The sequence below is a fragment of the Rutidosis leptorrhynchoides genome, chromosome 10 (assembly GCF_046630445.1).
Source record: "Rutidosis leptorrhynchoides isolate AG116_Rl617_1_P2 chromosome 10, CSIRO_AGI_Rlap_v1, whole genome shotgun sequence".
Classification (NCBI taxonomy): Eukaryota; Viridiplantae; Streptophyta; class Magnoliopsida; order Asterales; family Asteraceae; genus Rutidosis; species Rutidosis leptorrhynchoides.
The window spans coordinates 319,655,681-319,799,859 of record NC_092342.1 but is presented as its reverse complement, the minus strand read 5'-3'; positions in this window follow the sequence as shown (position 1 = coordinate 319,799,859).

The following is a 144,179-nucleotide window of genomic DNA, read 5'->3' as shown; positions in this document are numbered from 1 at the left end:
GTCGACATGAATTTCTTCAAGAGGAATGGTGAGGTCTTCCTTTGCAAGACACTTCTTAAGGTTTGAGACGTGAAAGGTATTATGTACTCCGGCGAGTTGTTGCGGTAACTCGAGTCGATAAGCTACCGGTCCAATGCGTTCGATGATCTTGAACGGGCCTACGTACCTTGGGTTCAGTTTACCCCTTTTGCCGAAACGTATTACACCTTTCCAAGGTGACACCTTTAGCATAACCATGTCCCCAACCTGAAACTCTAATGGTTTCCTTCGAACATCGGCGTAGCTCTTTTGGCGACTACGGGATGTTTTCAATCTCTCCTTGATTTGTACTATCTTCTCGGTCGTTTCGTGTATGATCTCGGGACCAGTTAAATGTCGATCTCCTACTTCATTCCAACAGATAGGAGATCTACACTTCCTTCCGTACAATGCTTCGAATGGCGCAGCTCCAATGCTCGCATGATAACTATTATTATACGAGAATTCTGCTAACGGTAGGTATTTATCCCATCCGTTTCCAAAATCGATCACACATGCCCTGAGCATGTCTTCGAGAGTCTGAATCGTTCTTTCACTCTGTCCATCGGTTTGTGGATGATATGCGGTACTCATATCCAACCGAGTTCCTAGTGCCTCCTGTAGTGATTGCCAAAACTTTGAGGTAAATCTACTATCACGATCGGATATAATGGAAATAGGTATTCCATGCCTTGAAACAACTTCCTTTATATACAATCGTAATAGTTTCTCCATTCTATCTGTTTCCTTTATAGGCAAGAAATGTGCAGACTTGGTGAGACGATCAACAATCACCCAAATGGTGTCGTATCCCCAGGCAGTCTTTGGTAACTTCGTGATGAAATCCATGGTAATACCGTCCCATTTCCATTCTGGAATTTCTGGTTGTTGAAGTAACCCTGACGGCTTTTGATGTTCTGCTTTGACTTTGGAACAAGTTAAACATTCCCCAACATATGTTGCAACGTCTGTCTTCAAATTAGGCCACCAATAATGCGTCTTAAGATCTTGGTACATCTTTCCAACTCCAGGATGTATCGAATATCTTGTCTTATGTGCCTCGTTCAATATCAACTTCCTTAATCCACCCAACTTCGGTACCCAAATACGATTTGCAAAATATCGAATTCCATCTTCCCGCATAACGAGTTGCTTCTCATACTTCTTCATTATTTCATTTCCTATATTTTCTTTAGTAAGTGCTTCTCGTTGAACTTCTTTGATTTGTGAGTTGAGATTCATGCGAATTTTTATGTTCATCGCTCGTACTCGAATTGGTTCTCGTTCCTTTCTGCTTAGAGCGTCTGCCACCACGTTCGCTTTCCCGGGATGATAACGAATTTCACAATCATAGTCATTTATTAACTCAACCCACCTACGTTGCCTCATGTTCAGCTGTTTTTGATCGAAAATATGTTGAAGGCTTTTATGATCAGTAAACACAGTGAATTTAACCCCATACAAGTAATGTCTCCACATCTTCAATGCAAACACGACTGCTCCCAGTTCTAGATCATGCGTCGTATAATTCCGCTCGTGAATCTTCAATTGTCGGGATGCAAATGCAATTACTTTCTTTCGTTGCATAAGAACACAACCAAAACCTTGTCGCGAAGCGTCACAATATATTTCAAAATCATCGTTCCCTTCAGGTAACGATAAAATAGGCGCCGTAGTTAACTTCTTCTTCAATAATTGAAATGCGTTCTCCTGCTCCGAGGTCCATTCGTATTTCTTCCCTTTTTGCGTTAATGCTGTCAACGGCTTAGCTATTTGAGAAAAATCTTGAATAAACCTTCTATAATAACCGGCTAAACCCAAAAATTGGCGTATCTGCGTTGGTGTCTTAGGAGTCTCCCATTTTTCAATAGCTTCAATTTTTGCTGGATCAACCTGAATTCCTTTGCTACTAACAACGTGGCCAAGAAATTGTACTTCTTTCAACCAGAAAGCACACTTAGAAAATTTAGCATAAAGTTGTTCTTTTCTCAACAACTCCAGTATCAACCTTAAATGCTCTTCATGCTCTTGCTCACTCTTGGAATAGATAAGAATATCATCAATGAAAACGATAACAAACTTATCTAAATACGGACTACAAACTCGATTCATGAGGTCCATGAATACAGCTGGCGCATTCGTCAATCCAAACGGCATAACCAAAAATTCGTAATGACCATAACGTGTCCGAAAAGCAGTTTTCAGAATGTCCTCTTCTTTGACGCGTAGTTGATGATAGCCCGATCTTAAGTCGATTTTCGAATAAACACATGATCCTTGCAATTGATCAAATAAGTCATCAATTCTCGGTAGTGGATACCGATTCTTGATAGTTAACTTATTTAATTCACGATAATCTATACACATTCGGAAAGATCCGTCTTTCTTCTTGACGAATAAAATTGGAGCTCCCCACGGTGAAGTACTTGGTCGTATGAATCCACGATCCAGTAATTCTTTTAACTGACTCTGAAGTTCTTTTAACTCGGACGGTGCAAGTCTATATGGAGCACGAGCCACTGGTGCGGCTCCTGGTACTAAATCTATTTGAAATTCTACAGATCTAAATGGAGGTAATCCCGGCAATTCTTCCGGAAAAACTTCGGGAAAATCTCTTGCCACAGGCACGTCATTGATGCACTTCTCTTCCTTTTCGACTTTATTAACATGTGCTAAAATAGCGTAACATCCCTTTTCTAAACACTTTTTGGCTTTCAAACAGCTAATGAGTTTTAGCTTTGAATCACCCTTCTCTCCGTAAATCATCACCGGCATTTTATCCTTACCAGGAATACGAATTGCCTTCTTGGCACAAACAACTTCCGCTCCTACTTTGGACATCCAGTCCATGCCGACTATTACATCAAAACTTCCTAATTCTACGGGTATCAAATCAATCTTAAATGTTTCTCCGGCTAAATTTATCTTACAATCACGACAAATTTTATCGGCTTTAATTAGTTTACCATTAGCTAACTCAATCATGTACTTAGCATCTAGAGGTAATGATGAACAATTCAATTTAGTGTAAAAATTTATACACACGTAGCTTCTATCGGCGCCAGTATCAAATAAAATAGATGCTGATAAGTTATTAATGGTAAACGTACCCGTAACAAGCTCCGGGTCTTCTCGTGCCTCTCTAGCATTAATAACAAACGCTCTTCCACGTGCAGGTCCGCCATTCTGATTCGGGCACTGACTCTTATAGTGACCTTGTTTTCCACAACCAAAACAAGTAATGGTAGCCAAAGCAGTTCTATTTGCGTTGGTGGCAGGAGTCTTGTTGCCATTTGTAACGAGAGCCTTACAATCTTCCGCAAGATGACCTTGTCGATTACACTTGGTGCATAACACACTACAGTAACCAAAGTGATGTTTATGGCAACGGTTGCATAAAGGACTTTGTCCTTTATAACCAAAACCTGAACCACTACTCGCACCTTTTGTGGTTTCTTGTTTCTTATAAGGTTGTTGTTGGTTACCTCGATCATAACTTCCATTCCACTTTTTCTTGTTTCCCAATACCTTCACCTCAGTATTGAATGCTTTCTTGTCCAAAATGACCTGATCCATTAGCTCGTTCGCCATGGTTATAGCTTCATGAATTGTCTTAGGTTTCGATGCTGTAACATTTGCCTTGACCTTTTTGGGCAAACCAGCTTTGTACATTTCAATCTTCCGTTCTTCGGTTGGAACCAATTCAGGACATAGCAAAACTAATTCCATGAATCGCTGGTTGTAGTTGGTGATTTCAGTACCAACCACCTTCAAACTTCGTAACTCATCTTCTAACTTAATAACCTCATTCCTTGGACAATACTCGGTGATTATCATTGCTTTGAATTCTTCCCATGGAGTATCATAAGCTACATCTCCTCCTACCGCCTTCACATAATTCTTCCACCATGTGAGTGCACTATCTTGTAAAGTGCACGATGCAAACTTGGTCATGTCTTTTTCATCACAACCACTGATTTTGAACACCGTCTCCATCTTTTCTATCCATCGGGTTAAACCGATCGGTCCTTCCGTTCCACTGAATGATGAGGGCTTGCAAGCTTGGAACGTCTTGTAGGAGCATCCTACACGAGGATTTGGATTAACTGCAGCAGCTCTTGCAGCCTCAACCCATAACATTCTGTCGTTCACTCGCTGGTTGATGAGTTCCTCGAGTTCTTGTTCCGTCATTCGATTCAATCGCGCCATTTCCTAATGAAAGAAAATAATTATTCACATGGATTATTATAGATGTAGTGTGTATTTATAGTACATTATAGCTTATTAATAATATGAACTAGGTATTATTATAAAAGCCTTTTCTTCTTATTAGCGTTTTATAATTATATCTTGGGTAGTACCTACCCGTTAATGTTCATACTTAATAGCTTAGTACAGAATCAATTACTACAATCTAAATAATACTTAACCATGGAAAATTATTGCATTTCATACTTCAATATTTTACATATGCTGATCTTACATCGAACATTAAGCAAACCACACTATTAATATTATACAAAACATTATTCGGTTCCATGGTTTGACACAGCAGCGCATCGTTTGATCTATTTTCTAGGACGTTTAGACACAAAGATTTGCTTAACGCTTATCCTAACTGTCTGCCTATATTTTGGCTGTGGGACTGAAGAACTGGATGCCGGGACAGAACGAATAGGAATAGCGGGGATAGGGGTGGTAGTGTTGAGTGGAATTGGTGCCACATCATTCTCATTAAACTCGGGATTTGGATTTTCTAATTCATTAGCCTTTCGTTTCTTTCCTAGTTCGAACTCGTCTTTTGTAATTTCCTGTATTTCTTCCTCGGGTTCACTTTCTTCCTCGGGTTCACTTTCCTCCTCGGGTTCACTTTCCTCCTCGGGTTCACTTTCCGGGTTCTCTATAGTTGGTTCATCCGGAATTTGTGAGTCTTCCCCAAGGATATCATTTTCGTCATCGGACAGGTTAATGACTGGAACGCCATCTGAAGATTCTGATTCGGAGTCGTTGATTGTGATAACAATTTTTGAGCTCGACATCTATCACACAACAACTAACCCATTAGTACTTATATAATATTTACATATAAATTTTAACCAACAGTGATAAGCAATGGTTTTTTTTTTTTTTAAATCAGACCCGGTCAAAGTCCAGACTTACTAATGTATCCTAACGGCTTCTCGGTTAGACACACTAATGCAGACCTGGTTCGCTAAGACCAACGCTCTGATACCACATGTCATAACCCGTCCTTAACCATAAGAACGTGTTAGATAACGTATGATTTCATTGCGAGGTATTGACCTCTATATGCGACATTTTTAAAAAGGAAAACTGCATATATTATACATTACAAACCAAACCATTATTTTTGTTACAAGCTTTAGACAATAAAAAGATGATTATCGTTTAACGATAATCTTCGACTTACAAACTTTACAAATGATAATAACAACACGATTTCTAGCATATTTTACAACACACGTCCTCGGATATGCAGTTTTATTTTTGACACAAATATGAGTACGCATGATCCTGCTTAGATTCAACATAATGCAGCGGAAGCTTTAATTATCACCTGAGAATAAACATGTTTAAAAACGTCAACATAAAGTTGGTGAGATATAGGTTTAGTGCGCAGCAATATATATATATAGACCACAAGATTTCGTATATAAACATTTCAATAAAAATATTCTAAGTGGTTGAGCACTTGGTAACCATACTTAACATTTTCACGTCGCATATTCCCTTTAATATGAAATCTTACTACACCGTACCAAGTGTAGTTACAAAACGAAGTACTGTGCAACCGTTGAATACTGGTCGTCCAGTCCGATTGGGGTTGTCAGGCCCGATAGATCTATCAACAGGATTCGCGTTTACATTACCGCTGTAAATATTAGTTACCAAGCTACAGGGAAGTATGCCAGTGGTACAACTCAACGTAGAATATATTTTTCAGTTACTTGTGTCCATAGCGTAAAACATAAAATACATGTATTCTCATCCCGAAATATTTAGAGTTTAAAAGTGGGACTATATACTCACTCTTGTCTTGATGATATATATATTTTGACTCGGTCTTCCGGTTGATATCACGAACCTATCCATATATAATATATCAATATGTTTTCATTTTAAAACAAACGTTATATATATATATACTTGTTATACTTTTAATATTTTGAATATTTCCTTAGTCCGTAGTTAGCATTCCGATGTTAGTAATTCAATTTTTAATGGTTCATTTTTAGATGTTTAATATACCCGCAATAAACAAAACCCCCAACGAAATAAATAAAACCCCATCGTATATGTATTGGTCGAGATTAATCTTGACCCATGGTACCGGTGTTGTCAAATGACGTGTTGCGTACATAAAGTACCGGTGTTGTCAAATGACGTGTTGCGTACAATCATGGGATCTTATGATTAATCTTCTCGTGTTGTTTACGGGTGATCCTGAACCATATAAAATTGAATTATAAGTACATATATATAAAATATCATGTTATCTTAGAAATATGTGATTTATATCATTTTTTTCCAATTGATCCCGTAGTTGAAATGATCTAGGATAACCAATTTTGTTTCGGTCATAGTTTCTTCGTTACAAATCCGTTTTCGTTGATTCAAATTGCCATCTTCTTGGATCGAGTTCTTCTTTAAGACTATGAACTGTAAATACCTTGGTTTGTATTCAAAATCATACGGCATAAGTGAAACATTAGTGAAACATATGAAGTTAAACATTTTTGTTACAACAAAATCATTTAATGACCATTTTTCTAAAAATACTTATACTTTGAAAAACCAAGTTTTACCTTGTTAAATTAGTATATACATAAGTTATATTACAGGTCTTGAAGTATTTTAAAAGTTAAGTTAGAAGGATCTATTTAGTTTGCAAACAAGTTTGAAAACATTCAAACTATGTTCTTGTTGTTAAACTTTTGTACCACAAAATAAGATAGCTATATATATATGAATTGAATAAGGTTATGAACATAGATTCTACCTCAAGTTCCTTGGATAAGTTTGCTGTAAAAGAGGAGTAAGAAGCTAGAATCAAAAGGGTGATGGAAGTGGATGAAAGATTGGAAGTAAGTTGGTGTTCTCGGAAGGTTTTCTTGAGGTGTTTTTGTATGGTTTTCTTATGGTGTTTTAGTATGGTTTTTGAAGCTAGATCTTTATGGAACTTTGCTGGATTGTTATGAAGTTTAGAGAGTAAGAAAGAGTGTGTGTTTTTAGTTAAGAGATTGAAGTAAAAATGAATCAAAAATGATGATACATATATACTCCTAAAAATGTGATCTTTAAGGATAACATGACAAAATTCTAGTTTGTATTTTTGTAATTAGTCTTGCAATGATTCAAAAGTAATTACCTTATACATAATGCATGAATAAGGGCTGGTTAGGTGGTGATTTGATGTGTATTTACTATTAGTAAATACGTATAGAAGCTTGGTATGATACGAGTACAAATACTCTAGGTATACGTATGGAAATTTTGTGAAAAATGGAATGAGGATTCAAATATAGCTATCTTTTGTGAATACACTTATATGATTTTATGTATTTAAGTTCTTAAAAGTGATTAAATACATTACTTATACAATATATGTATAAACATTATAGTCTTAAGTATTTAAGTCAAATAACGTTACGTATTGTTATCATTTTGAAAACTTAAGTTAGTAGTTTCAAAATACACATATAACTTGTTGTTATTAATACAAAATGAGATATTAAAACATTCATTAATCATGTTAAATATGTATATATACATATATATACACAAACGTATAATTATCATATATTGTATAGTTCGTGATATCATCGGTCAAACTAGACGGTCAAACGTTGTGTAAAATTCTTTTCGGAAATATAAATCTCGACAATTTGGATTGCTTATCATGTTGGCAAGGTTTAATTTATGTAAATATTAATCTTATAAGTATAGTATGATCGAAAAAGTGCGGGTCGTTACAAAACGACTCAAAAAAAGTAAGATACCAATCGTTAAGGTTCGATGGAATGCTCGTAGAGGACCTGAATTTACTTGGGAATGAGAAGACCAAATGAAGCTGAAGTACCCGCATTTGTTTTCCGATATCGCACGTTAACTAGGTACTATTCTAAATTTCGGGACGAAATTTAATTTAACGGGTGTGTAATGTAACGACCCGGATTTTTCCGCTAATATATAGAAGATTAATATTTACATAATTAATGTTTCCAACATGTTAAGCAATCAAACTCCTTAAGACTTGGTTATTTGGAATGAATTTTATACAAACGTTTGGACACCTAGTCTGTCTGACGATTCACGAACGTCATATATCGTAATAATTAATTAAAGGAATATATATTTGGATATATATATATTTATGATTTGATTAAATGATATTTAAGTATCTCATTAAGTATAATAACAATGAGTTATATATATAAGATGATACTACTAACTTAAAGACTTCGAAACAATATACATATATGTAACGATTATCGTTGTAATAGTATTTCACACACACACACACACACACACACACACATATATATATATATATATATATATATATATATATATATATATATATATATATATATATATATATATATATATATATATATATATATATATATATATATATATATATATATGATATTAGATATGATAATACACCATGTTAACATGTAACATAACAATTTAACATCTCATTTAAGTGTAATAACAATGGGTCAATTATATTTAACAAGATCGTTAACTTAAAGGTCTCAAAACAACACTTACATGTAACTACTAACGATGACTTAACGACTCCGTTAAAATGTATATACATGTAGTGTTTTAAGATGTATTAGTACACTTTTGAAAGACTTCAAGACACATATCAAAGTACTTCTAGTTAACAAAAATGCTTACAAATACATTCTCATTCATTTTCATCAAAAATTCTACTCGTACATGTATGGTATTGTACTCGTATAATACGCAGCTTCTAGATGTATTTACTATTCATCTATACTAATAAAAATCTTCTCCTTAGCATCCTTAAATGATTAAAGATCATGTGGGAACCATCATTTGTCAACTTGCATGAATTATTTAGCAAGAAAACCAACTTAAGTATCTTTTTTTCTTTATAAAATGTAAAAAACGTATTCATGAATGCACACCATTTCTTCACTACATTTTCTCATACTTACACTCCAATTTCTCTCTCAAAATACTCCTAACATCATATTTGATCATCTCCAAGCATTTTCACCATCTTTTAGCTTCAATTACAAGCTTTAATCATCATAAAAACAACCATCTTTCAAGAACACTTCAAGAATCATATCTAGTCTTCATGACTACTTCCAAGCTTTCTAATCCATTCTAACTTATCATCTAAGATCAAGAAACCTTTGTTATTTATAGTAGGTTATCTTTCTTATTCAAGGTAATATTCATATTCAAACTTTGATTCAATTTCTATAACTATAACAATCTTATTTCAAGTGGAAATCTTACTTGAACTTGTTTTCGTGTCATGATTCTACTTCAAGAACTTTCAAGCCATCCAAGGATCCTTTGAAGCTAGATCTATTTTTCTCATTTCTAGTAGGTTTATCCAGAAAACTTGAGGTAGTAATGATGTTCATAACATCATTCGATTCATCCATATAAAACTATCTTATTCGAAGAGCTACAACTTGTAATCACTAGAACATAGTTTAGTTAATTCTAAACTTGTTCGCAAACAAAGTTAATCCTTCTAACTTAACTTTTAAAATCAATTAAACACATTTTCTATATCTATATGATATGCTAACTTAATGATTTAAAACCTGGAAACACGAAGAACACCGTAAAACCGGATATACGCCGTCGTAGTACAACCGGGGGCTGTTTTGGTTTGGATAATTAAAAACTATGAAAAACTTTGATTTAAAAGCTATACTTCTGGTAAAATGATTTTTCTTATGAATATGAAACTATATCCAAAAATCATGGTTAAAATCAAAGTGAAAGTATGTTTTTCAAAATAGTCATCAAGATGTCGTTCTTTCGACGGAAATGACTACCTCTTTCAAAAACGACTTGTAATTTATATTTCTGACTATAAAGCTATACTTTTTCTGTTTAGTTTAATAAATTTAAGTTCAATATGAAACCAGAGCCGCTTAAATCACTCAAAACGGATTTGAAACGAAGAAATGACGGGTAAAACAAAATTGGTAAAAACTACTCATTTTAGCTACGTGAAAATTTGTAAGAAATCTATTCCAACCATAACTTAATCAACTTATATTGTATATTATGTAAACTTGAGATACCATAGACATGTATACAATGTTTTGACCTATCATGTCGACCCATCTATATATATATATTGCTGAACAACCATAGACACTCTATATGCAAATGTTGGAGTTAGCTATACAGGGTTGAGGTTGATTCTAAAATATATATATAGTTTGAGTTGTGATCAATACTGAGATATGTATACACTGGGTTGTGGATTGATTCAAGATATATATTAAGTTATTCATGTACGACAAATTATGGACTACTAACATTGGACTGCTAACTGGACAACTAAAATCATCAACAAGTAATAAAGAAAATATTGTGAATATATTTCGATCATATTTTAATATATGTATATATTGTTATAGGTTCATAAATCAACCCGTGGCCAAGTTTAATTCTCGACGAATTAGTAATCTGTGAAAGTGAGTTATAGTCCCATTTTTACTATTTAAATTATTTTGGGATGAGAATACATGCAAAATTTATAAATGTTTTACAAAATAAGCACAAGTTCATGGAACTACATTCTACGATTGATTTGTTATACCGGATATATGTACTTATTATTATTATGCTTGGTAACCTAAGAGTTAGTGAAAAACACTAATTGACGCGAATCCTAAAGGTAGATCTACGGGCACCAACCACCCCCATTTTCGAATAGTGGAAATGCTTTAGTACTTCGAAGGGTTCTTGTCATACATTTGAATAGTGGAATGTATGATGCCAGATATCTTAAGCACTCTATGTTAAGGTCGATTACCAGGAGACTCATCATATGAATGATTTTTGCTGTTGTAATGATCCTGCGCATTTAATTAAATGAAATCTTGTGGCTTATTAAATGTTATGATTATTATGTAGAAATTAAACCTATGACTCACCAACATTTTTGTTGACATTTTAAGCATGTTTATTCTCAGGTGAATATTAAAAACGCTTCCGCTGTCGTATGCCAACCCGAGGTCAAGATTTAGAGTCGGCATAATTGTTTTATTGTTTAAACTTGCTTTCGGAGTATTTGTTGTAATATATTTGATCATATTATAATGGGTTGTGTAAAAACTTATTTATTTGAGGAGATTGTCTTTGATAGACAATCTAAATTATGTCATTAAGACCTTTATTCAATAATAAAGATTATGGTTGTTTTTTTTAAAAAACAAATGCAAGATTTGAAAAACGTCTCATATAGAGGTCAAAACCTAGCAAAGAAACCAATTAATATGAAACGTTTATAATTAATATGAACGGGGCATTTCACAGACCGAAAAATTATAGGGTGATCTTTACTATTTCTCCTACAAAGGATAGTAATTGCATCTGACACGTTGTGGACCATGATTATCTGCATGTCATTAGACATTGCCTTAACAGTTGCTTGTTCATCACTTTCCTTTACAACCAGACGGTAGTTTACCGAAAGGTAATATACGGAGCAAGTATACTGGATGTGTGCTTTCCTAATACAAGGTTAGCAAGTGGGTGACACAAAACCGCAAGTTTTGAACTAAAATTTTAAAATCTGAAACCCACAAAACCCACAAAACTCACAAAAACATTTTGCAAACACCGGTGAAGGGTTATTCCGGAAAACTTATCTAGGGTAAAAGCTAGAATGAATTTTCAAAAGATCAAAAGTTTTCATAAAGATCCAATTTTCTTAAAGGATCTAAATTTTCATAGTCATGTGGGACTGTAAACCACATTGTTACTATCATTGTTTATACCGCCGTATCAAAATCACTAATGTATAAAGTGTGAAGAATAAAGAAGTGATTTGTGTGATTTAATTTCAAGTTCTGTATTGCTTGAGGACAAGCAACGTTCAAGTGTGGGGATATTTGATAGTGCTCCAAATGAACATATATTTAGTCGCAATATCATCCCAATATGTAAAGCTTTTAGTTGCTATTATTCTATTTTTATGTAATATTCGTTTAAATAAATAAGTGCGAAGACAAAAGAAGAAAATGACGATTTGAAGACGCAAATGACCAAAAAGCTCAAATGTACAAGTTACAATCCAAGTGGTTCCATTTATTGATGAGAAACGTCTAAAATTTACAAGAGTACAAGCCACAAAATGCAAAGTACAAGATATTAAAGCATACGAAAAGATGTTCGAGAAACCAGAACCGAGACATAAACCGGGCGTAAATGTACGAGACAACGGAGCGAAAATTACAAGTCAACTATGCACAAGAATATAATATAATATATATATAATTAATATAAATTATATATTATATATATATATAATAATATGTCGACAAGCAAGAAAACAAAAAATATGTGAGCTGGATCTGACAGCCATGCGATCGCATGGGAAATAGGCATAAAACCCATGCGAGTGCATGAGCCCATGCGAGTGCATGAGATTTGCACTAAAACCCCATGCACTCGCATGGGCATCAGAATCAGGAATTATGCCTATAAATACCAGGCTTCTGTTCGACAAAAAAACATAATATATATCCATCTTTCTCTCCCTCAATGATATATATATATATATATATATATATATATATATATATATATATATATATATATATATATATATATATATATATATATATATATATAATATAGTTTCATTTTATATTATTTAGTTTGGGTATTGTAACGGCTATTTTACGGGTTTTAAAGTCGGAACTCTATCTCTGTAACACTACGCGATTAATAATCACTGTAAGCTAAATTCTCCCTTTTTAATTATGTATCGTACTTAAGTTATTATTATGCTTATTTGAGCCGAAGTAATCATGATGTTGGGATAAATATTACGATGGGGTTATTGGGCTTTGGACCATAATTGGGGTTTGGACAAAAGACCGACACTTGTGAAAATTGGACTATGGGCTATTAATTGGCTTTATATTTGATTAACTAAATGATATCTTGTTAATTTAAAATAGAGATTTATAATTTGACGTATCTATATATAACCACATATGCTTGACTGGGTACGGTGAGCGGGATATTTATAAATACTAATAATTATTCATTTGACCGGACACGAGGATGGATTAATAGTCAATAGACTCATTGAAACAGGGGTGGATTACATTCAAGGGAAATTGGTGTAATTGTTAATAAGTATTAAAACCTTGGGTTACACGCAGTCGATAACCTGGTGTAATCATTAACAATGTATTAAAACCTTATTACAGTTTATGTCCCCAATTAGTTGGAATATTTGACTTCGGGTATAAGGTTAATTTGGCGAAGACCCTCGCACTTTATAATTATGACCGATGGACTATTATGGACAAAACCAGATGGACTTATCAAATAATCCAGGACAAAGAACAATTAACCCAGGGTAATAAATTAAAATCAAAATGTCAAACATCATGAGTACGGAAGTTTAAATAAGCATAATATATTTTATTTCATATTTCCTTTTACTTTTATTTGTTGTTATTTTAATTATTGTTTTTTATTTTATCGTTAGTTAAATATCGTCATTTACTTTACGCTTCGCTTAAAATATAAAATCGACAAACCAGTCATTAAACGGTAAAACCTCCCTTTTCTAATAAAAATAATTGCAATATATTTATATTTATATTTTGTACAAATATAGTTATATAAAAATATAGTGTAAAATAAGCCGTCTCCCTGTGGAACGAACCGGACTTACTAAAACTATACTACTCTACGATTAGGTACACTGCCTATAGTGTTGTAGCAAGGTTTAGGTATATCCCATCTGTAAATAAATAAATTAAAACTTCTGTAATATTTCGTCATATATCGTAGTAAAATCTAATAGTATTTCGTACGCATCCGCTACCACATCATAAGTCAACGAACTTCGCGCTCGAGTAATCAATTAGGAGAATATGGTGCAAAATTTACCAGCTTCAGCAACATCACCGGCATCAACAGTACCTTCAGTAATAGCACTAGTACCATCAACAATCCATGCCTCAACATCTCATTCTGTACCTCGAGTATAATCATCATTCTATGTATCGTTCTATATCAATTATCTTCGTTCTTCATGGCGATTATGTAATCTCTAATGTTTTAGAGATTATGTCGTCTAATTCTAGCCGTAAATCAGATGAGTTAATATCATATTAACTCATTAAATCCATGATTACATATGAAGAAAATATATATGTATATATGTTTTCATAAAGATTATAATTAAAAATTCTTTTGTACAGACTGTTAATGGTGAAAATATTTTAGCGGGTAGGTAATACCCGAGGAACATTTAGATTTCACATTAATAATTTACACTGTACATTCTTCGAATCTGATTCAACAGTCATTTACTATCCTACTTATATCCACAGATATACGAATCCGTTCACCACAGAATAACCATTTTTTATTCAATTTCATATTTGGATTTTGACTTATCAGAATCCAACAAGTGGTATAATGAAGAAAATATTTGACAAAATAAAATTTGTTAGAAATAAACAAATTAACTATGAGAAATTTTGTTAAGAATCCACGCTAACAAAATCCTAGCTAACTATTCCTAGCTAACTGCCAATTCCGTATTACATTTATTTATCGCAATTTAATTATTGCAATTTAAATTATCGCAATTTTATTTATCGTCATTTAATTTCTGTTATTTATTTTACGCACTTTAAATATCGGGACATGTATACAAGGTTTTGACATATCATATCGACGCATCTATATATATTATTTGGAATAACCATAGACACTCTATATGCAGTAATGCTTGAGTTAGCTATACATGGTTGACGTTGATTCTACAATAATATATATACTTTGAGTTGTGATCGAGTCTGAGACATGTATACAATGGGTCACGACATGTATTTAATTAATTCGAATATTATATATTAAACTATATATGAATTATTGAACTGTTAACTGTGGACTATCAACTGTGGACTACCAATATTGGGCAATTAAAATGAATTAAAATAGTGATTATAACATATGAAACTAAACATCTCTTCAAGTTTGCCACTTGATTTTATCTTAAACCTCATTTGTATCTTGACGATTACAATCTACGTCCAAACCTTTCATGATTCTTGAAAACATCTCAATCGAGAGGATGAACCAAACGTACTTCATCTACGAAAGAAAAGGTTGATGCATATAGTTATGCACCTAAAAACACTCAGAACCTGAGTTAACGTTTAACACGTATCTGTGCTAGCTCCTTTGGCATTGTTATTACCAAAAATAACATTGCAATTCTTTTTCAATTTAGCCAATTTTGTCACAGCTCCAGCAAATCAACTTCGACTTTCAATCGGATTAGCCTTATTATAACCTTGATATATAAGTTTGCCTTTCATCATCGTTACCGGAGAACCGTTTATATCCCACCACATTAGCAGTAAACTTACCAACAACTTCATTGATCTTTGACTTTCTGAAGAATCATTACATTGTTCATTAAAACCCTATCATATACTCATCCGTACCTTTTAACGGGAATTGCCATACCAATTACTAAGAATTAGCAATCAGTATTTTGAAATCTCACAGCATGTCTACATCAACAGTTGTATGTATACATATAATATTTATCTCTTAGAATTATGATCTTCCATTCTGAAATTCTGAACAGCACTCTAGTCTACGAATCAGTTCTTGAATTTTGAGAAAGCTGATAAAGCAGCGAAAACTGTTGATACTTTAACAGTCAAAAGTATGATGATAAAGAATGGAGTGTTGGAAACGCTCAATTGAAAATTTAGTACCGAAAAGCGAATTATGCGAAACTATGAAGGAGACTCTGAACAAATCACAAGGACTAAACTTGTACATAAAGAATCCTGATGATTCTGTTTCTGATGAAATCTTTAGCGAATACCTTGCTCCCAACTCTACACTTTTACGGACAAATCTTCTTCATCATCCATCGATATTAGAAATTCTAAGATATCATCGTATCTTTCATTATAAATATCCTCGATATTTCTGAAGATATTTTCATAACTATTTCTAGCAGTAATCATTTATCTCTTCGCAATATCAGTGTTACATCAGAAAGAAAACTGTTTTAGTTTCTAAATTCTAAAATATTCGAAATTGAAATATGAATGTTTTTGAAGTAGTGTTGGGAACTGAAGCATGAGTTAGTATAATATAATGACATTTGATCAACGTGATTATATTAAAGTAAGTCATGCCGAGTTTCTAATGGGACATGACGATTCACAGACCATACCGTCATCATGTGCCATGTTACACGACTCTTGTATTCTATTTAATCTCTAAAAATATCAAGAAAATATTTTCTTGATGATTCGGTCTTTTCCAAGATATTCTGGTAATTTGACAAATCAAGATCGAGCCATTACGATTTCCTTCTTAGAACATTAACTATGTTCATTCCGAAATTCATATCTACGAATTCTGTAGCATTACATACAGTGCTTAATCACAAGAAGAGGAAACGAAAGAATGAAGCTCCGAAATAGAAATGGGAGTATAAATCATAGCAAATAGAAGGGAGCATTGACTGTGGATGACAATGATTATAGAAGATAGAAGCATGGACTTCGAAATATAAAAGAGGATAAAAAACCTAACAACAACCCATAAATTACAAACCGTATATATCGATGCATATAGCAATATAGAGACACGGGAGAACTAAAAACACTATAAAACCAAGAGTATAGTAGAAGTAAATAGATTCTTCCGGCGGCAGATGAAAAAGAAGAACGACGGATATGAAAGTGAGGAGTATATCGAGAATCAGCACTGGATGGAGCATATTGACGAATACTTTAAAGTATGTATTGAGGGAAAAAGAATATAAGGTGTGAGTTGTAAGGATACGGAGGGGGTTGATTTATAGTAAAATATCAGACAGAGTAATCGAGGCAGATCATCGTATTTAATTATAGAGATCTTAATTTTCCTTATTCGTCGAAGAATCAAATCTTAGATTTCGAAGATTTTCTTTAATTTCTTGATTTTCGAAAATCAACCGTGACTACATCACCGGTTAAGTCAAATCTGTATTTACTCATTTCACTCTTTGGTGATAGCTTCACTCATACGCTTCGAGTAATCGAATTATTTTATCCATATTATGCTATAGTAATAAAACTCTATTTATCAACTCATATGAGTCATGAAAACATACTTATTGTTGGCCATGACCACCTCACTCAAATTTCGGGATAAAATTTCTTTAACGGGTAGGTACTGTGACGACCCGGAAATTTCCGACCAAATTTAAACTTAATCTTTATGTGATTTCGACAAGATAAGCAAAGTCTGTAATACTGAGTTACAAAATTTTGAAACTGGTTATATGATTTCAGTTAACCTTTGACCATTCCCGACGATTCACGAACAATTATGTGTAAATAAATATGTAAATATATTTATATATAAATATATAATTAAAAATAAATATAAGTGTACAGATAATATATTAAATTAATAAAGTACGCTTAATCAATTGAAATTAAAAATGTAAAATAATAATTAGAATAATAAAGATACTATTACAATGAATATATAAATATATATATGATATTATATGAATCTATATAAAATTTTTAATAGTAATTATTATATGGTAACATTTATAAAATATATAAATATTCAATATTCAATAGATGTATTCGTATAATAAATGATATAATTAATAAATGTAATTACAAGTTTAAGTATAGTTGTTATATTATTATCATTAATACTAAAATCAGTATTATTAATATTATTATGTAATGCATAAATATGAAATTTGATACATTTGATTTGTTATATTGTTATTATTATTATTAACATTATTGTTATCGTTGTTAATATTACTATAACCGGTAGTAAAATTATAATTGTAGTTATTATGATTAATTTTAGTATTAATATTTGATAATATCAATATCATTATTATAAAGAATTATTATTATTATTATTATAAATAATTATCATTATTATTATAGTAATACAATTTATTATTTATATCATTAATAATATTATAATTTGTATATTCTTTTATTTTTATTATTATTATTATTATTATTATTATTATTATTATTATTATTATTATTATTATTTAGTATTATTAATAATAATATAATAATTATTAATAATATAATTATTAATTATTTATATTAATTATATAAATTATATAAACATGGAGATCGTACGATTTTGTTACACACCTCCATCAACCTGTGTAAATCTTTGTTTCTGTCCCTTAAAGTGATTACCAGGCGAGTTTAATTCAACACAAAAAACCAAATTCAGTTAGCTTTTGATATCTAAACTATTGCTTTTTTTATTAATTTTTTTATCTTTTCTGACTAATTCAACGTGATCAACTGCTATAAGCTCGATACATTCCAGTGTTAATGATACCAGTCGACCTCACCTTCTCAATTATCAATTACATCCCCATTTACAGTTGTAATTTATCGATTTTAAAAAAAAAATTGAAGAACTCAGTGCCTGTACCCTGTTCGTGCTTTAAATTTTGAAAAACCTTAATTCGAGTTTAATTTTAAAATCCATTAATACAGTGTAGTTAGAAAACTTCCATTTAATCTAACTGCAAAGGTTCAAGGTCCAATTTCATCTAACAAATCCAAATTTTCGAGTCAAAGTTTAGGATTTAAAAGTCAACTATTGTGTTCATCCAAATATTTGAAGCCATACTGATGTTTCTGGTTAAATTGCTAATTTGTAAAGTTTCTAATGACGATTTAAAACCTTTTTCATGAAGGGATCGAAGTCTAAAAACGTTTGGAAATTTGACTTTGATTTATGAGTTCATTTTTTTTCTTTTCTTTCGATAGCAGCAGTTTTAAATTGTTTCTCTTATGATTTAAAAATTTAATTGATCATCACTGGTTATTTATAAATCCCAAAACTATTAAAGAAAAATTGTTATTTCATGGTATGCTAATCTGGTCGATCTGAAATTGTTTTGAAGAACATGAATATGAACACAGAATATTACGGGTTATGTATTTTTGGGTTTGAGATTATATCAGAAAAACAAGCATTGGAAGATTGATTATGGGTGTTAGCGGGTATCCAGGAGGTCTTGGGTTCGATCCCTGCTTGGTGCATTTTTTTTTAACATGGGCTTCTAAGGTAGTTTTACATAATAAAAATCATTATTATTGTTATTATGATTATTATCATTATTATTATTGTTATTATTATAATTAGTATTATAATTATTAGTAGTATTATGTAACACATATTAATATTATTATGACTAAAGTAAGTAAATTATTCCTAATATTATTATTACTAATATTATTATTACAAAGTATTAACATTTAGTATTATTATTATTATTGTTATTATTAGTAATATAATTGTTATTATTATCATAATGATAATCATTATTCGTATTATTATTATAGGTATTATTAATATAAGTTATTATTGTTTTCATGAATATTCGTATAGTAACATTCTATAAGTATTAGTATTATCATTATGTATTATTATTATTATTATTACCATTATTATCAATCTTATGAAGATCATTATTATTATATTATTAAAAATTATTATCCTAACTATTATTAGTAATAAAATTGCCATAATTATTATTATTATAGTATTTTTATTATTAATGTTATCATTATAATCAGATACAATTTTTATTACTATTATTAATATTATTTTTACCAAATAAACATTATGTAAATAAAAAAACATTTATAAGTAAAAATACATATAAGTATGTATTAATGATATTAATGACTTTTACATAAATATACATATATAACAAGTTAATATCTATTTTATATATAATACCAATCAGATATATATATATATATATATATATATATATATATATATATATATATATATATATATATATATATATATATATATATATATATATATATATAAAAGATTGCTTATACAAAAAGATATATAATATGAAACTTAACTATATTAAAATTGTTATTTATTTAGATATATGAAATAACATATAATTTATTAATATAAAAGTTACATCATTAATAAAAATATATATAAATTTGTTCGATTACGATTATACATTTTAATATATATATACAAATGATATAGGTTCGTGAATCCAAGGCCAGCCTTGCATTGTTCAATGTCGTCATACGTATTTTTACTACAAAATACAGTATTGTGAGTTTCATTTGCTCCCTTTTTAAATGCTTTTGCAATATATATTTTTGGGACTGAGAATACATGCGCTGCTTTATAAATGTTTGACGAAATAGACACAAGTACTTAAAACTACATTCTATGGCTGGATTATTAAACCAAATATGCCCCTTTTTAGTCTGGTAATCTAAGAATTAGGGAACATACACCCTAATTGATGCGAATCCTAAAGATAGATCTATTGGGCCCAACAAGCCCCATCCAAAGTACCAGATGCTTTAGTGAAATGTCCCGATCTTATTGATTAAAAACGTTCCATATTAATTGATTTCGTTGCGAGGTTTTGACCTCTATATGAGACGTTTTTCAAAGACTGCATTCATTTTTAAAACAAACCATAACCTTTATTTCATAAATAAAGGTTTAAAAAGCTTTACGTAGATTATCAAATAATGATAATCTAAAATATCCTGTTTACACACGACCATTACATAATGGTTTACAATACAAATATTTTACATCAAAATCAGTTTCTTGAATGCAGTTTTTACACAATATCATACAAACATGGACTCCAAATCTTGTGCTTATTTTAGTATGCAACAGCGGAAGCTCTTAGTATTCACCTGAGAATAAACATGCTTTAAACGTCAACAAAAATGTTGGCGAGTTATAGGTTTAACCTATATATATCAAATCGTAACAATAGACCACAAGATTTCATATTTCAATACACATCCCATACATAGAGATAAAAATCATTCATATGCTGAACACCTGGTAACCTACATTAACAAGATGCATATATAAGAATATCCCCATCATTCCGGGACACCCTTCGGATATGATATAAATTTCGAAGTACTAAAGCATCCGGTACTTTGGATGGGGTTTGTTAGGCCCAATAGATCTATCTATAGGATTCACGTCAATTAGGGTGTCTGTTCCCTAATTCTTAGATTACCAGACTTAATAAAAAGGGGCATATTCAATTTCGATAATTCAACCATAGAATGTAGTTTCACGTACTTGTGTCTATTTTGTAAATCATTTATAAAACCTGCATGTATTCTCATCCCAAAAATATTAGATTTTAAAAGTGGGACTATAACTCATTTTCACAGATTTTTACTTCGTCGGGAAGTAAGATTTGGCCACTGGTTGATTCACGAACCTATAACAATATATACATATATATCAAATTATGATCAAAATATATTTACAACACTTTTAATACATTTTGATGTTTTAAGTTTATTAAGTCAGCTATCCTCGTTAGTAACCTACAACTAGTTGTCCACAGTTAGATGTACAGAAATAAATCGATATATATTATCTTGAATCAATCCACGACCCAGTGTATACATATCTCAGTATTGATCACAACTCAAACTATATATATTTTGGAATCAACCTCAACCCTGTATAGCTAACTCCAACATTCACATATAGAGTGTCTATGGTTGTTCCGAAATATATATAGATGTGTCGACATGATAGGTCGAAACATTGTATACGTTTCTATGGTATCTCAAGATTACATAATATACAATACAAGTTGATTAAGTTATGGTTGGAATAGATTTGTTATCAATTTTCACGTAGCTAAAATGAGAAAAATTATCCAATCTTGTTTTACCCATAACTTCTTCATTTTAAATCCGTTTTGAGTGAATCAAATTGCTATGGTTTCATATTGAACTCTATTTTATGAATCTAAACAGAAAAGTATAGGTTTATAGTCGGAAAAATAAGTTACAAGTCATTTTTGTAAAGGTAGTCATTTCAGTCGAAAGAACGACGTCTAGGTGACCATTTTAGAAAACATACTTCCACTTTGAGTTTAACCATAATTTTTGGATATAGTTTCATGTTCATAATAAAAATCATTTTACCAGAATAACAACTTTTAAATCAAAGTTTATCATAGTTTTTAATTAACTAACCCAAAACAGCCCGCGGTGTTACTACGACGGCGTAAATCCGATTTTACGGTGTTTTTCGTGTTTCCAGGTTTTAAATCATTAAGTTAGTATATCATATAGATATAGAACATGTGTTTAGTTGATTTTAAAAGTCAAGTTAGAAGGATTAACTTTTATTTGCGAACAAGTTTAGAATTAACTAAACTATGTTCTAGTGATTACAAGTTTAAACCTTCGAATAAGATAGCTTTATATGTATGAATCGAATGATGTTATGAACATAATTACTACCTCAAGTTCCTTGTATAAACCTACTGGAAATGAGAAAAATGGATCTAGCTTCAAAGGATCCTTGGATGGCTTGAAAGTTCTTGAAGCAGAATCATGACACGAAAACAGTTCAAGTTAGATTTTCACTCGAAATAAGATTGTTATAGTTATAGAAATTGAATTAAAGTTTGAATATGATTATTACCTTGTATTATAAAGATAACCTACTGTAAGTAACAAAGGTTTCTTGATCTTGGATGATTACTTGGAATGGATTTAGAAAACTTTGAAGTAAACTTGCAATCTTTGAAGTATTCTTGATTTTATGAAACTAGAACTTTTGGAATTTATGAAGAACACTTAGAACTTGAAGATAGAACTTGAGAGAGATCAATTAGATGAAGAAAATTGAAGAATGAAAGTGTTTGTAGGTGTTTTTGGTCGTTGGTGTATGGATTAGATATAAAGGATATGTAATTTTGTTTTCATGTAAATAAGTCATGAATGATTACTCATATTTTTGTAATTTTATGAGATATTTCATGCTAGTTGCCAAATGATGGTTCCCACATATGTTAGGTGACTCACATGGGCTGCTAAGAGCTGATCATTGGAGTGTATATACCAATAGTACATACATCTAAAAGCTGTGTGTTGTACGAGTACGAATACGGGTGCATACGAGTAGAATTGTTGATGAAACTGAACGAGGATGTAATTGTACGCATTTTTGTTAAGTAGAAGTATTTTGATAAGTGTCTTGAAGTCTTTCAAAAGTATATGAATACATATTAAAACACTACATGTATATACATTTTAACTGAGTCGTTAAGTCATCGTTAGTCGTTACATGTAAATGTTGTTTTGAAACCTTTAGGTTAACGATCTTGTTGAATGTTGTTAACCCATTGTTTATTATAACAAATGAGATGTTAAATTGTTATATTATCATGATATTATGATATATAATATATCTTAGTATGATATATATACAGTTAAATGTCGTTACAACGATAATCGTTACATATATGTCTCGTTTCGAAATTATTAAGTTAGTAGTCTTATTTTTACATATGTATTTCATTGTTAATACACTTAATAATATATTTACTTATCATTTAACATAATTAACCAAGTGTATCAATATCTTAATATGATTCATATGTACCTATTAAGACGTTGTTATAACGATAATCGTTATATATATCGTTTTCGAGTTTCTTAAATTAATAGTCTCATTTTTATGTATATAACTCATTGTTAAAATACCTAATGAGATACATACTTATAATAAAATCATGTTAACTATATATATAACCATATATATGTCATCGTATAGTTTTTACAAGTTTTAACGTTCGTGAATCACCGGTCAACTTGGGTGGTCAATTGTCTATATGAAACCTATTTCAATTAATCAAGTCTTAACAAGTTTGATTGCTTAAAATGTTGGAAACACTTAATCATGTAAATAACAATTTCATTTAATATATATATAAACATGGAAAAGTTCAGGTCACTACAGTACCTACCCGTTAAATAAATTTCGTCCCGAAATTTTAAGCAGTTGGAGGTGTTGACGTATCTTCTGGAAATAAATGCTGGTATTTCTTCTTCATCTGATCTTCACGCTCCCAGGTGAACTCGGGTCCTCTACGAGCATTCCATCGAACCTTAACAATCGGTATCTTGTTTTGTTTAAGCCTCTTAACCTCACGATCCATTATTTCGACGGGTTCTTCAATGAATTGAAGTTTTTCATTGATTTGGATTTCATCCAACGGAATAGTGAGATCTTATTTAGCAAAACATTTCTTCAAATTTGAGACATGGAAAGTGTTATGTACAGCCGCGAGTTGTTGAGGTAGCTCCAGTTGGTAAGCTACTGGTCCGACACGATCTATAATCTTGAATGGTTAAATGTACCTTGGATTTAGTTTCCCCCGTTTACCAAATCGAACAACGCCTTTCCAAGGTGAAACCTTAAGCATGACCATTTCTCCAATTTCAAACTTTATATCTTTTCTTTTACTATCCGCGTAGCTCTTTTGTCGACTCTGGGAGGTTTTCAATCTTTGTTGAATTTGGATGATTTTCTCGGTAGTTTCTTGTATTATCTCCGGACCCGTAATCTGTCTATCCCCCACTTCACTCCAACAAATTGGAGACCTGCACTTTCTACCATAAAGTGCTTCAAGCGGCGCTATCTCAATGCTTGAATGGTAGCTGTTGTTGTAGGAAAATTCTGCTAACGGTAGATGTCGATCCCAACTGTTTCCGAAATCAATAACACATGCTCTTAGCATGTCTTCAAGCGTTTGTATCGTCCTTTCACTCTGCCCATCAGTTTGTGGATGATAGGAAGTACTCATGTCTAGACGAGTTCCCAATGCTTGCTGTAATGTCTGCCAGAATCTTGAAATAAATCTACCATCCCTATCAGAGATAATAGAGATTGGTATTCCATGTCTGGAGACGACTTCCTTCAAATACAGTCTTGCTAACTTCTCCATCTTGTTATCTTCTCTTATTGGCAGGAAGTGTGCTGACTTGGTGAGACGATCAACTATTACCCAAATAGTATCATAACCACTTGCAGTCCTTGGCAATTTAGTAATGAAATCCATGGTAATGTTTTTCCATTTCCATTCCGGGATTTCAGGTTGTTGTAGTAGACCTGATGGTTTCTGATGTTCAGCTTTGACCTTAGAACACGTCAAACATTCTCCTACATATTTATTAATATCGGCTTTCATACCTGGCCACCAAAAATGTTTGTTAAGATCCTTGTACATCTTCCCCGTTCCAGGATGTATTGAGTATCTGGTTTTATGAGCTTCTCTAAGTACCATTTCTCTCATATCTCCAAATTTTGGTACCCAAATTCTTTCAGCCCTATACCGGGTTCCGTCTTCCCGAATATTAAGATGCTTCTCCGATCCTTTAGGTATTTCATCCTTTAAATTTCCCTCTTTTAAAACTCCTTGTTGCGCCTCCTTTATTTGAGTAGTAAGGTTAGTGTGAATCATTATATTCATAGATTTTACTCGAATGGGTTCTCTGTCCTTTCTGCTCAAGGCGTCGGCTACCACATTTGCCTTCCCTGGGTGGTAACGAATCTCAAAGTCGTAATCATTCAACAATTCAATCCACCTACGCTGCCTCATATTCAGTTGTTTCTGATTAAATATGTGTTGAAGACTTTTGTGGTCGGTATATATATTACTTTTGACCCCATATAAGTAGTTCCTCCAAGTCTTTAATGCAAAAACAACCGCGCCTAATTCCAAATCATGCGTCGTATAATTTTGCTCGTGAATCTTCAATTGTCTAGACGCATAAGCAATCACCTTCGTCCGTTGCATTAATACACAACCGAGACCTTGCTTTGATGCGTCACAATAAATCACAAAATCATCATTCCCTTCAGGCAATGACAATATAGGTGCCGTAGTTAGCTTTTTCTTCAACAATTGAAACGCCTTCTCTTGTTCATCCTTCCATTCAAATTTCTTCCCTTTATGCGTTAATGCAGTCAAGGGTTTTGCTATTCTGGAAAAGTCTTGGATGAACCTTCTGTAGTAACCAGCTAGTCCTAAAAACTGGCGTATGTGTTTCGGAGTTTTCGGGGTTTCCCACTTTTCAACGGTTTCAATCTTTGCTGGATCCACCTGAATACCTTCTTTGTTCACTATGTGACCGAGGAATTGAACTTCTTCCAACCAAAATGCACAATTTGAAAACTTAGCGTACAGTTTTTCTTTCCTCAACACTTCTAGCACTTTTCTCAAATGTTCTTCGTGCTCTTGATTATTCTTTGAGTAAATAAGTATGTCATCGATGAAAACAATGACAAACTTGTCAAGATATGGCCCGCACACTCGGTTCATAAGGTCCATGAACACAGCTGGTGTGTTAGTCAATCCAAACGGCATAACCATAAACTCGTAATGACCATAACGCATCCTAAAAGCAGTTTTTGGAATATCATCCTCCTTTACTCGCATTTGATGATATCCAGAACGTAAATCGATTTTTGAATAAACCGACGAGCCTTGTAGTTGATCAAATAAGTCGTCAATTCTCGGCAGTGGATAACGGTTTTTGATGGTAAGTTTGTTCAACTCTCTGTAGTCAATACACAACCTAAATGTACCATCCTTCTTCTTGACAAACAAAATAGGAGCTCCCCATGGTGATGTGCTTGGTCGAATGAAACCACGTTCTAATAGTTCTTGCAGTTGGCTTTGCAGTTCTTTCATCTCGCTAGGTGCGAGTCTATAAGGAGCACGAGCTATTGGTGCAGCTCCTGGTACAAGATCTATTTGAAATTCAACAGATCGATGTGGAGGTAGTCCCGGTAATTCTTTCGGAAATACATCGGGAAATTCTTTTACGACGGGAACATCATTGATGCTCTTTTCTTCAGTTTGTACTTTCTCGACCTGTGCTAGAACAGCATAGCAACCTTTTCTTATTAGTTTTTGTGCCTTCAAATTACTAATAAGATGTAGCTTCGTGTTGCCCTTTTCTCCGTACACCATTAAGGGTTTTCCTTTTTCTCGTATAATGCGAATGGCATTTTTGTAACAAACGATCTCTGCTTTCACTTCTTTCAACCAGTCCATACCGATTATCACATCAAAACTCCCTAACTCTACTGGTATCAAGTCAATCTTAAATGTTTCGCTAACCAGTTTAATTTTTCGATTCCGACATATATTATCTGCTAAAATTAATTTACCGTTTGCTAATTCAAGTAAAAATTTACTATCCAACGGCGTCAACGGACAACTTAATTTAGCACAAAAATCTCTACTCATATAGCTTCTATCCGCACCCGAATCAAATAAAACGTAAGCAGATTTATTGTCAATAAGAAACGTACCCGTAACAAGCTCTGGGTCTTCCTGTGCCTCTGCCGCATTAATATTGAAAATTCTTCCGCGGCCTTGTCCATTCGTGCTCTCCTGGTTCGGGCAATTTCTAATAATGTGGCCCGGTTTTCCACATTTATAACAAACTACATTGGCATAACTTGCTCCGACACTACTTGCTCTGCCATTACTCGTTCCGACACCATTTGTTCCTTTCGTTCTGTTAACCCCTGGTCCGTAGACCTCACACTTCACCGCGCTATGACCATTTCTTTTACACTTGTTGCAAAATTTGGTGCAGAACCCCGAGTGATACTTTTCACACCTTTGGCATAGCTGCTTCTGATTGTTGTTGTTGCGGTTGTTATTGTTGTTGGGATGATTGTTGTTGTTGTTGTTGTTGTTGTTGTTGTTGTTGTTGTTGTTGTTGTTGTTGTTGTTGTTGTTGTTGTTGTTGTTGTTGTTGTTGTTGTTGTTGTTGTTGTTGTTGTTGTTGTTGTTGTTGTTGTTGTTGTTGTTGTTGTTGTTGTTGTTGTTGTTGGGCCATTTGTTGTAGTTGCGATTGATGTTGCGATTGTTGGGATAATTGTTGCGATTATTATTGTAATTGCTGTTGTTGTTGTATTGGTGATTCTTATCACCGTTTTTCTCCCACTTTCTTTTGACTTGCTTCACATTGGCCTCTTCAGCCGTCTGTTCTTTAATTCTTTCCTCAATCTGGTTCACTAGTTTGTGAGCCATTCTACATGCCTGTTGTATGGAGGCGGGCTCGTGTGAACTTATATCTTCTTGGATTCTTTCCGGTAATCCTTTCACAAACGCGTCGATCTTCTCTTCCTCATCTTCGAACGCTCCCAGACACAATAGGCACAATTCTGTGAATCATCTTTCGTACGTGGTAATATCAAATCCTTGGGTTCGTAACCCTCTAAGTTCTGTCTTGAGCTTATTGACCTCAGTTCTGGGACGGTACTTCTCGTTCATCAAGTGCTTGAATGCTGACCACGGTAGTGCGTATGCATCATCTTGTCCCACTTGCTCTAGATAGGTATTCCACCATGTTAACGCAGAACCTGTGAAGGTATGCGTAGCGTACTTCACTTTGTCCTCTTCAGTACACTTAGTTATGGTAAATACCGATTCAACCTTCTTGGTCCACTGTTTCAATCCGATCGGTCCTTCGGTTCCATCAAATTCCAAAGGTTTGCAGGCAGTGAATTCTTTGTAGGTGCATCCTACACGATTTCCTGTACTGCTAGATCCAAGGTTATTGTTGGTATGTAGCGCAGCCCGTACTGCGGCTATGTTTGAAGCTAGAAAAGTACGGAATTCCTCTTCATTCATATTCACGGTGCCATTTCCTTCAAAATAGTCAAATAGAACAAGTTAATCATACAGAATATTAAGAGTAGTTAATAGTATTTCGTAGCATAATATGAACTCATTTATAAAAGCTTTTTCTTCATATTAGCATTTTATAAGTTTAAATTCGGGTAGTACCTACCCGTTAAGTTCATACTTAGTAGCTAATATACAATTCAACTACTACAATTCTATATGAAAAACTGATTATAATAATATTTCGCGTTCAAACTTTTATACAATATTTTACAAACTTACAATACCGCTTATTTTACATAAAGCATAAAATATAGCACACAATAACTTTGATACAAGATAGTTGTGAAGATAATTCTAGCTAGTACACAAGTCGTTCAGCAAAGGCAATAAAGACACGTAATTCATACGTCCAGAAACAAGTCATGCATTCTGGTTTTACTAGGACTACTTCCCATCCTTGGTCTTGTGGAACATAACCGTTATGGCTGTTGATAAGACAGCGTGTTGTAACGCCGTCAAAGGGACGAGGGTTACGTAATGACCAACAATCTCGTAATAACCTAAAAACCTCATTTCTTACCCCAATTACCGACTCCGTCACTTGTGGGAACGTTTTGTTTAATAGTTGTAGCCCGATGTTCTTTTTCTCACTTTGGTGAGAAGCGAACATTACTAACCCGTAAGCATAGCATGCTTCTTTATGTTGCATGTTAGCCGCTTTTTCTAAATCATGAAGTCCTATATTCGGATACATTGAGTCAAAATAATTTCTTAACCCGTTGCGTAAAATAGCATTTGGGTTCCCCGCAATATATGCGCAAAAGTAAACACATCGTAACTTATGGGTTTCCCAATGTGATATCCCCCATCTTTCAAACTAAAGTCTCTTATAAACCAAGACATTCTTGGAACGTTCTTCGAATGTCTTACAAACTGATTTCGCCGTAAATAGTTGTGTCGAAGAATTCTGACCGACTCTAGACAAGATTTCATCAATCATGTCTCCGGGTAGGTCTCTTAAAATATTGGGTTGTCTATCCATTTTGTGTTTTTATACTGTAAAATAGACAAGAGTTAGATTCATAAAAAAAATACTTATTAATACAAGCAATTTTTACATATATCATAAAGCATAAGCACACTATATTACATATATTACACCACACGAATAAAACTATCTTATTCCGACTCGCTCATTTCTTCTTCTTCAGTTTTGGTTCGTTTTGCCAAGTTTCTAGGGATATATGATGTTCCCCTAATACGAGCTATCGTTTTCCACAACGGTTTAGAAAAACCTGGTGGTTTAGAGGTTCCCGGGTCATTGTTACAACTTAAGGGCTTCGGGGGTTGACGATACATATAAAGTTCATCGGGGTTGGAATTAGATTTCTCTATTTTTATGCCCTTTCCCTTATTATTTTCTTTTGCCTTTTTAAATTCAGTTGGGGTAATTTCTATAACATCATCGGAATTCTCATCGGAATCCGATTCATCGGAGAATTGGTAATCCTCCCAATATTTTGCTTCCTTGGCGGAAACACCATTGACCATAATTAACCTTGGTCGGTTGGTTGAGGATTTTCTTTTACTTAACCGTTTTATTATTTCCCCCACCGGTTCTATTTCCTCCTCCGGTTCCTCCTCTTCCGGTTCTGATTCTTCTTCCGGTTCTGATTCTTCTTCCGGTTCCTCTTCGGGAACTTGTGAATCAGTCCAATATATATTCGACTCTTCGTTATTATTAGGTGAGTCAATGGGATTTGTGCTAGAGGTAGACATCTATCACACAATATCAAACATGTTAAGAGATTAATATATCACATAATATATACATGTTAATAATATATAGTTTCTAACAAAAATGTTAAGCAATCATTTTTAAAGAAAACACGGTCGAAGTCCAGACTCACTAATGCATCCTAACAAACTCGATAAGATACACTAATGCAAATTTTCTGGTTCTCTAAGACCAATGCTCGGATACCAACTGAAATGTCACGTTCTTATTGATTAAAAATGTTCCATATTAATTGATTTCGTTGCGAGGTTTTGACCTCTATATGAGACGTTTTTCAAAGACTGCATTCATTTTTAAAACAAACCATAACCTTTATTTCATAAATAAAGGTTTAAAAAGCTTTACGTAGATTATCAAATAATGATAATCTAAAATATCCTGTTTACACACGACCATTACATAATGGTTTACAATACAAATATTTTACATCGAAATCAGTTTCTTGAATGCAGTTTTTACACAATATCATACAAACATGGACTCCAAATCTTGTCCTTATTTTAGTATGCAACAGCGGAAGCTCTTAGTATTCACCTGAGAATAAACATGCTTTAAACGTCAACAAAAATGTTGGCGAGTTATAGGTTTAACCTATATATATCAAATCGTAACAATAGACCACAAGATTTCATATTTCAATACACATCCCATACATAGAGATAAAAATCATTCATATGCTGAACACCTGGTAACCGACATTAAAAAAATGCATATATAAGAATATCCCCATCATTCCGGGACACTCTTCGGATATGATATAAATTTCGAAGTACTAAAGCATCCGGTACTTTGGATGGGGTTTGTTAGGCCCAATAGATCTATCTTTAGGATTCACGTCAATTAGGGTGTCTGTTCCCTAATTCTTAGATTACCAGACTTAATAAAAAGGGGCATATTCGATTTTGATAATTCAACCATAGAATGTAGTTTCACGTACTTGTGTCTATTTTATAAATCATTTATAAAACCTGCATGTATTCTCATCCCAAAAATATTAGATTTTAAAAGTGGGACTATAACTCACTTTCACAGATTTTTACTTCGTCGAGAAGTAAGATTTGGCCACTGGTTGATTCACGAACCTATAACAATATATACATATATATCAAAGTATGTTCAAAATATATTTACAACACTTTTAATACATTTTGATGATTTAAGTTTATTAAGTCAGCTGTCCTCGTTAGTAACCTACAACTAGTTGTCAACAGTTAGATGTACAGAAATAAATCGATATATATTATCTTGAATCAATCCACGACCCAGTGTATACATATCTCATTATTGATCACAACTCAAACTATATATATTTTGGAATCAACCTCAACCCTGTATAGCTAACTCCAACATTCACATATAGAGTGTCTATGGTTGTTTCGAAATATATATAGATGTGTCAACATGATAGGTCGAAACATTGTATACGTGTCTATGGTATCTCAAGATTACATAATATACAATACAAGTTAATTAAGTTATAGTTGGAATAGATTTGTTACCAATTTTCACGTAGCTAAAATGAGAAAAATTATCCAATCTTGTTTTACCCATAACTTCTTCATTTTAAATCTGTTTTGAGTGAATCAAATTGCTATGGTTTCATATTGAACTATATTTTATGAATCTAAACAGAAAAAGTATAGGTTTATAGTCCGAAAAATAAGTTACAAGTCGTTTTTGTAAAGGTAGTCATTTCAGTTGAAAGAACGACGTCTAGGTGACCATTTTAGAAAACATACTTCCACTTTGAGTTTAACCATAATTTTTGGATATAGTTTCATGTTCATAATAAAAATCATTTTTCCAGAATAATAACTTTTAAATCAAAGTTTATCATAGTTTTTAATTAACTAACCCAAAACAGCCCGCGGTGTTACTACGACGGCGTAAATCCGATTTTACGGTGTTTTTCGTGTTTCCAGGTTTTAAATCATTAAGTTAGCATATCATATAGATATAGAACATGTGTTTAGTTGATTTTAAAAGTCAAGTTAGAAGGATTAACTTTTATTTGCGAACAAGTTTAGAATTAACTAAACTATGTTCTAGTGATTACAAGTTAAAACCTTCGAATAAGATAGCTTTATATGTATGAATCGAATGATGTTATGAATATCATTACTACCTCAAGTTCCTTGGATAAACCTACTGGAAATGAGAAAAATGGATCTAGCTTCAAAGGATCCTTGGATGGCTTGAAAGTTCTTGAAGCAGAATCATGACACGAAAACAGTTCAAGTAAGATTTTCACTCGAAATAAGATTGTTATAGTTATAGAAATTGAATTAAAGTTTGAATATGATTATTACCTTGTATTATAAAGATAACCTACTATAAGTAACAAAAGTTTCTGGATCTTGGATGATTACTTGGAATGGATTTAGAAAACTTGGAAGTAAACTTGCAATCTTGGAAGTATTCTTGATTTTATGAAACTAGAACTTTTGGAATTTATGAAGAACATTTAGAACTTGAAGATAGAACTTGAGAGAGATCAATTAGATGAAGAAAATTGAAGAATGAAAGTGTTTGTAGGTATTTTTGGTCGTTGGTGTATGGATTAGATATAAAGGATATGTAATTTTGTTTTCATGTAAATAAGTCATGAATGATTACTCATATTTTTGTAATTTTATGAGATATTTCATGCTAGTTGCCAAATTATGGTTCCCACATGTGTTAGGTGACTCACATGGGCTGCTAAGAGCTGATCATTGGAGTGTATATACCAATAGTACATACATCTAAAAGCTGTGTATTGTACGAGTACGAATACGGGTGCATACGAGTAGAATTGTTGATGAAACTGAACGAGGATGTAATTGTAAGCATTTTTGTTAAGTAGAAGTATTTTGATAAGTGTCTTGAAGTCTTTAAAAAGTATATGAATACATATTAAAACACTACATGTATATACATTTTAACTGAGTCGTTAAGTCATCGTTAGTCGTTACATGTAAATGTTGTTTTGAAACCTTTAGGTTAACGATCTTGTTGAATGTTGTTAACCCATTGTTTATTATAACAAATGAGATGTTAAATTGTTATATTATCATGATATTATGATATATAATATATCTTAGTATGATATATATACAGTTAAATGTCGTTACAACGATAATCGTTACATATATGTCTCGTTTCGAAATCATTAAGTTAGTAGTCTTATTTTTACATATGTATTTCATTGTTAATACACTTAATAATATATTTAATTATCATTTAACATAATTAACCAAGTGTATCAATATCTTAATATGATTAATATGTACCTAGTAAGACGTTGTTATAACGATAATCGTTATATATATCGTTTTCGAGTTTCTTAAATTAATAGTCTCATTTTTATGTATATAACTCATTGTTAAAATACCTAATGAGATACATAATTATAATAAAATCATGTTAACTATACATATAACCATATATATGTCATCGTATAGTTTTTACAAGTTTTAACGTTCGTGAATCACCGGTCAACTTGGGTGGTCAATTGTCTATATGAAACCTATTTCAATTAATCAAGTCTTAACAAGTTTGATTGCTTAACATGTTGGAAACACTTAATCATGTAAATAACAATTTCATTTAATATATATATAAACATGGAAAAGTTCGGGTCACTACATTTAGTACTTCGAATTTATCATGTCCGAAGGGAGTCCCGGAATGATAGGGGATATTCTATATGCATCTTGTTAAGGTCGGTTACCAGGTGTTCACCATATGAATGATTTTTATCTCTATGCAGTTTGCGAAAGGCCTGATATGAGATGTATATTTATGGAAAAATGAAAATCTTGTGGTCTATTAAAATGATGGAAATGAATATTTACGATAAACTAATGAACTCACCAACCTTTTGGTTGAAACTTTAAAGCATGTTTATTCTCAGGTAATAAAGAAATCTTTCGCTGTGCATTTGCTCATTTTAGAGATATTACTTGGAGTCATTCATGACATATTTCAAAAGACGTTGCATTTGAGTCGTTGAGTTCATCAAGATTATTATTAAGTCAATTATAGTTGGATATATTATGAAATGGTATGCATGCCGTCAACTGTCGATGAAATGAAAGTTTGTCTTTTAAAAACTAATGCAATGTTTGTAAAATGTATCATATAGAGGTCAAGTACCTCGCGATGTAACCAAATGTAATATATTCGTCCAACTCTCAGGACCCGTCCTAATCTATCTGGACGAATACATTATATTTGGTTACATCGTGAGGTACTTGACCTCTACATGATACATTTTACAAACATTGCATTTGTTTTTGAAAAGACAATCTTTGATTACATCGAAAGTTGAAGGCATGCATACCATTTCATAATATATCCAACTATAATTGACTTAATAATAATCTTAATGAACTCAACGACTCGAATGCAACGTCTTTTGAAATATGTCATGAATGACTCCAAGTAATAACTCTAATATGAGCAAATGCACAGCGGAAGATTTCTTTCATATCTGAGAATAAACATGCTTTCAAGTGTCAACCAAAAGGTTGGTGCGTTCATTAGTTTATCATAAACATTCATTTCCATCATTTTAATAGACCACAATATTTTCATTTTTCCATAAATATACATGTCATATCAGGCATTTCGCAAACTGTATAGAGATAAAAATCATTCATATGGTGAACACCTGGTAACCGACCTTAACAAGATGCATATAGAATATCCCTTATCATTCCGGGACTCCCTTGGGACATGATAAATTTGAAGTACTAAAGCATCCGGTACTTTGGATGGGGCTTGTTGGGCCCAATAGATCTATCTTTAGGATTCGCGTCAATTAGGGTGTCTGTTCCCTAATTCTTAGATTACCAGACTAAAAAGGGGCATATTTGGTTTAATAATCCAGCCATAGAATGTAGTTTTAAGTACTTGTGTCTATTTCGTCAAACATTTATAAAGCAGCGAATGTATTCTCAGTCTCAAAAATATATATTGCAAAAGCATTTAAAAAGGGAGCAAATGAAACTCACAATACTGTATTTTTTAGTAAAAATACATATGACGACATTGGACAATGCAGGGTTAGCCTTGGATTCACGAACCTATATCATTTGTATATATATATATTAAAACGTATAATCGTAATCGAACAAATTTATATATATTATTATTAATGATGTAAATTTTATATTAATAAATTATATGTTATTTCATATATCTAAATAAATAACAATTTTAATATAGTTAAGTTTCATATTATATATCTTTTTGTATAAGCAATCGTTTGTATATATATATATATATATATATATATATATATATATATATATATATATATATATATATATATATATATATCTGATTGGTATTATATATAAAATAGATATTAACTTGTTATATATGTATATTTATGTAAAAGTCATTAATATCATAAATACATACTTATATGTATTGTTACTTATAAATGTTTTTTTATTTACATAATGTTTTACGATTCTAAGGATATATACTCATCTGAATGTAAAATGATGTTTGAAGATTAAGTAGAATGTAAGAGTCGTGTAATATGGCACATGTTAACATTATAAGATATAATGTTTTACTTATAAGTATTGTTAAGTTTCATAATGTTTTGATACCAACTGAAATGTCCCGTTCATATTGATTATAAACGTTCCATATTAATTGATTTCGTTGCGAGGTTTTGACCGCTATATGAGACGTTTTTCAAAGGCTGCATTCGATTTTAAAACAAACCATAACTTTTTAAAATATTACGACGATTATCAAATAATGATAATCTAAAATATAGCGTTTTCACACGACCATTACATAATGGTTTACAATAATATTACACATCAATATATGCCTTCGAATGCAGTTTTTAAATAATATTATACAAGCATGGACTCCAAATCTTGTCCTTAATTTAGTATGCAACAGCGGAAGCTCTTAATAATCACCTGAGAATAAACATGCTTAAAATGTCAACAAAAAAATGTTGGTGAGTTATAGGTTTAACCTATATATTTATCAAATTGTAATAATAGATCACAAGATTTCATTTCTCATAAATACACATCTCGTATCGGGCATTTCGCAAACTGCATAGAGATAAAAATCATTCATATGGTGAACACCTGGTAACCGACCTTAACAAGATGCATATAGAATATCCCCTATCATTTCGGGACTCCCTTCAGACATGATAAATTCGAAGTACTAAAGCATCCGGTACTTTAGATGGGGCTTGTTGGGCCCAATAGATCTATCTTTAGGATTCGCATCAATTAGGGTGTCTGTTCCCTAATTCTTAGATTACCAGACTAAAAAGGGGCATATTCGGTTTAATAATTCAACCATAGAATGTAGTTTCACGTGCCTATTTTGTAAAACATTTATAAAACTGCATGTATTCTCATCCCAAAAATATTAGATTTAAAAAGTGGGACTATAACTCACTTTCACATATTTTTACTTCGTCGGGAAGTAAGACTTGGCCACTGGTCGATTCACGAACCTATAACAAATATGTACATATATATCAATTTATGATCGGAAAATATTCACAACATTTTTTATAACGTTTTTATGATTTAAGTTTGTTAAGTTAGCAGTCCTCATTAGTAACCTACAACTAGTTGTCCACAGTTAGATGTATAGAATTAAATCAATATATATATATATATATATATATATATATATATATATATATATATATATATATATATATATATATATATATATATATATATATCTTGAATTAATCCACGACCCAGTGTATACATGTCTCAGGCTAGATCACAACTCAAAGTATATATATTTTTGGAATCAACCTCAACCCTGTATAGCTAACTCAAACATTACTGCATATAGAGTGTCTATGGTTGTTCCAAATAATATACATAGATGGGTCGATATGATATGTCAAAACATTGTATACGTGTCTATGGTATCCCAAGATTACATAATATGTATAATACAATATAAATTAGTTAGGATATGTTTAGTCTAGATTTGTTACAAAATTATCGTAGCTAAAACTAGCAAGTTTATCCAATTTTGTTTTACCCGTCATTTCTTCGTTTCAAATCCATTTTGAGTGATTCAAGTTGCTATGGTTTCATAATGAACTGAAATTTATGAAACTAAACAGAAAAAGTATAAGTTTATAGTCGGAAATACAGGTTACAAGTCATTTTTAAAGAGGTAGTCATTTCTGTCGAAAAAACATCTTGATGATCATTTTGAAAAACATACTTCCACTTCGTGTTTAACCATGATTTTTGGATATAGTATCACGTGATATGTAATATCATTTTTCCAGAAAATAAACTTCCAATTCAAAGAATAAGATACTTTTTATTTTTTTAACCCAAAACAGCACCCGATTTCACTACGACGGCGTATGTCCGGTTTTACGGTGTTCTTTGTGTTTCCAGGTTTTAAATCATTAAGTTAGCATATCATATAGATATAGAACATGTTTTTAGTTGATTTTAAAATTCAAGTTGTAACGACCCGGAAATTTCCGACCAAATTTAAACCCTAATCTCTATATGTTTCCGACACGATAAGCAAAAATTTGTAATGTTGAGTCTAGAAAGTCAAAAATCTATATCTGGATAATCAGTTACCCCATGACCATGCCTGACGATTCACGAACATTTATGTGTATATACGACATATACTATTGATAACAATAACAAAGTATTAGATATGTAATATTTGGTTCCGATATAAGATTATTATATTTATCGGCGAGAGTAAAAGATCTTTACTAATAATTATTATATTGAAATATTTGTAAAATTCATAAATCGTTATAATATTATTATTGATAATATTATTTTAACTAACATTATTATTTGTACTATTAATAATAATAATACTCATATTATTAAAATCAGTATTTGATGGATAATATATATGAAGTTGATACATATAACTTGTGATAGTATCATTAGTACTAATATTATTATTATCATTATTAATATCATTACTATATTATTATGATAAAAAAAATTAATTAAAATTATGATTAAGATTATTATTATTATTTTTTTTTAAAATTACCTTATTATTAAAATTATTATTATTATCATAAATGTTATTAGAAAATAATACAATTTATTATTAATATTATTAATAATGTTATTATTATTATCATTTTTTTTATCATTAATATTATAATTAATGTAATTATTGTTATTATTATTTCTGTAATTACTATTATTTTTTTAATAATATTGTTACTATTAATAAATATCTTAAGTATTAATATTAATTAAAAAAATAAAAATTAATTAAAATATATACGAATCTGTTCTACTTACCTTTCAAAACTGTATATAATTTTTGTTATTGTCGGGAGTAGGTTATAGGTCTAATTCACTCACAATCAAAAACAGAGAATCGTTCGTCTTATATAATACCATCTCCTGATTTCGATTAAATAAAAGAAACATAGCTCAAAGAAAATAAAACCGCTGTTCTTCATTTTTTTTTTACCATGTTTCGATTTCAAACGAATTTTTAAAAAGTAAAAATGCAATTGTGTTAGGAATCCTTCCTTCAATCTTTCTGAAAAATCTCATCTTCCAACTCTTTATATCGATGACGAATTTCGCAGTCAAAGTTTTGAACATAAAAAGTCAAACGTTGTTCAAGGATTAAATGGAAGTTTTTGGTTCCTCTTCTGTTGAAATTAATCATTTAGATAGTTTCCATGAATCGTTTAACACATATTTCGTGTTGTAACATTAGTTCCAAAACGTCTTAAACTCGAAATCGAATTTTGTTTTTGTTCTTGGGTTGCGACAGCAGTAGCTGTAAAAATAAATAATTTTTTTTTTCGTTTACCTTTTAACACAACCACATGAATCTGGTTATTTATGATTGATTTAAAATATCGAAATTAATGTTGGGTCAAGTTAAACTATATTGGTCGGGCTAAATGTTTTTTTTTTCGATGGAGAAGATGAAGTCTATAAACAGAAAAGCAGATAGGGGATAAATATAACTGAGTCTTGGATTATAACAGAAAGACAGAAATGGTTTGAGGGTTCAAGGTGTTAGTGGGTATCCAGGGGGTCTTGGGTTCGAGTCCGGTCATGTGCAAATCTTTTTACAGCATCTTTTAAGGGGTATAAACTTTTATATTTCTATTTATCATGGTTGCTATTGATATGTTATTTTTATTATTAATAATTGTTATTAATACAAGTATTATTATTATTATTATTATTATTATTATTATTATTATTATTATTATTATTATTATTATTATTATTATTATTATTAAATATTAGGTATTATTATCAAAATCATTATTCTCATTACAATAATTACTAATTATTATTAAGACTATCATTTATATTAATGGAATTACTAATATTATTATCATTAATATTAATATTAGTACTATCATTACTATAACTACTTTTGCTAAAATTATATTAGAATTATTATAACTACTGTCATTAGAAGCAATATATATATATATATATATTCATCAATATATTTAATACATATAACCAAATAAATATTAATATCTTTAAGTATTTAAAATATATAGAATAAATATATGAGAACATAAAAATAACCTAATTAATAAAGTTATAATTATGTAACTTTAAATCAACTACAGTTGTGTGTATTAATAATTATCCAAATGATATAGGTTCGTGAATCCGAGGCCAACCTGATACGTGTTCAATGATGTTATATGTATTTTTACTACAAAATACATTAGGTGAGTATATAGTCCCTTTTAAATTCTAAATATTTTTGGGCTGAGAATACATGCGCTGTTTTTATAAATGAATTACCTTATGGACACAAGTGATCAAAATAAAACCTACGTTGAGTTGTACCATGGCATATTTCTTTATACTTGGTAGCTAATATTTACGTGAGGAGCGTAAACGCGAATCCTGTTGATAGATCTATCGGGCCTGACAACCCCAACCGGGCTGGACGACCAGTTTTAAACGGTTGCACAGTACTTCGTTTCGTTACTACACTTGGTACAGTGTAGGGTTTATTTAAGAATATGCTGCTGTGATTTAAATGTTAAGTATGGTTACCAAGTGCTCAACGACTTTTCCATACACGAGGAGTGTATTATGTATAAACATGAAATCTTGTGGTCCATTGTTATAACGCTGCTAGCATCAAACCTATATATCTCACCAACTTTATGTTGACATTTTAAAGCATGTTATTCTCAGGTACGAATAAAGTCTTCCGCTGTGCATTTGCTCGTGTTAAGAACATTACTTGGAGTCGATAATCGCAATGGAACCAGATGTTGTTGATTTCGTCCAGGGGGATAAGGACGGGTCATCACAGATGGTATCAGAGCGTTAGTCTTAGCAAACCAGGTCTCCCATTAGTGTGTCTAACTGGTAGTTGTTAGGATACATTAGTGAGTCTGGACTTCGACCGTGTTTACATGTCAAAAGTTTTGCTTATCATATCTAGTCGAAAACCATCTGCTTATCATCCTTAGGGAACTGCCTGCTTATCATTCTTAAGTCTAGACACGTCTTACTGCATTTAGTGCATCGATAGTGTATAGACAAAATTCATATCTTAGAGTATCTGCTATCGTAGAATTGCCTGACACATGCCGTAAATTGCTCCGTGGTCTACATAATCTTTAGTATTATATATATATTCTATGAAGTTAGAATATCATCCTCTATTCGAAAATTATTTCACATCAAAGATCTCCTCCATCCACTAAATTGCCTCTTGGCGATGAACCTAAAACACTTACCGGCGAACCTGTTCGAGAAACCATTTTCTCTTTTCTTTTCCGAGTATCTCGTCACAATTACATACTATCCCATATTTCGAATCTTACTCACCCGCTCGTTTCAATCGTCAACCATCCCGACATAATATAAGAAGTTAACAAACTACGTGCTCGAGTAATGGTTTTGGAGAATCTGGTGCGAAGGTTACCAACACCAGCGGCAGCACCGGCAGCATAACCAGTACCTCCAGTAACATCAACATCGCAATCTTCAGTACCAGCACCATCAACAGCATCACCATCATCAACGTCAATGGTATCCTTATCACCCTCAAACCACCACCACGTCGTAAATCTCAACGTCACAAATTACACCTCGAGTATAATCACCGTTCTACGTATCGCTCTATTCACTTTATTTTCGTTCTACATATCGTTCTACATCGATTATCTTCGATTTACGTACCATTCTACCTCACTACCTTTGTTCAATATGACGACTAAGTAATCTCTAATGCTTTAGAGATTATGTAATCTAGTATTAACAATAAATCTGATGAGTTTAATATCTTATTGACTCATTAAATCTATGATTACATCTGAAGAAAATATATATGCCAGTATATTTTCATAAAGATTGTAATTAAAAATTCCTTCGTACAAATTATTAATGATGAAAATATTTTAACGGGTGGGTAGTACTCGAGGAATATTTAGAATTCACATTAATAAGTTACACTGTACATTTTTCGAATCTGATTCAACGATCATTTACTATCCTACTTACAACTACCAATATACGTATCCGTTCACCACCAAATAACCATTTCTATTCACATTTCATATTTGGATTTTGACCTATCAGAATCCAACAAGTGGCATAACGAAGAAAACATTGGACAAAAATAAAAAGTGTTAGAAACAAACGAATTAATTAATTGAAATTGTGATAGGATTACACGCTAACTGTTCTGGCTAACTGTTCCCAGCTAACTGATTAACATTTAATTTATCGCAATTTACATTCTCGCAATTATAATTTCTGCACTATACATACCGTCGGGACACATGTACAACAATACGTCGGATTTATTCTGATTCAACACGTTGTATAATGGGTCATGATATATATATTTATTTATTTTACGCATTTTAAATAACGGGACACGTACACAAGGTTTCGACTTATCATATTGACCCATCTATATATATATTTCGGAACAACCATAGACACTCTATATGTGAAGGTGGGAGTTGGCTATACAGGGTCGGAGTTGATTCCAAAATATATATACTTTGAGTTGTGATCGACACCGAGATCGGTACACGGGTCACGATACGTATTAATTAATTATGTATATTAAATTATATATGAATATATTGAACTGTTGAACTATTGGACCATTGGACAATCGGACTATTAGACTGCTAACTTTGGACAAGTAAATGAATTAAAATATTGATTATAACATATGAAACTAAACAATTCTTCAAGTTTGCCACTTGATTTTATCCTAAACCTTATTTGTACCTCAACAATTACAATTCGCGATCAAATCTTTCATGATTCTTGAAAACACCTCGATCGAGAAGTTGAACCAGTCACACCTCGCCTATGGAAGAAAGATTCATGCATACAGTTATGCATCTGAAAAACTTTCGAAACTATATATAGTTAAAACCTATCCGCGTCGAATTCCTTATCATTCATTAGCAAAAACAACCATACGATTTCTTTTCAAGTAGCCAATTTTGTCACAGCTCCACTTTGACTTCTCAGCAAGAATACTCTCATTACAACCTCGATATATACACGTTGTTCTTCCGTCATCGTTACCAGAGAACCTTTTATATCCCACGACATCATCAGCAGATATACCAGCAGCTCATTATCTCTTCGGCAGAATCCGCAATTAGTATTTTGAAAATGTAGTAGCATTTCTTCAGTTATACCTATAACGTTTATCCCTAAGAAATTCATACTACGAATATGAAGTTTCTGAAAAACACCCTGAACTATGAAGTAGTTCTTAAAATATTGATGAAGCAGCAAAAACCGTAAACGACTTTAACAGTCAAAAGTTTAACGGTAAAGTACAGTATGTTGGTAAAGCTCAGAAAAAGAGAAGGTTGGGAACTGGAAAATGAATTGAGCAAAGTATGAAGGAGGCTGTGGACAAATCACAAAGAATAAGTTTGACTTCAAAGAATCTAAACGATTCAGTGCCTGCTGAACCCGTTAGAAAGAACTTTACTCCTTATTCTAAACCTTTCCAGATGATATTCTTCATCATCATCTTATCTTAGATATTATGAGATATCTTCATATCTTCCGTTATACATGTTCTTCAAATTTCTGGAGATATTTTCACAACTATTCTTATCTGAGATCATGTATCTCTCCGTGATATCTGCGTTACAACATAAAAGAAACTGTGTCAGTTTCTAAATTCGGAACCCTTCGAGTTTAAAATATGAATGCATTGAAGTAGTATTGGGAACTGATACATGAATTAGTATAATATAATGAAACTTGATCAACTTTATTATATTACAGTAAGTCATGTTAAGTTTCTAATGGAATGTGATGATTTACAGTACCATCATCATGTGCCATGTTACACGACTCTTACATTCTATCTAATCTCTAAACATATCAAGAAAATATTTCTTAATGATTCGGTCTTTTCCAGGATAATCTGGTAATTTGACAAATCAAAATCGTGTCATTAACATTTCTTTCTAAGAGCATTAGCTATGTTCATTCCAAATTTCATACCTACGAATTGCGGATCATTGCTCGCTTGACTCGAAGTCGAGAAGAGAAAACAAAAGCATGAAGCTCCGAAAAATAATGAAGAATATAAAACCCGATAATAACCCCAAAATTTCAAACCGTGTATATCGATACTGATAGCAATATAGAGACACGGGAGAACTAGAAACACTATAGATACAAAAGTATAGTAGAAGTAAATAAGATCCTCCGGTGGTAGATGAAAGAGAAGAATGACAGATGTAAAAATTAAGAGTATCTCAAAGATCAGAATGGGATGGAGCATATTGATAAATGTTTTAAAGAAGGTATTAAGAAGAAAGAGTAGGAGATGTGAGATATGGAAGATATAGGAAAGAAAGGAGGTAGATTTATAGTGAAATATTCGACAGAGAAATCGAAACAAATTGCCGTATTATATCAAAGAAGATCCTGATCGCCGAAGAGCCAAATCTTGTTACGTAAGATTTTCTTTAAATCCCTTAAATCCTGAAAGTCAATAGTAACTACGTCATCAGTCAAAACAAATATATTTATCGACCCATTTCACTCTTTTGTGATAGCATCACTCGTGCGCATCACATGATCGAATCGTTTTATCTATATCTCTCAATAAAGATAAAACTCCATTAATACCTCATATTTGTCATGAAAACATCCCTATTGTTTCTATGACAACCTCTACCAAATTTCGGGGACGAAATTTCTTTAACGGGTGTGTACTGTAACGACCCGGAAATTTCCGACCAAATTTAAACCCTAATCTCTATATGTTTCCGACACGATAAGCAAAAATTTGTAATGTTGAGTCTAGAAAGTCAAAAATCTATATCTGGATAATCAGTTACCCCATGACCATGCCTGACGATTCACGAACATTTATGTGTATATACGACATATACTATTGATAACAATAACAAAGTATTAGATATGTAATATTTGGTTCCGATATAAGATTATTATATTTATCGGCGAGAGTAAAAGATCTTTACTAATAATTATTATATTGAAATATTTGTAAAATTCATAAATCGTTATAATATTATTATTGATAATATTATTTTAACTAACATTATTATTTGTACTATTAATAATAATAATACTCATATTATTAAAATCAGTATTTGATGGATAATATATATGAAGTTGATACATATAACTTGTGATAGTATCATTAGTACTAATATTATTATTATCATTATTAATATCATTACTATATTATTATGATAAAAAAAAATTAATTAAAATTATGATTAAGATTATTATTATTATTATTTTTAAAAATTACCTTATTATTAAAATTATTATTATTATCATAAATGTTATTAGAAAATAATACAATTTATTATTAATATTATTAATAATGTTATTATTATTATCATTTTTTTTATCATTAATATTATAATTAATGTAATTATTGTTATTATTATTTCTGTAATTACTATTATTTTTTTAATAATATTGTTACTATTAATAAATATCTTAAGTATTAATATTAATTAAAAAAATAAAAATTAATTAAAATATATACGAATCTGTTCTACTTACCTTTCAAAACTGTATATAATTTTTGTTATTGTCGGGAGTAGGTTATAGGTCTAATTCACTCACAATCAAAAACAGAGAATCGTTCGTCTTATATAATACCATCTCCTGATTTCGATTAAATAAAAGAAACATAGCTCAAAGAAAATAAAACCGCTGTTCTTCATATTTTTTTTTTTACCATGTTTCGATTTCAAACGAATTTTTAAAAAGTAAAAATGCAATTGTGTTAGGAATCCTTCCTTCAATCTTTCTGAAAAATCTCATCTTCCAACTCTTTATATCGATGACGAATTTCGTAGTCAAAGTTTTGAACATAAAAAGTCAAACGTTGTTCAAGGATTAAATGGAAGTTTTTGGTTCCTCTTCTGTTGAAATTAATCATTTAGATAGTTTCCATGAATCGTTTAACACATATTTCGTGTTGTAACATTAGTTCCAAAACGTCTTAAACTCGAAATCGAATTTTGTTTTTGTTCTTGGGTTGCGACAGCAGTAGCTGTAAAAATAAATAATTTTTTTTTTTCGTTTACCTTTTAACACAACCACATGAATCTGGTTATTTATGATTGATTTAAAATATCGAAATTAATGTTGGGTCGAGTTAAACTATATTGGTCGGGCTAAATGTTTTTTTTTTCGATGGAGAAGATGAAGTCTATAAACAGAAAAGCAGATAGGGGATAAATATAACTGAGTCTTGGATTATAACAGAAAGACAGAAATGGTTTGAGGGTTCAAGGTGTTAGTGGGTATCCAGGGGGTCTTGGGTTCGAGTCCGGTCATGTGCAAATCTTTTTACAGCATCTTTTAAGGGGTATAAACTTTTATATTTCTATTTATCATGGTTGCTATTGATATGTTATTTTTATTATTAATAATTGTTATTAATACAAGTATTATTATTATTATTATTATTATTATTATTATTATTATTATTATTATTATTATTATTATTATTATTATTATTATTATTATTATTATTATTATTATTATTATTATTAAATATTAGGTATTATTATCAAAATCATTATTCTCATTACAATAATTACTAATTATTATTAAGACTATCATTTATATTAATGGAATTACTAATATTATTATCATTAATATTAATATTAGTACTATCATTACTATAACTACTTTTGCTAAAATTATATTAGAATTATTATAACTACTGTCATTATAAGCAATATATATATATATATATATATTCATCAATATATTTAATACATATAACCAAATAAATATTAATATCTTTAAGTATTTAAAATATATAGAATAAATATATGAGAACATAAAAATAACCTAATTAATAAAGTTATAATTATGTAACTTTAAATCAACTACAGTTGTGTGTATTAATAATTATCCAAATGATATAGGTTCGTGAATCCTAGGCCAACCTTATACGTGTTCAATGATGTTATATGTATTTTTACTACAAAATACATTAGGTGAGTATATAGTCCCTTTTAAATTCTAAATATTTTTAGGCTGAGAATACATGCGCTGTTTTTATAAATGAATTACCTTATGGACACAAGTGATCAAAATAAAACCTACGTTGAGTTGTACCATGGCATATTTCTTTATACTTGGTAGCTAATATTTACGTGAGGAGCGTAAACGCGAATCCTATTGATAGATCTATCGGGCCTGACAACCCCAACCGGGCTGGACGACCAGTTTTAAACGGTTGCACAGTACTTCGTTTCGTTACTACACTTGGTACGGTGTAGGGTTTATTTAAGAATATGCTGCTGTGATTTAAATGTTAAGTATGGTTACCAAGTGCTCAACGACTTTTCCATACACGAGGAGTGTATTATGTATAAACATGAAATCTTGTGGTCCATTGTTATAACGCTGCTAGCATCAAACCTATATATCTCACCAACTTTATGTTGACATTTTAAAGCATGTTATTCTCAGGTACGAATAAAGTCTTCCGCTGTGCATTTGCTCGTGTTAAGAACATTACTTGGAGTCGATAATCGCAATGGAACTAGATGTTGTTGATTTCGTCCAGGGGGATAAGGATGGGTCATCACACAAGTTATAAGGATTAACTTTGTTTGCGAAAAAATTTAGAATTAACTAAACTATGTTCTAGTGATTACATGTTCAAATCTTCGAATAAGATAGTTTTATATATATGAATCGAATGATGTTATGAACATCATTACTACCTCAAGTTTAGTAGGTAAACCTACTGGAAGTGACAAAAATTGATCTAGCTTCAAAGGATTCTTGGATGGCTTGAAAGTTCTTGAAGTAGAATCATGACACGAAAACAAGTTCAAGTAAGATTTCCACTCGAAATAAGATAGTTATAGTTATAGAAATTGATTCAAAGTTTAAATATGAGTATTACCTTGTATTAGAAAGATATCTTACTGTAAATAAGAAATATTTCTTGAGCTTAGATGATTACTTGGATTGGATTAGAAAGCTTGGAAGTAATCTTACAAACTTGATAGTATTCTTGATTTTATGAAACTAGAACTTATAGAATTTATGAAGAACACTTAGAACTTGAAGATAGAACTTGAGAGAGATCAATTAGATGAAGAAAATTGAAGAATGAAAGTGTTTGTAGGTGTTTTTGGTCGTTGGTATTTGGATTAGATATAAAGGATGTGTAAGTTTGTTTTCATGTAAATAATTCATGAATAATTTATAATATTTTTTGTAATTTTTGTGAGATATTGTTGGGATTTAACAAGTTCCATAATGAGTAAATCATTTTATGAATCAAATTAAAGTGGAAGCATGAAAATATTACCAATTGAACTTGTTAACCTTTAACCAATTAAAGTTAAATCCCAATTAGGATCAAGTTATGAAACATACTTACAAACTACAAGCAAGAAAAGAGTTTATACCTACTCCAAGCTTGTTGATGAGTAATGAAGATGATGATGATGAATGGAGCTCCAAAAGTATGAAACCTCAAGTTGTTATACCCCAAACTTATGCACCAACACCCTTGCTTTTAGTTAGGATTTTGTTTAACACTTGAATGAGCTTGAAAAAACCAAAATAAGAACCCTTTCTCACCCCCTAAAGGCCACGACAATCAGCTGCAGAATGGGGAGGTTTGTGCAGTTTTTTTAATGTATTTTGATGTGTATGCATGTGTGTTAAGTCTCCAAGAAGTCTTGGTTAATATGCTTAAGGCATGGGAGGTTACCAAATAAACAAATGCATGCTTACTTCAACTCCCATGCCACTTCCAAGTTATAATATTAAATAGTATTTTTATAAAACTAGATTTTATAAAACTAGTTTTATAAACTAGATTTATATAAAACTAGATTTTATAAAATACATTTTATAAACTTGCATATCATTTGTTATGTACATTTTATAAAACCAATTTTATAAAATGTAACATAACTTAATTTATTATTTAACCTATAAATAATTAAATCCTTAATATATAAATTATTCCATAATTTATATATATATATACACATCAAGTATTATTATTTCAGAAACCATTTTCTTAAAATTCAAGTGTTGCGTATTTAATCAACGACCTAATCGCTAAGATCAAATACTAATAAGGTGTCGGTAAGCTTGTTATTGGGTATGACCCAACTTGGATCAAAACATATTAGCCACATTAATTTAATATGTCTCTCGGGCATACGAAATACTTTCAATCTCCCACTTGAACGAGAAACATAAGAAATTAATGCAAGTGATGAATACCACCTAACGACCGTCCATCACCCCCAATATGTTATGACTTTGTGCCATTCAATAACATCATCCTTTTCGAGTTCCCATCTCGAATATGAATAGGTGAATCTTTCATTATATCCTTTCGTCCTAGATGTCATGTTAAATCCAAGAGATACAGAGTGATCACTCTCTTCTAGATTCAACTTTATCAGGCCTTAGACATCTGATTCTCAACGAATAAGAGGGACAAATTCCATCTTGACTACATACATCCTAAATATATACCTTGTATTATACCTGAGCTCTTCCTTATGAACTACCATATTTCAGAATAGCGAAGGAAAGAATCAATGCACAATACTTGGTAAATATCCGAACCCAATATGTATATCAGGTCAGAGGATACAATGATATTCACCTTTACTCAAGATTACATGTGATCAACCACAAAGGCTCCATTTAGTAAATCTTGAGGGCGGGTCTTCCAATATTTGTATCCCACAAATATCTATGAACCTTGGTTGCAACCTTGCCCCACATTCATCCCGTGAATGTATACCAATCCAAGTTCATAATAGTCTAAACCTCACATTTGTTCCCACAAATGTGATCGACTACAGAATTTAGAATAATTACTTATTCATGGATAAAATATGCAAAATAGGAACATGACTCAAAATAAATTAATTCCATAATTATATTAATGAGTTTAAACAATTTCGTTCCGTTACAATACTTAAAACAGATCACAACCAATCACTAGAATATCGAAGCCCTAATGCACTAACATGCCCTTGATGTTTTGCACCATGTAAGAGCTTCGTGAGTGAATCCGCTATATTAAGATCTGTGTGAACTTTGCGAATACATATCTTTCCCTTTTCAATTTCATCCCTTATGTAGTTGAATCTCCGATCAATGTGACGGGTCTTTTGGTGAGCACGAGGTTCTTTGATTTGAGCAATCGCACCCTCGTTGTCACAAAAGATCTCAAGAGGGTCCTGAATGGAAGGGACTACTCCTAAGTCGTCGATGAATTTCTTCATCCATGCAGCTTCCTGAGCTGCCAATGATGTGGCGATGTACTCCGACTCTGTAGTGGATAAAGCAACAACATCCTGTTTTGAACTCTTCCAAGAGACCGCACCTCCATTTAACGTGAAGACATAACCGAATTGTGATCGAGAATCATCTCGATCAGTTTAGAAACTCGCATCTACGTAACCTTTTACAGCGAGTTCCTCCTCACCAGACCCATATATCAGAAACATATCCTTAGTCCTCCTAAGGTATTTCAATATACTTTTGACAGCAATCCAATGACTATTTCCTGGGTTATTCTAGTATCTACTTGTCAGGCTAAGAGCGCATGACACATCCGGTCTAGTGCATATCATTGCATACATGATTGACCCACTGGCAGACGCATATGGGACTTTCTTCATTCTCTCCTGTTCATCTTTCGTGGTGGGTCACTGAGATGAACTGAGAAGTGTTTCCTTTTGAATAGGTACCAAACCTTTCTTAGAGTTCTCCATCTTGAACCTTTTCAAGATTTTTTTAATGTATGCACTTTGATTCAAACCTATCAGTTTCTTGGATCTATCCCTGTAGATCCCAATCCCCAAAACATATTGTGCTTCTCCAAGATCCTTAATAGAGAAGCATTTACTTAGCCAAGTTTTAACACCTTCCATTGCCGGAATATCATTTCCAAATAACAATATATCATCCACATATAGTACAAGGAACATGATAGTGTTCCCACTAGATTTCTTGTATACACAAGCTTCATCACCATTTTTAATGAAGCCAAATTTCTTGGCCTCCTCATTAAAACGATGATTCCACATTCTAGATGCTTGTTTCAATCCGTAGTTTGACTTCTTTAACTTGCATACCTTTTTAGGATATTTCAGATCAACAAAACCTTCAGGCTGAACCATATAGACATCTTCATCAAGATGTCCATTTAGGAAAGCGGTCTTGTCATCCATTTGCCATATTTCATAATCATAATGAGCAGCAATGGCAAGTAATATCCTAATAGACTTTAGCATTGCCACAGGCAAAAAAGTTTCATCATAGTCAACCCCTTGAGTTTGAGTGAAACCTTTTGCTACAAGTCTAGCTTTATATGTATCCAAGTTTCCATGTATGTCGGTTTTCATTTTGAAAAGCCATTTACAATCAACTAGCCTTGAGCCAGTAGGTTGTTCAACAAGTTCCCAAACTTGGTTGTCATACATGGATTGCATCTCAGCGTTCATGGCTTCCTGCCATTTATCCTTATCAATCCTTGATAAAGCATCTTGGTAGTTTGTTGGTTCATCCAAATCAACCACATAGCAACCATCCATGAGAAACCCATATCTCTCAGGAGGATTACTAATCCTACCAGATCTGCGAACGTCTTGTGTATTTTGATCATCCATTTGATCACTCTCAACATTTTCATGTTGAGTGCTAGGGTCAACCAATTGTGTATCATCTACTTGATCTTGAACCTCTTCAAGATCTATCTTCCTTTCACTATTTCCTTCCATTAGGAACTTAGTTTCAAGGAATTCAGCCTTTCGAGGAACAAATACATTTTGCTCGGTTGGATCATAGAAATAGTATCCCATATCATCCTTGAGATATCCTATGAAGATACACTTTGTGGATTGAGCATTCAACTTATTAGGGACGTAACACTTAGGATAAGCTTCACATCCCCATACCTTTAAGTATGATAGAGATGGAGGTTTTCCAAACCACATCTCATGAGGAGTTCGTTCCACTTTCTTGGTTGGGGCCATATTTAGAATATGAGCCGCGGAGCATAGACAATAACCCCAAAATGATAGAGGCAACGAGCTTCTAGCCATCATAGATCGAACCATATCCATTAGGGTTCGGTTCCTCCTTTCGGAAACTCCATTAAGTTGGGGTGTTCCAGGAGGAGTGAGTTGCGAGATAATCCCACAACTTTTAAGATGATCTTAGAAAGCATCGCTTAGGTATTCACCTCCTCTATCGGTACGAAGTACCTTGATTGTCTTATTGAGTTGATTTTGTACTTCGTTTTGATATTCCTTGAATGTTTCGAAAGTTCCGTCCTTATGTCTTAACAAGTAGACATATCCAAAACGACTAAAGTCATCAATGAAAGTGACGAAGTATCTTTCACCTTTCCTAGTTATGGGCTTAAAGGGTCCACATACATCCGAATGTATTAATCCCAATAAGTCTTTAGCCCTTTCATAGGTCCCTTTGAAAGGTGCTTTAGTCATTTTGCCTTGTAAATAAGATTCACATACATCAAACGATTCTAGTTCATTTGATTTCAAAAGTCCATTCTTTTGAAGTGTATGCATTCGATTCTTGTTTATGTGACCAAGGCGACAATGCCATAAGGAGGAATCACTCAAATCCCTTTTGAGTTTCTTGGTGTTTGCATGGAATATTGAGCTATTGTATAATGTGTCATCATGAACCAGTTCATAAATACCATTTGAAGGTGAAGCCTTAAAATAGAACACATTATCTAAAGAAACATGGATATCATCATTAATGAAATTAAGATTAAAACATATTGTTTCAAACGGGATACAGAAATAATGTTTCGAGATAAATCGGGCGCATACAAAACATTTTTCAAAATAAGCTCCAAACCACTTGGTAGCTTTAAAACAAAGTCTCGCTGAGCTTTCACTTGCACCCTTGCTCCATTTTCCATGAAGAGACTTGTTGTTCCCGCATCTTGATCACTTCTTTTGAACCCCTGCAAAGAATTGCAAATGTGAGTTCCACATCCTGTGTCTAATACCCATGTATTAGAAGAAGTAATACTAAGCTCAATGTATACCATATATACATTACCTGCGGTTTGCCCTGCATCCCTCTTTTCTTTCAACTCCTTTAGGTAGACCTGGCAGTTGCGTTTCCAGTGACCCATTTCACCGCAACCAAAGCACGGATCTTCCTTGGCGTTAGCTTTACCGGCAACCTTTTGCTTCTTGTTATTGTTGGTTGGGGTAACCATCTTCCCCTTTCCCTTGCCCTTGCCTTGGTAGGCGGGTCCTTTCCTCTTAGCCGTCTTTGGCTTAGAAGTGTTATTGTTTTTGACCCGCCTTCATTGATCTTAAACATGGGTGAAGCCCTTTTACCCATGCTCGCTTTAGCCGTCTTAAGCATGGCATGTAATTTTCCAATGCTCTTATCCCATCCATTCATGTTGTAATTCATTACAAATGTGTCAAACCTCTTTGACAAAGAATTAAGGATAAGGTCCATGGCTAATTCATTAGACACGTTGCAGTTTAGACGGTTCGCTCGATCAATTAGGTTTTTCATCTTAAGGACATAAGATGAAACGGATTGGGAGTCGTCCATCCGACATGCATGAAGCGCTCGAACCGTTTCGAAGCGCTCGACATGGGCTTGTTGAAGAAACATCTCCTTCAACTGTGTGATCATTTCATATGCACTATGATGTTCGAAATCCTTTTGGAGTTCTGGTATCATAGTGTAGTGACCCGAACTTTTCCATGTTTATATATATTAATTGAGATTGATATTTACATGATTAAATGTTTCCAACATGTTAAGCAATCAAACTTGTTAAGACTTGATTAATTGAAATATGTTTCATATAGACAATTGACCACCCAAGTTGACCGGTGATTCACGAACGTTAAAACTTGTAAAAACTATATGATGACATATATATGGATATATATATATATAGTTAACATGATACTATGATAAGAAAACATATCATAAAGTATATTAACAATGAACTACATATGTAAAAACAAGACTACTAACTTAATGATTTTTAAACGAGACATATATGTAACGATTATCGTTGTAAAGACATTTAATGTATATATATCATATTAAGAGATATTCATACATGATAATATCATGATAATATAATAATTTAAAATCTCATTTGATATTATAAACATTGGGTTAACAACATTTAACAAGATCGTTAACCTAAAGGTTTCAAAACAACACTTACATGTAACGACTAACGATGACTTAACGACTCAGTTAAAATGTATATACATGTAGTGTTTTAATATGTATTTATACACTTTTGAAAGACTTCAATACACTTATCAAAATACTTCTACTTAACAAAAATGCTTACAATTACATCCTCGTTCAGTTTCATCAACAATTCTACTCGTATGCACCCGTATTCGTACTCGTACAATACACAGCTTTTAGATGTATGTACTATTGGTATATACACTCCAATGATCAGCTCTTAGCAGCCCATGTGAGTCACCTAACACATGTGGGAACCATCATTTGGCAACTAGCATGAAATATCTCATAAAATTACAAAAATATGAGTAATCATTCATGACTTATTTACATGAAAACAAAATTACATATCCTTTATATCTAATCCATACACCAACGACCAAAAACACCTACAAACACTTTCATTCTTCAATTTTCTTCATCTAATTGATCACTCTCAAGTTCTATCTTCAAGTTCTAAGTGTTCTTCATAAATTCCAAAAGTTCTAGTTTCATAAAATCAAGAATACTTTCAAGTTTGCTAGCTCACTTCCAATCTTGTAAGGTGATCATCCAACCTCAAGAAATCTTTGTTTCTTACAGTAGGTTATCATTCTAATACAAGAACTTCGAGCCATCCAAGGATCCATTGAAGCTAGATCCATTTTTCTCTTTTCCAGTAGGTTTATCCAAGGAAATTAAGGTTCGTGAATCAACCAGTGGCCAAGTCTTACTTCCCGACGAAGTAAAAATCTGTGAAAGTGAGTTATAGTCCCACTTTTAAAATCTAATATTTTTGGGATGAGAATACATGCAGGTTTTAAAAATGATTTACAAAATAGACACAAGTACGTGAAACTACATTCTATGGTTGAATTATCGAAATCGAATATGCCCCTTTTTATTAAGTCTGGTAATCTAAGAATTAGGGAACAGACACCCTAATTGACGCGAATCCTAAAGATAGATCTATTGGGCCTAACAAACCCCATCCAAAGTACCGGATGCTTTAGTACTTCGAAATTTATATCATATCCGAAGGGTGTCCCGGAATGATGGGGATATTCTTATATATGCATCTTGTTATTGTCGGTTACCAGGTGTTCACCATATGAATGATTTTTATCTCTATGTATGGGATGTGTATTGAAATATGAAATCTTGTGGTCTATTATTATGATTTGATATATATAGGTTAAACCTATAACTCACCAACATTTTTGTTGACGTTTTAAGCATGTTTATTCTCAGGTGATTATTAAGAGCTTCCGCTGTCGCATACTTAAATAAGGACGAGATTTGGAGTCCATGCTTGTATGATATTGTGTAAAAACTGCATTCAAGAAACTTATTTTGTTGTAACATATTTGTATTGTAAACCATTATGTAATGGTCGTGTGTAAACAGGATATTTTAGATTATCATTATTTGATAATCTACGTAAAGCTTTTTAAACCTTTATTGATGAAATAAAGGTTATGGTTTGTTTTAAAATGAATGCAGTCTTTGAAAAACGTCTCATATAGAGGTCAAAACCTCGCAACGAAATCAATTAATATGGAACGTTTTTAATCAATAAGAACGGGACATTTCAGTTGGTATCCGAGCGTTGGTCTTAGAGAACCAGAATTTTGCATTAGTGTGTCTTATCGAGTTTGTTAGGATGCATTAGTGAGTCTGGACTTCGACCGTGTTTACTTGAAAAAAAATGATTGCTTAACAAATTTTGTTGGAAACTATATATTTTTAACATGTGAATATTATGTGATATATTAATCTCTTAACGCGTTTGATATTATGTGATAGATGTCTACCTCTAGAACAAGACCCATTGACTCACCTAATAATAATGAAGAGTCAAATGTAAATTGGAATGATTCATGGACTGATTCACAAGTTCCCGAAGAGGAACCGGAAGAAGAGTCGGAACCAGAAGAAGAATCGGAACCGGAAGAAGAATCGGAACCGGATGAAGAAATAGAACCGGTGGGGGAAATAATAAAACGGTTAAGTAAAAGAAAATCCTCAACCAACCGACCAAGGCTAATTATGGTCAATGGTGTTTCCGCCAAGGAAGCAAAATATTGGGAGGATTATCAATTCTCCAATGAATCGGATTCCGACGAGAATTCCGATGATGTTATAGAAATTACCCCAACTGAATTTAAAAAGGCAAAAGAAAATAATAAGGGAAAGGGCATAAAAATAGAGAAATCTAATTCCAACCCCGATGAACTTTATATGTATCGTCAACCTTCGAAGTCCTTAAGTTGTAACAATGACCCGGGAACCTCTAAACCACCAGGTTTTTCTAAACCAATGTGGACAACGACGGCTCGTATTAGGGGAACATCAAATATCCCTAGAAACTTGGCAAAACGAACCAAAACCGAAGAAGAAGAAACGAGCGAGTCGGAATAAGATAGTTGTATTCGTGTGGTGTAATATATGTAATATAGTGTTCTTATGCTTTATGATATATGTAAAAATTGCTTGTATTAATAAGTATTTTTTTTATGAAACTAACTCTTGTCTATTTTACAGTTTAAAAACACAAAATGGATAGACAACCCAATATTTTAAGAGACCTACCCGGAGACATGATTGATGAAATCTTGTCTAGAGTCGGCAAGAATTCTTCGGCACAACTATTTAAGGCGAGATCAGTTTGTAAGACATTCGAAGAACGTTCCAAGAATGTCTTGGTTTATAAGAGACTTTCATTTGAAAGATGGGGGATATCACATTGGGAAACCCATAAGTTACGATGTGTTTACTTTGACGCATATATTGCGGGGAACCCAAATGCTATTTTACGCAACGGGTTAAGAAATTATTTTGACTCAATATATCCGAATATTGGACTTCGTGATTTAGAAAAAGCGGCTAACATGCAACATAAAGAAGCATGTTATGCTTACGGATTAGTAATGTTCGCTTCTCACCAAAGTGAGAACAAGAACATCGGGCTACAACTATTAAACAAAACGTTTCCACAAGTGACGGAGTCGGTAATTGGGGTAAGAAATGAGGTTTTTAGATTATTACGGGACTGTTGGACATTACGTAACCCTCGTCCCTTTGATGACATTACAACACGCTGTCTTATCAACGGCCATAACGGTTATGTTGCACAAGACCAAGGATGGGAAGTAGTCCTAGTAAAACCAGAATGCATGACTTGTTTCTGGACGTATGAATTACGTGTCTTTATTGCCTTTGCTGAACGACTTGTGTACTAGCTAGAATTATCTTCACAACTATCTTGTATCAAAGTTATTGTGTGCTATATTTCATGCTTTATGTAAAATAAGCGGTATTGTAAGTTTGTAAAATATTGTATAAAAGTTTGAACGCGAAATATTATTATAATCAGTTTTTCATATAGAATTGTAGTAGTTGAATTGTATATTAGCTACTAAGTATGAACTTAACGGGTACGTACTACCCGAATTTAAACTTATAAAACGCTAATATGAAGAAAAAGCTTTTATAAATGAGTTCATATTATGCTACGAAATACTATTAACTACTCTTAATATTCTGTATGATTAACTTGTTCCATTTGACAATTTTGAAGGAAATGGCACCGACTACTCGACACACCGTGAATATGAATGAAGAGGAATTCCGTACTTTTCTATCTTCAAACATAGCTGCAGTACAGGCTGCGCTACATACCAACAATAACCTTGGATCTAGCAGTACAGGAAATCGTGTAGGATGCACCTACAAAGAATTCACTGTCTGCAAACCTTTGGAATTTGATGGAACCGAAGGACCGATCGGATTGAAACGGTGGACCGAGAAGGTCGAATCGGTGTTTGCCATAAGTAAGTGTACTGAAGAGGACAAAGTAAAGTACGCTACGCATACCTTCACAGGTTCTGCGTTAACATGGTGGAATACCTATCTAGAGCAAGTGGGACAAGACGATGCGTACGCACTACCGTGGTTAGCATTCAAGCACTTGATGAACGAGAAATACCGTCCCAGAACCGAGGTCAATAAGCTCAAGACAGAACTTAGAGGGTTACGAACCCAAGGATTTGATATTACCACGTACGAAAGACGATTCACAGAATTGTGCCTATTGTGTCCTAGAGCATTCGAAGATGAGGAAGAGAAGATCGACGCGTTTGTGAAAGGATTACCGGAAAGAATCCAAGAAGATATAAGTTCACACGAGCCCGCCTCCATACAACAGGCATGTAGAATGGCTCACAAACTAGTGAACCAGATTGAAGAAAGAATTAAAGAACAGACTGCTGAAGAGGCCAATGTGAAGCAAGTCAAAAGAAAGTGGGAGGAAAACGGTGATAAGAATCACCAATACAACAACAACAACAAAAATTACAACAATAATCGCAACAATTATCCCAACAATCGCAACATCAATCGCAACTACAACAAACGGCCCAACAACAACAACAACAACAACAACAGCAACAGCAACTACAACAATCATCCTAACAACAATAATAACCGCAACAACAACAACAATCAGAAGCAGCTATGCCAAAGGTGTGAAAAGTATCACTCGGGGTTCTGCACCAAATTTTGCAACAAGTGTAAAAGAAATGGTCATAGCGCGGCGAAGTGTGAGGTCTACGGACCAGGGGTTAATAGAACGAAAGGAACAAATGGTGTCGGAACGAGTAATGGCGGAGCAAGTAGTGTCGGAGCAAGTTATGCCAATGTAGTTTGTTATAAATGTGGAAAACCGGGCCACATTATTAGAAATTGCCCGAACCAGGAGAACACGAATGGACAAGGCCGCGGAAGAGTTTTCAATATTAATGCGGCAGAGGCACAGGAAGACCCGGAGCTTGTTACGGGTACGTTTCTTATTGACAATAAATCTGCTTACGTTTTATTTGATTCGGGTGCGGATAGAAGCTATATGAGTAGAGATTTTTGTGCTAAATTAAGTTGTCCATTGACGCCTTTGGATAGTAAATTTTTACTCGAATTAGCAAATGGTAAATTAATTTCAGCAGATAATATATGTCGGAATCGAGAAATTAAACTGGTTAGCGAAACATTTAAGATTGATTTGATACCAGTAGAGTTAGGGAGTTTTGATGTGATAATCGGTATGGACTGGTTGAAAGAAGTGAAAGCGGAGATCGTTTGTTACAAAAATGCAATTCGCATTATACGAGAAAAAGGAAAACCCTTAATGGTGTACGGAGAAAAGGGCAACACGAAGCTACATCTTATTAGTAATTTGAAGGCACAAAAACTAATAAGAAAAGGTTGCTATGCTGTTCTAGCACACGTCGAGAAAGTACAAACTGAAGAAAAGAGCATCAATGATGTTCCCATTGCAAAAGAATTTCCCGATGTATTTCCGAAAGAATTACCGGGATTACCCCCACATCGATCCGTTGAATTTCAAATAGATCTTGTACCAGGAGCTGCACCAATATCTCGTGCTCCTTACAGACTCGCACCCAGCGAGATGAAAGAACTGCAAAGCCAATTACAAGAACTTTTAGAGCGTGGTTTCATTCGACCAAGCACATCACCGTGGGGAGCTCCTGTTTTGTTTGTCAAGAAGAAAGATGGTACATTCAGGTTGTGTATTGACTACCGAGAGTTGAACAAACTTACCATCAAGAACCGCTACCCACTACCGAGAATCGACGACTTATTTGATCAACTACAAGGCTCGTCTGTTTATTCAAAGATTGACTTACGTTCCGGGTATCATCAAATGCGGGTGAAAGAAGATGATATTCCATAGACTGCTTTCAGAACACGTTACGGTCATTACGAGTTTATGGTCATGCCGTTTGGTTTAACTAATGCACCAGCTGTGTTCATGGACCTTATGAACCGAGTGTGTGGACCATACCTTGAAAAGTTTGTCATTGTTTTCATTGATGACATACTTATTTACTCAAAGAATGACCAAGAACACGGTGAACATTTGAGAAAGGTGTTAGAAGTATTGAGGAAGGAAGAATTGTACGCTAAGTTTTCAAAGTGTGCATTTTGGTTGGAAGAAGTTCAATTCCTCGGTCACATAGTGAACAAAGAAGGTATTAAGGTAGATCCGGCAAAGATAGAAACTGTTGAAAAGTGGGAAACCCCGAAAACTCCGAAACACATACGCCAGTTTTTAGGACTAGCTGGTTACTACAGAAGGTTCATCCAAGACTTTTCCAGAATAGCAAAACCCTTGACTGCATTAACGCATAAAGGGAAGAAATTTGAATGGAATGATGAACAAGAGAAAGCGTTTCACTTATTGAAGAAAAAGCTAACTACGGCACCTATATTGTCATTGCCTGAAGGGAATGATGATTTTGTGATTTATTGTGATGCATCAAAGCAAGGTCTCGGTTGTGTATTAATGCAACGAACGAAGGTGATTGCTTATGCGTCTAGACAATTGAAGATTCACGAACAAAATTATACGACGCATGATTTGGAATTAGGCGCGGTTGTTTTTGCATTAAAGACTTGGAGGCACTACTTATATGGGGTCAAAAGTATTATATATACCGACCACAAAAGTCTTCAACACATATTTAATCAGAAACAACTGAATATGAGGCAGCGTAGGTGGATTGAATTATTGAATGATTACGACTTTGAGATTCGTTACCACCCGGGGAAGGCAAATGTGGTAGCCGATGCCTTGAGCAGGAAGGACAGAGAACCCATTCGAGTAAAATCTATGAATATAATGATTTATAATAACATTACTACTCAAATAAAGGAGGCGCAACAAGGAGTTTTAAAAGAGGGAAATTTAAAGGATGAAATACCCAAAGGATCGGAGAAGCATCTTAATATTCGGGAAGACGGAACCCGGTATAGGGCTGAAAGGATTTGGGTACCAAAATTTGGAGATATGAGAGAAATGGTACTTAGAGAAGCTCATAAAACCAGATACTCAATACATCCTGGAACGGGGAAGATGTACAAGGATCTCAAGAAACATTTTTGGTGGCCGGGTATGAAAGCCGATGTTGCTAAATACGTAGGAGAATGTTTGACGTGTTCTAAGGTTAAAGCTGAGCATCAGAAACCATCAGAAACCATCAGGTCTACTTCAACAACCCGAAATCCCGGAATGGAAATGGGAAAACATTACCATGGATTTCATCACTAAATTGCCAAGGACTGCAAGTGGTTTTGATACTATTTGGGTAATAGTTGATCGTCTCACCAAATCAGCACACTTCCTACCAATAAGAGAAGATGACAAGATGGAGAAGTTAGCACGACTGTATTTGAAGGAAGTCGTCTCCAGACATGGAATACCAATCTCTATTATCTCTGATAGGGATGGCAGATTTATTTCAAGATTCTGGCAGACATTACAGCAAGCATTAGGAACTCGTCTAGACATGAGTACTGCCTATCATCCACAAACTGATGGGCAGAGCGAAAGGACGATACAAACGCTTGAAGACATGCTACGAGCATGTGTTATTGATTTCGAAAACAGTTGGGATCGACATCTACCGTTAGCAGAATTTTCCTACAACAACAGCTACCATTCAAGCATTGAGATGGCGCCGTTTGAAGCACTTTATGGTAGAAAGTGCAGGTCTCCGATTTGTTGGAGTGAAGTGGGGGATAGACAGATTACGGGTCCGGAGATTATACAAGAAACTACCGAGAAGATCATCCAAATTCAACAACGGTTGAAAACTGCCCAAAGTCGACAAAAGAGCTACGCTGACATTAAAAGAAAAGATATAGAATTTGAAATTGGAGAGATGGTCATGCTTAAAGTTGCACCTTGGAAAGGCGTTGTTCGATTTGGTAAACGAGGGAAATTAAATCCAAGGTATATTGGACCATTCAAGATTATTGATCGTGTCGGACCAGTAGCTTACCGACTAGAGTTACCTCAACAACTCGCGGCTGTACATAACACTTTCCACGTCTCGAATTTAAAGAAATGTTTTACTAAAGAAGATCTCACTATTTCGTTAGATGAAATCCAAATCAACGAAAAACTTCAATTCATCGAAGAACCCGTCGAAATAATGGATCGTGAGGTTAAAAGACTTAAGCAAAACAAGATACCAATTGTTAAGGTTCGATGGAATGCTCGTAGAGGACCCGAGTTCACCTGGGAGCGTGAAGATCAGATGAAGAAGAAATACCCGCATCTATTTCCAGAAGATTCGTCAACACCTTCAACAGCTTAAAATTTCGGGACGAAATTTATTTAACGGGTAGGTACTGTAGTGACCCGAACTTTTCCATGTTTATATATATTAATTGAGATTGATATTTACATGATTAAATGTTTCCAACATGTTAAGCAATCAAACTTGTTAAGACTTGATTAATTGAAATATGTTTCATATAGACAATTGACCACCCAAGTTGATCGGTGATTCACGAACGTTAAAACTTGTAAAAACTATATGATGACATATATATGGATATATATATATATAGTTAACATGATACTATGATAAGAAAACATATCATAAAGTATATTAACAATGAACTACATATGTAAAAACAAGACTACTAACTTAATGATTTTTAAACGAGACATATATGTAACGATTATCGTTGTAAAGACATTTAATGTATATATATCATATTAAGAGATATTCATACATGATAATATCATGATAATATAATAATTTAAAATCTCATTTGATATTATAAACATTGGGTTAACAACATTTAACAAGATCGTTAACCTAAAGGTTTCAAAACAACACTTACATGTAACGACTAACGATGACTTAACGACTCAGTTAAAATGTATATACATGTAGTGTTTTAATATGTATTTATACACTTTTGAAAGACTTCAATACACTTATCAAAATACTTCTACTTAACAAAAATTCTTACAATTACATCCTCGTTCAGTTTCATCAACAATTCTACTCGTATGCACCCGTATTCGTACTCGTACAATACACAGCTTTTAGATGTATGTACTATTGGTATATACACTCCAATGATCAGCTCTTAGCAGCCCATGTGAGTCACCTAACACATGTGGGAACCATCATTTGGCAACTAGCATGAAATATCTCATAAAATTATAAAAATATGAGTAATCATTCATGACTTATTTACATGAAAACAAAATTACATATCCTTTATATCTAATCCATACACCAACAACCAAAAACACCTACAAACACTTTCATTCTTCAATTTTCTTCATCTAATTGATCTCTCTCAAGTTCTATCTTCAAGTTCTAAGTGTTCTTCATAAATTCCAAAAGTTCTAGTTTCATAAAATCAAGAATACTTTCAAGTTTGCTAGCTCACTTCCAATCTTGTAAGGTGATCATCCAACCTCAAGAAATCTTTGTTTCTTACAGTAGGTTATCATTCTAATACAAGAACTTCGAGCCATCCAAGGATCCATTGAAGCTAGATCCATTTTTCTCTTTTCCAGTAGGTTTATCCAAGGAAATTAAGGTTCGTGAATCAACCAGTGGCCAAGTCTTACTTCCCGACGAAGTAAAAATCTGTGAAAGTGAGTTATAGTCCCACTTTTAAAATCTAATATTTTTGGGATGAGAATACATGCAGGTTTTAAAAATGATTTACAAAATAGACACAAGTACGTGAAACTACATTCAATGGTTGAATTATCGAAATCGAATATGCCCCTTTTTATTAAGTCTGGTAATCTAAGAATTAGGGAACAGACACCCTAATTGACGTGAATCCTAAAGATAGATCTATTGGGCCTAACAAACCCCATCCAAAGTACCGGATGCTTTAGTACTTCGAAATTTATATCATATCCGAAGGGTGTCCCAGAATGATGGGGATATTCTTATATATGCATCTTGTTATTGTCGGTTACCAGGTGTTCACCATATGAATGATTTTTATCTCTATGTATGGGATGTGTATTGAAATATGAAATCTTGTGGTCTATTATTATGATTTGATATATATAGGTTAAACCTATAACTCACCAACATTTTTGTTGACGTTTTAAGCATGTTTATTCTCAGGTGATTATTAAGAGCTTCCGCTGTCGCATACTTAAATAAGGACGAGATTTGGAGTCCATGCTTGTATGATATTGTGTAAAAACTGCATTCAAGAAACTTATTTTGTTGTAACATATTTGTATTGTAAACCATTATGTAATGGTCGTGTGTAAACAGGATATTTTAGATTATCATTATTTGATAATCTACGTAAAGCTTTTTAAACCTTTATTGATGAAATAAAGGTTATGGTTTGTTTTAAAATGAATGCAGTCTTTGAAAAACGTCTCATATAGAGGTCAAAACCTCGCAACGAAATCAATTAATATGGAACGTTTTTAATCAATAAGAACGGGACATTTCACATAGTCCCAAGCATGAGGCAAGAAACTTGCACCGAATCGGTGCAATATTTCTCCCAATAAGCCATGCCTTCCGTATCATCCTCGTCCAGTTGATCGGTAATGGGGTCTTCCAACACATACACCCTATCCTCTAGTTTGAGGACAATTCTTAGATTGCGGAAACAATCCATGAAGTTCGTATGGTTGAGTTTTTCCTTTTCGAGGATTGACCTCAACGATAGGTTGTTAAAGTTGATAGGTGCGTTGGGAATGTTGTTGTTATTGGCGGCCATCTACAAAATTTAACAAAGTTGTTTAAGTATCAATTTTAATTTAACAATCAATACTCTTTAAATCCAATTGATATTTATTAAATTTTAGAATCCAACGGTAAACCAAATTTCGGTTAGGTGACCTTTATCCCGTTATTTGATTTAGCTAGGTAGTCATTATATGACAATTGCAATCCTTTTGAAACTTCTAAGTTATGGAATCATGCAATCCTTTTGCATGGCATATTTATTCCATCAACGCCTATTTGTTCCTCATGCTTCGGTGACCCTAAGTTCATGATTCCCAAATCAAATCGTCCTACTTGTGTAAACGTGTAAATTTAACATACAAGTGGTTAGGTGACCTTTATCCCACAAGCATGCGAAATTCACCTTAATCATATTAGTTTGCTCATAACGGTTAGGTGACCTTTATCCCATTATGAGTTCCCTAATATTTTTAAGTGTCACACAAAAGGATGGCGTTTAACTCGTTTGCCTTGTTGATTAAGGGATTTTAAGTTTTCATTAATTCTAGTTTGAGAAAACTTTATGCCATACACCAACATGCATTTAGTGTATGGTTCATTTGAAATCCATTTTCATGTCTTGTAATTAAGCCAATTACTTGATATAAACCATTTTATATGTGTGATCCTTTTAGTGTTCTTAATAACCATTTATTAATGTCCTTTTTGCCATTTCAATTTAACCATTTAAATTGTCGTTTTGCACATCGTTAATAATGTCTAATTTTAACCAATTAAATTGTCATTTTGCTTGTTGTTAACTTATGATTTACTTATAGCAACCAAACATACAAACACAATAAACAACCATGAATGCAAAACAAATATGTTCACAATCAAGCCATTTTGGTAGACATTTGTTTAGCCGAAAACAAATGCCACCGATTAAAGGGTTATAACACAAAGTAGGAGATTTTAAATCTCCCACTTAATCTTGCATCCAAATACTTCTTCTTGTGTTCTTCAAGTCTTCATCATCTTCATCATTTTTTTACAAAATATATCCTAATACATTTTTCTCTAAAAAATGAAATTACAACCTAATCTATTTTACATACCAAATATAAAATAAATTACATAACCAAAATAATATTATTAAAAACCAAATGAATGAATTAATATTACATACCAAATAAATGAATTAAATCAACCAAACATGTAACCATTCAAACACAAGGTCAAGGCTTGATTGTGAACTTTAACATACAACAAATATGACCAAAATGGAACAACCCAAAACCCATTTTGGGTGTCCAAGAATTCGGCCAAAATGGCAAACCCACCCACAACCCAAGTTTCAACATCACAAGTCTCAACATCACAATCCATACCTCGAACTTAATCATCATTCTACGAATCATTCTACGTCATTTATCTTCGTTCTTCATGGCGATTATGTAATCTCTAAAGTCTTAGAGATTATTTATTCTAGCTCAAACCGAAGAGCAAATGAGATTAATATCATATTGACTCATTAAATCCATGATTAGATCTGAAGAAAATATATATGTATATATGTTTTCATAAAGATGGTAATTAAAAATTCTTTTGTACAAACTGTTAATGGTGAAAATATTTTAACGGGTAGGTAATACCCGAGGAATATTTAGATTTCACATTAATAAGTTACACTGTGCATTCTTTCAAATCTAATTCAACAGTCATTTACTATCCTACTTACATCCACCGATGCACGTATCCGTTTACCACAGAATAACCATTTTCATTCAATTTCATATTTGGATTTTGATCTATCAGAATCCGACAAGTGGCATAATAAAGAAAACATTGGACAAAATAAAATTTGTTAGAAACAAGCAAATCAACTATGAGAAATGTTGTTAAGAATCCACGCTAACTGTTCCTAGCTAACTGTTCCTAGCTAACTGATTACATTTTATTTATCGCAATTTAATTATCGCAATTAATATTCTCGCAATTTTATTTATCGTCATTTAATTTCTGTTATTTATTTTACGCACTTTAAATATCGGGACATGTATACAAGGTTTTGACATATCATATCGACGCATCTATATATATTATTTGGAATAACCATAGACACTCTATATGCAGTAATGCTTGAGTTAGCTATACAGGGTTGAGGTTGATTCTACAATAATATATATACTTTGAGTTGTGATCGAGTCTGAGACATGTATACAATGGGTCATGATCCGTATTAATTAATTCGAATATTATATATGAAGTATTGAATTACTAACTGTGGACTACCAACATTGGACAATTAAAAATGAATTAAAATATTGATTATAACATATGAAACTAAACAATTCTTCAAGTTTGCCACTTGATTACATCCTAAACCTCATTTGTATCTTGACGATTCCAAACTGCGTTCAAATCTTTCATGATTCTTGAAAACACCTCAGTCAAGAGGATGAACCAACTGCACTTCATCTACGGAAGGAAAGATTTATGCATATAGTTATGCACCTGAAAAACTCTTGGAACCTGAGTAAACTCTTAACACGTATCTGTGCTAGCTCCTTTGGCATTGTTATTACCAAAAATAACATTGCAATTCTTCAAATTAGCCAATTTTATCACAGCTCCAGCAAGTCAACTTCGACTTTTCGTCCAAAACAACCTTATTATAACCTTGATATATATGCTTGCTCTTTTATTGTTACCGGAGAACCTTTTATATTCCACTATATTACCATCAGTGTTTAATTATCTAAAAACACAATTCACTTGAAACCACCTCGGATTGATAATCGATGATTCAGATATGGTAGCATTAAATGCAGAGGAAACAGCAAAATTGTAGATGGTCTAAACGGCCAAAAGTTTGATAATAAGGAATGGAAGGTTGGGAACGCTTGATAGAAAATTTAGTACTGAAAAACGGATTGAGCTAACCCTGAAGGAGACCGAGGACAAATACAAGGACCAAACTCTATATTCAAAGAATCCCGGTAATTCTGGATCCAATGAAATCTTCGGCAAATATCTTGCTCCGAAGTCATGTTAAATCTTGTGGAAAATCTTTCTTCATCAACCTTCGATCTTAGAAATTCCAAAATATCATCATAAATATCTTCGATATTTCTGAAGATATCTTCAAAAATATTCTCGTCCGATATTAATTACCTCTCCATATTATCTGTATTACATCATAAATGAAACTATTTTAGTTTCTAAATTCTGAAACTTTTGAGTTTAAATTATGAATGTTTTGAAGTAGTGTTGGGAACTGAAGCATAAGTTAGTATAATATAATGACACTTGATCAACGTGATTATATTACAGTAAGTCATGCTGAGTTTCTAATGAAACGTGATGATTCACAGACCATAACGTCATCATGTGCCATGTTACACGACTCTTACATTCTATCTAATCTTCAAACATATCAAGAACATATCTTCTTGATAGTTTTATCTTTTCTCTAAAATGCTGGTAATTTAACCAATCAAGATCGTACTATTTCAACTTCTCTCTTAAAACATTAGCCATGTTCATTCGAAACTCCATACCTATGAATTCTGGATCATCACTTGATGTGCTTAATGGATAGAAGAGAAAACCGAGCATAAAGCTTCGAATTGTAAATGGGAGTATAAATTGCAGTAAATAGGAGAGAGCATTAACTGTGGATGATAATGATTATAGGAGACAGAAGCAGGGACATCGAAAAATAAGGGAAGATATAAAACTCAACAACAACCCAGAAATTTCAAACCGTAGATATTAATACGAATAGCAATATAAAGACACAGTATAATTAAGAATAGTATCACCCCAAGGTAATAGTAGAAGTAAACAGATTTTTCTAGTGGAAGATTGAAAAGAAGGATGACATAAGTGATAAATTAGAAAAATATCAAGGATTAGAACAGAATTAAGCATTTTCACAATCTTTTGGATATATGAACTAAGAAAGAAAGTATAGGAATGGTGAGAATAATGGAACAGAAGAGTTTAATTTATAATGGAAATATCAGACAGAGTAATCGAGGCAAATCACCGTATTTAATTATAGAGATCTTAATTTCCTTATTCGCCGAAGAATCAAATCTTTTAGATTTCGAAGACTTTCTTTGAATTCCTTGATTTTCGGAAATCAACCGTGACTACGTCACCAGACAAGACAAATCTGCATTTATTCATTTCACTCTTTTGCGATAGCTTCATTCGTATTCTTCGAATTATTGAATTGTTTTATCCATATTACTCAATGATGATAAAACTCTATTTATTAACTCATATTCGTCATGAAACATTTTTATTGTTAGTTATGACCACCTCACTCAAATTTCGGGACGGAATTTCTTTAACGGGTAAGTACTGTGACGACCCGGAAATTTTCGACCAAATTTAAACGTAGACTTTATATGTTTCCGACACGATAAGCAAAGTTTGTAATGTTGAGTCTCGAAAACTTTGGAACAGTTACATGAATGCATTTGACCTTTAACTATTCCTGACGATTCACGAACAATTAATTGTAAATAAATATAGGTATATATAATAAATTAAAATAATAAGATACAATTTGATAATTTAGATTAAGTATGTAAAATAATATACAAAATAATAAGTAAACATTAAAATAAAGCTATATATAGATGTATGTGATTTCTATAAATAAATATTATGATAGGTATATTGGAATACATATCAAAGGTATAGATATTATATGTTATTACATATATATATATATATATATATATATATATATATATATATATATATATATATATATATATATAATTATTAAATAATACATGATTAATATTATGTAATATTAATAGATTAAACATAATTGCAAGTTAAAAATATAATTGTTATATTAATGTGATTACTTCATTATTATTATTGATATTAATATCGGTACTACTGATATCATTATATATATTATATATGAAATTAAATACATTTAATTGGTCATATTATTATTAAATCTTATTAATATCATTACTATTATTATTTTAATTATTATATTGATTAGTATTATTATCATTACTAAAAATTGTCATTTTTATATATAAAATTATCATTTTCATTAATTTTATTACTTTTATCATTATTCATGTTATTATTATTTTAATTAATATTATTATTAATTCTATTATCATAATAATTATTAGTATCTTTGTATTATTAATAAAATTATCTATATAATTATTATTAATATATTTATTAGTTAATAATATTAATTAAATAAAAATAATAAAATTATAAAACTGTACCATTCTGTTATGAGTCCCAATCGATTTCTCCTTTTTATTTGTTTGTATATTTACAAGTTGATTCTTCATATCAATGATATTCACTACATACAAAAAAAATCAATCACTTTATAGTACTACATCAAATATTCGGTTCTCATCTGTATATACAACTATCCACACTGTAATTATTTATCTCTTTAACTAATTAATGAATAAATCCATATAAGCATTTACATATATTACAACACATATACATATATTACAAGAACAATAACAATAACAATATATATTACTCCAACATACATATTACTCTAACATACATACTGAGAGGTAGAGAGATCAATCGTTAACCAAAACCACCTCTCCATTCAGCTACCTTTCACCCCGAAACCACCATCAACTACCGATCACCCTTTTCTATCTTCTTCTTGCTCGATGAACCATCACCCTTATCACATCAACATCTTTGAATTACTTTTGCTGCTACCATTATGCTGTGTTCATCACCAAGACAGCCCCACCATCGACTATCATTACAAACCACTACAAACAACTTTTTGTGATTTTAAACACCATCGACATCACCCTCACTACTACCTTAAACTTCTTTGTTTTCTCTCCTTGTTCTCTATACTATCAAACTATCAAGAAACCACACAACCGGCTGCAACCCACCTACTGTTGGTACCCAGCTGTTCTACTATCGACAAAGACCAAAGCCATCATTAAAGATAATCACATGACCCATCATTATTACTACACATTTCTGTTTTACAACTCCTGTTACCATTGTAAGTTGCATCTACTATTTGTAAATTATTTCCGTCTTCTGATCAGTACCAGGAAACCCCAAGAACTATCATCGACCACTACTTTTAACCCACCACATCCTTTAGAATCACCACCTGCAAAAACTATCTTCACCATAACCAAAATACCAAGAACACTATCAACAATTGCTATATTTTTTATGTATTTATTTAATTATTTATTTTCTTCGATAAATCATTCAAACCTAGAATCCATGACTACTGCTGCTCCCTTCCTGTAGCCTTTCTGTTTTCCTGTGACAACAACGAATGATGAGGATTTAATTGTTGTTGTTTATTGTCGCTGCTACTACATTCTTCTATTTCTACCTATCACCACAAAACACCACCACCACAAACCCTTGCTATCAGGGATTGTTACTAATCGAGCTATAACTTCTGCTACTAAATAGCCGTTTCTAATTTTCATTCATTCTGATCATGTTCGACCCAATTAAAAGTACAAAACATATATATTTATACATTAAATGGGTGAAGAAATTAAGAGTATCAATGAACTAATTACCTACTACATCAATTGATGAACCGATTGCTTGATTGATTGATGAATCGAAGAACTTCGTGAACCCTCGTGATATCTTCTACGTTTTGCATCTGTATATCTGGATCTATTTTGAGCCGTCGACAAATGAAAAAGAAAACGAGTGGCCCCTTTTATTTAGGTATAATTATATTATTATTAATTATTATTAATTATTTCTAATTCTTATTATTCTAATTATTATTATTACTTATTATTATTATTATTATTATTATTATTATTATTATTATTATTATTATTATTATTATTATTATTATTATTATTATTATTATCATTATTATTATTATTATTATTATTATTATTATTATTATTATTATTATTATTATTATTATTATTATTAGTATTAGTAATTATTATTATTGTTATGTTATTACAAATATTAAAAAATATAAATATTAGTATCATTATTATTATTAGTAAAATCATTATTTTTATAGTTATTATTATTAGTATTCATTATTTTTTTAAAATTAACATTTTTATTAAATGTATCATTTTTTTAAGTTATCATTTTTATCATTAATATTACAAGTATCATTTCTAACTCTATTATCATCATTATTAAAATTATCATCTTTATTGAAACTGTTATTTTTATTTATCATTATCAGTATTATTATCATTATTATTATTATTATTTTCATTAACATGACTTTTATTATTATTATTATTAACATTATTTTATAAAATAAATATTAGATACATAGAAATATATTAGATACATAATATATTAGTATTACATAAATTTATAGAATAAACATATTAACATTAATTATATTAATATTTATATATAACAAATTATTGATTTTCAATGTAATAATAATCATATATATATATATATATATATATATATATATATATATATATATATATATATATATATATATATATATATATATATATATATATATAAATATTAATTATTTTAAATAATAAATATACAAATTAAATATATGAGATATATAATTTAAGATATAATATATAAATTAGTTCGATTACAACTATGTGTGTTAATATATATATAAATGATATAGGTTCGTGAATCCAAGGCCAACCCTGCACTTGTTCAGTACCGTCATATGTACTTTTACTACAAAATACAGTATAGTGAGTTTCATTTGCTCCCTTTTTAAATGCTTTTGCAACATATATTTTTGGGACTGAGAATACATGCGCTGCTTTTATAACTGTTTTACGAAACAGACACAAGTAATCGTAACTACATTCTATGGTTGAATTATTAAACCGAATATGCCCCTTTTTAGTCTGGTAATCTAAGAATTAGGGAACAGACACCCTAATTGAGGCGAATCCTAAAGATAGATCTATTGGGCCCAACAAGCCCCATCCAAAGTACCGGATACTTTAGTACTTCGAATTTATCATGTCTGAAGGGAGTCCTGGAATGATGGGGATATTCTATATGCATCTTGTTAAGGTCGGTTACCAGGTGTTCACCATATGAATGATTTTTATCTCTATGCAGTTTGCGAAATGACTGATATGAGATGTATATTTATGGAAAAATGTAATCTGATCTGTGCAGGTCTGCTCACTGCTGGAAAATCATTCATACGATATATAAACACCTGGTAATCGACCTTAACAAGATGCATATAGAATATCCCCCGCATACCGGCATTCCGCACGGTCATGCAAAAGCAGACAAACAGGCCACTCTTTTAAATATGATGGTTGTGTACACCTCACAAACAGATCATATCTTTTAAAGCTGGTAGCTGTATACCTATTTCGAAGTACTAAAGCAGTTCAAATTCTCTGACTGGGCTTGTGAGTGCCCATAGTTCTATCTTTAGGATTCGCGTCAATTAGGAGCTCGGTTTCCTAATTCTTAGATTACCAGACTATAAAGGGGTGATATCCAGTGTACTTGTAACTCAATCGTAGAATGTTTTTAAGTACTTGTGTCTATTTCGTCAAACATTTATAAAAGTTGCGCATGTATTCTCAGTCCCAAAAATATATTGTAAAAGAGTAAAAGGGAATCAAATAAACTCACCAACCTTTTGGTTGACACTTGAAAGCATGTTTATTCTCAGGTATGAAAGAAATCTTCCGCTGTGCATTTTCTCATATTAGAGTTATTACTTGGAGTCATTCATGACATATTTCAAAAGACGTTGCATTCGAGTCGTTGAGTTCATCAAGATTATTATTAAGTCAATTATAGTTGGATATATTATGAAATGGTATGCATGCGGTCAACTTTCGATGTAATGAAAGATTGTCTTTTCAAAAATGAATGCAATGTTTGTAAAATGTATCATATAGATGTCAAGTACCTCGCGATGTAACCAAATGTAATGTATTCGTCCAGATGGATTAGGACGGGTCATGAGATCTAGTTACTTACAATTAGTATCAGAGCAGTTGCTCAAATCATTACTTTATGAGCATTTTTAGAAGTGTCAAAATTCGTTTTGCGCAAAAACTTGAGTCAATGATTATCGGATCAACTCAAACTATGCGATACTTGGAAGAATTGGTGAAAGAAGCACCAATATTTGATAAAGAAGATATTGATGTGTGGAATAAAGATTTGAAGAATATCTCAAATTTAAGGATTACTACTTGTGGAGGATAATCAAAGTAGGAGACTTTGTTCCACAAGCTAGTTCAAGAATAGTGAAGTCAACATTTCAAAATAATGAAGTTTTGAAACAATTTGATGCTATTTCACTACTTCATGAAGTTCTTCCTAGTGAAGAAAGAATGAAAATAATCTTATGTGAAAGTGCAAAGAAATGTTGGGATTCACTATGCTCTCAAGAAGAAGAAAACTCAAGGAACTTAAAGGGTAAAAGGGTAAGAGAGAATTTGAAGAAGCATAGAGACCTTGATTTTCAAGAAAAGGGTTTGGATGGAGATGAAAATGTTTGCCTCATGTGTTCTTGGAATGATTTGGATCAATATGGTCAAAGTGAAGAAGAGGTTGAATCTCTCTTCAAAGATGATGATGTCTCAAGCATGGATTGCAATGAGGTACATGTACTCTATCCATCTGATTATGAAGAATTGCTAGATGATTACAAATCTATTAAATTTGTATATGATAGTAGTCGTGATAAAGTAAAACTTTTAGAAAAGGAATTACACAAAGTTAAGCAACTTAACAAAGTTCTAATTGATGAAAACAACACTTTGAAAAGAAAGCTTGAAAAGACGACTAGTTATGATTCATCAAAAGATAAAATGAAATTGTGTCACGACTCTAGCAAATACAAATCATGTAATTAAAGTCCATTGTCTATTATTAGGAGAATTGAGAACATGGGAAAAATGGGCCAAACTAGCAATTCAATGGAAGGGATAAGTCAAGGATTGGGTAATCTTAAAATCAATCAAAACCAATGATCAAAATGCTAATGAGAATGACTTTTTAAAAAGACTTTGAAGTAATGAAAAGTTTTTCATACAAATACAAAATTGTTTTGAAAATGATTTTAAGATGACTGTTGAAGGAAGTCTACTTCATTGAGTGTTTGAATGAAACTATACATTGCATGCTAAATACAAGTTGATGTGCTTTGTGTATACTGTGTGTGTGTGTGTGTGTATGTATATATATATATATATATATATATATATATATATATATATATATATATATATATATATATATATATATATATATATATATATATATATATATATATATATATATATATATATATATATTACGTGTCATTGATGATGAAACATCGGGAGGATGTAATAATTTAATGTTAGGAAAAGAAAACTTGTCCTCAAGTATTCTATAGAACTTAAGAATCGTCAAAACGCGCTCAAGAGAAGAAGAAGTGGAGAAATTCGTCATCAGGAGATCCACGGCTGCATCACGGCTGACCGCAAACTCGACCACATAATCCTTTTTAAATGTCTGGAAATTTCTCACACGGCTAACACCATGGTCGACCGTGTGTGGTCTGATTCTGTTTTAAATTAAATAAAACCCTCACTTCTCATTTCACTCAAACTCAATTCAAACAAACACTCTCTGTGCGGCTGAGGAGATCGACCACACACAGAAGAACGCAAATTCCTTCCGTCTCAATTCCTACCTATACTTTCGGTATGATTAATCCTTGCTTCCCTATCATTCAATTGTTTTTGTATGATGAACTAGTGTTTTGAAGAAACCCTAATTAGAATGTACCAAAACTCGAACTGATGCAAACAATCAAATTATTCTTGAAGAAACGATTGTAGTGATGATTGTAGTGATGTCTATCTATGCATTGATTTAACTTTAGACAATTCTAGGGTTCATTATACATCTAGGTTAGATTTTCAAAGAATCATTGTTTATATGATATAAACAACATTGTTGCAAATTGAGTGTGATAATGTTAGATGTCAAAACATGTGTTGATGATGATCTTAAAAGTCTAGAACACATATGAACTTTGTGAAAATCATAATCTAATTGCAAACTCATTAACACTAATAAAGAAGTGGAAATGTGAAGAACATTAACATCAAAACATCTAAGTATTGATGATAATTAAAGTTTACAAAACATCTTGCCTACAATTGAATTATACATACACTTTGAATTAACCTGAAGTATCATTATGTAGAAAATGGCAAGAGGAAAGAGAAAGAGTACTGAACCAAGAAGAAAGGACTCATACGATCCACCATTAGATTCAACAGAAAGATTTAACTACAACATTGAATTTCTCTCTGACCGACACATCACTGAAGGAAGAAGAGTTGCCTACAGTCAAATGCCTGAACTCATGAGACAATTTAAAACTCTTAAATGGGAAGAATTTCTTACTCTTGATGGTGCCATTTACTCATCTCTTGTTCGAGAATTCTATGCAAACTTCAACTTTGCGAATAAAGAAGTTTACTTCAATCTTCAAGGAACAAACTATCGCTACTCTCTCAAGGACTTTGGGTGCATTCTTCAAGTTCCAACAGATGGTGAAGAATTCTTTAGTTCAAATCATGGACTGGCACATCTTCTAAGCTTTATCTCTAACAAAATGGCGTTAATCGATACACTGTGCAAAGAGAGTGCTCCTCGAGCTGAAATCGAAAGATCTGGAGTATTGGGAAGACATCTCTCCTCTGAGTATGAGGTCTGGAATAAAGTGATTGCCTACAACATTTACTGCAAATCAAAAAATCATTACAACATCCATGCCACTTAATTTGCTCTCATGTGGTGCTTAGAACATGGCATCAAAGTGAATATAGCCTATCTGATGGCAACCAGAATGAGTGGAACTATCATCGAAACAACTCGAGGACTACCCTATGGAATGGATCTCAATAAATTATTCAAGCACCTCAAAATCTCAAGTGGTGACTCTCTTCCTCTTACTCACAAACTAATCTTACCACCAAAGACAAAAAGAGGATCAACTTTCAAACGAAGAAGGACTACTAGTGAGGAAGGAACTAGCAGAGGAGCTATTGAGATATCAGACAGTGAAGATGAAGAAAGGGATGATTTAGTGAGAGATCTTGGGGTTAATGCCAAAATGGACAAAATCTATCAGAATCAAATTAAAAGTTTGAAGAAAGAATCAAAAGTGAAGAAATTGCTAAAGGGAGTGATCAGAAGCTTGACCTGTAGGTCAGGAAATGAGGAAGATGATGATTTGAGCGATAAATTCTAATAAGTTCTTATGAAACTGTGCTATGGTTGAATGTTTAAGGTAATAATGTTTAAAACAATAGTATGTATGTTTAATAAGTTTTTATATGTGTTTATTACATGCAATTAGTTGATTATGCGAAAAGTCCAAACAAAACTGATAAAGTCACACACGGCTGAACTCATGGTCGACCGTAAGGTAAGCCGTAAATGGAGTGAAAAATTATTTTGTCCTATTCTGCTCAATAACGTAAAAAGTTCAATAAAGTCTCAAATGAGAACTGACATGTCAATCAAAAGACTTTATTCATATAACCTACCCCACTTATGAGTTTTCAATGAAGTAAAGGTTATGCCTAGTAAACCTCTATAAAAACTAGTGCATTCAACTAAACTCATACCCATCATCACAAACCTTCAAAAATCCATCACTTTCAATCTAGTCATGAGACCTATTACAGAAGGAAGAGAAGTGTCAACACATCAACTTTCAAATTATTCGCTTCCCGACTTCTCTAGCATGAATTGGAATGCCATTCTCAATCTCCGAGGACCTCTATATCCTCTCCATGTGAATGAGTTCTATGCAAATTCCCAATTCCATCATGATATGAAGATATCATTCACTCTCTATGGCAAAAGCTATTCCTTGACACTTGAAGAATTTAGAAACATCATGGATGTTCCAAGTAACATAATCAAATTCTTTCTCAACCCAAACTCATTTGATGAGTTTCCAGAATGGCTAGAAAAAGACTGTGTTCTTGAAACACTGAGTGAAGGACCACTCAAATTTGAGTCCGTCAACAAGGAGGGTTTCCTAGTGCATTACCTTGCATCAACGTATGATCTCTGGCAACAGATCATCACGGCAAATGTTTATGAAAAGGGGGAATTACTAGATCGACTTGATGCTAATGAAATCACCTTTTTATGGTGTCTTCTGAACTCGTCTAAAGTAAATGTTGCATACTTCATAGCATCAAGAATGCAACATGCAGCTCAACATTCCCATATGTCTTTTCCATATGGTCTTCACCTGACCAAACTATTCACATATGTTGGAATGACATCTCCCTTTCATCATTCCACTCAAGTCTCTTCGTACCCGATATGCAGAGCCTCAACCAAGCATGTTCAATAACCTCCTCTTGAAAATCCAGCCAATTTTCTCTCTCTCCCAACGTAAGGGCAAAACAGTGTGATTCATGGAAACATCCTAAAATCGGTCGAAGATTGTCCCGGCTTGAAGACAAGGAAAAGGGTCACTCCTCTCATCATGATGATTGAACTTATTTGACATTCATGTAAAAATTCTACTTGAGAAATGTACTACATGAATTATCTATGTTTAGTATTTGCTATGAATAAAATGTGTGCTTGTTATGTTTTAATAAATATTTTCCATCATGCACAATTTAAGGGGGAGCTTTGCTCTAAGGGCGAGCATAGTTCTAGGGGGAGCTAACCTTTTTTGCTTCGACAAAAGGGGGAGAAAGATGGATACAAGTGATTGTTAACACTTGCGTATCTATAGCAAAATGTCCCTCATCACTGGTATGTTTGTCATCATCAATTAGCCATCATCTATTCTGGATGAATTGGGGATGGGTTCATAGCCTACTTAATCATTGGAGACAAGAAGAAGGTGATCCCTTCCATCCACCACATTTCCCTCTTGGCGAAGAACCTGAAGCACTTACCAGTGAACCTGTTCGAGACACCATTTTCTCTTTCGTTTCCAGAGTATCTCGTCACGATTATATACTATCTCAAATTCTATTCCTTATTCACCCGCTCATCCGAACTACCGATCATCCCGGTGTAATAGAAGAAGTCAATGAGCGTCGCGCTTGAGTAGTTACTTTGGAGAATATGATGCACAGCTTGCAGGCATCACATGCAACATCAACATCAGCATCAACAGTACCACTGACAACAACACCAACAGTACCATTACCACCATCAACAACAACCGCATCTTGAACCTCAACTGCACAATCTGTCCCACGAGCATCAAGGTCATACGCCCCATAAATACCAAGGAATACCAACAATAACAAACGATGAAGTATTGATTCATAACTTCATCGGAGAAATATTCTACGGTGATTATATAATCTCTAAAGTTTTAGAGATTATTTATTCTAATCATAACCATAAATCAAGATGAGTGGATGTATAGAGATGATAGAAGGGAGAATAGAAATCCTAACAGAAATGGTGCGTGCGTTACAAAATAGACTTGTTATACAAAAATCAGCACCACCAGCACTAGCAGTACCGCCGGCATCACCAACAGTATCACCGGCACCAGCAACATCTGTAACACCACAAATTCCGTAAATTCTGTAACCACCTCAGATATCGACACCACCATCACCAACGGATATATTGTAATAACGAGTTATGAAGTATTAACTCATTCCCTCTGAAAAATTTATATTGTAATAACGACACCACAATATATCTTTTCGTATTAAGCTATTACGTGTGAATTTTAAAGGGTAGATACTACTCGATTAATTCATATCACTAATATGCTATGATGTACATTCTTCATTAACAACTCAACAATTGTTAAACTCTGCTTCAACTCAATAGGTTCCATTGCATAATAAACCAAGTGTATTATTCAAATACATGTTCAATTTTACAATTTCATCTTCGATGTACTCGAAACTTTCCAGAAAACATTATTCGTGCCTTGCAAAATTCACAAGAATTCCAAGAGCATCAACATCATTCACCAAGGAATGTCAATAAGAATAAATAATGAAATATTGACTACGTCAGTGAAATACTCCGCGAAGATTATGTAATCTCTAATGTTTTGGAGATTATTGAATTCTAGCTTCAGTCAAAAATCGAATGAGCTTAATAATTATTAACTCATTAAATCTGTATTACATCCGAAGAAAATATTCATACATATATTTTCATAAAGACTGTAATAAAAATTCTCTTGTACAAAATAATAACTTGTGAAACTTTTAACGGGTAGGTAATACCCGAGAGATATATAAATTCACAATTAAAATGTTACATTCTTCAAATCTGATTCAGCAATCGTCAACTATACTCAATACTTACACGACAATATACATTCTCTCATAGAAATTAGGACAACCTTTCTCATTCAAATTCAATTACATATTCTGATTTTGACACATCAAAATTCAAGTCAAGATCTAACATAAGACATCATTCTTAGATTCCTACATCTTTCAAACCATACTTTGAATCCAAACTATAATAGAACATCACTTTTATTCATAAAAATACAGAAAGATATTCGAATCGTTCAAGATTCACGACGATTGCATCATACGGATATTGACAACGACGACCTACGTTCAAACCCTCCATGATTCTTGAAAACACCTCAATTAAGAAACAACCGAGAAGATGATCCAACCACACGTCATCCATGAAAAGAAGAACTTATGCAAATAGTCTTGCACCTGGAAAACTCATGGAACCTAAGTAAGAGTTTAACACATATCCATGTCAGATCCTTTAGCATTTATTACCAAAAAAAATTTTGCGATTCCTTTTCAAAGTAGAAAAATCTGTCACAGCTCCAGCAAGTCAACATCGACTTTTCAGTCGGACTAGTCTTATTATAACCTTGATATATACGTTGTCTTTTCGCCATCGTTACCGGGGAACCTTTTATATTCCACCTCATTATCAGCAGATGTACCAGCAACTTCATTACTCTTTAGCGTAAGCCTCTCCGAAAAATCATTATATGTACTCATTGAAACCCCATCTGCATCTTGTAATGATAATTGCCATACCAATTACTGAGAATCAGCAATCAGTATTTCGAATCTCGCAGCAATTCTACGCCAACAGTTATACACACACACACACACACACACACACACACATATACACATATAATGTCTATCTCCTAGACTTACATACTTCGAATGTGAAGTTTCTGAAAAACACCCTAAACTGCGAACTAGTTCTCCGAATTTTGGAAAAATGCTGATGAAGCAGCAAAAACTGTAAACGACCTTAACAGTCGAGAATTTGATTATAAAGAGTAGTGTGTTGGCAAAGCTCAGAAAAAGAGAAGGATTGGAACTGGAAAACGGATTGAGCAAACCATGAAGGAGGCTGTGGACAAATCACAAAGACAAAACCTGCCTTCAAAGAATCCAAATGATTCAGTATCTGCTGAAGTCATTAACGAATGCCTTGCTCCTGATTCTAAACTCTTACGGACAAATATTCTTTATCATCCTCTGATCTTAGATATTCTAAGATATTATCAAATCTTTCATTATAAATATCTTCGATATTTTTGAAGACATATTCATAACTACTCTCATCTGATATTATTTATCTCTTCGTGCTATCAGTATTATATCATAAAGAAAACTGTTTTAGTTTCTAAATTCTGAGAAATTCGAATTTAAAATATGAATGCTTTGAAGTAGTGTTGGGAACTGAAGCATGAGTTAGTATAATATAATGACACTTGATCAACGTGATTATATTACAGTAAGTCATGCTGAGTTTCTAAATGGAACGTGATGATTCACAGATCATAACGTCATCATGTGCCATGTTACACGACTCTTACATTCTACCTAGTCTCCAAACATATTAAGAACATATCTTCTTGATAGTTCTATTTTTCCGGATATTCTGGTAATTTGACAAATCAAGATCGTGCTATTACAATTTCTTTCTTAGAACATTAACTATGTTCATTCCGAAATTCATAACTACAAATTCTGGACCATTACTTGCGAAAAGAAAAAAGAAGCATGAAGCTCCGAAATAGAAAGGGGAGTATAAATCGCAGCAAAGAGAAAAGATCATTAACCGTAGATGTCAATAATTATGGAAAGACAAATACAAGGAAGGATTATGAAAAACACTACCCCAAGAGCGAAGTAGAAGTAAATAGATTCCTCCGGTGGAAGTTGGAATAGAAGGATGATTGTGGTGATGGTCAGAATGAGATCAAGGATCAGAACTGGATGAAGCATTTTTACAATCTTTTAAAACTATGAAATGAGGAAGAAGGTGTAGGAATGATGAAAATAATGGAATGGAAGAGGTTGATTTATAGCGAAATAACGGACATAGCAATCGAGGTAGATTACGTATTTAATCAAAGAAAATCATAACTTCCTTAATCACCGAAGAATCAAATCTTTTATAGATTTCAAAGATCATCTTTAAATTCCTTAAATTTCGGAAATTAACCGTGACTACGTCACCGGTTAAGACGAACCCGCATTCACTCATTTCACTCTTTGGTGATAACTTCACTCGTACTCTTCACATAAACAAGTTGTTTTATCGCTGATGATAAAACTCTAATTTCCAACTCATATGAGTCATGAAAACATATTTATTGTCATCTATGACGATCCCACCCAAATTTCGGAACGAAATTTCTTTAACGGGTAGGTGCTGTGACAACCCGGAAATTTTCGACCAAATTTAAACTTAATCTTTATATGTTTCCGACACGATAAGCAAAGTCTGTAATGTTGAGTCTTAAAAAGTTTGAAACTATATTCATGTAATCAATTACCCTTTGACTGTGCTCGACGATTCACGAACATTTATGTGTATATATATGTGTATATAATATATAGTTATATTAATTAAGAACGTTAACAAAGTATTGGATATATAATACTTTACATGAACGTATGTGTATCAATATATGTATAATATATTTATCGAAGGAATTAAAAGATAATATCAAATGATTGAATTATCAGTTACATTATGATATGATTATGGGTCTCTGTTGTGAGGTCCACTGTGATTTAAAGAAATCTGTCCTTTTTAACGATATTCGGAATAATTAGTAAAGTGCTTTACAAATGAGAACAAAGTGTCAAATAACGAAAGCTAGACAAAAGTTAGTGGAGATTCTTGTTTGATCTCCAATACATAATTTACAATAATTTCCTCGTGTCTTTTGATAAGTTAATTATTTAGCTTTCATAATGATTGATCATATAGAATGAATAATTGGGATAAGGTTCGTCGACTAGATAAACCCATTTGACATGTTACATTAGGATGATTGCATACGTTTGATTATCCTTTAGACTTAACTCTACGATTCACGAATAAACAGTAAGTTAAAAACATGAAACCTATTATGATTTATATATGATTTTTACTTTCCTAAACGAAATGGTTTTTCAATATAATAGACTTTTATTATTATAAACATGTTATGATATAACAACTACTACTAGTATATTTTGAATATAATTTGATTATCAAAATGTTTTTATAAAACGTTTGTACATAAAGGAGGTATATCAATTTTAAGCTTTAAAATGCAAACGTTACAAAATACTACTTCCTATTGTTTAAATGATTTCAAATATATTTTTAAACTTTATAATATTATTTGATTTGATTTCAAACATATGGAAACAATTTCAAGAACTGAGTTATTAAACTTGTTGTTTATAAAGGTAAATTATTTATATAGAATTAAAAGAATTTAATTAAAGCTTTATATTATAAATTACAATATATATATATATATATATATATATATATATATATATATATATATATATATATATATATATATATATATATATATATATATATATAGTTCCAAAAATGTAAACATAGTACGAAATAATATTTTCTATTATTCAAACGATTATAAATGAAAGTAGAAATATAATTAGTTTTGAAAAACTAAATATTATATTATTAAATAAATATTTTAATTATATATAATATATACAAATTTATATTTTTAATGAATATATATATATATATATATACATATATATATATATATACATATACATATATATATACATATACATATATATATATATATATATATATATATATATATATATATACATTTTGATTTAAATTAATATTATCATATATATAAATAACGAGAAGTTGATTTAAAGAAGCAAATGACCAAAACACTCAAATGAATAAATTATATTTTGAGTGGGATAGTTTTTCATTGATTTGAGTCTTGTTATGTATAAAGGTACATTACACGAAATATAAAGTACCAGTTTTCTAAGCGTACGAAAATGCGTTCGAGAAACCGGAAGCGGGACATGAGTCGAGCGTCATCGTATAAATCGTTGGAACAAAAGTTATTAGTCCACTTTGCACGTAAATATTTTATTATATATAATTAATTATATAAATTAAATATATTATATATTAATTATAATTAAAATCCGTCGGCAGCCATAAATTATTGATGTGTGAGCTGGAATGGGCTACTCCACGATCGCGGAGCAGTATACCACAAACCCATTGCAATCGCGGAGCTCATGGGTCTATGACTGGGCTATAAAGTTCGAACGCGTTTCAGTTTCAATTCACTCAAATGTTTTCAATCTCACGAACTCTCTCTATATATACATATTATCTATATTATTATTTATATTATTATTATTAAGATTAATATTATTAATATTACGATTAATATTATTATTATTAATCGTATTATTAGTAGTAGTAGTAGTATTATTTATTAGTATTGTACATAAAATACTACGACGAGGTCATGAGCGAGTATTTTCAAATGGGTTTTTCGAGCGGGATAGAGCTAAGGAAATTATGAGTTATAGCTAAGGAGGTTATAGGTATGGTTCGAGGGTATTGATCTTGAGGTCAATCTAGTGGTTATCATCTCCTTTGCGTTTACGTACTTTCCTGCAATATTGAATCACAATATTGATACGTGAGCATTCATATCTTATCTTTTATATAATAATAGTGTATCCCTGACTAGTGCTCGAGTATATATGATTATGCATGCTTGTATGTTTAATTTTGTAGTTAAATAGTTTATGATAAATCACGAATTTAATATATATGCTACTGAGATAAGGTATACGATATGCATGTCATTGGAAAGCTGGCGAAAAATTAATAACTTTTCATTTAGAACTCGTGTGGTTTCGATGAACGGATTAAAAGATAGAGTCAAGTGTATCATCAATTCTAATATTATTATTATTATTATTACTATCGTCGTTATTATTATCGTAATTATTATTATTATTATCTAATAATTATTTTTATTATTATTATCATTATCTTTATCAATATAAGTATTATCGTTAAAATTGTTATTGTTATTATTATTACTATCGTTATTATCATTAAGGTTATTATTAATATTATAATTATAATAATAATTATTATTATTATTATTATTATTATTATTATTATTATTATTATTATTATTATTATTATTATTATTTAAAGTATCATTAATAATAAAACTATCATTTTATTAAAATTATCATTTTTGATAGAAATATCATTGTTATTATAAAATATCATTATTATTATCATTTTTGTATTATTATTATTATTAATTATCATTTTTAATAGAATTATTATTTTTATATAAAATATTATTATTACAGTTAATATTAAAAAGTATCGTTATTATTAAAATTATCATGATTAGAATTATCATTTTATTATAATTAATATCATCATTAGTAAATACAAATATGGTTATTATTATTATTATTAGAATAATAATTATTATTATTATTACAAAATAATACAACTTTAACTTATTATTATTATTATCAATATTATTTTATCAAATATATATGTGATACAAAGATATTTCTACCACACATAACATAATTACATTAATAATACATACCACTATATTTTTATGATATTGAATGAACTGTATAAATTTTATTACTTGAGATATATAAAAGTATATTTTTATCATATATAAATTTTAATATAAATTTTTATTTATTAATAAATGAATTGTATTATTTACTCTAATAAAATCTAATAAATATATTTAAATATATAAAACGACTATATTTATGTTATATAATAAACATGTGTGGATTTTGGAAGTCATTTTGGGTCAAGTTGACTTTTGTTGACTTTTGCATATCGGTCTCGAGCATTAGGATTGTGATACACTACGACTTGACCTAAATTGTTAGACAGATATTGACCAACATATATATATATATATATATATATATATATATATATATATATATATATATATATACATAGGTTCGTGAATCCGAGGCTAACCCTGAACTTGTTCAGTGCCGTCATTTACATAATTGCTACGAAATACAGTATTGTGAGTTCATTTGATCCCTTTTTATTAAATGCTTTTGCAATATATATTTTTGGGACTGAGAATACATGCGCTGCTTTTATAAATATTTGAGGAAATAGACACAAGTACATAAAAACATTCTACAATTGAATTGGTGTTTATTATAATTGCCACCGATATATGAGTACACCGGATATCACCCCTTTTTGCTGGTAACCTAAGAATTAGTGTTTATTATAATTGCCACTAACTGACGCGAATTCTAAAGATAGATCTATGGACTTTGACAAGCCCCAGTCAGAGAATTTGAACTGCTTTAATACTTCGACTTTTAGTATACAACCGCCATCTTTAAAAGCTATGACCTGTGGTAAGGTGTATACAACCATCATTTTTAAAAGGGATGGCCTGTTTGTATGCTGTGAGCATACTGAGTGCAAAGCACGTGTTATGCGAGGGATATTCTATCATACCCCGTCCTAATCCATCTGGAGGAAGTCACCAACATCTGGTCCCATTGCGATGATCGACTCCAAATAATGTCTTTAAAATGAGCAAATACACAGCAGAAGGTTTCTTTCATACCTGAGAATAAACATGCTTTCAAGTGTCAACCAAAAGGTTGGTGAGTTCATAGGTTTATCTTAAAACAATAAAATTCATTATTTTGATAGACCACAAGATTTAAATGCTGCATGGTACAAATGGGCCCGAATCCTATACCCACCTGTAATGTACATGCGATATCTTTTAAATACAGTACACCTTTCTCGTGTACAAAACCATTTTCATAAATCTTAGTAACCGTACACATATCTCGTGTACAAAATATAATACACATAACCTGTGTATAAACATCATTCTCTCGATACATAACATTCACATCAATTGGTGGCAATTATCATGTCCACATAATTCAATGGTGGCAATTATCATGTCCACATAATTCAAAGGTGGCAATTATCATGTCCACATAATTCAACGGTGGCATTTATCATGTCCACATAATTCAATGGTGGCAATTATCATGTCCACATAATTCATTCGAGGAATGTTTTGCTTGTGTCTATCTCGTCAAATATTTATAAAAGCAATTCATGTATTCTCAGTTCAAAATATATATTTTAAAACCATTTAATAAAGCAGTGGTAAAAACAGCGCATGTATTCTCAGTCCCAAAAATGTAAAGAGTAAAAGGGAATCAAATGAACTCACAATATTGTATTTTGTAGTAAAAATACATATGATGGCATTGAACAAGTGTAGGTTTGGCCTCGAATTCAAGAACCTATATTATATATATATATATATATATATATATATATATATATATATATATATATATATATATATATATATATATATATATATATATAAACCTTTAATGGTAATCGAACAAGTTATGTATTGCTATTAATAATATATATATTATTTCTATTGATATATTTCTTTATATATATATATATATATATATATATATATATATATATATATATATATATATATATATATATATATACTTTGTATATATTTTTTCTATAAGTATTTATTTGATAGGATGATAATAATAATAATGTTAAAAATAATAATTTTAATGTTAAAAATAATAATAATAATGTTAAAAAAATGAAAATACCTATAATACTATTAATAATGGTAATACTAGTAAAAATAAATAAAAATGTTATAAGTTAATAATAATAATGATAACCTTTATATTAATTCTTAATGATAATACTAATACTAATGTTTAATAATAATAATCTTAAAATCATGTCAATACTAATAATAACACTAATAATAATAACTATGATAATAATAATAATACTTATAATACTTATATAAATGATAATAATGTAAACTATATTAATAATAATAATAATAAAAACATAATAATAATAATAATAATAATAATAATAATAATAATAATAACAATAATAATAATAATAATAATAATAATAATAATAATAATAATAATAATAATAATAATAATAATAATAATAATAATAATAATAATAATAATAATAATAATAATAATAATAATAAGAGTAGTAATAATAACTACCTCTCAAGGAAGAAAAAGTTCCAAAATAAATGCCTATGCCCAGGTTCGAACCCAACACCTCTTGTTCCCCCATTTTCCTCCTAAACCAATGAACCGTTAAATTTTTGTTGTTTTAACTTTCTCGTTTAATTATTTACTACACGAAACTGTGTATCATTGATTATATCCATCCCGTCATTTATCAAGGTTCCTTATCATCATGTCTTCGGCCCAACGGAGCATACACTGCCCAAGTAGAAAACACTACATTGCCCAAATCATAAAAACAGATACATGATGGCCCAACAGCCGATATAAACAAACACGGCCCAAAGTTTCAATCGAAAGCCAAATGATAGACTAAATGAACGTCCAGAACGGTTTTAGATTTGTTGAATGAGCTGGAAGTGGGGTTACTTGTTCTAAAGAGTTGGCCATAAAAAAAATCGTGCAGTTAACAATTAAAAAGAAGACGTCGATTTCAGGCTGCAGATTCCTCTTATTCATCATCGTTAATATTAAACAGCATCCTCATATTCATCGTGGTATCTTATTATATCATCATCATATTCGATCCTTTATATCGTCCAGCGAGCAAAAGTAATAACATTTGATGGTGATTCGTAGGTTAACCCATAAACAGAAGCGAACAGAAAATAGCAACAATATGATGATCATTGAATAGAATTGATGTTGGTGTTTACTTTCGATCAGGAACAGATGGGCAACAGATTTAAAAGTGGGCTCTTGGTGATTTTATGTGAGGGTGATTAGTGGTAAGGTGAAGTGGTGGTTAACGACGGTTGTGGTAGTTTCAAATGGTGATCCTTGGGCGGTTTTGGCAGTTCAAATAGAACAAAATAGAAACAATAATCGTGTGGCAGTAGGAATCGTGAAAGAAGAACTAAAGCAACAAAAAAAATAATAAAAAAAATAAGGTGAAGTGGTTAAATGGTGGTTGCTTTGTTCGATGATGATAGGTGTTGAGGTGGTGAGGGTGGAGGCCGTGGGTTCTTGGTTTCGGTCTCGTGCAACATCATCAAGAAACAAGTGGGTTTATTTGTTGTTCAACTAAGCTAGAAAATAGAAACAGTAAACCGGTAGCAAAGATTCACGATGATGATGGTTGGTTAACGAATAAAAAGAGTAGCGATCATAAGTATACAAGGGATGATAATGAATGATGGTGGTGTTTGGGTGATGTCATCGAGTAGGTTACCATTCGCAGATGGAGTTTTGGTTGAGTAGTTCTTGAGTTGAGGTGTTATCCGAATAACAAAATAGTTTTTGGAGTGGCCTAACTTGTGTGTCGAATGGCTTGTACAAGATACAAGCTATCGAACTTTGACGATTATAAGTAAAAATAAAACTCGAGTACTTTAAGAGTGGTTAAATGGGTAGTGAAGGGTGTCGACGGATAAGGTGTTAGAAGGTGGTCTCGGTGGTGATGGCCATGGTTGTAGGGTGGTGACCGAATGGTTGTTTGAGGAGGAAGGGATTAGTGAGTTGGTGATTGATCAACGAAGAAGTAATACATGAATGGGTATGATGTTGGTGATCATAAGAAAGAGAAATGGAAATGGTTGTGGTGTTTGAAGATGGTGATTGAAAAAGGAGGGTAATGTGTTTGGTTTCAAAATTTATATTACTCATTTTCGGATCATCGTTTATTTTAAAATTACCTAAGTTTGAACTTAACTTATTAAAATAACCATCGAATGATAAACGAGTGCTTCTATCATTTACTAAATAAATTCGGAACTATATTTATACATTCAATATACCTTATTTATATATATAGATATGTTTTAAATAATAATTATTATATATTGTTTTATTTTACATAGTTAATTATAATATATTTCAAATTATTGTTTATATATATTTAAATATATACGTATCTATTTACACATAAATGTTCGTGAATCGTCGAGCACGGTCAAAGGGTAATTGATTACATAAATAAAGTTTCAAAGTTTTTGAGATTTTAACATTATAGACTTTACTTATCGTGTTGGAAATATTAAATCATCTAAAGATAAAGTTTAAATTTGGTCGGAAATTTCCGGGTCGTCACAGTACCTACCCGTTAAAGAAATTTCGTCCCGAAATTTGATTTAGGTCGTCATGGCTAATAATAAAAATGTTTTTATGACGAATATGTGTTGATAAGTAGAGTTTCATCATTATTGATTAATATAGATAAAACGATTCTATTATGTGAAGCGTACGAGTGAAGCTGTCACAAAAGATTGAGATAGAGATTTAACTTTTGACGTAGTCACGGTGGATTTTCGGAATTCAAGGGATTTAAAGAAAATCTTCTAAAGATTTGATTCTTTAGGAATTAACAAAATTTTGATCCTCACTAATGTTCTAAGAAAGAAATTGTAATATCACGATCTGATTTGTTAAATTATTAGAATTCACGGAAAGATAGAAATATTAAGAAAATATTTTCTTAACACGTTTAGAGGTTAAGTAGAATGAAAGAGTCGTGTAACATGACACATGATGACGTTATAGTCTGTGAATCATCACGTTCCATTACAAACTCAGCATGACTTACTGTAATATAATCACGTTGATCAAGTGTCATTATATTATACTAACTCATGCTTCAGTTCCCAACACTACTTCAGAATTCATTCATAGTTTATACTTAGATTTTACAGAAATTTCCAATATAATGTATTACAGATAGCACGAAGAGGTATATAATTTCGGACGAGAATATTTATGAAAATATCTTCAGAAGTATCGAAGATATTTATGATGATATTTTAGAATTTCTAAGTTCGAAAGTTGATAAGGAAAAATTTTCCGCAAGATTTTAACATGACTTCGGAGCAGGATATTCTCTAAAGATTTCATCGGATCCAGAATTACCTGGATTCTTTGAATATAGGGTTTGGTCCTTGTATTTGTCCTTGGTCTCCTTCATGGTTAGCTCAATCTGTTTTTCAGTATCAACTTTTTCTATCGAGCGTTCCTAACAATTCCATTCTTAATTATCAACATTTGGCCGTTTAGACCATCTACAATTTTGTTGTTTCCTCTGCATTTAATGCTACCATATCTGAATCATCGGTTATCAATCCGAGGTGGTTTCAAGAGAATTGTGTTTTTAGATGATTAAACGATGATGGTAGTATGGTGGAATATAAAAGGTTTCCCGGTAACAATAAAAGAGCGCACATATATATCAAAGTGTTAATAAGGTTGTTTCGAGCGAAAAATAGAAGTTGACTTGCTGGAGCTGTGACAAAATTTGCTACTTTGAGAGGAATCCCCAAGTTATTTTGGGTAATAATAACACTAAAGGAATTAGCACAGATACGTGTTAAACGTTTACTCAGGTTCCGAGTATTTTCAGGTGCATAACTATATGTATCAATCTTTTCTTCCGTAGATGAAGTACGGTTGGTTCATCCTCTCGATTGAGGTGTTTTCAAGAATTATGAAAGGTGTGAACGCATATTGTAATCGTCAAGATACAAATGAGGTTTAAGATGAGATCAAGTGGCAAACTTGAAGAAATGCTTAGTTTCATATGTTATAATCAATATTTTAATTCATTTTAATTGTCCAATGATATTAGTCCATAGTCGATAGTTTACAGTTAACAGTCCAATAATTCATATATAGTTTAATATATAATATTCGAATTAATTAATACGTATCGTGACCCGTGTACATGTCTCAGACTCGATCACAACTCAAAGTATATATATTATTTGAGAATCAACCTCAACCCTGTATAGCTAACTCGAACATTACTGCATATAGAGTATCTATGGTTATTCCAAATAATATATATAGATGCTTCGATATGATATGTCAAAACTTTGTATACATGTCCCGATATTTAAAGTGCGTAAAATAAATAACAGAAATTAAATGAGATTAATAAAATTGCGAGAATTAAAATTGCGATAATTAAATTGCGATAAATAAATTGTGATAAATAAAATGTAATAAGGAATTAACAGTTAGCTAGGAACAGTTAGCTAGGATTTTGTTAGCGTGGATTCTTAACAAAATTTCTCATAGTTAATTTGTTTGTTTCTAACAAATTTTATTTTGTCCAATGTTTTCTTCATTATGCCACTTGTTGAATTCTGATAAGTCAAAATCCAAATATGAAATTGAAAGAAAATGGTTATTCTGCGGTGAACAGATACGTATATCTGTGGATGTAAATAGGATAGTAAATGACTGTTGATTCAGATTCGAAGAATGTACAGTGTAACTTATTAATGTGAAATCTAAATATTCCTCGGGTATTACCTACCCATTAAAATATTTTCACCATTAACAGTTTGTACAAAAGAATTTTTAATTACAATCTTTATGAAAACATATATACATATATATTTTCTTCAGATGTAATCATGGATTTAATGAGTTAATATGATATTAAACTCATTTGGTTTACGGTTAGAACTAGAGTACATAATCTCTAAAACATTAGAGGTTACATAACCATTATGTCGAACGAAGATAAATGATGTAGAACGTCATGTAGAACGATGATTATTCTCGAGGTACAGAATGAGATGTTGAGGCATGAGATGTTGAAACTTGGGTTGTTGGTGGTACTGTTGGTGCCGGTGATGTTGCTGAAGCTGGTAAATTTTGCACCAGATTCTCCAAATTTATTTCTTGAGCGCGAAGTTTGTTGACTTCTTCTATTATTCCGGGATGATTGTCGGTTGGAACGAGCAAATGAATAAGGTTTAGAATCTGAGATATTATGTAATCATGATGAGATATTCGAGAAATGAGGGTGAAAATGATATTTTGGACTGGTTCACCGGTAAGTGCTTCAGGTTCTTTGCCAAGAGGTGAATTTGGTTAATGGAAAGGATCACCTTCTTTTTATCTCCAATGATTAAGTAGGCTACGAACCCATCAGATGAATTGGTTGATTCATTCTGGTGACACTGCTTTCGGAGCTTAGATGAAACTCCATATCGAAATAGCTGTCAGAATCCGAGGAATTCGAACTGGTTGAGGGATTCATCTCGTACGATCAGATGAAGGATTTTTCGATAAGAAATAGATTATAGGATGTAGATTAGTACCCTGCAATACATAATTTACATATGCATATATAATACTAAAATCCCATAAGTTACGGAGAAATCTACGGAAGCTGTCAGGCAAAGGTAACAATAACAGATACGTTAAGATATGAATTTATCTATACACAATCTATGCAATAGAGGCAGTAAGACGTGTCTAGACTTTAAGGATGATTAGCAAATAATTTTTGACACTAAATGATAAGCAAAACTTTTGACATGCAGACACGGTCGAAGTCCAGACTCACTAATGCATCTAAACAACTACTAGTTAGACACACTAATGCAAGACCTGGTTCGCTAAGACCACCACTTTGATACCACATGTCATACCCCGTCCTAATCCATCTGGATGAAGTCACCAACATCTGGTCCCATTGCGATGATCGACTCCAAATAAGGTCTTTAAAATGAGCAAATGCACAGCGGAAGGTTTCTTTCATACCTAAGAATAAACATACTTTCAAGTGTCAACCAAAAGGTTGGTGAGTTCATAGGTTTATCTTAAAACAATAAAATTCATCATTTTGATAGACCACAAGATTTAAATGCTGCATAGTACAAATGGGCCCGAATCCTATACCTACCTGTAATGTACATGCGATATCTTTTAAATACAGTACACCTTTCTCGTGTACAAAACCATTTTCATAAATCTTAGTAACCATACACATATCTCGTGTACAAAATATAATACACATAACCTGTGTATAAAAATCATTCGCTCGATACATAACATTCACATCAATTGGTGGTAATTATCATGTCCACATATTTCAATGGTGGCAATTATCATGTCCACATAATTCAATGGTGGCAATTATCATGTCCACAAAATTCAATGGTGGCAATTATCATTTCCACATAATTCAATGGTGGCAATTATCATGTTCACATAATTCATTCGAGGAATGTTTTGCGTGTGTCTATCTCGTCAAACATTTATAAAAGCAATTCATGTATTATCAGTTCAAAATATATATTTCAAAAGCATTTAATAAAGTAGTGGTAAAAACAGCGCATGTATTCTTAGTCCCAAAAATGTAAAGAGTAAAAGGGAATAAAATGAACTCACAATATCGTATTTTGTAGTAAAAATACATATGACGGCATTGAACAAGTGTAGGTTTGGCCTCGGATTCACGAACCTATAGTATATATATATATATATATATATATATATATATATATATATATTATAACTTGTAATGGTAATCGAACAAGTTATGTATTGATATTAATAATATATATATTATTTCCATTGATATATTTCTATATATATATATATATATACACTTCGTATATATGTTTTCTATAAGTATCTATTTGATAAGATGATAATAATAATAATGTTAAAAATAATAATTTTAATGTTAAAAATAATAATAATGTTAAAAAAATGAAAATACCTATAATACTATTAATAATGGTAATACTAGTAAAAATGAATAAAAATGTTATAAGTTAATAATAATAATGATAACCTTTATATTAATTCTTAATGATAATACTAATACTAATGTTTAATAATAATAATCTTAAAATCATGTCAATACTAATAATAACACTAATAATAATAATAATAACTATGATAATAATAATAATACTTATAATACTTATATAAATGATAATAATGTAAACTATATTAATAATAATAATAAAAACATAATAATAATAATAATAATAATAATAATAATAATAATAATAATAATAATAATAATAATAATAATAATAATAATAATAATAATAATAATAATAATAATAATAATAATAATAATAATAATAAGAGTAGTAATAATAACTACCTCTTAAGGAAGAAAAAGTTCCAAAATAAATGCCTATGCCCAGGTTCGAACCCAAGACCTCTCGTTCCCCCATTTTCCTCCTAAACCAATGAACCATTAAATTGTTTTTGTTTTAACTTTCTCGTTTAATTATTTATTACACGAAACTGTGTATCATTGATTATATCCATCCTGTCATTTATCAAGGTTCCTTATCATCATGTCTTCGGCCCAACGGAGCATACACGGCCCAAGTAGAAAACAGTACATGGCCCAAATCATAAAAACAGATACATGATGGCCCAACAGCCGATATAAACAAACACGGCCCAAAATTTCAATCGAAAGCCCAACGATAAACTAAATGAACGTCCAGAATAGTTTTAGATTTGTTGAATGAGCTGGAAGTGGGGTTACTTGTTCTAAAGTGTCAGTAAAAAAAAATCGTGCAGTTAACAATTAAAAAGAAGACGTCGATTTCAGGCTGCAGATTCCTCTTATTCATCATCGTTAATATTAAACAGCATCCTCATATTCATCGTGGTATCTTATTATATCATCATCATATTCGATCCTTTATATCGTCCAGCGAGCAAAAGTAATAACATCTGATGGTGATTCGTGGGTTAACCCATAAACAGAAGCGAATAGAAAATAGCAACAATACGATGATCATTGGATAGAATTGATGTTGGTGTTTACTTTTGATCAGGAACAGATGGGCAACAGATTTAAAAGTGGGTTCTTGGTGATTTTATGTGAGGGTGATTAGTGGTAAGGTGAAGTGGTGGTTAACGACGGTTGTGGTGGTTTCAAGTGGTGATCCTTGGGCAGTTTTGGCAGTTCAAATAGAACAAAACAGAAACAATAATCGTGTGGCAGTAGGAATCGTGAAAGAAGAACTAAAGCAATAAAAAAAATAATAATAAAAAAATAAAATAAGGTGAAGTGGTTAAATGGTGGTTGCTTTGTTCGATGATGATAGGTGTTGAGGTGGTGAGGGTGGCGGCCGTGGGTTCTTGGTTTCGGTCTCGTGCAACATCATCAAGAAACAAGTGGGTTTATTTGTTGTTCAACTAAGATAGAAAATATAAACAGTAAACCGGTAGCAAAGATTCACGATGATGATGGTTGGTTAACGAATAAAAACAGTAGCGATCATAAGTATACAAGGGATGATAATGAATGATGGTGTTGTTTGTGTGATGTCATCGAGCAGGTTACCATTCGCAGATGGAGTTTTGGTTGAGTAGTTCTTGAGTTGAGGTGTTATTCGAATAACAAAATAGTTTTTGGAGTGGCCTAACTTGTGTGTCGAATGGCTTGTACAAGATACAAGCTATCGAACTTTGACGATTATATGTAGAAATAAAACTCGAGTAGTTTAAGAGTGGTTAAATGGGTAGTGAAGGGTGTTGATGGATAAGGTGTTAGAAGGTGGTCTCGGTGGTGATGGCCATGGTTGTAGGGTGGTGACCGAATGGTTTTTTGAGGAGGAAGGGATTAGTGAGTTGGTGATTGATCAACGAAGAAGTAATACTTGAATGTGTATGATGTTGGTGATCATAAGAAAGAGAAATGGAAATGGTTGTGGTGTTTGAAGATGGTGATTGAAAAAGGAGGGTAATGGGGGTAATGAGTTTGGTTGATAATCATGCACGTATGGATGTATATATAGATCAGATAGTATAGGTGAAGAATTTCAAATAAGAATAATAATCGAATAATAATAACAATATTATAATAAAACATGAATATAAACGTGTGAATAAACAGAAGCAGCCTTAAATTTTGTTCTTATCTACCGACACTCTTCGCGGGGTGTTATATCGTGCCCCATTGATTAATTCAGTGACGGATAAAAGTCTCCAGAAAAATCCCAAAATTTTAAATTATCTATATTTATTTATTTTGGTTATTATGGTATAAAATTCGATCATTAATTATTAAATAAAAATTACATTAATTATTCACTCCCAATCCCAAGTAAAATATAAAAAGTTTTAAAATTCAACAAATAGTTCCTAAATACATTTTTAATAAGCCTAAAATTTATATTACTCATTTTCGGATCACCGTTATTTTAAAATTACCTAAGTTTGAACTTAACTTATTTAAATAACCATCGAATGATAAACGAGTGCTTCTATTGTTTACTAAATAAATTCGGAACTATATTTATATATTAAATATACCTTATTTATATATATAGATATGTTTTAAATAATAATTATTATATATTATTTTATTTTACATAGTTAATTATAATATATTTCAAATTATTGTTTATATATATTTAAATATATACGTATCTATTTACACATAATGTTCGTGAATCGTCGAGCACGGTTAAAGGGTAATTGATTACATAAATATAGTTTCAAAGTTTTTGAGATTTTAACATTACAGACTTTGCTTATCGTGTCGGAAATATTAAATCATCTAAAGATAAAGTTTAAATTTGGTCACAAATTTCCGGGTCGTCACATATTCTAGATGTATTTTGTTAATGTCAGTTACCAGGTGTTGAATTTCGATAGAATGATTTTTACACTTACGAGTGTATGATTACTTATATTTGAAATCTTGTGGTCTGTTAAAAAGATGGAAATGAATGTTTATGATAAACTAATAAACTCACCAACCTTTTGGTTGACACTTTTAAGCATGTTTATTCTCAGGTATTAAAAAAATCTTCCGTTGTGCATTTGCTCATTTTAAAGATATTACTTGGAGTCATTCATGGCATATTTCAAAAGACGTTGCATTCGAGTCGATCGAGTTCAAAAAGATTATTATTAAATAAATGACAGATTAAGTCATTTATAGTTTGGATATATTGGGAAATGGTATGCATATTGTCAACTATCATTGTATTGAAAGTTGTCTTTTAAAAACGAATGCAATGTTTGTAAAATGTATCATATATAGGTCAGAACCTCGCAATGTAATCAACTATTGTGAATCGTTTATAACCGATATGAACGGGTCCTTTCATTCACTGTCACCATTTTTTACCAAATTTAGTTTGACTAGTTCCCGACATCTATAATTCATGAAACCTTGTTCAAAATGCTTAGAATAGATGTCCTTTTCATACTCAATTGAGTCTTGATCATAAAAACACTAATCTTGGTTAATTACGCTTAATTACATCTTAATGACAAATTAACCATGATTAGGCATAACACATAAGTGTTAATCAATAACTTGTGATCTTAAAACTTATCTAGATATCTTTAGTATGATCACCAAGTACCAACACACTTAAGCTAATGTTACTAGAATATTAATATAAATTAAATATGACTTAGTGATTAATTAAGGAAAAATGAAGAACAATGCTTTCAAGTGTAACTAGTAAAGACTTGTAATCCTAAAATACACTTAGATACATTTAGGATGATCACCAAGTCCCAACTAGAGATTGATCTTCCCTTGTGCATGTGTTGGACATTAATGTGTGCTTACACATTAATCATGCAATATGTTACATTGCAAGTAAGCTTGCTAAAAGCTTAGACTATAATGTTATGCAAATATCTATATGATTGATTTTAGAATAACTATATCTTGTTATGTGTGAGTATTACTTTCTACTTGCTAACATGTTTAATACTCATTAATTTACCAACTTGATTAACATGCTTGCTATGTGCTACTGGTTAGAATACCAGGATTCAAGTAACTAGCTTACTCCAATAAATTAAGTGTAAAATGGTTCACAAAGGAATAATGGTCAATTGTCTATTTGGTCTTGTCTAAGTAACAAGTTGTGATTACTTATCCATGTATGACTTAACATTGATGTCTTTACACACTTAATGATTATTTTAGAAAGACATCATTCAATTAATCTCTACTTAATCTTGAAATGAATATAACTTGTGATTAATTGAAACTAGGAAGTTAATGACATATTAACTAGTCTTTAGAATTAAACCAAATGGATTAATGTGACTAACTAAGTCTTGACCAAACTGAGATTTCCCAAAATATTAATCAAGACACTTCTCCAAGAATGTTGAGTTTCTTGGAGTGTTATGTCACTTTCACTCAATAAGACCAAAACCCACACACTTAATGCATATAGTACTTGTATAGGATGTTGGTTTCTTTTGCAGGTGCTAGAAGGAGTAAAGGCTCCAAAATGTAGTGTTCAGATCTGAGTCAAACGGTCATACAACAGATACATATTTTGGACTGGAGCATGCGCAGTCGAACCACGGTCGACCGTGCTGGCAACCGTGGGATAACGGCAATTTTTTGAATCTCACTATAAAAGGCAAGCATTGAAGAGCATTTGAAACTGACCCTCTTGCATATTTCAAAGGCTTATTTATAGATATCATAAGTGCTTTAATTACTACTCAAATGTGATCAAGCAAGAGAAGATTCTATGATCTTATGGATATAGAATTTGGTTGTTGTAAACTTACTAATCAAAATTATTTATCTTGTGAGTTTACTTAGTGTAATGTATGTTCTAGTATTGTCTTAGGATCATCATTGCAAAGTGTATGAGTCTTTAACTTCAATTAGTAGAAGCATAGGCTACCTTAGTGATCTACTTCCTTAAAAGTACTTAGGAAGTTGATTAATCTTATTTGAAGATTAATACTTGTCCAAGGTGAAGACAAGTTGATCTAAGTTGGAGTTGGTCTTTCAAAGGGATAGAAAGATTAGGTTTCTTGTCTACCAAAGAAGTTGAAGACATGTAAATCGGATCTCCACCGGGTTTGGAGAAAACTGCTTAGTGAAGCAAGAAATCCCGATTAGTGTAATCGGGGAGTGGTTTAAGGTGGATTAGTTAACATCCACCCGAACCACTATAAATCCTTATGTCTATGTTCTTTACATTACTTTACTTATCATTTTGAACATACACACCACACACATCAAGTTTGAGTTGAATTGTTTGATTCATAATAAGAAAATCAACAACATTAGTTCCATTCATAATAAGAAAATCGCATACAATAGCATAAGGTTTGTACAATACATAAATGAAAAACATGAAACTAAAAACGGAATACATAAAGAAATCTAATACAACGGTCCTAGGCGAGGGTGGGTAAATGATGTCCATCAGGTGGGACATCTGGTCCTCGAGCTCAGTTACCCGAGCACGGAGGGCATGCACTTCCCTCGTCAGTTCCTCGATGATAGGGGATGCTGGTGGAGCAGGTGGTGCAGATGGTGCAGATGGTCCAGATAATGCAGATGTAGTACTAGAAGTAGACGGCTCTGAGCGGGCGACCTTACCCACAAATGGATCGGCAGGATATGGTACAACCCTTTTACGGGCGGTGACCCTAACCAACTGTTCATGTGCGTTCACGAACGACTTTCCTCCATTAACCCCTGGAATAACAGTACCATCAAAACGGTACCGCTTCTTCGGCGGGGTAGAGGGTGGCTGCACGGACTCCTCCTCGAAGTCCTCCTCAGAATCCTCCTCGGAATCCTCCTCGCTGGTGTCATCGGATGATGATCCGTCTGTATCGTCGAAATATAGTGCAGGTACATCACGTATGGGTGGATGTGTCTGGCAGGTGGTCATGAGTCGATATCTGCCAGGTGTAATCGGTATGACACGTCCGTAAGCAGTGCGTCTAGCCCAATGTCCATGCTCGTTACGGAAGGGACCGTCTCCATTTCCCCCAGGGATCACAGTACTATAGAAATGGTGCTGTGGCCCCGGGAGTCTAGGACTGGGCGGTGCTGGAATTACCTCGGGATCCTCGTCTCCGTCTGAGACGTCCATCAGGTAAAGCGCGTGTCTACTATCTCCAGAAGACGAATCACCAGAGTCACCGGAGGGTAGCAGTGAGTCAGCAACAATAGTAGGTGAGGTAGCAGAAGTATCTGAGTCACTCTCGAAGTCAAAGGTCATGGGCAGCATGTCTGACATCTGAACAAGGAAAAATAACTTTTTCCATGTCAGTAAGACATATAGCAAGCACGTAATCAGGCACTATAGCATCCTAACAGTACATAGCATGGCAATTGTAATAGTATTAAACAAAAGTACATGTAATCAAAAGCAAATAGTGGCATGCAGTAGCGAGAAAGTAGCAGCATACAGCAAGTTCACATAGCAGTAAGGGTAAGCATTAGCATGCAGTAGTAGTAAGCAGTAGCAATTAAACGAGCAAGTTGTAGATTAGTCCTATTAGCGAATCCTACTCCGCTCAGTCAAGACTCACTAATGCAACCTAATTCCCTACAACCGATGCTCTGATACCAAATGTGACGCCCCGTACAAAACCATCATGTACGAATTGTCAACAACAGGTTCATTACACGGTACAATACTACATGTTGTTTTAAAACAAGTTTTGCATTCAAAAAGGATAATGTTTTACAAAAGATTACGTGACACAAAGTTCGTTTACAAGCCATTATTCAAACAACATAAGTTGTGAATACAAGATAAAAGTTCCATGATTGAGACATCTTTAAGTAATGCAGCGGAAGTCTAACACAGCGAGTCTGTAACAGCAAGTGTAAAACACCAAGACAGCAAGTCTAACAGTGGAAGCAACAACGTCTAAGCACCTGAGAAATACACGCTTAAAAGTCAACACGAATGTTGGTGAGCTATAGTTTGTAATCAGTAATGTAATGTTGACCACGAGATTTTGTATTCCAAAACAGTATGAAAAGTATATGTTTATCTGTGCGCACCCGGTAACTAACTTAACGTAATAGTAATACCCCCTAAAAGTACACTTGGCGAGTGCGTATGTCCTCGAAGTATCAAATACCCATTAAATGCTAGCGCGACTAGCCCGAGTGGGGATGTCAAACCCTATGGATCCATATCTAATATTCGCGTTCACCGGTTCAAAAACCAATTATTAAACGTTACCGTGCTAAGGGGAATCTTTGTGCCGTTATATCACCCACACATATTGTAAGACCCTGTTTCGGTTTCAGCTTTGTTCAGTTATTCGGGATGCCGTCCAGGATGGTGGGATGCCGTCTAGCAGAGAAGGACTGGACGCCGTCCAGAATGTTGGACGCCGTCAATTGGTCTGTCGGGCCAGCTGTGTATTTTTTAGATTTTAAAAGGGGTATGTTGGTCTTTTCACTTGGTGGCGGGTTTTAAGCCACAAATGGGCAAGGTTGAGCTCATTCAACCTTATCTTCACCAACACAAACACTTTCAACCATATCTAGAGAGAGGGGAAGGGTTTAGAGAGAGAGAGCTTGATTTGGAGAAGAAGGAGTCAGATTCTCACCAAAGCTCGGGTTTTAAAGTTGTTCATCTCGTTCACGGCTACGTTATGGTAGTATTGGTAAGTTCAAACTCCAAATTTCATTTGTTAGATTTGATATTCAAGTTTGGGTTTGAGCTTGATTTGTTGTGAAACCGTCTTAGATGATGAAATGGGTTTATGGTGACTAGTTATTCTTGTCACATGGCGGGTTTTGGGTTGGTTGACGATTTGGCCTTGATTAGGCTTTGATGATGGGTTTAATCACTAGGTTTAGTGATTATGGAAGTGTTGAAACACTTTTGAGTGCGTTTGGTTGACTAATTTTGAAATGGGTCAAAATTAGGGTTTTGGTGTCAAAATGGGTGAGACACGTGTTTAACACTTGTGTCCGGGTTTAATTAGTGTGTTAGGACCATTTTCACGTGTGTAAGTGATTATTGGTTAGTTTGGGCGTGGTTTGTGCTTGGAAGTGCATTTGGGTCGAAATTGCACTAGGTGTCAATTGGGTTGGTTTGTAAATCCACCCTAATTGTGTTATTGTGTTGTGATAATGGAATAGGTACATTCCATCGGCGAGTTGTGGATTATTCAGTAGCATTCATTAAGGCGACAAGGTGAGTGTTAATATCCTATGTGCATATGTATGTGTAGGATGGGTGCGGGTCGGGTGAAGTGGTCCTCGGTTATAGAGCTCACTTCACATCACTACTACATTTCGGCTCATTTAGAGCCCTTCATTTAGACGTGTCCACTATATAACACGTCTAATTTATCAAACGGAACACGTCTAATTAAGGTTTTTTACAAAAAAAAAAAAACACGGAACACGTCTAAATAATAGTAGCAACATGTCTAATTAGAAACCTGCAACACGTCTAAATAAGTATAACACCTCTAATTAGTAACCACGTCTAATAACTTTTACCAGGATCACCTCTAATTGATGAACACGTCTAATTGCAACTAAATAATGATATATTTAGACGTGTTAACACGTCTAATTGATAAATTAGAGGAACACGTCTAAATAATAACTTATTTAAACGTGTTGACACCTTAAGTGACGGAACACGTCTAATTATATTATTATTTAGACAATATCGACACATCGAAATAACCCAATACACACACGTCTAGTTAATAAATGACTAACAAATAAAACTCGATAAAAAACCAATAAAAAACCATCTGTTTCTCAACCTAACCTCCAGATTGCTCAATATAAAACCATCTATTTCTCAACCTAACCTCCAGATTACATACGAATATAACACAAATACAAACACATGTTGTAACCCGCGACAGAGGCATCGAAGGTATCAGAAAGGTTTGCCTGATGAACAACCTTGGTTGTATGAAAAGGTTAGCAAGTTGTTTCTTATTTGTTTTGATTATTGGGTTTAACGCTACAGTTGCGGCCGCCGTTGCGGAGCAAATGAGTGTGTTTCGAGAAGAAATGGATAGGAAGTATTTCGAACTCCAAAGTAGTGGTGAAATGGAGCGTTGTCTTAAGAGTTTTATGAGGACTAAACCCCCGATGTATGACGGAAAACCGGATCCTTTGGTAAGCACAACTTGGATCTCGGATGTCGAAGGGTGTTTTTGTACTATTGATTACCCTCCCAAAAAGAAGACAAGACTCGCTACTAGTTTATTGCGGGGTAGGGCGAAGGATTGGTTGGATGGTAAGATTGATCTTGTCGGTGGTAAACCGTTTATGGCATTATCATGGGATGAGTTTAAGAAGGAATTCTTCGAGGAGTTCTAGACGTCAGCCGATTTATCAGAATTGCGAAATGAGTTGCGAAATTTGCAACAGGGTTCTATGGATTTGAATACTCTTAAGACGACCTTTATGGCGAAGACTCGTTTTTTCCCGGAGTATTAGGGAATGATCGTTTGTTGATGGAGGATTCTATCGAACTTTGAATGATGACTTGAAGAATAAAATTAGCCAGGGTTATGCGAAGTTGTTTGCAGAGTTATTCGCGGTGGCTAGGGGTTTCGAGTCGTATTCGCGATCGAAGATTGGTGAACCTTCAAGTAAGAGAAGGTTTGTTTCGTATGGTGCTCCAAGTAAGAGTACTAAGGGTACAAGTGCAAGCACGGGTGGTATACGGATGAGTATATCGGACTCTAGTGCGTCTAGGTGTTACAATTGTGGCGTGAGGGGTCACAAGTCTTGAGAATGCTCGGTGCCAAAGGGTAATGCCACGGTGTGCTTTAATTGCCAAGAAGAAGGACATCGTAAGTCGGAATGTCCCGAGTTAGCGGGGATGGGTGCGGCAAGGAGACGTTAAGGTACGTTTCGTTTTAATGAATATGTCCTTTGAATATTTAATATGTGTCGATGAGTTCGGGTTTATTAAATGCATTGTGTTGTGCATGATATTGTTAAGGGTGACATTCCTAATGGAATTACCCTATGGTGACGTTTGATTGTCGGGCGAAGGGCGTAAGACTTGGTGCAAGCAAGCATTCCTTAGTGTTGAGAAATGTTATTACCAAGCCTTGGGAATAGGCTTTGGTGTTCGGATGTTAGAGCGTGTTCGCTCTCGTGTTGAAATTGATGAACCGTGTGGTTCGTTGAGTGGTTGGAACCCTAGAGATTGAGTGTTTGATCTCGATGTATGTTGGTAATGGAGTCTACATGACGCAACGTTAGGTGCCTCTTTCATACCTACTAGCGTAGTATTCGACTCCGATTGTGTTGCGGTTACATTGTACTTAGGGTACCGGAGAGAAACCCTTAGGTACATGAGTGACTAGATGGAAATTGACAAACTATAGCAATTGGATGATTGCAAGATTAAAGTTTGTGCAAATAGTGGTGAACTCTTTGTTCGAAGTGTTTAGGTGTTGGTTTAAATCCTTCGTATGCTCAAGGTTGGAGCAAGATGTGGTGATGGTTTGTGTGAACCCAATTGTTAGTAAAGTCTACCTTTGGTAGCATTGTACTTGTCACGACCCCATTCCGATCCCGAAATGTGACGTGATAGGTGTCCCAGTTATAGTTAACGATTTCTAAAGACGACAGTGGAAACGTTTTTATTTCAACATACAAGTACAAATTTTGAGTTACATGTCGGGACTTTAAAAGTAAAGTACAACAATTACAACCAAAATATAACAAAGTACAATACTTAAACATAGTGCATGATGATTTATTTTTAAAAGACATCCCGACATCTTGACGACATCCTAAAAGCCAACCTGAAAGTATGCGGACTCCTGCTTATGGACCTGAGAAAACACATGCTTAAAAAGGTCAACAATAATGTTGGTGAGATCATAGGTTTAATTATATAATTGTATGGACCATAAGATTTTCAAGTACAAACAGTTGTAAATATATTCTAAATAAACATGAGCTCCCTATATCGTACTTAACAATCAAGAACCCGAAATCATGTAGTCTCACTTAGCTAGAGCTACAAAGTTGAAGGTTATGCATCTGCTAGACTAAAGACTATGCCGGATGTGATGAGTCACCCTCAAATAGATCTATCCACATTATTCGCGTTTACCATAAACAAGTAATTAACGATATCAGAATTGGGGTTTAAGCTAAGTCATAAACTCAACACAATAGAATATAATTTTAAGCACTTATATCCATAATGTAAAACATAAAAGAAGCATGTTTCTCATCCTAAAATAATATGTTTGCTAAAAGCAAGTAAAATGGGACTATGATACTCACTGGAAATGTTATGCGGTATGAAACTTGGAATTTGCGGTTTAAGTACTTTGAAGTACTCTTGGCTCGGGACCTAAATACATAAGTTAAGGTCAGAGGTGTGTTATTACTAATATTAGTAATACTAATGATTTTATTTATGTTCAAATGTAACATCGTGTACTCGGCTTTTTAAAAGATGGTTTCTCGGTTTACAAGTTAAGGTTTCTATGTGGACTGATTTTACAAGTAGTTTTAGAAGTTGATTTTCTTATTTAAAAAGTAGTGATATAAGGTAATTCTTATTTTATATGTGAAGGTATATGTGTTAGACTTCTAAGAATATAAGATTTGTAATTTATATCATAAAAATGAATTTTATTGAATTATTTTACTACAAGTGGACTGTTTTGACTAGTTTAAAGTTTAATACCACTAAAAATAGTAAATCGACTTATTTAGACATATCCTTTTGAATTCTTACTCAAACCTAGTTATCTTTTAGTTCTATAATTCGTTTTGCTCAGAAAACTTGAGTTGTATACGTTTTTTATACAGTCTAAGTGACAACAGTTTTCAGTAAGTCTAAACCCATTGTCTAAATGTACAAGACCATATCTTAATCATTTCTTTAGCTTTTTACATGATTCCAAAGCCTAACATATTCCATTTTTAGTCTTCTTAATGATGAATATTTCATAAGTTTTCATATCTAGTCGTTGGTACCTCATTTTTGGTGAAACATGTGTGTTGGACAGAACCTTTTAAAAGTAAAAATATAAAATAAATACTTAGACTACTTTACAAATCATGGGATTTTTATAGAAGGTATAGGACTCATAAAAGTTTAAGAATCTCAAAAAAATTCCAGTAGCAAAAGTGAGTGTAAGTATTTTATAAAAATTCCACCAAATGAAAAATGACTTGGTTCCTATGAAGATTAAGGACTAACAAGTGATCCGAGCTTGTTTTAGCCTTATAGGTTCTTATCCTAGGTTCATTTTAGATTGTTTAACTTATATACTTATGAAATGGGCATATGAAAAATGTTATGAGACAATGTTTAGACAAGTAAGACCTAAACGCTACCTTAGAGTTATACAACTCTAAAGATAAACCAAGACATAAATCATTAATGTTACTCGTCAAGTCGGGAATTAAAATTTTAAGAAGTCAAACTAGATAACTTAAGTTGAAAAGCTAGGGTTATGACATTACCTACCCATTAAGAAAAATTTCGTCCTCGAAATTTAGGTGGTACCTGACGTTTGTGTGATATCAGTGAAAATATGTGGATACTTCCGCCTCATGTGGTCCTCCCGTTCCCAAGTAAACTCCGGTCCTCTACGAGCATTCCAATGAACTTTGACAATCAGAATACTACTATGCTTCAAGCGCTTAACTTCGTGATCCATGATCTCAGCTGGTTCCTCGATAAAATGAAGTTTATTGTCTATACGAATCTCTTCCAACGGAATAATGAGACTATCATCGGACAAACACTTCTTTAAGTTTGAGACATGAAAAGCATCATGGATACCACTCAATTCTTGCGGTAGTTTCAAATGATATACCACAGGACCAATCCTTTCAATTATCTCGAAAGGTCCAACATATCTCGGGCTTACTTTTCCTCGCTTCCCAAATCGAATCACACCCTTCCAGGGAGATACTTTAAGCATGACTTTATTTCGTACCTAAAATTCTAAGGATTTTCTTCGAACATCAGCATAGCTCTTTTTTCGGCTCATGGCAGTCTTCAATCTCTCTTGAATCTGAAAGATTTTTTTGGTAGTCTCATGTATGATTTCTGGACCAGTGAGTTGTCTATCACCCACTTGACTCCAACATAGAGGTGATCTACATTTTCTACCATAGAGAGCTTCAAATGGTGTGGCTTTAATACTCGCGTGATAACTGTTGTTATATGAAAATTCTGCTAACGGTAGATATTTATCCCATCCATTACCAAAATCAATAACACATGCCCGTAGCATATCTTCTAGGTTTTGGATGGTCCTTTCACTTTGTCCGTCAGTTTGTGGTTGGTAGGCGGTACTCATGTCCACACGAGTTCCTAGAGCTTCTTGTAAAGATTGCCAAAATCTTGACGTGAATCGACTGTCATGGTCAGATATAATAGAGACAGGCACTCCGTGTCTTGAAATAACTTCTTTCAAAAATAATTGTACCAATTTCTCCATCCTATCCGTCTCTTTTGTAGGTAGGAAATGTGCAGACTTAGTGAGACGATCGACAATCACCCAAAAATGTCGTAACCATTCACGATTCTCGGTAGCTTCGTTATAAAGTCCATGGTTATTCTTTCCCATTTCCACTGTGGGATTTTCGGTTGTTGTAACGACCCTGACGGTTTTTGATTCTCCACTTTGCCTTTCGCATAAGTCAGACATTGGCTCACATAAATGGCAACGTCAGCTTTCATGTTAGGCCACCAAAAAAATTCCTTGATATCGTGATACATCTTTCCGGTTCCAGGGTGAATTGAGTATCTCGTCTTGTGCGCTTCATCTAACACAAGTTTTCTTAATTCACCATACTTTGGTACCCATAGACGTCCTGCAAAGTATCGGGTCCCATCACCCTTTACTTCGAATTGCTTAATCAATCCTTTAATCGCCTCATTCTTCCAATGTTCCTCCTTCACAGCCTCTAACTGAGCATCTCAGATTTGTGAAACAAGATTTGCACGAATAGTCATATTCAGTGCTCTAACTCGAAGAGGTTTAATCCTTTCCTTTTGGCTCAACGCATCGGCAACCACATTAGCCTTCCCAGGATGATAATGGATTTCACAATCATAATCATTCAACAATTCAACCCAACGCCGTTGTCGCATATTTAATTGTTTCTGATCAAAAATATGCTGAAGACTCTTGTGATCCGTAAATATAGTGCATTTAGTTCCATACAAATAATGTCTCCACATTTTAAGGGCAAAGACAACAGCTCCCAATTCTAAATCATGAGTTGTATAGTTCTGCTCGTGTACTTTCAGCTGTCGTGATGCATAAGCAATGAGCTTCTGTCACTGTATCAAAACACATCCAAGTCCTTGACGCGAGGCGTCACAATAAACCACAAAATCTTCATTTCCCTCAGGTAAAGATAATATGGGTGCAGTAGTTAGTTTATGCTTCAATTGTTGAAATGCAGACTCTTGTTCCTTTAACCATTCAAACTTCTTTCCTTTGTGAGTCAGTGTAGTTAAAGGTCACGTAATCTTCGAAAAATCTTGGATAAACCTTCGGTAATATCCAGCAAGACTTAAAAATTGTCTCACTTGAGTTGGAGTCTTAGGAACTTCCCAGTTTCCAATAGCCTCGATCTTGGCAGGATCAACATGAAAACCTTGGCTACTAACCACGTGACTCAAAAATTATACCGACTGCAACCAAAAATCACATTTTGAAAACTTGGCGTATAATTGCTCTTTCTCTAGCAGTCCAAGAATAATCTTCAAGTGTTCTTCATGTTCTTCCTTGCTTTTGGAGTAGATCAAGATATCATCAATGAATACGATAACAAACTTGTCCAAATACGGCTTACACACACGATTCATGAGATCCATGAATATCGTAGGTGCGTTAGTCAAACCAAATGACATAACTAAGAATTCGTAATGGCCATATCGCGTCCTAAAAACTGCCTTAGGAATGTCTCCTCCTTAAATCTTACTGATGATAAACAGATCTCAAATCAATCTTCGAATATACACTAGATCCTTGTAGCTGATCAAACAATTCATCGATCCTCGGTAGTGGATACTGATTCTTAATCGTCAATTTATTCAACTCTCGATAATCTATGCACATCCTCATAGTTCCATCTTTCTTCTTTACGAACAAAATAGGAGCACCCCAGGGTGATGAACTAGGTCGAATAAATCCCTTATCCAACAGTTCTTGTAATTGGTTCGACAACTCTTGCAATTTCGAGGGTGCTAATTGATATGGTGGTCGAGCAACAGGTGCAGCTCCCGGAATTAAGTCGATTTGAAATTCAACTTGTCTATGCGGAGGAAGACCAGGTAAATCTTCAGGAAAAACTCCAGGAAAATCCTTTACTACCGCTACATCCTCAAGTTGCTTCTTCTCCGACTCCATCTCCTTTACGTACGCGAGGATGGCTTGACATCCTTTCCTTAAATATTTTCGAGCCTTCATGCAAGAAATGATGTTGAGTTTCACGCCACTCTTTTCTTCTTGAACTACCAAAGTTTCACCATTCGCGAGAGGAATACGAATGGATTTCTTCGCGCAAGCAATGTTCGCATGGTTCTTAGATAACCAATCCATACCAATAATAACATCAAAACTACCTAACTCAACAGGCATAAGATCGACTTCAAATAGTTTATCAGCTAAGGTTATAGCACAACCTCGAAAGATCTTATCTACTTTCAAAGTTTTGCCATTAGCCAATTCTATGATATACTTAGTGTCTAGAGCAGTTGGAGGTACATTAATCACGGTACTAAAGTCCTTAGAAATAAAACTCCTATCAGCACCACTATCAAATAGTACATAAGCAATGCAGTTGTTTAGAAGAAATATACCCGTGACTAAATCAGGATTTTCGCGAGCTCCTTTTACCGAGATATTAAATGCTCTACCTTTTGCATTTCCATCCTTCTTGGCATTCGGACACTGATTCTTCATTTGTCCCACTTGTCCACATCCATAACAAGTCTTAGGTTTATTTCCAGTTGGCTGTGCGAGATTGACTCTACAATCTTTGGACATATGCCCCACCTTTTTGCACCTATTACAAACAATAGTACAAGCTCCATAATGATGCTTATAACATCGATTGCAATAAGGTTTCTTGGCATTATAATTCTTTTTGGCATTAGCATTCTCAAACTTGGTGGTATCTTGTTTCTTCTAGTGAGAACTATTTCCTTGGTTCTCATTCCACTTACGCTTATCGCCTTGAGTTTTTGTATCTGCTGTTGCTTCCGGGTTTTCATGACGTGTAATCTGATCCATCAGGCTGTGTGCCATTCGAATAGAACTTTGGAGTGTTTCTGGTTTGGATGACGTTACATTACCTTAGATTTCTTTCGAGAGTCCCCACACATACCTTTCTATCTTCTTTGCTTCAGTAGTAACTAACCCCGGACACAATAGGGCAAGTTCTATAAATCGTTTTGTATATCCCGTAATGTCATTCCCCTGAATTTTCAAATTCCACAATTCCATTTCTAGTTTCTGAATTTCGTTTCTTGGATAATACTCGCTGATCATCGCTTGTTTGAATTCTTCCCATTGTATTGCATACGACACGTCCATTCCTGCAGGCTGAGCATAATTGTTCCACCATGTCAGGGCACCATCTTGAAGAGTACAAGTAGCAAACTTTACTCTATCCGTATTTGCACAGTTGCTTATTCAAAAGACTGACTCGAGCCTCTCAAACCACCTCATTAAACCAACCGGTCCTTCTATTCCAGTGAAAGTTTGAGGTTTGCAGTTGGAGAACTCCTTGTAGATACATCCTTGTGGAACATTATTTCCACCTGAACCTCTGGCTTTACTCGCATTAGCTTGCACTCTCCGTACCTCAGCAGCGGCTAAAGCTTCATGAACCCTTTGACTAATCATCCCGTCAACTTGAGTGTCAGTAAAAGTCCTTCGTGTTTGCATTATCCTTCATGATAATCAAAAAGAGACCATCAATTACTTAGAGTAATATATACAAAATAAATAGTAGTGATTGTACTTAATGGCACAATTAAGGAAATGAACTAAACTTCATAATAATAAAAGCCTTTTCCATTAGCATTTTATAATTACAAAACTTGGGTAATATCTACCCATTACAGTTCACTTAGATAATTTGCTAATATAAGTTAAGTCACTACTACTATTCCTATATATATCCGATTAGGTGATAGATAGTCAAAATTTACTAATGTCATACAACACTAGTAGGGATCACTACAATATCCCAAAGCAATCTAAGATCTCCACTGGCGATCGTGAGCGAACATTTGCAAGTCTACTGAATGCATCGCCTCCATAGCACCCAACCTCAAATCAAAATCAATCAAGTTACGCTCCATTCTATCAACATTACTCGCATATCGCTCCATCCACTGCCTAATGAGCTCTACCCTAGCATAAAGGTTATCATAGTCATCCCTAAGCCCATTGACAGAAGCCTATAATGCCTCCTGCTTATCGAAATCATACAACGTCTGAACAGAATGAAAAACCCTAGAGATACGGTTATCAAGACGGAAAATTCAGGAAATAACGGTAAAAAGAGTGTCCCTAATAGTTTGGCCAGTCAAGACATCAACACCTCCTCGGGATGGTAGAACGTGCACCTCATGATAAGGTGTACCTTCCTCATGTACCCAAGAGGAAATCATGGTTCTAACCCAACCCCAACGTCTCCAAAACAACTGGTAAATGTTCGCATCTTCGTCGGAGCTATCATCACCAGTTGAGCTTGAGTTCACTATCGGGTCGGGAAAGTAGTTGGAAGACATCGAGCTTTGTGAGGCAGCCATCTTAAGTCATCACACAAAAACATACAAGTTAACATATAGAAGTTTCGATAAGCAAAATGACAATAAAAGACCAAAATACGTGAAACACGAAAAATGACTCCGTTATAGACCCGACTCACTAATGCATCCTAGAATCTTAGACACACTAATGCAATCCTGGTTCCCTATAACGTGGGCTCTGATACCATGTCTATCATGACCCCATTTCGATCCTGAAATGTGACGTGATAGGTGTCCCAGTTATAGTTAACGATTTCTAAAGACGACAGCGGAAACGTTTTTATTTCAACATACAAGTACAAGTTTTGAGTTACATGTCGGGACTTTAAAAGTAAAGTACAACAATTACAACCAAAATATAACAAAGTACAATACTCAAACATAGTGCATGATGATTTATTTTTAAAAGACCTCCGGACATCTTGACGACATCCCAAAAGCCAACCTGAAAGTATGCGCACTCCTGCTTATGGACCTGAGAAAATACATGCTTAAAAAGGTCAAAAATAATGTTGGTGAGATCATAGGTTTAATTATATAATTGTATGGACCATAAGATTTTCAACTACAAACAGTTGTAAATATATTCTAAATAAACATGAGCTCCCGATATCAAACTTAACAATCAAGAACCCGAAATCATGTAGTCTCACTTAGCTAGAGCTACAAAGTTGAAGGTTACGCATCCGCTAGCCTGAAGACTATGCCGTATGTGAGGAGTCACCCTCAAATAGATCTATCCATATTATTCGCGTTTACCATAAACAAGTAATTAACGATATCAGAATCGGGGTTTAAGCTAAGTCATAAACTCAACACAATAGAATATAGTTTTAAGCACTTATGTCCATAATGTAAAACATAAAATAATCATGTTTCTCATCCCAAAATAATAAGTTTGCTAAAAGCAAGTAAAATGGGACTATGATACTCACTGGAAATGTTATGCGGTATGAAACTTGGAATTTGCGGTTTAAGTACTTTGAAGTACTCTGGGCTCGGGATCTAAATACATAAGTTAAGGTCAGAGGTGTGTTATTACTAATATTAGTAATACTAATGATTTTATTTATGTTCAAATGTAACATAGTGTACTCGGCTTTTTAAAAGATGGTTTCTCGGTTTACAAGTTAAGGTTTCTATGTGGACTGATTTTACAAGTAGTTTTAGAAGTTGATTTTCTTATTTAAAAAGTAGTGATATAAGGTAATTCTTATGTTATATGTGAAGGTATATGTGTTAGACTTCTAAGAATATAATATTTGTAATTTATATCATAAAAAGAATTTTATTGAATTATTTTACTACAAGTGGACTGTTTTGAATAGTTTAAAGTTTAATACAACTAAAAATAGTAAATCAACTTATTTAGACTTATCCTTTTGAAGTCTTACTCCAATCTAGTTATCTTTTAGTTCTATAATTCGTTTTGCTCAGAAAACATGAGTTGTATATGTTTTTTATATAGTCTAAGTGACAACAGTTTTCAGTAAGTCTAAACCCATTGTCTAAATGTACAAGACCATATCTTAATCATTTCTTTAGCTTTTTACATGATTCCAAAGCCTAACATATTCCATTTTTAGTCTTATTAACAATGAATATTTCGTAAGTTTTCATATCTAGTCGTTGGTACCTCATTTTTGGTGAAACATGTGTGTTGGACAGATCCTGTCCAAATCAGAACCTTTTAAAAGTAAAAATATAAAATAAATACTTACACTACTTTATAAATCATGGGATTTTTATAGAAGGTCTAGGACTCACAAAAGTTTAAGAATCTCAAAAAATTCCAGTAGCAAAAGTGAGTGTAAGTATTTTATAAAAATTCCACCAAATGAAAACTGACTTGGTTCCTATGAAGGTTAAGGACTAACAAGCCATCCTAGCATGTTTTAGCCTTATAGGTTCTTATCCTAGGTTCATTTTAGATTGTTTAACTTATATAAAACATATTCTAAGTTACTTATGATCAAGATTAGAGTTAGCCATATGATCATCATTGAGTGTTTTAAACACTCTAGATTAAGCTTTTACACCCTTTCTTCTTGAAAGAGACCTTGTAATACATAAGAGAAATGTTTATGGAAGTAATACCTCAATGAATGATGGTGAAAACTATAAGAGAACGTGGCTGTAATTTTAAGAGAATTTTTGTGAATTAACCAAGTGTTGTACATAAATGAGTTTAAGTGAAAACAAAAGATCTTATAATGATGATGATGAATTCGTGGTAAGAGGAGGAGAAAAGAGAGATGACAAGGCTAGGTTGCTAATTAGTTTATGAAATTCCATAGACTTCCATGCTTAAATGTCTCATATTATGGAAACAAAATGATATGTTTAAATATATTATAAAAGATTTTAAGAGACAAAAAAGTAATCTCATGTTGATGGGGAAGAATGGCGTGGCTAGAGGAAAAAAATATATGGTGACTAACTTCAAGTCATGCAGGGATTAGACAAGTGTTGGTTGTAATTGCATGCAATTAAGATTTAATATTATATATGATTGATTAGTATTATCTTAGTATTATCTTAATGGTTAATCCTAAATTAGTTTTAGTAATTATAAGCTAGTGATTTAATGATGAGTTTATGAGTTAATTGTTGCTAGTTGGCTTTAATAATGCAAGTATCATTTTAATGTACATGTTTATGGATCATTTTGATATTAAAAGATGTATTTTACATGTTACTTGTTAATAAGGTGTTTTATATACTATAGTAAGTACTTAGAAAACTTATTTACATATACTTATGAAATGGGCATATGTAAAATGTTATGAGACAATGTTTAGACAAGTAAGACCTAACCGCAACCTTAGACTTATACAACTCTAAAGATAAACCAAGACATAAATCATTAATGTTACTCATCAAGTCGGGAATTAAAATTTTAAGAAGTCAAACTAGACAAGTTGAGTTGAAAAGCTAGGGTTATGACAGTACGGTTGTACAAGATGCGGTTATGGAATGTAGTTCCAAGTGGGGGAGTTACACTCCCGCACGAGGAGGTCTTAGTGTGAGAAATCAGATAATGCTTATGGTAGATCCGAAATTTGTGTTGGGACCTAGATTGGTCGATTTGTAGTAGAGTACAATTTCGGTTAAATTGTACTTACGATTTTGGATTTAAATTATCACCGAGGTGGTAATGTGGTAAATCTCGTTGAGAGAAAATGGACGTGTTTGACGAGAAAGATGGGATCCCTCGATTAAGGGATGTGCGTGACGGATTCTCTTCTAGGGAATTATTGTTTTGTGCCTATGTGCGATATAGGTGGTTCTTGCTCGATTGTGTTGGCGTTGTGTACGCGTACTTATGGTGATGGTTAGTGTTATCCGTTAGGATTCACTATGGTGTAGCAGTGTGCGATGTTACACTACTCGTTGTGATTGAGGCCAAAAGAGCGTGTGTGGATGGTTAGTGTGTTTCGTTAGGATTCACTATGGTGTAGCAGTGCGCGATGTTACACTACTCGTCTATTGGGGCCAAAAGAGCGTGTGTCATGGGAGTAGTGTTATATCGGCATGGTATAACATTATCGGGAAATGCGAGTACCGGTGGGAAATACGAGTACCATTCCTGTGTTGAGATTTGGGAGGTGGATAACGTGTGGATGCGAATTCTAAAATGACACATGTGGATGCGGTCATTATATTGTGGAAGTGAGTCTCGTGTAGTTCGAATTCACAAATGACAAGTGTGGATGCGGTCATTATATTGTAAAAGTGAGTCTCGTGTAGTTCAGATTCACAAATGACTCGTGTGGATGCGGTCATTATATTTAGGAGGTGAGTCTCGTGTAGTTCGAATTCACAATGACACGTGTGGTTGCGGTCATTCTTTTGGGATAGTGACTCTCGTGTAGTTCAAATTCACTAGGGCGCATGTAGTTCGGTAAATCCCGATTGTTGTTGCGGTGAAGGTAGTGAGTCGCATGTGGTGCGGATTCACTAAGGCGCGTGTAGTTTTTGGCCAGCCTTCATGTTATTGGGTGTGTAAACTATTGGTTATTTTATACACCGATGGTGGGGTCGTGAGGACCATGTTGCGTGAACTATTGGTTGTTTTATACACCGATGGTGGGGTCGTGAGGACCATGTTGCGTGAACTATTGGTTATTCTATATGCTGATGGTGGGGTTGTGAGGATCATGTTGTATGATTAGTGATGTGATAGCCGTGTTTCGCTCACATGTTGTTACGGGTGTGACAATAGTCGATTTTGTAAGCCTTGGGATTTACGTTGCCATAGTCGTTTGAGCGCTATCAGTTTTAGCCGTTTGTTTACGATGTTACGATAGTTGCGTATTAGTCGTGTTGCACACTACAAGGGATGTTAAGTGGTAAGTGTTATCCGTAAGGATTCACTTTTATTTCGGTCTTCGTCGGTTTGGTTGTAGACCTTAGGTTGGTATGCGGTTACTTTAGCATTGTACTTGGTAAGGGTACACTAAAGGGTTGATATCTCGATTCGAGATTGGTTGAGTTTTTCCTGATGTGAGGGAATGAGCAAGGTTTTAGTGCTCGAATTGGTGGATTTGATAAATCGCGGGTGACGATTTAGTTGTTAAGGATGATTCATTGGGAAGAATTGTCTAAGAAATTCGGATTGGGACTTATGTTTGAGGACCAGTTAGTGTGGTCTGTGCGGTTAAGTGGCGCAAATCGCGAGGACGCGATCATGTTTAAGTGGGGGAGAGTTGTAAGACCCTGTTTCGGTTTCAGCTTTGTTCAGTTATTCGGGACGCCGTCCAGGATGGTGGGACGCCATCCAGCAGAGAAGGACTGGACTCCGTCCAGAATGTTGGACGCCGTCCAATTGGTCTGTCGAGCCAGCTGTGTAGTTTTTAGATTTTAAAAGGGGTATGTTGGTCTTTTCACTTGGTGGCCGGTTTTAAGCCACAAATAGGCAAGGTTGAGCTCATTTAACCTTATCTTCACCAACACAAACACTCTCAACCATATCTAGAGAGAGAGGATGGGTTTAGAGAGAGAGAGAGCTTGATTTGGAGAAGAAGGAGTCGGATTCTCACCAAAGCTCGGGTTTTAAAGTTGTTCATCTCGTTTACGGCTACGTTGTGGTAGTATTGGTATGTTCAAACTCTGAATTTCATTTGTTAGATTTGATATTCAAGTTAGGGTTTGAGCTTGATTTGTTGTGAAACCCTCTTAGATGATGAAATGGGTTTATGGTGACTAGTTATTCTTGTCACTTGGCGGGTTTTGGGTTGGTTGACGATTTGGCCTTGATTAGGCTTTGATGATAGGTTTAATCACTAGGTTTAGTGATTATGGAAGTGTTGGAACACTTTTGGGTGCGTTTAGTTGACTAATTTTGAAATGGGTCAAAATTAAGGTTTTGGTGTCAAAATGGGTGAGACACGTGTTTAACACTTGTGTTCGGGTTTAATTGGTGTGTTAGGACCATTTTCACTTGTGTAAGTGATTATTGGTTAGTTTGGGCGCGGTTTGTGCTTGGAAGTGCATTTGGGTCGAAATTGCACTAGGTGTCAATTGGGTTGGTTTGTAAATCCACCCTAATTTTGTTATTGTGTTGTGATAATGGAATAGGTACATTCCATCGGTGAGTTGCGGATTATTCGGTAGCATTCATCAAGGCGACAAGGTGAGTGTTAATATCCTATGTGCATATGTATGTGTAGGATGGGTGCGGGTCGGGTGAAGTGGTCCTCGGTTATAGAGCTCACTTCACATCACTACTACATTTTGGCTCATTTAGAGCCCTTCATTTAGACGTGTTCATTATATAACACGTCTAATTTATCAAACGGAACATGTCTAATTAAGGTTTTTTACAAACAAAAAAAAAACACGGAACACGTCTAAATAATAGTAGCAACACGTCTAATTAGAAACCTCTAACACGTCTAAATAAGTATAACACCTCTAATTGGTAACCACGTCTAATAACTTTTACCAGGAACACCTCTAATTGATGAACACGTCTAATTGCAACTAAATAATGATATATTTAGACGTGTTAACACGTCTAATTGACAAATTTTAACGCCTTGAAACGATGAATTTTTTTTTTTTTTTTTTTTTTTTTTAGATCCCGCTATGGGATCCCATCATCCCACTATGGGATCAGGTTCTGATCAAATTTCTTGAAAATCACCTTTGATCCCATTCCGGGATCTTATAATCCCACTCATGGATCAGGCCCTGACATGGTAGTTTTTAACCAAATTAACACTTGTGACCCGTTTGACTATCAACGCATAACAACTCCGTTCCAACCTGTTTTAATCGTCATAACACATAAACAAACTTAATTTAAGCAGTTTCTTACATCGTCAAACATTACGAAAATCTTTTAGTCATGTACGACACACTTACACTTTCAAACATCATTAAAATTTCACAATCAACATTCGGTCGCACACGACCCGTTACACCAATCAAACATATCATTTTGACCCATATCGACTTATATGTCAAACTTGACCCATTTCATTATAATTTATACTTTATTTAAACACTTAAACCTTTCATCAACCTCATTACAAAACCTTTGACAACTTAGTTCGATCCAAAACATTTAACGGACTTCAACTCAAGACATTAATACATGCATTTATCCAAAAACGTAATTCAATAGAAACTTACTTGTGTTAGCCCTTTTTCTTCAATTTCCTCACATTCTCTTTACCTTTCTAACACTTGTTACATACCAATTCAAGAACTTGCTATTTATGTACTCCTTCCTTTAATCACTACTTCGTGCAAGTCCACTTTACAATCTTGTACCACTTTCCAAGAACCTACAACATGTCAACAACTAATAGAGGTAAGCTTTAAGCTTAGTGAGCAACATAGAGGGTATAAAACAACTAACGATAAACTTGTTTATTCTTTAAATCATATTTTCATAAACGTCGCGCTTGCGTGGTAGCAATTCTTTTTTTTTTTATAAGAATTGTAAATTATTTCTCTTTCACCCATGCTCCATGGCACTACCTACATGTAACAACTAAGGCATCAAAAAATCACATATCTACAACATAACACATTCATAAGAGAAAGCATTACAATAAGCATAAATCATCATAAGTATGATACTTACCTCGCTTACTTGATTAAGTATAAGTATATCCCCACTTACCTTTTTGATCCACATGTCTGGCTTGCTCTAGAAAGAATCCTTCTCTATTGGTTCATCATAAACTCACATCCATCACTCCACCCTAAATTTCTTACTACATATTCCTTGATCGACTCACTTAACATCTTGTAATTTGTATTAGCGAATTTAATACAACAACATTTAATATCATCTACCTTATTCATTAATAACTAGTCATTATCGATCGTAACGTAAACTAACATAATCAACTTTATCAAAATCTCTATTTATAAATCTTCCATAAACAAGATACTTGTTCCATTTAGTCATAATACTCATGAACATAACGAGCAACACATAATAATATCGAATATACTTTACACATTAATTAATATATAACTTTACCTATGAAACTCACCTTGGCCTCTTTTGCACACTTGGCCGCTTTCCTTCCCTTGATTAGCTCCTAATCACAATGCTACTCACATTAATAACTTGCTTAACACATAAATCCGCTCATAACGCCATTAAGCATCAAAGTGCCTACTAGCTTAATTTTAACCCGGTTAAGCTTTTGACCAATTTTGACTCAAGAAAGGAACTTGAACCACTACACTACAAGTGGCAAATCATGTCTAAATAACTCCCTAATAACATGGACACTTACAACATGCCCAAAATTCCAAATAATAATACTTTACACAAGCTTTACACAATTCCACCATTTGGACAGCCCAACATTCACAGCAGATTCTAACCTATTTAAGTCTCTGTTCAGCATTTAAAGACTTGTTCACTGGAAAGAAAACTCAAAGCCCTTTCCTAAAAGTGCTCACACGCCCAAAACTGAGCTACGGTTGATTTTATATGATTTTTACAAAATCAAGTTTTGTGCAGTTTTTCTTAGTGACGGGTTTGACCAATTTTGACTCCATTTTCAACTCAAATCAACACAAAAGCATTTCCAACAAAACCAAGTTACATACATGTACTAATAACACTATTAGGGATGATTCTTGACTCAATTTAATCATCATACATGGCTAGTAACCTCAAAAACATTACTAGTTCTTTTCTTAGGCATTTTAACAAACACATGGCATGCAATCTTTTACACTTATTAAAATCACCCCATTTCACTAGCTAACATCATCATCATCTTCATTTCAAGACACTAACAATCATGAAATTTAGTTCATCCAATCACAAACCCTAGTTCATCCATGATACTTATGCATCATGCATAAACTAATCACAACACCCACATACATATATGATCACAATTCATAAGAAAACAAAATAATCAAGTTTAAGGTTCTTACCAAGATCTTGAGATGAAAAAGGAAGATGTTTTCCCTAAAATCTCTACACCCTTGAGCTTAGTTCATCATTAATTGCATAAACCGACAAGTTTCAAGCTTCAATTTGAAGGAAATCAAAGACCCACTTCCTCCCTTTCTTCCTCCTACTCGTCACTCTCTCACTCTCTCTATACTTCATCTTTTTTTTGTTGTCAAAAATGAGCAATTAGACCTTAAAAATATGCATTTGATTAAGTTTGAAACTTAATCACCTTTGGTCCCTCAAGACCCTAAAACTTCACCCTTGTAGTCCCAAACACTTGGACATTTTACACCCAAGACCCCTTGACTAACTAAAGTTATTTACTTAACTTATAATTTCTTTTACATTTATTCTTAAATCATACATATAAAACTTTAATAAAAGTTACTTATTAATTACTAGATAAATATCTTGAAATTTGGGGTGTTACAACTCTCCCCCCGTTGGATCGTTCGTGTCCTCACGAACCGATTCTATCATACCGATCATAGCTAACCGTCATTTATTACACATAAACGAAGTGAATTCACATCACTTCCTTTATACCACTATACTGTTCACTAGTCTCTAACATAACTTTTACTGTGCTAATCATGATTTTTCTTCTTTTAAACGGTTTCTCTTAAACCAACATCTCAATCAATAACCATACGTTACAAGCTATTTCTATCAAATGCATTTTCTTATGAAAATACACGAAGGATGTCATAAAAATACGTCAAGTTCCTTGGTATTGCCTTACTTCTTTCAATTTACGACAATATGACGTTAGTTCAATGACTCTACATAACTTAGTTATCTTCTTATTTGTGGAAGCTTACATTTATCTCACTCTATTTCTTCCCAATTTACTTGCATAAAATTTATTTACACCTGTGTGGTATATCCTCTTTGAATACGTTTATCAAAACAGAAGCATTAAAGTGACTTCCCGTCCACTCTTACTCGTTTTCAACTAATTACAACTAACCATATTCAATAATGGAATCACCATTTTCTTTTTAGCTTCATCATATAACTTTCGTGACAATGTAAACATTCTTATTTATTGAGGAAAATCTTGCTAGCTATCTCCACTTTATCTAAACACTAAATGCGTAATCATAGAATAAGAGTACCTATCATGGCATTTTGGGCGTGTTAACTCATGCGTTTACTTTAAGCATAATATTCATTCTTCTTTGGCATAATCCATTATATTTCTAAGTCCATTCTACTTTAAAGCCATACTTCTTTTCTTTCTCAGTATTCCATTTAGTTAAAACTCTGTCTATCTACATCGTTTGGTGATCAGTTCTTTCATCTCATAATTACCGTTAATCATGTTAAACTTTCTTAACGCTTGTAATCCCACAACACTTGTGTGATAATATTCATCATAAATATAACCCTCGGGTTTTCTTAAATCAAAATATACATATAATCAACATCATGTATACTATAAAATTTACTTATCTTGTTGTCGCGTTGAGTGTTCCAAACGTACGGATTCACATCCACTTAGTCGTTGCAGGTTCCTGTCTTTGCGCTTTAATGACCATTATCTATACTTCTCAATCGTATCATCATTCATATTAGTAATTAACATAACTTATAAGAAATCAAACCTTGCTTAATGTGTGCATGACACGAATTTGGTAGTCCTTTATTACATGTCCTTCCACACTTAAAAGTAAAACTCTTTCAAACATTGATACTCTGATGGATAGAGTCCGTTCAGTTGTCTTAAGGTCTTTTCATCCATCAATTATGCATTTCATAGTTCCTGCAACTTATGATCCTTACACATTACATATTCTTCGATATAAAACTTAGATTTCATCATTTACATAATTATCATTTAACGACCACATTAACATTTATATCTTTGCAACTCTGACTTTTCGTATTACCATAAGAAATCCCATGCTCGCTACCATCCAGAGACTTAAGTCTACCCTTCACAATTTAGCTTTTTATCAAGCATACAACTTTAACTCATTTAACATTTCTTATCGACTCGTTCTTAAACACCATTCAACTAAGTCAAAACTTGTTTAGCACATTATCATTACATCGTTATTAGTCATCATCATTTAAGGGTACATTCGTTATACTTTTGACAACTACTTTACGTGACAGTTTCTATTCATTTTTGCTTAGCCTCACGCTAAGTCTTACACCTATTCATATGTTTGTTCATCTTAAACTTGCAACTTACATCATCCTATATAGAACTCATGGCCACAAAAACCCAAGAGCACTCTTAGCATTAGCATAATCATAACCAAAAATATAACCTGTCAACCCGCAAGTTTCTTTCTTGTATCAGATCCGGTCATACCACACCATAGACACAACTTACTAGGGATGACCTAGGATTGTGCCTAAGCTAAACATATATCCATAGACATAAGATCTAAACTCAACAAAATTAACATGGATGTCGAGTCTAAGCTCGTCACATTAACATAGATATATGTCTAAGCTTTTCACCCAGTGATCTTGATCGTCACCCTCTTGCACGAATGCAATCCGGGAGCATCAAGTCATTTATGACATCATAATTTATGTTCATGATAAAATTATGAACATTCTTTCATACATAATCATAACCTTTCGACTCGAAAGTTTCCTTCTAAAATCTGATTCAATCATATCATTCATAGACATATGGCCTACGCTTATCACAATTTACATGAACATAAGTCTAAGCTCATCATCATGAATATGGACGTAAGTCCAGGCTCACTATCATTACCATGGACGCAAGTCCAAGCTCATTAACTTTACCATGGATGCAAGTCCAAGCTCATTAACTTTACCATGGACGCAAGTCCAAGCTCATTAACTTTACCATGAACACAAGTCCAAGCTCATTAACTTTACCATGGATCCAAGCTTATCATTATCGACATGGACACAAGTCCAAGCTTATCATCATCAACATGGACACAAATTCAAGCTAATCGTCATTGACATGGACACAAGTCCAAGCTAATCGTCATTGACATGAAAACAAGTCCAAGCTAATCGTCATTGACATGCCAAGCTAATCGTCATTGACATGGACACAAGTCCAAGCTAATCGTCATTGACATGAACACAAGTCGTCATTGACATGGATCCAAGCTTCATTACTTAGTGGGTTTGATCGTCACCCTCTTGCACGGATGCAATCCGGGTGCACCAAACCACTCTCATACATCACATCACAAGTGCATAGTCTTCTTGAAACTATATCTACTTGTTAACTTATTCCATTTGATGCATACCATTATCTAATTAAACTTCATGCGTTCAATATTCATTTCATTTAATAATCATATAGTCACATATCATTCATTTAGCTTAAGCAACTCATAATAATCATGCAATCATACATGTCTAAGCATAGATATACCTCGGTTTAACTCTAAATAATCCAAAGGTGGATTATCTAATTCTCTTAAACCTCCGCTCTGATACCAACTTTTAACGCCTTGAAACGATGAATGTTTTTTTTTTTTAGATCCCACTATGGGATCCCATCATCCCACTATGGGATCAGGTTCTGATCAAATTTCTTGAAAATCACCTTTGATCCCATCCCGGGATCTTTTAATCCCATTCCGGGATCTTTTAATCCCATTTCGGGATCAGGCCCTGACATGGTAGTTTTTAACCAAATTAACACTTGTGACCCGTTTGACTATCAACGCATAACAACTCCGTTCCAACCTGTTTTAAATGTCATAACACAAACAAACTTAATTTAAGCAGTTTCTTACATCGTCAAACATTACGAAAATCTTTTAGTCATGTACGACACACTTACACTTTCAAACATCATTAAAATTTCACAATCAACATTCGGTAGCACACGATCCGTTACACCAATCAAACATATCGTTTTGACCCGTATCGACTTATATGTCAAACTTGACCCATTTCGACTCATTTCATTATAATTTATACTTTATTTGAACACTTAAACCTTTCATCAACCTCATTACAAAACCTTTGACCACTTAGTTCGTTCCAAAACATTTAACGGACTTCAACTCAAGACATTAATACATGCATTTATCCAAAAATGTAATTCAATAGAAACTTACTTGAGTTAGCCTTTTTCTTCAATTTTCTCACATTCTCTTTACCTTTCTAACACTTGTTACATACCAATTCAAGAACTTGCTATTTATGTACTCCTTCCTTTAATCACTACTTCGTACAAGTCCACTTTACAATCTCGTACCGCTTTCCAAGAACCTACAACATGTCAACAATTAATAGAGGTAAGCTTTAAGCTTAGTGAGCAACATAGAGGGTATAAAACGACTAACGATAAACTTGTTTATCCTTTAAATCATATTTTCATAAACGTCGCGCTTGCGTGGTAGCAATTCTTTTTTTTTAATATAAGAATTGTAAATTATTTCTCTTTCACCCATGCTCCATGGCACTACCTACATGTAACAACTAAGGCATCAAAACATCACATATCTACAACATAACACATTCATAAGAGAAAGCATTAAAATAAGCATAAATCATCATAAGCATGATACTTACCTCGCTTACTTGATTAAGTATAAGTACATCCCCACTTACCTTTTTAATCCACATGTCCGGCTTGCTCTAAAAAGAATCCTTCTCTATTGTTTCATCATAAACTCACATCCATCACTCCACCCAAAATTTCTTACGACATATTCCTTGATCGACTCACTTAACATCTTGTAATTTGTATTAGCGAATTTAATACAACAACATTTAATATTATCTACCTTATTCATTAATAACTAGTCATTATCGATCGTAACGTAAACTAACATAATCAACTTTATCAAAATATCTATTTATAAATCTTCCATAAACAAGATACTTGTTCCATTTAGTCATAATACTCATGAACATAACGAGCAACACATAATAATATCGAATATACTTTACACATTAATTAATATATAACTTTACCTATGAAACTCACCTTGGCCTCTTTTGCACACTTGACCGCTTTCCTTCCCTTGATTAGCTCCTAATCACAATGCTACTCACATTAATAACTTGCTTAACACATAAATCCGCTCATAACGCCATTAAGCATCAAAGTGCCTACTAGCTTAATTTTAACCCAATTAAGCTTTTGACCGATTTTGACTCAAGAAAGGAACTTGAACCACTACACTACAAGTGGTAACTCATGTCTAAATAACTCCCTAATAACATGGACACTTACAACATGCCCAAAATTCCAAACAATAATACTTTACACAAGCTTTACACAATTTCACCATTTGGACAGCCCTACATTCACAGCAGATTCTGACCCATTTAAATCTCTGTTCAGCATTTAAAACTTGTTCATTGGAAAGGACACTCAAATCCCTTTCCGAAAAGTGCTTACACGCCCAAAACGGAGCTACGGTTGATTTTATATGATTTTTACAAAATCAAGTTTTGTGCAGTTTTTCTTAGTGACGGGTTTGACCAATTTTGACTCCATTTTCAACTCAAATCAACACAAAAGCATTTCCAACAAAACCAAGTTATATACATGTACTAATAACACTATTAGGGATGATTCTTGACTCAATTTAATCATCACACATGGCTAGTAACCTCAAAAACATTACTAGTTCTTTTCTTAGGCATTTTAACAAACACATGGCATGCAATCTTTTACACTTATTAAAATCACCCCATTTCACTAGCTAACATCATCATCATCTTCATTTCAAGACACTAACAATCATGAAATTTAGTTCATCCAATCACAAACCCTAGTTCATCCATGATACTTATGCATCATGCATAAACTAATCACAACACCCACATACATATATGATCACACTTCATAAGAAAACAAAATAATCAAGTTTAAGGTTCTTACCAAGATCTTGAGATGAAAAAGGAAGATGTTTTCCCTAAAATCTCTACACCCTTAAGCTTAGTTCATCATTAATTGCTTAAACCCACAAGTTTCAAGCTTCAATTTGAAGGAAATTAAAGACCCACTTCCTCCCTTTCTTCCTCTTACTCGTCACTCTCTCACTCTCTCTATACTTCATCTTTTTTTTTTTTGTCAAAAATGAGAAAATAGACCTTAAAAATCTGCATTTGATTAAGTTTGAAACTTAATCACCTTTGGTCCCTCAAGACCCTAAAACTTCACCCTTGTAGTCCCAAACACTTGGACATTTTACACCCAAGAACCCTTGACTAACTAAAGTTATTTACTTAACTTATAATTTCTTTTAAATTTATTCTTAAATCATACATATAAAACTTTATTAAAAGTTACTTATTAATTACTAGATAAATATCTTGAAATTTGGGGTGTTACACAAATTAGAGGAACACGTCTAAATAATAACTTATTTAAACGTGTTGACACCTTAAGTGACGGAACACGTCTAAATATATTATTATTTAGACAATATCGACACGTCGAAATTGAAATGTCCCGTTCTTATTGATTAAAAACGTTCCATATTAATTGATTTCGTTGCGAGGTTTTGACCTCTATATGAGAAGTTTTTCAAAGACTGCATTCATTTTTAAAACAAACCATAACCTTTATTTCATAGATAAAGGTTTTAAAAAGCTTTACGTAGATTATCAAATAATGATAATCTAAAATATCCTGTTTACACACGACCATTACATAATGGTTTACAATACAAATATGTTACAACAAAATAAGTTTCTTGAATGCAGTTTTTACACAATATCATACAAGCATGGACTCCAAATCTCGTCCTTATTTAACTATGCGACAGCGGAAGCTCTTAATAATCACCTGAGAATAAACATGCTTAAAACGTCAACAAAAATGTTGGTGAGTTATAGGTTTAACCTATATATATCAAATCATAATAATAGACCACAAGATTTCATATTTCAATACACATCCCATACATAGAGATAAAAATCATTCATATGGTGAACACCTGGTAACCGACATTAACAAGATGCATATATAAGAATATCCCCATCATTCCGGGACACCCTTCGGATATGATATAAATTTCGAAGTACTAAAGCATCCGGTACTTTGGATGGGGCTTGTTGGGCCCCAATAGATCTATCTTTAGGATTCGCGTCAATTAGGGTGTCTGTTCCCTAATTCTTAGATTACCAGACTTAATAAAAAGGGGCATATTCGATTTCGATAATTCAACCATAGAATGTAGTTTCACGTACTTGTGTCTATTTTGTAAATCATTTATAAAACCTGCATGTATTCTCATCCCAAAAATATTAGATTTTAAAAGTGGGACTATAACTCACTTTCACATATTTTTACTTCGTCGGGAAGTAAGACTTGGCCACTGGTTGATTCACGAACCTATAACAATATATACATATATATATCAAAGTATGTTCAAAATATATTTACAACACTTTTAATATATTTTGATGTTTTAAGTTTATTAAGTCAGCTGTCCTCGTTAGTAACCTACAACTAGTTGTCCACAGTTAGATGTACAGAAATAAATCGATAAATATTATCTTGAATCAATCCACGACCCAGTGTATACGTATCTCAGTATTGATCACAACTCAAACTATATATATTTTGGAATCAACCTCAACCCTGTATAGCTAACTCCAACATTCACATATAGAGTGTCTATGGTTGTTCCAAAATATATATAGATGTGTTGACATGATAGGTCGAAACATTGTATACGTGTCTATGGTATCTCAAGATTACATAATATACAATACAAGTTGATTAAGTTATGGTTGGAATAGATTTGTTACCAATTTTCACGTAGCTAAAATGAGAAAAATTATCCAATCTTGTTTTACCCATATCTTCTTCATTTTAAATCCGTTTTGAGTGAATCAAATTGCTATGGTTTCATATTGAACTCTATTTTATGAATCTAAATAGAAAAATTATAGGTTTATAGTCGGAAAAATAAGTTACAAGTCGTTTTTGTAAAGGTAGTCATTTCAGTCGAAAGAACGACGTCTAGATGACCATTTTAGAAAACATACTTCCACTTTGAGTTTAACCATAATTTTTGGATATAGTTTCATGTTCATAATAAAAATCATTTTCTCAGAATAACAACTTTTAAATCAAAGTTTATCATACTTTTTAATTAACTAACCCAAAACAGCCCGCGGTGTTACTACGACGGCGTAAATCCGGTTTTACGGTGTTTTTCGTGTTTCCAGGTTTTAAATCATTAAGTTAGAATATCATATAGATATAGAACATGTGTTTAGTTGATTTTAAAAGTCAAGTTAGAAGGATTAACTTTTGTTTGCGAACAAGTTTAGAATTAACTAAACTATGTTCTAGTGATTACAAGTTTAAACCTTCGAATAAGATAGCTTTATATGTATGAATCGAATGATGTTATGAACATCATTACTACCTTAAGTTACTTGGATAAACCTACTGGAAAAGAGAAAAATGGATCTAGCTTCAACGGATCCTTGGATGGCTCGAAGTTCTTGAAGCAGAATCATGACACGAAAACAAGTTCAAGTAAGATCATCACTTGAAATAAGATTGTTATAGTTATAGAAATTGAACCAAAGTTTGAATATGATTATTACCTTGTATTAGAATGATAACCTACTGTAAGAAACAAAGATTTCTTGAGGTTGGATGATCACCTTACAAGATTGGAAGTGAGCTAGCAAACTTGAAAGTATTCTTGATTTTATGTAACTAGAACTTGTAAAATATATAAAGAACACTTGGAACTTGAAGATAGAACTTGAGAGAGATCAATTAGATGAATAAAATTGAAGAATGAAAGTGTTTGTAGGTGTTTTTGGTCATTGGTGTATGGATTAGATATAAAGGATATGTAATTTTGTTTTCATGTAAATAAGTCATGAATGATTACTCATATTTTTGTAATTTTATGAGATATTTCATGCTAGTTGCCAAATGATGGTTCCCACATGTGTTAGGTGACTCACATGGGCTGCTAAGAGCTGATCATTGGAGTGTATATACCAATAGTACATACATCTAAAAGCTGTGTATTGTACGAGTACGAATACGGATGCATACGAGTAGAATTGTTGATGAAACTGAACGAGGATGTAATTGTAAGCATTTTTGTTAAGTAGAAGTATTTTGATAAGTGTATTGAAGTCTTTCAAAAGTGTATAAATACATATTAAAACACTACATGTATATACATTTTAACTGAGTCGTTAAGTCATCGTTAGTCGTTACATGTAAATGTTGTTTTGAAACCTTTAGGTTAACGATCTTGTTAAATGTTGTTAACCCAATGTTTATAATATCCAAAAGAGATTTTAAATTATTATATTATCATGATATTATCATGTATGAATATCTCTTAATATGATATATATACATTAAATGTCTTTACAACGATAATCGTTACATATATGTCTCGTTTAAAAATCATTAAGTTAGTAGTCTTGTTTTTACATATGTAGTTCATTGTGAATATACTTAATGATATGTTTACTTATCATAGTATCATGTTAACTATATATATATCCATATATATGTCATCATATAGTTTTTACAAGTTTTAACGTTCGTGAATCACCGGTCAACTTGGGTGGTCAATTGTCTATATGAAACATATTTCAATTAATCAAGTCTTAACAAGTTTGATTGCTTAACATGTTGGAAACATTTAATCATTTAAATATCAATCTCAATTAATATATATAAACATGGAAAAGTTCGGGTCACTACAGAAATAACCGAATACACACACGTCTAGTTAATAAATGACTAACAAATAAAACTCGATAAAAAACCAATAAAAAACCATCTGTTTCTTAACCTAACCTCCAGATTGCTCAATATAAAACCATCTGTTTCTCAACCTAACCTCCAGATTACATACGAATATAACACAAATACAAACGCATGTTGTAACCTGCGACAGAGGCATCGGAGGTATCGGAAAGGTTTGCCTGATGAACAACCTTGGTTGTATGAAAAGGTTAGGGAGTTTTTTGTTGTTTGTTTTGATTTTTGGGTTTAAATTGTTTGATTACCCTTTGTTTTAAGTTCGAAAATTAGGGTGCGTCAGCGATTGGTGTTTGAAGATAGTATGGAATTCCTAGATTCTCATAAATTTGGGCTTTTTTTTTGTTTCGAACTCCATTCGTCCCCCCACTGCCTCAATCGTTGCCATTGTTATCGTCAATTTTAGATCCTTTGTGAAATTGGCCATCTAAAAAGTCCTGCACTTACTCGGTTCGCTGATTGAGAATGGAATTATCGATGGTCTGATTTCTAGGTCGTGAATTTACTGTGATTAAAGAGGTTAGGGTTCATATTTTTTTTTAATTTGTCTGTTCAACTGGCTAACTATTTTTTTGGGACGAATTTCGGGACGAAATTTCTTTAACGGGTAGGTACTGTGACGACCCGGAAATTTCCGACCAAATTTAAACTTAATCTTTATATAATTCTGACTTGATAAGCAATGGATTTTAATAAATCTTGAACCTCCGAAAAGAGTTTTACACAAGCTTTTGGTTACCCTTTTATTCCGATGATTCACGAACGTCATAACTTGATTTAATTGTTTAATTGTTCAATTATTGTGTATATATATGGATTTATATATATTTAACTTGAAAATATGATAATTAAATATCTCATTAAGTATATTAACAAAGTATTATATATATATTTTCATACTACTAATTTAAAGAGTTTTCAAACAATATATATATATTACTATATAAATGACGTAATTAATTTGTGTAATATGTCATTCATGACCTAATCAATTTAATATGTCATGCATGACTTAATATAATTTAACTTATCTTATATATTTTCACTAAAAGCCAAAATTATAAGCTTATAAATAAGGACCATTTTAACTCATTTTTACTCCACATTTTCTTAAACTAAAAACACACACGTGAATGCTCTCATATCATACTTTAATCTCAGAAACTTTCCTATTCATAATCAAGGTAAAATACTTCTCAAAATGCTTGTTCAATTCCTTATATAGTTGCTATCTTATTATACTTATAAAACTTGTAAAAACTAGAACTTGTTTTGGTGAACACCAAGCTTGTTTGAAAAACTAATCTAATCTTTCTAACTTAGCTCTAATAACACTTATTTATATGTATTATGATGTTATATTAAGTTAATATAAGAACTTATAACTTGAACATATGAAAAACACCTTGAAACTTAACATATATCCTTTAATCTCCATTAGGTAAAAAGCGGGCTGTTTTGGGTTGGGAATTAAAAACCTATCTTAGACTTTGAGTTCGAGGCTAAGACTTTGGAAATATGTTAATATATGTAAATAAGACTTCCAGTATTTTTTCATGATTTTAGACAAAGTGGAAGTATTTTATCAAAAATCATATATTGGGTGGATGCCGGGATTTTTCCAAATCTGTCCACCAACACAAAAAGAGGGTAAAGCTCTAAAAATTTCTAATTTGGATGAACTTTTCAAATTGTTTTTGAAAAATTAACTTCTTAAGGAATCCGTAGCAATTTTATTCACTTTAAACGGATTTTTAATGAATATTTGGCGAGCAAAACAAAATCTGCTAAAATTAACGTTGTATGGACGAAATTTATATTGTAAAAACTATATTAACTATATCCTTGATAACTTTTCCTATATCCTATATATATTTGGATAAGTTATCATTATTATAACAAAATATTATAATCTTAGTTAATTCCGAGATTGTATATATATATATATATATATATATATATATATATATATATATATATATATATATATATATATATATATATATATATATATATAATAATCTTGGTACATTCCATGAAAATAAGTATACAATACATTTTGATAAATCCTAAGACAATAAGTATACAATACGTTTTGATAAATTCTAAGACAATACGTATACAATACGTCTCTGGGTTGATGCAAAGACAATACATATACAATACGTCGTGGGGTAATTCTAAGATTATATATATACCGATTATTAGACTGTTGGACATTTCGGACTACTAACAAAGGACTACTAACATAAAAATGCTAAAAATTAATATATAAGTATTCTATGAACTTGTTTTATTTTATTCACATGTCGTATTATTATCTGAATCATTATTATTGTTATAGGTTCGTGAATCCAAGGACGACGGCCATATTTTTAATAAGCTAAAAACTTATTATTAATATACTTTTACTACCGTGAGTATATAGTCCCATTTTTAAACTCTAAAAATCCCATTTTTAAACTTTAAAAATATTTTGGGATGAGAATACATGCATTTTATGTTTTACGCCAAGGACACAAGTACTTAAAATATATTCTACGTTGAGTTGTACCACATTGCATATCTTCCCTAATAGCTTGGTAACTAATATTTACATGTTGTAAGAACATGTAAGCGCGAATCCTATTGATAGATCTATCGGGTTTGACAACCCCAACTGGGCTAGTCGCTCTAGTATCGTAAACGGTTGCATAGTACTTCATTTTTACTACACTTGGTACAGTGTATGGAGATTTCATAATAAAGGGAATATGCCACATTAATGGTTAAGTATGGTTACCGAAGCGCTCAATAACTTATAGAATATCTTTATTGAAATATTTGTAACTATGAAATCCTGTTGTCTATATTTATATCGATGCTAACTTTAAACCTATATATCTCACCAACCTTTGTGTTGACTGTTTAAGCATGTTTATTCTCAGATCCTTAAGAAAGTCTTCCGCTGTTGCATTATCTGAGCAAGCTATGTATGGAGTCTCATGTTTTTGTTTAAATGAAGTGTTGCATTCAATAAAAACGTTGTCATGTATTATATTCGACTGGTGTGTAGTATTTGAAAACCGATGTATTTTGGGGATTATTTCTTAAATAATCTCCCACTTGTTTAAAACATGCATTATGTATAATAATGGTGTGCTTTTTATGAAATGAATGCAATATTTTCTAAAACGTATCATATAGAGGTCAAATACCTCGCTATGGGACCAATGACTAACCTACTGCGTTTATAGTAATATGAACGGATCGTTTCAAGTAAAGGCAGCATGACTGATGGCAGAGGGATGGTATGTTGGATGAGTGCTCAAAGAACCAGCTATAGCTACCTTATATTAATATTTTTTAGTTTAGAGTTTCCTCCATTGTAAATTAGATTTATGACTTTTCCTGTAAATACTTTAAAGATATTTATATATGTATGATATTTATATATTCAGTTTGGTTTTGAGGTAAATTTAATCTGGTATATATGGTGCATTTGTTATTTGGCGGGTATTATGTGAAATAATTTGTATTTGAAGGGTATTATTTGAAATATTTGAAATTTTAACCAGGGTTAACATTTACCCGGGAACACGTCTAATTGATATCGGGAACACGTCTAAATAAATCAATTAGATGTGTTAATTAACAATTAGACGTGTTAATTTAATCAATTAGACGTGTTCAAGGAACACGTCTAATTGACAAAAAAGGAGGAACACGTCTAATTGAGTTTTTTAGACGTGTTCCATGAACCGACTAAATATCACCACTCAATTGAAGCCGTCACATGTAGATGTGTTGTTCAACACATCTAAAAAGCATTTTCTACACGTCTTTTTGTGCCGGAATGTAGTAGTGCATATATGTTGATTTGATGGACTTGCGTATATGTCCAATTGGCACGGTTGTGCGTTTTGGTTGACCACCTTTGGTGAGGTGCACATTTTGTGTGTACGATATCACATATGCTTGTGATGTGGTTTATACAACCCCAATGGCGAAGGGTTGGTATTGAGTTGTGATTGGAGAAGTGGACCACGTGTGGATGCGGATTCACGGAGACGCATGTCGTTTCGGTCATCATATTGAGAAAGTGAGTCTCGTGTAGTTCGGATTCACGATGACTCGTGTAGTTCGGTCATCTTATTGAGGTAGTGATCTCGTGTGGTTGCGGATTCACTAAGGCTCATGTAGTTCGACCAACCTCGATGTTGTAATGATATTAAAGATAGTAATCTCGTGTGGATGCGGATTTACTAAGGCTCGTGTAGTTCGGGCAATCTTCATCTTGGTGTTGTGGTAATTGACTTTTGGTATTGGGTTAAGGGGTTAACCTTGGGCGTTGTACGCTTTATTGTTTATATATTGTCGTATTGTTGTGTTGTAGCTAACCCTCTGGGTGTAGATTATTGGCGTTGTTCACATCGTCGTTGGTGAACTTATATTTGTTGTTATTATTAGCTTGATGCTTAGTGATCGTACGGTATGCTTAGCTTAGCTTGCCTTTATGCTTGGATGCTCCGGTATGCGTTATTTGATTACTTATGTGGTGTGTACATTTTATGCATATATATGTATGTAGTATATTCTCACTCACTAAGCTTTGGCTTACCCTCTCGTTGTTTACATTTTTATAGATTTGCATGGATGCGGTGGCTCGAGTAAGCGTGGGAACTAGTGGACTTGCGTAGTTGCTTAGAAGACGTGCTTTTGGATTTGATTAGGATTGGGTAGCGTATCCCCAATCACCATGCTCGATCTATGTTTTGTATAAACTAAAATGGGTCGAAATGGTCACTTCTGGTATTTTGGGTCGATATGGGCCCGGTGTTGTAAAACTCGGTTTTATTGTGGAAAACTCTTAGTTTAATTAGTATTGACATATTGTGAAAGTGTTTTCGTTTAAAAGTGTCGGGAAGCGGATTTTCCACCCGCGTAACTTTGACAAACTGATCAGGAACTTTTAGTACATTTGGACGCCGTCCAAAAGGCTTGGACACCGTCCTGGTCTTCACAACTGGACGCCGTCCAGATAACTGGACGCCGTCCAGATGACTGGACGCCGTCCAGATGAACTGTGTTAAAAAAAAAAATTATAGCACGTTTTTGGATGGATAACGGGTTGGGTCGTTACACATATATAAAGTTTAAGTACTCGTGTGTGATGACCCAGAAATTTCGACTAAATTTAAACTTAATCTTTGTATGATTAACATTTCCGACACGATAAGCAAAGTCTGTAAAACTGAATCTCAAAATTTTTGAATTACTTTTATATATTTAAATACCCTTCGGTTGTTTTCGACGATTCGCGAACAATTATATGTAAATAGATACATATATACTATAACATGAAAAGGTAACAATGTATTAATTGTTTGATACCGTACATTAAACTTATTGGTTTAAATATCTATTCGAATGTATATGATAAGTTGAAATATTTATTATTAAAATTTATTTATAAATAACTTCCAATGTGTATTTAAAAACTGATTTATGTATATTAAAAAGATATATACATATATATAATAAACGATAGTAACATTCGTTTATTGATTCAATTGATATTTAGTTAAGTTAACTAAAGCGTTTAAGATGAACCAGTTAAACACTAATTTGTTACAGTGTTTTCAAATTGCCACATTACTCAAAATGCTACAGTGTTTTCGAAAATCACTATTTGCTACAGTGAAATTGACTTTGCTACAGTGAATTGCTACAGTAAAATTTGACTTTGCTACAGTAACTTTGCTACAGTAAAACACTATTATAAAAATGTGTTTTAACAAATAGCGAGACGATGATTTATAGAAGTAAATGACCAAAACACTCGAAAGTTTAAGATACACTTTGAGTGATATAATTAAGGGATAATTTAAGGCTATATTTTGACAAAGGTACGTGTCACGAAATGTAAAATGCAAGTTTTCTAAGCGTACGAAAATGCGTTCGAGAAACCGGAACCGGGACATAAGTCGAGTGATGACGTACGACTTATCGGAACAAAAATTACAAGTCTACTATGCACAAGAATAAAATATAATATATAAATAATTATATTAATTATTTATATATTTATATTTATTTTATATTATGTCGACAAGCTAGGAGCCAAAACAATGTGAGCTGTCCCTGGTCCTCATGCGAGTCGCATGGCCAGAAGGCCATTTCCATGCGAGTCGCATGACTCCAGATTTCAGGCCAGGTTCTATAAATTGCAACATTTTCTGCCGAGTAAAGAAAGAAAAAAAAAACACACACATACATATTACTCCTTATTTATTTTATTTATTATTTATATTATTATTATTATTATTATTATTATTATTATTATTATTATTGTTAATAAGATTATTATTAATCTTATTATTTTTTTTTATTATTAGTGTTATTATTTTTGCGATACAAAAATAATAATGTACATCAAATATTACGACGGAGTGCTGTCTAAGTAATTTTCAAAATGAGTTTTCGAGCAAGCTAGAGCTAAGGAAATTATGGGTTATTGCCAAGGAGGTTATGGGTAATGTTCGGGGGTATTTTTTTTCTGAATCAAACCTCGTGTTTATCATCTCCGATGCGTCTACGTGCTTTCCTGCAATATTGTATATCAATATTAAACAGTGAGTTCATTTGATTCCCTTTTACTCTTTATATTTTTGGGACTGAGAATACATGCGCTATTTTTACAACTGCTTTATTAAATGCTTTTGAAATATATTTTTAACTGCGAATACATGCAAATGCTTTATTAACCGATATACAATATTTATATGCGTGAGTTTCATAAGATCCCTTTTACTCTCTACATTTTTGGGCTGAGAATACATGCAAATGCTTTATTAACCGATATACAATATTTATATGCGTGAGTTTCATTGATCCCTTTTTAATTGCTTTTGCAATATATTTTTGGGCTGAGAATACATGCACTTTATTTTAAACGCAATGGATACAAGTACATACTAAATTCTACACTGAGTTTGAACCGAAAATCCCTTAACTTTGGTAACTAGTAACTGCCAGTTATAAGAACTGGTGGGCGCGAGTAGTAGTATATGGATCCATAGGGCTTGACATCCCCGTTCGAGCTAGAGCGCTAGCCTTTTAACGGACGTATGCTATTTGAGAAGCGTACACGTTGGTTTGCGTGTATTATTAAGATGATTATACAGAGGGTACAAATTATATAAATGTTAAAGTTTAGTTACCAGGGTGCTCAATTTTGTAGAACCGATTGATAAACGTTTCGGATGAAACAACTGAAATCTTGTGGTCCACCTTTTATTTAAAACATAATGATAAACGTTTTGAATGAAACAACTGAACTTTTGTAATCCACATTGATATACGGATTATGTGTAATATTAAAACTATGAACTCACCAACCTTTGTGTTGACACTTGAAGCATGTTTATTCTCAGGTTTCTAGAAGTCTTCCGCTGTTTGCTCATACGTGATACAAGTTATGTGCTTGGAGTCATACATGCTATATACAAGAAACTTGCATTCATCAAACCATTACCATGTATCTTATTTTGACTGTATTGTCAACAGATGTATTATTGTAAACCATTTAAATGGTGATTGTCTATACGTAGGAATCATCAGATGTAAAAAAACCTGGAATTTATATATTCATTTATGAAATACCTTTTCAAACGAATGCAATGTTACAAAACGTATCACATAGAGGTCAAATACCTCGTAATGAAATCAATGAATGACGTGTTCGTCCATATGGATTTGGAGCGATCGTCACATCGTGTCTAGTATGTAAAACATAAAAAGCGCATGTATTCTCAGTCCCAAAAATAGTAAAGTAAAAAGGGAAGCTATAACCCACAGTGAATAAGCAGTAAAAGTCAATATGAAAAGTATGCAGGTAGTATGTCGGTTCGAAAGGTCGTCAACCTAAGTCAACGGTCACTAAGTCTGTATGTTGTCCCAAAAGGTTTAAAAGTAGGTAAGTAAAGTCCTAGACATCATCATCGTCATCATTCGTAAAAGATAAACTAAGTTCTCATCAAAAATAGAGATCGAAACAAAACGCTGACTTCGGACAGCTGCTACGACCTCTATGCAAAACGAACTCAATGGCCAAGGCTCCGTATGTGAGTCCTCTAACAGATGTCCAATTTTCAGAAACTAACTCATCTTCGTTTGACCGTGGCGACGGTTTAAGTGCGAGTAGGTCAGAATTTTCAGCACGTCGTTACAAAGGCGTAGTGACTTTCGGAAGGCTATAAATCCTAAACCGTATATCGGATTTAGGCGAGGCCTAAACAAAAAGTCATCTAATCGAAACGAACTATCTGAAAATAAATTTTCCAGAAGTCCAGGAGGCTGATAAGACTCCGAGAAATAGCAAACAAGTGCTCCGGTGGGTTTCTTGGTGCTTGATGCTCATCACGGTTCTCATCCTTGATACGTGTAAGCTTCAAGTGTACAACACTTTGATGTTTTAGCATCACTTTGACTAAGTTTGAACCATCAACACACAACTAAGAGTAAAATCTATCATTCTACAAGTTTTGAATATCAAGATTGCCTCTTTATTGCATAAATCCAATAAAGCTTCAACCTTTGTCCTTTTTACACAAGTTTATGCATCTCCATCATATGTGATGATGAAGACTTGATCTTTATCATCACAACAAACACAAAAAGGTTCTAAGTAAGTGAGATCTACAATAATAACTTAGATCTCAAGTATTAAGAAAACCCTAAGCTAGAAAGCTTGGATCTTTACAAGATTAATGAGACCATAAGCTAGAAAGCTAAGATCTAATGAAAGTAATGAGACCATATGCTAAAAAGCTAAGATCTTTAACAAAATAATGAAACCCTAAGCTAGAAAGCTTGGATCTTTAGTGTTCTTGAAGATCCTTATAGCAAAAGACTGGATCTTCAAGTTACATGAAGATCATAAACATAAGTTTTGATCTTTATAACCAAATAAAGAAATCATAAGCTAGATCTAACAAGTAAATGAAGATTCAAAGCTAGAAAGCTTGAATCTTTCATGTTCATGAAGGATTCAAACCCAAGTTTGAATCTACAAGATATAACAAGATCAAAAGCTAAAAAGCTAGATCCTTTAAATAATGATGATGATGTCGTGGATATGAAGGGAAGAAGAAGAGAAAGAAAATTTAAAACTTACACTTTTTAGAGTGAGAAAGACTAGAGAGAGAATTAGAGAGTGTGTGTAATTTGTGAATGAAATCAAGTGTGAAATGTGAGGAATTAGCATGGTATTTATAGGAGGTGGTATGGTGGTGGTGGTCGTGGGGTTTGGGGGGGACAAGGGAGACAAACTTTTGCTTTTTGGTTAATGGTTGTCTAAAGTTGGTGCTTATGTTGGGATCCCATGCAACAATTGTGATTATAGTTAACAAAAATGCTAGTATGTTCCCTTTAATAAATGGGCATTTGTCTTACATTTATATGGGTCATAAACTTATTAAAATTGAGCTAATTAAATAGTCCATTAGCTAGAGTAGGGTGGGCTTGAGTCCAACAAGGTAGAAAGTCCAACAAGACTAACTAGTGAGCATAAATAAATTACTAAGCGTAATTAAGCAACCAAAAGCCCAAGTAATTGTTATTAGAAAATAACAATTAGTATTTCGTAGTCGTAATATTCCAATTACGACCAAAGTTAAACGTGTACCAAAATACATATAGCTCGATCTCAACGTCGAGTGACACTAACGGTAGTAAGAGCATTCGAGGATCAAATTAAGTAACTAGGTACTTAATGCCACGTTGTATGGTATAAACGAAGGTAATTATTCATGAAATAACATCCCGGAATATAATATAGCTCAGTACGCACAAATACACAGTTTCGCAGAAAGTAACAAGCACAAAAGCAAGTCGAAAAAGTCGGGTCGTTACATTACCCACCTGTTAATGAAAATTTCATCCCGAAATTTTAAGCTGAGGTAGACGGTAGAGTTGTGAAGAAGTGAGGATACTTCTGCATTATCTGACCCTCTCACTCCCAAGTAAACTCAGATCCTCGTTTAGCATTCCAACGAACTCGAACAATTGGAATCTTGTTGCGTTTCAAGGTTTTGACCTCACGGTCCATAATTTCAACAGGCTCTTCCACGAAGTGAAGTTTGTCATCAATCGTAAGCTCCTCAAGTGGTATGAAAAGTTCTGGTTCAGCAAGACATTTCTTCAGATTCGACACGTGAAAAGTGGGATGAACAGCACTCAACTGAGTCGGAAGATCCAAACGGTAAGCAACAGGTCCAACACGCTCCAAGACTTCAAAAGGACCAATATATCGCAGATTTAGCTTCCCACGCTTTCCGAAACGGATTACACCTTTCCAAGGTGCGACTTTCAACACCACTCGGTCACCCACTTGAAATTCGCGATCTTTACGCTTAAGATCGGCATAGCTCTTTTGAAGATCACGGGCCATCTTGAGCCTCGCTTGAATTTGGACAATCTTATCGGTAGTTTCATGGACGAGTTCGGGTCTACTAAGTTGCTTTTCACCTACTTCGGCCCAATAGATAGGAGAACGACATATGCGTCCATACAAGGCTTCGAAAGGTGCGGCCCTAATGCTTGTGTGATAGCTATCGTTGTAAGAGAATTCAGCTAGCGGAAAGTGCTTCCCCAAGCCTTTCTAAAATCAATTACACAAGCATGCAACATGTCCTATAGGGTTTGAATCGTGCGTTTGCTCTGTCCGTCGGTTTGCGGGTGATACGCAGTACTCATATCCAAACGTGTTCCCAAAGCTTCTTGCAAAGAAAGCCAGAATCTAGAAGCGAAACGGGCGTCTCGGTCTGAAATAATCGATAAGGGTACACCGTGTCTAGATACAACTTCCTTTATGTATAATTGCGCGAGTTTCTCCATCGTATCAGTTTCCTTCATGGCTAGGAAGTGTGCAGATTTGGTAAGACGGTCAACGATAACCCAGATGGTATCATAACCGCCTACCGTATACGGTAGCTTCGTGATGAAGTCTGTGACGACCCGGAAATTTTCGACCAAAATTAAACCTAATCTCAATATGATTCGACACGATAAGCAAAGTCTGTAAAGCTAAGTCTTAAATTTTTGGAATAGATTACATGAATGCATTTGCCCTTTGACCATTCCCGATGATTCACGAACAAATGTTTGTAATTAAATATATAGATGTAGGTATATATGATAATTGAAAATAATAAAAATATAATTTTCAACACTAGAATTAAATATGTAAAAATAATGTACGAAATAATTAAGGGTAATTTAAAATGAATTTATATATATATATATATATATATATATATATATATATATATATATATATATATATGATCTCTATGTATAGTTATTATTATATGTATATTGTAACAAAATTTATAAATAATAAATATTCAAAGAAAAGTTATTATATGTTATATGATGATATATAATTAATAGTATATAATATAATTTAAAATGTAGTTATTAATACGATTATTAGTATTTCATTATTTTCATAACCATTAGTATTAATATCTGTAATGATAGTATTATGATTTAAAAATGAAACATGATATGTATGAATTATTATACTAATACTATTAATAATATTATTATCATATTAAAAATTTTTAAAATTAGTATTATTGTTAGTATTATTAATAATAATATTATTATTATTTTGGAAATTATCATTAGTTTTATTATTGTTACCATTATTCTTATTTATATTATCATAGTATTATTATCTTTATAAATATTATTATTACTATTATTAATATCATTATTAACATTTTTATTATTAACAATTATCAATACTATTATCATTATTAGTATTTGTTAATAATATTAATAGGATTATTATTATTCATAATTACCTATAATCTAATAAGTGAAAAAAAAATGGAGTTGTTAACAATCGTTATCCCTCTGTATCTGATTTGTACTACGGTCTCTAAACTGAATCACGCAACAAATCAAATTCAGTATCCAGACAAATTCAGTGACATATTGTTTCCACTTTCTCTATTTGATTAATTATTTTTTTTCCTTCTTCTTTTATCTGATTAAGAAATTGAACACCCACGTATTTATGTATATACCCAATTGATTCAGTTATAAAGGAGACATCCCAAATTCTTTCCACTACCATTATCAATATTCAATTATAATCAATTCAATTTTTTTTTATTAAAAATGAAGAACAAGCTGTACCAGGTCGACTATCTCTGTTTCTATTCCATTTTTCAATTAGCTCGAATACTTAATGAATTTCAAAAGTTAAAAGTGCAGTGTTGTTGTAAATCTTTTGCTAAAACTATCTGGAAAGTGGTAAGATCCAATTTATCAAATTAAGGTCGAATTTTCGAAGTCAAACTTTTAAAACAAAAGTCAACAGTTTCTTGTGAATTCAAATTCGTGACTTAGATGATGTTTTATTTGTAATTGATAGTCCAGATAGTTTTTAATAAACCCCTAGAGTCTTTTTCATGTTGGAATCGTGACCTAAAACATCTTTAAAAGTCAAAAGTGATTTAGAGTTCATAACGGGTCAAAAGGTTCTATTACATCAGTTTCTTAAAGTATTTGATTTAATGGATTCAAACGTTGTTTAGGAATCATTTTCTGTTGATGTAATGTTCTGAAAAACAACACATAATTCGTATTATGATCAGTTTAGAAGTTTAGTCAATCGTGGTTATGGTTGATTACAGTTCTGAGGAGATGAAAAAGAAAGAACCAGATTATATTAAGGTTAAAAGAATCAGAGAGTAAATTAAAACAGATATGACGAGTCAGCAGAATGGCTGGGTACTTGAGGGGTGAACGTGAGGTCACGGGTTCGAACCCGGCTAGAGGCATTATTTTTTTTTCAAGCTTTATAAAGGTAGTCTCATTTTCTTAAAGATTATTATTATTATTTGGATTATTATTACCATTGTTGTGATGATTAATATTACTAGTAATGTAGTTATTATTATTATCATAATTATAAATTTTATTATTATTATTATCATTATTATATTTATTATTATTATTACTATCATTAGTATTATAAATATTAAGATAAGTGTTACTACAAATATATGATTTATGATACAAATCCATTTATAGATACAAACATGAATATCATTATTACTAATGTATTTACTAATATCATTTAAACTATAACTTTAACATTTTACTACTAGTATAACTATTATTATTATTATTATTATTATTATTAATATGATTACTAGAATGGTTATAATTAAACTTATAACCATAATTAACAAAATAGATATTTCTATAATTATTATTATTATCACTATTAACATAAGTACTACTATTATTAATATTATCATTACCATTATTAGTATTATTATTAAAAATTA